Source organism: Dama dama, chromosome 16 (genome assembly GCF_033118175.1).
Source record: "Dama dama isolate Ldn47 chromosome 16, ASM3311817v1, whole genome shotgun sequence".
In the NCBI taxonomy this organism is placed as follows: Eukaryota; Metazoa; Chordata; class Mammalia; order Artiodactyla; family Cervidae; genus Dama; species Dama dama.
The window spans coordinates 31,908,895-32,047,500 of record NC_083696.1 but is presented as its reverse complement, the minus strand read 5'-3'; the positions used below and the strand labels follow the sequence as shown (position 1 = coordinate 32,047,500).

At 37.2% G+C, this 138,606-nt stretch overlaps 1 protein-coding gene across 5 annotated transcripts; it reads left to right on the top strand.

Moving 5' to 3' along the window:
• Positions 1-45,467: 45,467 nt before the first annotated feature.
• On the top strand, positions 45,468-137,308 carry NAA35 (N-alpha-acetyltransferase 35, NatC auxiliary subunit). Of its 5 annotated transcripts, none has more exons than XM_061163722.1 (23): positions 45,468-45,593; positions 46,454-46,582; positions 59,990-60,023; positions 68,193-68,307; positions 69,083-69,157; positions 71,022-71,189; positions 78,288-78,354; positions 78,434-78,477; positions 79,690-79,740; positions 80,401-80,484; positions 81,331-81,445; positions 101,582-101,760; positions 107,273-107,332; positions 109,841-109,947; positions 121,048-121,114; positions 122,996-123,094; positions 123,685-123,863; positions 131,036-131,172; positions 132,197-132,264; positions 133,100-133,240; positions 133,637-133,759; positions 136,040-136,120; positions 136,912-137,308. In XM_061163722.1, the coding sequence occupies exons 1-23, from the start codon at positions 45,473-45,475 to the stop codon at positions 136,969-136,971; spliced, it is 2,304 nt and encodes a 767-aa protein (XP_061019705.1). In that variant the 5' UTR covers positions 45,468-45,472; the 3' UTR covers positions 136,972-137,308. The 5 variants fall into 5 exon arrangements, with proteins under 5 accessions (XP_061019705.1, XP_061019706.1, XP_061019707.1 ...); XM_061163723.1 differs by having other exon boundaries at positions 45,471-45,728; XM_061163724.1 differs by having other exon boundaries at positions 45,477-45,597.
• The last annotated feature ends 1,298 nt before the right edge of the window (positions 137,309-138,606 follow it).

The following is a 138,606-nucleotide window of genomic DNA, read 5'->3' as shown; positions in this document are numbered from 1 at the left end:
CTTAGGATTATTGATGATGGTGTGAAAGTGTTGCACTCAATATGCCAGCAAATTTGGAAAACAGCAGTGGCCACAAAACTGGAAAAGGTCAGTTTTCATTCCAATCCCTAAGAAAGGGAAAGCCAGAGAATGCTCAAATCACTGCACTTATCTCACACGCTAGCAAAGTGATGCTCAAAATTCTCCAAGCCAGGCTTCAACAATCTGTGAACCGTGAACTTCCAGATGTTCAAGCTGGTTTTAGAAAAGGCAGAGGAACCAGAGACCAGATTGCCAACATCAGCTGGATCATCAAAAAAACAAGTGCGTTCCAGGAAAACCTCTATTTCTGCTTTATTGACTATGCCAAAGACTTTGACTGTGCGTATACAACAAACTGTGGAAATATCTTCAAGAGATGGGAATACCAGATCACCTGACCTGCCTCTTTAGAAATCTGTATGCAGGTAATGAAACAACAGTTAGAACTGGACATGGAACAACAGACTGGTTCCAAATAGGAAAAGGAGTACGTCAAGGCTGTATATTGTCACCCTGGTTATTTAACTTATATGTAGAGTACATCGTGAGAAATGCTGGGCTGGATGAAGCACAAGCTGGAATCAAGATTGCCAGGAGAAATATCAACAACTTCAGATATGCAGATGACACCACCCTTATGGCAGAAAGTGAAGAAGAACTAAAGAGCCTCTTAATGAAAGTGAAAGAGAAGAGTGAAAAAGTTGGCTTAAAGCTCAACATTCAGAAAACTAAGATCATGGCATCCTGTCCCATCACTTCATGGCAAATAGATGGGGAAACAGTAGAAACAGTGGCTGGCTTTATTTTTTTTTTTGGGCTCCAAAATCACTGCAGATGGTGACTGCGGCCTTGAAACTAAAAGATGTTTACTCCTTGGAAGGAAAGTTATGACCAACCTAGACAGCATATTAAAAAACAGAGACATTACTTTGCCAACAAAGGTCCATCTAGTCAAGGCTATGGTTTTTCCAGTAGTCATGTATGAATGTGAGAGTTGGACCATAAAGAAAACTGAGCACCAAAGAATTGATGCTTTTGAACTGTGGTGTTGGAGAACACCCTTGAGAGTCCCTTGGACTGCTAGGAGATCCAACCAGTCTATCCTAAAGGAGATCAGTCCTGGGTGTTCATTGGAAGGAATAATGTTGAAGCTGAAACTCCAATATTTTGGCCACCTGATGCAAAGAACTGACTCATTTGAAAAGACCCTGGCAGAGCAGAAAAAGAAGTAAAAGGAATCTAGATAGGAAAAGAAGAAGTGAAACTCTCTCTGTTTGCAGATGACATGATCCTCTACATAGAAAACCCTAAAGACTCTACCAGAAAATTACTAGAGCTAATCAATGAATATAGTAAAGTTGCAGGATATAAAATTAACACACAGAAATCCCTTGCATTCCTAAACACTAACAATGAGAAAACAGAAAGAGAAATTAAGGAAAAAATACCATTCACTACCCAAAGCAATCTATAGATTCAATGCAATCCCTATCAAGCTACCAACGGTATTTTTCACAGAACTAGAACAAATAATTTCACAATTTGTATGGAAATACAAAAAACCTCGAATAGCCAAAGCAATCTTGAGAAAGAAGAATGGAACTGGAGGAATCAACCTGCCTGACTTCAGGCTCTACTACAAAGCCACAGTCATCAAGACAGTATGGTACTGGCACAAAGACAGAAATATAGATCAATGGAACAGAATAGAAAGCCCAGAGATAAATCCACGAACCTATGGACACCTTATCTTCGACAAAGGAGGCAAGAATATACAATGGAAAAAAGACAACCTCTTTAACAAGTGGTGCTGGGAAAACTGGTCAACCACTTGTAAAAGAATGAAACTAGAACACTTTCTAACACCATACACAAAAATAAACTCAAAATGGATTAAAGATCTAAATGCAAGACCAGAAACTATAAAACTCCTAGAGGAGAACATAGGCAAAACACTCTCTGACATAAATCACAGCAGGATCCTCTATGACCCACCTCCCAGAATATTGGAAACAAAAGCAAAACTAAACAAATGGGACCTAATGAAACTTAAAAGCTTTTGCACAACAAAGGAAACTATAAGCAAGGTGAAAAGAGAGCCCTCAGATTGGGAGAAAATAATAGCAAATGAAGAAACAGACAAAGGATTAATCTCAAAAATATACAAGCAACTCCTGCAGCTCAATTCCAGAAAAATAAGTGACCCAATCAAAAAATGGGCCAAAGAACTAAACAGACATTTCTCCAAAGAAGACATACAGATGGCTAACAAACACATGAAAAGATGCTCAACATCACTCATTATCAGAGAAATGCAAACCAAAACCACAAAGAGGTACCATTACACACCAGTCAGGATGGCTGCTATCCAAAAGTCTACAAGCAATAAATGCTGGAGAGGGTGTGGAGAAAAGGGAACCCTCTTACACTGCTGGTGGGAATGCAAACTAGTACAGCCACTATGGAGAACAGTGTGGAGATTCTTTTAAAAACTGGAAATAGAACTGCCATATGACCCAGCAATCCCACTTCTGGGCATACACACCGAGGAAACCAGATCTGAAAGAGACACATGCACCCCAATGTTCATCGCAGCACTGTTTATAACAGCCAGGACATGGAAGCAACCTAGATGCCCATCAGCAGACAAATGGATAAGGAAGCTGTGGTACATATACACTATGGAATATTACTCAGCCATGAAAAAGAATTCATTTGAATCAGTTCTAATGAGATGGATGAAACTGGAGCCCATTATACAGAGTGAAGTAAGTCAGAAAGATAAAGACCAATACAGTATACTAACACATATATATGGAATTTAGAAAGATGGTAACGATAACCCTATATGCAAAACAGAAAAAGAGACACAGATGTACAGAACAGACTTTTGGACTCTGGGAGAAGGCGAGGGTGGGATGTTTCGAGAGAACAGCATCGAAACATGCATATTATTAAGGGTGAAACAGATCACCAGCCCAGGTTGGATGCATGAGACAAGTGCTCGGGGCTGGTGCACTGGGAAGACCCAGAGGGATCGGGTGGAAAGGGAGAGGTGGGAGGGAGGATCGGGATGGGGAATACATGTAAATCCATGGCTGATTCATGTCAATGTATGGCAAAAACCACTACAATATTGTAAAGTAATTAGCCTCCAACTAATAAAAATAAATGGAAAAAAAAAAGAAAAGACCCTGGATTCTGGGAAAGATTGAAGACGGAAGGAGAAGGGGATGACAGAGGATGAGATGGTTGGATGGCATTACCGACTCAGTGGACATGAATTTCAGTAAACTCTGGGAATTGGTGATGAACAGGGCTGCAGTCCGTGGGGTCACAAAAAGTCGGACACAATTGAGCGAATGAACTGAAATGATTGTGTACTCACATACAAAAAGAAGCTGCTATATTGCAACAGTCTGAGAAATGGGCTGTAGATACATAGACTAGCAGACTTTGGGGAAATTTAGGGGTAAAAATTTAATATTAACAATATAGTGAAACATAGTAAGCCTGAATATAGTGATAACACTGATAAAATGTTGTATATTGTAGTCTTAAAGGAACACATCAAAAGCTTTCTTGTGAGGATTGAAATGTGCACAGTTTGTACTTGAGAGATAGAAAATCTGGAACTCGAATGATGAGTTCTCATGCGAATTTAAACCTGACTTTAAAAAAAACTGAGCCTGGTAAAGAAAAATGCCATAAGCTCCTTATTTCATTGTTAGTAGGTAATATTCTATTCATCATTTCTCCATATCTGGAGGAAATTTCAACATTCATAGGCTTTTTAAAAACACTCTTATTTGAGTCCTTGTAATTAACTAGAAGTTTATTTAAAAAATAAAAGTGATATGCCTTCACCTCTGCAACTGGAGAGAGAATTTTATATTGTACCATAAATCAAATTCAAAGAATCTTATTCCATAAGATGTTAAGCTGAAACTTTCATGAAAATACCCATTGACTTCTTGTGAAATATACAGACTTGTGTGAATTTGCATTAACATTATCTGGGTTTTTGTCCACTATTCATGTAAAGTCTTCCAGGAAATATTATTTGACCAGAATCCTTTTGAAAAACCCAGTAGAAATTACTGTCATATCCTTCAAAAACAGCCTCCAAAACAGTCTGTATTTTTTTCATTATTCTTCATACTTGATAAATTGTAGCTCTGAGTGTCACGTTGACTTCAAGATACAGTGTGGACACTTTTTAGAAATGTCTCTGTATTCCAGAAGTATAAAAATACTTGTCAGACTTCCTTATCAACCCAGAAAAAGATCACTGCCAGCTTGATTCTGTTGGCACATAATTGAGAAACTGTTTTTCACTTAATTTAGCATGAGGTTGGTGATTTATACTTTCACTGGAAACCCACATGCATTTTAGTTAATACTGTTTTATATTTAGATTTTTAGGCTTTTTTTAAAATATCATTTTAGAGACTAAACTAAATACCAATCTGTATGTCTCTTTACAGCTAATCAAATTTTCACTGATTCTTGATGAAAGAAGAAAAATAATTTTAAAAAAGTAGTGAACTTTACATAACACTGATTTACCCAATTTAAAGGGTCATCTTTTATGAGACTATATCTTTTCTGCTTTTTTAATATCAAAATTCTTTCTTTTATGAAATAATGATGGAGGTTGATGTTAGTTTTTATTATTTTTAGTGTACTTGGTAAAATAAAGATTTCCAACTTTATGTTTACTCTGGAAATTAGAATTAAAGTAGAATTTTTATGTTCTATTCTGATGTGGAGAGCTGACTCATTGGAAAAGACCCTGATGCTGGGAAAAATTGAATGTAAAAGGAGAAGCGGGTGGCAGAGGATGAGATGGTTAGATAGCATCACCAATTCAATGGACATGAATTTGAGCAACCTCCAGGAGATAATGAAAGACAGGGGAGCCTGGCATGCAGCAGTTCATGGGGTTGCAGAGTCAGACATGACTTAACAAGTGAACAACAACAAAAAGTTCTGAGAACTTAAGTTCACATACCCTGTTATCATCAAAAGGCACACGTTATTACCATTTTACTATCCATAAAGTATTTTAAATAACATATATACAGCCAAAATACTTGCCCCAAGTTAAATTTACTAATCAAAAACATTGATTTTAGTCAAGTGAAGATGCTCAATGTGTATGTAGGTTAAACTTTAGAATTTCTCTTCTACTTGACCCGTACTCCTATTGATGATGGTCAGAAAAGTTGGATGAAATATAGAAAACTTCTACTTGAAAGCTTTAAAAAGGTAATAAGGTGGTGGACAATTGCTAGGCCCAAATCCAAGAGAAAGTAGGAATCTTGGCAGTCAGAGTCATTTCCTTTGTCATTTGAAAGTCTGTGTGATGCTTTTGACAACTTTCATGTAAAAGAGGGACAAAGTTAGAGTCCAGTTCCCACCAAGAGAAAAGTCTAATTAAGTCCCCCACTTTGGGATGGTACCATAAAAGATGGTACTCCAGGAGTAATGGTGAATCAAAAGCAAAACATGCTTTACTCAGAGTACAACCTAGCTCCCAGTTATCTAGGTGGCCCATAAGTATTTTAAACTCTGATATTGGATTAAAGTGATCCAAGATGGGAGTGGTCATAGGCACCTGCTCAAAAACAAATGAAAATCTTTTCTGGGGGAGGATAACAACCTAGGGCTCATTCAAATAAAGTGTCTAGCACGTACTCATAGAGAACCAGGAACATAAAGAGGCAACACAACATGAATGAAGACCAATAATAATCATAAGCAACAAAACTAGATCTGTAGGGATTCTGGATACTGGAACTAGCCGTTATAGATATTAAAATTTAAGACAGATATTCAGCCCCCAAAAAACTGAAAACTAAGAAAAATCTGAAAACTATATGAAAATGACATAGAGGACATTTTGTAAGAAGTATACAGAAACCTTAGAACTTAAAAGGTACAGTATCTGAAATTAAGAAAGATTTGACACAGTTGAAAAGAGAATTACTACAAGATAAGACAGAAGAAAAAGAAAATACCCAGAGTGAAGCATAGAGAGATAAATAGATAAAAATTTCCCAAAAGAGAATAAGAAACCCCGAGGAATGTTGAAAAAACAAATCTAACATGCATTCCACTGGAATTCCAGAAGAAAAGTAAAGAGGATGTAGGTCAGAAGTAATTGAAGGGATAATAGTTGACTATTTTCCGAGCTGATCAAAGACATTGTCATACCACAGATCACCCAGAAAACAGAGCCTGAAGCAAATACTTGTTTGTTTTAACAGTTTACTGGGGAGTGTTATCCCACAGGAGCAGGAAGGAGGTAAAAGTGGTGGAAGACAAAAAAGGAAATAGTAGAAATATAAGGACTGTGTTTTTTACTAACATGGCCATAAACTCACGACAAGCTTATCACTTAGCCTCACAAGGCATCTTCAGTGAGGAAACATGAGCAACTGTTATTACAACAATCTGGTTGGGAGGAAGAAGGAAGAGAAAATTATCCAATTCTCCTCTTACATGGGGTATTGCCCACCACAGAGCTGATAACTCACGAACTTCAGGGTGAGTGCCTGTGAGTGCCCAGTGGGTACAATAACTCTCACCTCAGCCACACGGGGAAGCCCCAGGGCAGGAGATGAAAATACATGATGCATGAATGAGTGACACACGGGCCGGTGTGACCAGGGGCGGAAGTAGCCGCCACAGGGGGCAGAGGTACGGGTGGAACTGGAGGCTTTGACCTGAACTGGTAACAGCAAGGTCAGTACTTGGATCCAGGGTGACCCACAAAGTAACTCTTCTACAGATAAGAGTTCAGTCAATTCCAGAAGTCCTGCAAACCCCAAGTAGGATAAGGAAAAGAAAGCCCATCTAGGCACACTGGAGTCAAATGACCAAAGCCCAGGACAAAGAGAACATCTTTAAGGAAGACAGAGCAAAAGGGCAGATCATCTTAAAGATGAGCAACTAAAACGATAGTTTATTTCTCAATAGAGATGATGGAAAAAAGATGACAAAGAAAGGGCCTCTTCAGCAGGCTTAAAGAAAATGACTGCCACAGTTACTTGGAAAAATCTATAAATAGTGGAAACACCACTTGGAAGTCACATAGAAATAAAGACATTTTCAAGGGAAAAAAAAGCAAGAGTTTATCATCAACAAGCACATGCTTTAAAGGGTGTGCTTCAGCTAAAAGAAAATGAGTTGATGCAGAAGGTCAAAGATACAGAAAGGAATAAAAAATAATTAATATAGTGCTAGTAAATCTAAATGTATATGTACTATATAAAACAAAACAATAATATATTGTGCAGTTTTAAATATTTACAGAATTCAATGTAAGTACACGTGGATTAAGGAGGCGGGTACATCGAGTTAGTGTTCCCGAAAACTCCCTTTGTACTGGGAGAGAATAAAAAGCACCAATTAACATCAAACTCTGACAAACCAAAAACTGCATGTTGTAACCTCTAAGATAAACAGTGAAAGTAGAGTAAAATGTGTCTAACTTCCTAGCAAATAGAGAACAAAAGTAAAATTAGGAAAAAAAATAACAGCAATCAATCCAAAAGAGGTAAGAATGCAACAGACAGAAAAATACATAAATCATGTCATAATTACACAAATATATAATCACATAATCAAATATATCAATAATTATAATAAATATAAAGTGATTAAAAACACCAATTAAAATACAAAGAATGACAGGCTGATTTAAAAAGTAAACCCCAAGGAAGAGAGTTTAGAATTCATCTCTTCCCAAGTTATCTATAAAGTATATATTTAGATATATTTATACAACCACTTGGCTACAGCTTGGACTTGTAAACTATAGGAATCTCACTTTATCATGATGTCCTGATCCAGAAAGTTCTTTTCTAATTCAGCTCCTTTGCCTCAAAATGTTAGAGGCTTTTCACTATTGAGCCAAAAATTTCAACCTAGTTTTATTGTATGGAATTCCATGACAGTCCTTTAAATATATAAATATGGCTACCTACTTTTCCCTTTTACATATCCCAATTTTTTCAACAGTTTTTATGTAATCTTCACCATCTTTTTATATTGTTTATGAAAACAGCCTCCTCTAAATCTGGGTCATTGATTCACCTTGCTGAGTCATGGATTCTGCTTGAGTTGTCCATCACATTGGCACTTTCTTCAGTTTCATGTCATTGGGAAATGACACAAAGTCATCCTTTCTGTATTTTCCTCTTATCCAATGAAAAAAATATTGACTAGAATGTATCTGATGACAGTGCTTTAAAGCAGGCATTAGAGAAGTTTCTCTAGGTTGACTTCATTCACTAATTGGCATTCTGAAAGTCTTAGCATTTAAATATGTATATCAAATATAAATCAATAATAGAAATAACAAATGTAAATCAATAGCCAGCTCACCGTTCTCCAACTTGCCTACAAAGTCAGCACCGAAGGCTTTGTTAGACATCTTGCTGAGATTCAGATACCATAGGCCTAATTGTCAGACTAGAATGACCAATTTCAATGATGATGGTAAATCTCCATTTCCATTTGTTTATGAGGACAGAATTATTGTTGTTTAGTTGCTAAGTTGTGTCAGACTCTTTGCAACCCTGTTGACTGCAGCATACCGGGCTTCCCCATCCCTCACCATCTCCCAGAGTTTACCCAAGTTCATGTCCATTGAGTCGGTGATGCCATCCAACCATCTCATCCTCTGTCATCCCCTTCTCCTCCTGCTCTCAATCTTACCCAGCATCAAGGTTGTTTCCAGTGAGTCAGCTCTTTGCATCAGGTGGCCAAAGTATTGGAGCTTCAGCTTCAGCATCAGTCCTTCCAATGAATACTCAGGGGTGATTTCCTTTAGGATGGACTGGTTTGATCTCCTTGCAGTCTAAGAGACTCTCGAGAGTCTTCTCCAAAACAATTCAAAAGCATCAATTCTTTGTTGCTCAGTCTTCTTTATGGTCCAGGTCTCACATCCATACATTACTACTGGAAAGACCATAGCTTTGACTATATGCATCTTTGCTGGCAAAGTGATGTCTCTGTTTTTTTTAATACTCTGTCTAGGTTTGTCATAGCTTTCAGAAGCAACTATAAAATACAGCCTGCAGATTTAGATTATTTTAATACAATAATCTGGCCCCTCATGCATCTACAAGCACTGAAATTGTTGGATATTACTTTTCTAAGAAGACACGTTGGAATATACTGGATCTTTAAACCCTTGGAGAAATCCAGTTTGTCTCAAACCATGAATAATCAATAAGTAAAACTAGTCATAGCTTTCAGGGACCCCAACGACTCGTTGCAAAGAACGTCAAGCTAGACTAAGGTCTCTGACAGTCCAGAAAGTTACAAAGAGGCTCATCTGAGGTTCAGAGGAGAAGATACTCCATGAAACATTTTATTTATGTGGTACCAGAACTCCTAGTTCCTTCTTAGTGAATTGGAATCCTGGCAATAGACTCTTTTCTTAGGGGACCTATACGCATTAGAATGCTTTCGGCTATGTGTAACAAAAGTCTGACTCAAAATGGCTTCAACAATAAAGAAGTTCATTATTCCACCAAATCAAACTCCAGAGAGGCAGAGTAGGCTTCCAGGTTCGTGGATTCTTTAGGGAAGCACGGTTATCAGCAACCCAAGAAACTTTTCGTCACTTAGAAGAGATTTAGAATTATCTCAACTGGCCTTGAATATTTATTAGGGGTTGAATGAATGTGATTGTGAATATGTGAATATGAATCAGTTTTGTTTACTGCAGGGTTTTTGAACCCTGAATGTAGAATAGAACTCCTAGTTTTAATCCAGGGTTTCTTTCCTGACTTTTAAGGTAAATTCATAAAATTGAAATTAAGGATGTGAACTGGCTGGCCACCTACTTACCTATATGAGCTTCCCTGGTGGCTCAGATGGTAAAGAATTTGCCTGCAGTGCAGGAGACCCAGGTTCAATTCCTAGGTTGGGAAAATTCCCCTGGAGAAGGAAATGGCAACCCATTCCAGTATTCTTGCCTGGAGAATTCCATGGACAGAGAAGCCTGGCTGCAGTCCATGGGGTCGCAAAGAGTCAGGCACAACTGAGCTACTGACTCTTTCACTTCTTTCACCTACCTATATACAGTCCTCTGGAGACTCTCCACTGTAGTCCTAATGTAGTTCTTGAATTCTAAATGAAAGCCTGAGATGAGGTGTTGTGGGAGAGCCTGAGTTAAAAGATACAATGCCCGAGACAAAGCCTTTTTTTTTTTTTTTTGGAAGCCTGTGGCAGAAAATCTACCAGAGGGGAAGGACACCTAACCAAATGTTAATCAACCTAGCTTAATTTTAACAAATAATAAAACATAAATTGATGAATGATTTTGTATTCCACCGGCTAGTCAGTAATGGATTCAGTGAAGAGAGACTGGAACTAATGAATAAACTAAAATGAGCATTAACTTACCTTTCGTCAAGAATATATGAGCTAGCTAGCTATATAATATGGGCAACAACATTTTTCTTTCTCTTTATTTTATTTTGTTTTTGGCCCTGCTCTGCAACTTGCGGGATTTGGGATTTTAGTTTCCTAACCAGGGACTGAACCCAGTCCTCAACGGTAATAGCTCAGAGCGCTAACCACTGAACCACCAGGGAATTCTCAACAATATTTTTCTTAACTTACTTCTTATTTATTGAAGCATTTTTTAAAACTGGGAAATATTTTGACAACCCTATTTATTACATATACTAAAACTTACAGTGCATGCTAACAAGAGAAACTCTTAGATGAATTACTGAAAATGAAACACTGATGTTGCTATAGAATTATGTTAGTGTTTTTGGACACGTACATTTGTCTCAGTCATGTAAATTGCTTTTTCAAAGATAAGAGGATGGAAAAGTAGAGAATTTCATTTCTGGAAGAAGATGAGTGTGTAACTTCTGTTGAATAAGAATAAAAATTTCCTCTAGTTGATGAACCTCTCATTCAAGCCACATATTTTCTGTCTAGTCTCCCTAGCTTTGGGTAGCATGTAAATTTCTAGGAAATAGACAGGGAGAATGCTGGATTTGCATACAAATGTTGGTGCTTTTGCCAAATGTAGCTATTCAATGCAGGAAAGCTATCTCAGGAGCTGACAAAACAGATTTGAATAATGGCATCTTGGGATTAGAAATGACCATGTATTTCCATTTGATGCCTGCATTGTATTCTAAAAATAATTACAAGTTAATTTTTTGCAATTTAATATTTTAAGGCACATATTTCAGTGAAACTTTGAGACTCAGCATCCTATGTATTAATTTAGTTGACCATCCCTTTGACACTTAATAATTCATTAATTTGTTCAACAATTTTGATATCTGACAGTAGGCACTGCTCCAGGCACTGTAACAGAGCAGAAGACAGAAAGGATACAATCCTTGTCCTTGGGTAGATTACATTCTTGCGGGGGTGGGGGTGGGGCAGTGGCGGGGGAGGCAGGAAATATCCAAGCAAATGAACGAACAAGGTTATTTTAAACCATAAGGAGGCAATGGGACAGGATGATAAGATTGAGAGGGATACAAGAAAGCAATACAAGCTGGTTAGAGAAGGTCCCTGAGGAAGTGATCTTTGAGCTGAGACAGAAATGATGCAAAAGAGGCAGTCATGTGCACAAAAACATTCATTCTCACCAATATCAATAATATGTACAAAGGAATACTTCTGCTGGAGCACCAGGCCTTATTCCTTACAGCTGATTGGCACTCAAAAACTTGTTTAATTGAAAAATGTCACATTTATAATAAAATACAATTGTAGATGTTCATTAGTTGTGCAAAATATGGACACTGAGCAGGTGCCTCAGGTTGCTATCGTCTATTGTCTGGATTGGGCATCACTTAGAACTAAGGGAAGAAGTGGTAATTCTTAACTTTTATAATTGTGTGCTTAGATGCTCGGTTGTTCTAATTCTTCTTGACTCCATTGACTGCCACAGTCCTCTGTCCATGGGGATTCTCCAGGCAAGAATACTGGAGTGGGTTGGCATGCCCTCCTCCAAGGGATCTTCCCGACTCAGGGATCAAACCCAGGTCCCCCACATGGCAGGTGGATTCTTTACCGTCTGAGCCACCAGGGAAGCCTGAGAACACTGGAGTGGGTATCCTATCCCTTCTCCAGGGGAACTTCCTGATCCAGGAGTCAAACCGGAGTCTCCTGCATTGCAGGAGGATTATCTACCAGCTGAGCTACCCCGGGAAGCCCAACTTCTATAGTAGCTCCAGTTTTGTTGCTCAGTTTCAGGTACCATAATGTCATTCAATGCTTTGTGAGAATATATCTTTGGCTGCTTTTTTTGTTGTTTGGTCTTAAGTTGAAAGACAAGCTATTTAACAATAATAAAAAAGTGGACAGTCAGTATCTTTCACCAGCCTCAGACACATGTTCCTTAAATATTTTCATTTGTTTTCACTTGTACTAATAACTGTGAAACAAAAACAGAATTACAATCTGCTGTTGTCTGAAATATGCCAGTTGGTAAACTTTCAAAAAATGTATGTACCAGGGCACATTTTTGCTCCTAAACCTTTCTCTAACATTATTTTAAAACAAAACTTTAAAACAATTTCAGGAAGTAGTTTGATTTTATAAATATTTTAAGTGATTCAAAAAGTATAAAATGGCTCATGTTGAACACAATGTTATGTACGCTTCCTCAGAATGGCAAGGTCAAAAATTTTTCTAAGAGAATTTTATTTTCTCAAAACTCATTTTTTAATTCCGAAAGTTGTAAAGGGAAGCAAAATTCATATAAAAGAGAGACAATGCCACATGATCTGGCATACGTATCTAGGACAGATAATGAATGAGGGAGAAAATTAATGAGGATGATTAAGACATGAGGGAAGCTTCAAAAGAGAATAAATAACCACCCAAGGATTGAGAAAGTTCTCTTGAGAAATCTGATGACATCCTTAAGTGTTTTGCTAAAACACTTATGGTTGTGAAAGTCAATTATAAAAGATGGTTTATCTCCTACAATCCTATAGAACTCAACACTTGAATTATTCTTTGTTCTATGAGTCAATGTTTTGTTAAAATTATAATCTAAATTTTGTGTAATGTTCGATAAAGTGGTTACATTTTTAGTTTTATATCTCAGGATAAATTTACAATTAAATCTTTTTTCCTATTATAACTGAGCAGGAAGGCTTATTGTCTTATAACAGAAAGACCAAATATTGAGGCAACAATCCTTTGCTTTGCAGAAAAGTCTTTACTGCAGAGCAGCCAGGTAAGGAGATAAGATTTGTCAGATCTTTCTCCCCACTGGCTTTTTTTTTTTAAGGTTTTGTGTGGTTTTTAAATGTTGATTTGTTTATTTTTATTTTTGGCTGCATGCAGGTTTCCCTTAGTTGTAGTGAGCAGCTCTTTGCAGTGGCTTCTCTTGTTGCAGAGTATGGGCTCTAGAACATGTGGGCTTCAATAGTTGCAACATGCGGGCTCAGTAGTTGTGGCACACAGGCTTAGTTGGTCCTCGGCATGTGGGATCCTCCCCAGCCAGGGATCAAACCCATGTCCCCTGCATTGGCAGGCAGTTTCTTATCCACTGGACCACCGGGAAAGACCCCAGTGGTTTCGAGTGAGATATTTATCATGTGAGTAGGGAATAGAAGGCTTTGGAAGCTATCAGATGAACGGTGGAGGGGTAAAGGGAAGTTTTGAGTCCACCGTGGAGGTGGACCGCTGTCTTTAGTGTCTCTTCATGGCTCAAAGGTGCAAATTTGGGGGATTTCCACATGTTGCATGTAGCTTTTTGGCTTGTAATGTCCAGAGTTCACTTCTAGGTCATTCTAGTCCTTTAACCTGTGTGATGTTTAGTCAAAAGGACTGTCAGTGAGTTATTTTCTTATCTGCAGTTTTCTTGGTTTCACACTCAACTGTAAATACTTACCAGTTCCAAGCTGAGGACAAGACTTTGGGTCTGGTCTCCCATGTTGAATGATTATCGATATCATTTGGGGTTTGGGGCTTAAAAGATACATGACAGACAACAAATATAGAAATTTACAAGAAGAAATATAAATCCTAGCATGTGTAAAACAATAATACCCAGTTAAAATAATCTCTCAAATATAGACCCCATTCCTGATGGGATCAACAAGATGATATTTTCTAAAAGATTGAATCCAGGTTCTTGTGATGATACTGTTAGAGCCAAGAAGCTTGTTATCTAATTTTGCCCCCATGAGTTTCTACTTCCTAGGAAGTGTTAGTATAAACACAATATGATGAGTTAGCTACTGCACAAACACCTCCTTGTTCAGCTAGAATTCAGCCTAGAGCAATTCTGTTGTTTAATGCTACACTGGCTAAGGAATCTAGTGCCTTCTTCTAGATGGCAGTGGCTTGAGTTGTCTCTTTTGCTACTATTCACAAGGTGAGGGAGAGATTTCTAATCATGTGTTCTTGAGTGCCAAGCCCCCATCACAGTTTTAGAGTCGTCCAAAAAAGATCTGGTGGAGTCCAGGAGCCCACTTGGGCAAATACTTATCTGGAACTCTGAAGGTTGGATCAGCATCTAATCTGGGCTTTATAGCTCTGGAGGAAAGTTTTAAGGAACTAGTCCAAAGTTGAGAGTCATTAGACTTTTGGATGGAGAAAATACCCTAGCAAGGAAATACCTCCTGTATACCAACTGGTACATTCACAGGTCTAAGACTGACTGTCATAACTGCAGACCAAGGTATACCCTGAGGAGGTACAGAGAATGCAGGACACATAGTTAAAATGTATGCTCTCATTCTGGGGGATTTTACCTGAGACATGACCAGGTAAAGTCTCAGTGTAAGGCATCATCCAAGAGGAATAGTTAAATCTGCAGCTAGGCAAAGGAGCATGTGTTTTTTCTTGTCTTACTCTCATGCATATTTGAGTAGCTCAATCTTTATCAGTTTGGTTGAAACTCTTACATATTAAATATGGGAGGGAAGCAGATTGGGAAAGTTAAGTATGGGTTTTACAATATCCTGACCAAGCGGCACTATGGCAGGAACCTTGACAAAGGCAGATGCTAGGGTCATCTTTTCTATCTGAGGACATGAGAAGAGGACCAAATTTAGGCTTAGTCGAGAATAAAAGCAGAGGACAGGAAATTCTTTGTTTACAGGAAAATTTCTGTTGACTAGCCTGACCTGATAGACTACATCTGAGGGTGTTTCATCACTCACTGTGGTGAAATTGGGTATGCTCAAGAACTTGGTTATTGGCATCTCTGTATTATCACCATGATCACATATGGAGTCAGGCTTGGGATGACATACCCAGCCATTAGTTGGGTTTCCTGATTTTGAAAGAGCTTGTTAAGTTCTTTTTAGGATATTATCTTAGTGAGATGATTGAGATTCATGAGAGGCTAAGACAAGCAAGAGGAGGTAGCCAAGGAAAATAGGGAGCATTGGGGGCTCTTTCTTGGAAGACCTGCTGCTGCTGCTGCTGCTAAGTCGATTCAGTCGTGTCCGACTCTGTGCCACCCCATAGACGGCAGCCCACCAGGCTGCCCCATCCCTGGGATTCTCCAGGCAAGAACACTGGAGTGGGTTGCCATTTCCTTCTCCAATGCATGAAAGTGAAGTCGCTCAGTTGTGTCCAACTCTTAGCAACCCCATGGACTGCAGCCTACCAGGCTCTTCTGTCCGTGGGATTTGCCAGGCAAGCGTACTGGAGTGGGTTGCCATTGCCTTCTCCACTTAGAAGACCTAGAAGCTATATTTAGCCTGGAAGCCAATTTTTCTTCTTGTTATTTCTTTCTGAAAGGCAATTTAAGATCAGTTAAGTGTTTGCAGTCATAGTGGGGAGTGCAAAAGTCAGTGTTAGGATTCTGCCACCAATCCACTTCTGATGGCCTGATGTTCTGTGATGCTCATCCCGTCGTTTCCACCCTGTATTAGCTTGATAGAACAGTTTTAGCGGTTTGGTGGGCTTTATCCCACAGCCAGATGATCTCTGGTTTGGTTAATTACACGTAAGATGATCATCATATCAGTTTGTCTCAGTCCTAATTTTACTTATGGGCTTCCAATAATTATTAGTAGAGCTCCTTTTGTTCTCAAATATGTCCTGGTTTAGATGATAAATCATGTGGTCATCCTAAGTATAAAGAAGAACTCTTACTTAAGAGAGTTCTTAGTCCTGCACTTTCATAATATTAGGCAGAAGAAATAGATATTATGGCATAACCCCAAAAATGACCACTTCTTGGACTGGACATTATGTCACTGCATTTAGCATTGGAATCTCTAAGGGAAACTGATATTAAGAAGTTTTGAAAAATACCTGGTGAGAAAGAAATACACCTCAAATAAGACCTGGAAATTGGAATTGCTATTGTGGCAGATGTTTTAACTTTGCAAGAAAATGAAAGCTGTCAAATGTCTTTAAGAGAGAAGAAAGAATCCTTTTTTAATTAAAAAATTTTAATTGAAGTATATTTGATTACAATGTTGTGTTACTTTTTTCTGTTCAGCAAAGTGAATCAGTTATACATACATTCTCTCTTTCTAAGATTCTTTCCTCATATAGTTCATTACAGAATATTGAATAGAGTTTCTTGTGTGTATGTGTGGGCTTCCTTTGTGGCTCAGGCGGTAAAGAGTCCACCTGCAATTCAGGAGACCTGGGTTCGATCCCTGGGCTGCAAAGATCCCCTAGAGGAGGGCATGGCAAACCACTCCAGTATTTTTGCCTGGAGAATTCCCATGGCTAGAGAAGCCGGGCAGGCTACAGTCCATGGGGTCCCAAAGAGTTGGACACGACTGAACAACTAAGCCCACACACAGTATATGTCAATCCCAGTCTCCCAATTTATCCCTCCTTCCTTTCCCCCCTCGTAACCCTAAGATTGTTTTCTACATCTGTGACTCTATTTTTTGTAAATAAGTTCATTTGTACCATTTTTAAGATTCTATATATAGGCAATATAATGCAATATTTGTCCTCTGACTTACTTCACTCAGTATGACAATCTCTAGATCCATCCATGTTGCTATAAATGACATTATTTCATTCTTTCTTTGGCTGAGTAATATATATGTACAACATCTTTATCCATTCCTCTGTTGATGGACATTTAGGTTGCTTCCCTGTTCTGGCTGTTGTAAATAGTGCTGCAGTGAATATCAGGGTGCACACATCCTTTCAAATTCTGGTTTTCTCTGGACATATGCTTAGGAGTAGAATTTCTGGGTCATATGGTAGCTTTTAGTTTTTTTAAGAAACCTCCATACTGTTTTCCAAAGTGGCTATACCAATTTACATTCCTACCAACAGTGTTCACTTTTCTCCACACCCTCTTCAGTTTTTATTGTTTGAGATTTGTTGATGATGGTCATTTTGACTGGTGTGAGACAATATCTTACTGTGGTTTTGATTTTTCATTTCTCTAATGATTTAGTGATGTTGAGCATCTTCTCATGTGTTTTTGCCCATCTGTATGTCTTCTTTGGAGAAATGTGTCTTTAAGTCTTCTGCCCATTTTTTGATTGAGTTGCTTGCTTGTTTGATGAGGGGCTGCATGAGCTGTTTGTATATTTTGAAGGTTAATCACTTTTGGTTGCTTTGTTTCCAAATAATTTCTCTAAATCCTGTAGGTTGTCTTTTTGTCTTGTTTATGGTTTCTTTGCTTTGCAAAAGCTTTTAAATTTAATTAGATCTCATTTATTTTTGCTTTTATTTCATTACTCTAGGAAGAATCCCTTGGTGAGTTATATCCACAGATTAAAAAAATTTTTTTTTCATTATTACGAGCAATGTTGCAGTCAACATCATCTTGCTTCATATTCTAGTAAAGAAATTTTCATTTAATTTGGTGAATTCAGTTCATAAAAAGAATTCAGACTGAGGAGAGGATTTTACATCAAATGAAAGAAAAAAGACCACATCTTTGGAGGAGATGCCTTTGATCATGGGTGGTGGGAGTAATAGCAATTCCCAGGGCATATCTTTTACTTGGAAGTACTCTGAGCCAAATTTTTGTTTAAAAAATAATATTGAATTGAGAGATTCTAGGGCAGATGACTGTGATAGAGTAGTTGTTCAATCTCCTCACACTGTTCCCTGGGCTGAGCAACTGGGATAGCAAAACTAAAATATCTAAAACAACAAAACTGAGTGACAATTTGTCCAAAACAGGAGTGGGTGGGTACAGCCTACCAACAGTTTAAAGAACTATGTGGTTGCCACATCTGTGTAGTAGTTTTCTGTTCTCAGAAGTCAGATGGTTCTGAGAAAAGAAGGCCTCACAAATCACCAGCAGATATTCCCTGGAAAGTGAAATAGACTGATCTGAAAAAGGTATCAGTAGCTAGGTGAGGTTTTTCAGGTGTCCAATTTGTGAGCAAGTGCAAGGGGAATGATATGTAACAAGATCTCCATTGCTGGATAAGGCTGGGCCCTTTAACTCTTGAAACTGACTGAATGAAGCTCCTTTCAAAGACAAGTATCAACACTGAAAGGTATCAGCTGAGAATAGAATACAAGTGGAGCAGGAGTATCGTAAGGGTATGTGGTAGGCTGAATTATGCTCCCAAAGATATTCATGTCCTAATGCCTAGAAAGGAGACTGTGAATGTCATCTTTTATGGCAAGAGGAATTTTGAGGATGTGGAAGACTATCCTGGATTATCCAGTGTCCTCTAAATGCAATCACGAGGAAGGGAGGGTGGGACTTAACTTGTGAGAAGGTCATGAGGGGAAGCAGAGTCAGAAGATGCTATCCCACTGGCTTTGAAGATGAAGGGGCCCCGAGCCAAGGAATGCAGCTCTACATGCTGGAAAAGACAAGGAAACAGATTGTCTTCTAGTTTCCCGATGTTTAGTTTTAGCCCCATAAGACTCACTTTGAACTTTCAGTCTACAGACTGTAACAGATGTTTCCATTGTTTTAAACCACTGAACTAGTATTGACTTGTTACAGCGGTAACTGGGCTTCCCAAGTGGCATTAGGTGGTAAAGTGTCCGCCTGCCAAAGCAGGAGACACAAGAGGTGCAGGTTCAGTCCCTGGGTCAGAAAGATCCCCTGAAGTAGGAAATAGAACCCCACTCCAGTATTCTTGCTTGGATAATTCCATGGGGAAAGGAGCCTGGCAGGCTACAGTCCATGGGGCCACAAAGACTTGGACACAACTGAGCACACACACTAGTGGGAAACTAACATAGGGCAAATGTCAGAAGACCTAAATAAAAGTTGGTGAGTAGAGTAGAGAAGGCAGAACTCACAACGTTTGAGGTCCTATTTGTGATCACCTCATGACAACATCAGAAGAGGGAACTCTAAAAGCCAAGAAGCTGGAAAATCTGTCCTGGCTCCTCTCACCCTCCTATGATTATAGGACACCTCCTTTCATTTAAAAATGATCAACAGATTTTTCAATAGATGAATGGAATCTAAAAAGGTAGTATACACATCCAATAGTTTACTGTTCAGGCCTAAGAAGGAAGCAAATACTGCTACATGCTGCAGTGTGGATGAACTTCAAAAACATTATGCTAAGTGAAAGAAGCCAGACACAGAAAATTATACACTGCATGATTCCATTTATGTGACCTGTCAACAATAGGTGAATCCATAGAAACAGAAAGCAGATTGGTGTTTGGCAGGGACTAGAGGAAGTGGGGAGTGAGGAACTCAGTGGATACAGAGTTTCCTTTCAGGGTAATGAGAATGCTTTGAAATTAAGTAGAAGTGATGGTTGAAAAGCATTGTGATTGCACTAAATGCCACGAAACTATTCATTTTACAATGATTAGTTTTTTGTTAGGTGAGGTTCACCTCAATTAAAACAAGCAAATTAAAGCCAGTAACAAATTTTGATGAACTTGGAACAGCTTGGAGAATATCCATCCAATGGCTCCTTCCTAAGAAACCTGGAAGACAAACAGCCTCAGACAAACAAAAACAAGAGAGACACATTGACACAAACCTTGTGAAGAGTTTTAAGTATGCATTTTCTGTATGACCCAAACAAAATGATACTAATAAGGGATGTGGCACAGTATCTAGCAGCAGCATGCTCTGAAAATATAAACACAACTATTTAAAATGAACAGAGAATTCACAGCCTGTATAAAAAATATAGAACCAAGGTACTGATTACATTATTGGTATTTTTTTTTAAAAGTCACAGTATAAAGTTTTGTTGTTTGGAGAAAAAAAACAGTATCTAATTAGATATGGCACAGATTCCAAAAGTCAGGTGTTCTCTTAGGTTCTTCCTAAAGAACCTGGTCTGGTGTGATCTAAGAATTTTAGTTTAAATCAGATTTAAGTGACTTGTGGATGCTGTAGCTTGCCTGATTCAACATCCTTTCCTTTCTTCCTGAGTGCCTTCTATACAGAGGCTGGAAACTAGTGTTTATCCATTCCCTACAGTTGCTGGTTATCCCAAACAATGCTTCAGTGAACATCCTTGCACACGTACCCTTTGTGACCCGTGTGTATGTTTTTCCAGGTATACTCAGTATGAAGGGAGTTGTTTGATCATAGGGGATATAGCACACATAACCAATTCACCAAGTGCTCTTGGATTACTCTCCAGAGTGGTTGTGACCAAAGGACTCTCCCAGAAAAGTACAAGGTTTCTATTTTTCCTACATTCTCACCAGTATCTGGTGTTTTCTAATATTTTAACTTTTTTCAGTCTGGTGGGTGTAAAGTGGTATAACTGGTATGATGAAAAACTGGACTTGTTTCAAGGATTGTAATCCTTGAAAACACCTTTTATCTTTCTCACTTTCTTTCTTCCCCAGCTTTCAGTTCAGTTCAGCTCAGTTCAGTCACTCAGTCGTGTCCGACTCTTTGCGAGCCCATGAATCACAGCACGCCAGGCCTCCCTGTCCATCACCAACTCCCGGAGTTTACTCAAACTCATGCCCATCGAGTCGCTGATGCCATCCAGCCATCTCATTCTCTGTCGTCCCCTTCTCCTCCTGCCCCCAATCCCTCCCAGCATAAGGGTCTTTTCCAATGAGTCAACTCTTCCCATGAGGTGGCCAAAGTGTTGGAGTTTCACCTTCAACATTAGTCCTTCCAGTGAACACCCAGGACTGGTCTCCTTTAGGATGGACTGGTTGGATCTCCTTGCAGTCCAAGGGACTCTTAAGAGTCCTCCCCAACACCACAGTTCAAAAGCATCAATTCTTCGGTGCTCAGCTTTCTTCACAGTCCAACTCTCACATCCATACATGACCACTGGAAAAACCATAGCCTTGACTAAATGGACCTTTGTTGGCAAAGTAATGTCTCTGCTTTTTAATATGCTGTCTAGGTTGGTCATAACTTTCCTTCCAAGGAGTAAGCGTCTTTTAATTTCATGGCTGCAATCACCATCTGCAGTGATTTTGAAGCCCCCCAAAATAAAGTCTGACAGTGTTTCCACTGTTTCCCCATCTATTTCCCATGAAGTGACGGGACCAGATGCCATGATCTTAGTTTTATGAATGCTGAGCTTTAAGCCAACTTTTTCACCCAGCTTTACTGAAGTATAATTAACAAATAAAAGTTGTATATATTTAAGGTTATCAGAAGAAAACTCAGAGAGCTTTACTTAATATGAATATTTTTATTGAGTGAGAAACAAACTGTTGGGGAGCAGCGAAATTTCCAAAACAAAAATAGATAATAATATCTGCAACTCTTTTTATAAAGCATGAATTGATTACATTGTTTTCCCCTGTAATTTACTAGAAACAAAATTTCATTTTTGTTTGTATAAGCTTACTTGTTTATAGCTCATTAGCTGAAAAGCTGTGAGGTCATGATGACATGAGAAAGCTTGCATTTGGTTCAAGCCAGCATCAGCATTTCAGGGAAATCAGGACAGCTTTACGTTTTGGTTGTATGACTGTTTGATCTAGCAGTGTTCAAACTATGACCTCTGTCTTGTTTTTCCTTTAAAAGGTTTACACTTGATGTTTTGATATACATATAAACTGTGAAATGACTCCACAAATAAGCTAAACAACATATCCACCACCTCAACATATGATTTTTCTTTTTTTCACTCTCTTTATTTCTTTTTGTAATGAGAGCACTTAAGATTTACCCTCTTAGAAAATTTTAAGTATACAACACAGTATTGTTAACTATAGTCATCATCATACTGTGCATTAAATCCCGAGAATACATTTACCTTATACCTGGAAGTTTGCACCCTTTGACTGACATCTCCCTATTTCCCCCATTCTCCAGCCCCTAGTGACCACCATTTTAGTCTCTGTTTCAGCTTTTTTAATTTTCACATATAGTGAAAGACAATATTTGTCTTTCCTAGTCTAGCTTATTTCACTTCATGTAATGACCTCAAGTTGTTGTAAAGGACTGGATTTCCCTCTTTCTCATGAATGAATTATATACATATATACAAATCACATCTTCTTCATTCATTTCTAGGTTGTTTCTGTATTGTGAATAATGCTTCAGTGAACATGGGAGTACAGATATCTATAAGATTCTGATTTCATCTTCTTTAGATAAATATATGTATATACCCAGAAGTCTGATTGTTGTGTCACATGATAGCTCTAGTTTTAATTTTTTCAGGAACCTCCATACTGCTTTCCATAGTGGCTACACCACTTTACACACCTATCAACAGTGTACAGGGTTCCCTCTTCTCCACTTTCTTGCCAACACTTATTTGCTGTCCCTCTGATAAAAGCCATTACAACAAGTGTGAGGTGATGTCTTATTGTGGTTTCAAACTGCTTGATTACTGATGTTGAGCACTCTTTCATACACTTGGATATTTGTATGTCTTCTTTAGAGAAATATCCATTTTTAAAGTGAATTTTTGTTTCTTTTGGTTTGGTTTCGGTTTCAGGGGGTTGGGGGTTTTTGTTTGCTTTTGCTATTGAGTTGGCATCCCTTGTGGCTCAGCTGGTAATGAATCCGCCTGCAATGCGGGAGACCTGGGTTCGATCCCTGGGTTGGGAAGATCCCCTGGAGAAGGGAAAGGCTATCCACTCCAGTATTCTGGCCTGAAGAATTCCATGGACTGTATAAAGTCCATGAGGTTGCAAAGAATCAGACACTACTGAGTGTTGATTCAACTGATTGAGCAGAATGAGTTTCTTATAGTTTGAGGGTATTAGCCCCTCACTGGGGCTTCCCAGGTGGCACTAGCAGTAAAGAACCTGCCTGCCAATGCAGGAGACACAAGAAACAGAGGTTCCATCCCTGGGTCGGGAAGATCCCCTGGAGAAGGCAATGGCAACCCACTCCAGTCTTCTTGCCTGGAGAATCCTATGGACAGAGGAGCCTAGTGGGCTATAGTCCATAGGGCTGCAAAGAATGGAACATGACTGAAGCGACTTAGCATGCATGCAACCCCTCATTAGATATATAATTTGCAAATTATTTTCTTCCATTCTATAGGATGCCTTTTCATTCTGTTTATTGTTTGCTCTCCTCTGCAGAAACTTTTTTAATTTGATGCAATTCTATTTGTCTATTTTTGCTTTTGTAACCTTTACTTTTCGTGTTATTTAAAAAAAAAAAAAACATGCCCAGGCCAGTGATAAGAATCATTTTCCTCAAGTTTTCTGATAGTAGTTTTACTGTTTCAGGCTTTATGTTTAACACTTAATTTTGAGTTGATTGTTCTGTATAATATGTGGTAAGGGTCCAGTTTCTTTCTTCTGCATGTGGATGCACAATTTTCCTAACATACTTTATCAAGGAGACTATCCTTTCCGCATTGCGTGTTCTCACCAAACTTGTAGATCAGTTGACCATAAATGCAAGCTTGTATTTCTCGATCCACTGCTCTGTTCTGTTGGTTTATATGTCTATTTTTATGCCAGGACTGTGCTTTATTGATTCCTATAGTTTTGTCTTATATTTTGAAATCAGGAAATGTAATGTTTCCAGATTTGTTCTTGCTCAAGATTGCTTTGCCCACTCAATTCTTTTGTGGTTCATATGAATTTCTAGGACAGCTTTTTTTTTTTTTTTTTCCTCCTTCTGTAAAGAACATCACTGGGATTTTGATAGGGGTTTCATTGGCCTATAGACGACTTTGTATAATATGGACCTTTAAACAATATTAACTCTTCCAAACTTATGCTCTTGGGATGTCTTTACTTTTACGTGTGTCTTCTTTAAATTCCTTTATAAATGTTTACATTCCTTCATAATTTCCCATATACACGTCTTTCAACTCTTTGGCTATGTATGTTCCTAAGTATTTCATTTTCACTGTTGTTATTATAAAAAGGATTGTTTTTTTCAACTTCCTTTTCAGATAGTTAATAATTTGTGTGTATAAATGCCAATGATTTTTGCATGCTGATTTTGTGCTTGCAGTTTTTCTGGATTTATTTGTTAGTTCTAACAGTTTATTTAGTTCTTAGGGTTTTCTACATCTATGATCATGGCATCTGCAGAGACAGTTTTACATCTTTTTGATTTGGAAGCTTTTCGTTTTTTTTTTTTTTTTTGTCTGATTGCTCTAAGACTTCCAGTACTACACTGAATAAACGTGGTGAAAGCGGACATCCTTGCCTTGTATCAGATCTTAGAGGGAAAGCTTTCAATCTTCCCTCATTGATCATAATGTTAGCTGTAGGCTTTTCCTATATGGCCTTTGTTGTACTGATATGAGTTCCTTCTATTCCTATTTTGTTGAGTGCTTTTTATCATAAATGAATATTGAATCTTGTCAAATGCTTTTCCTGCATCTACTGAATGATCATGTGGTTTTGTCTTTCATTCTGTTAATGTGATGTAGTACCTTGATTGATTAGCGTATGTTGAACCATTCTTGCTTCCAAGGATAAAAGCCACTTGGCTATAGCATATAGTTCCTTTCATGTGCTTTTGAATTTGGGTTTGTTAGTGTTTTATTGAGGATCCTTTATTCATCAGGGATATTGATGTATAGTTTTCTTTTCTGGTGATGTCTTTGTCTGGCTTTGTTATCAAGGTAGCCTTATAAAATAAGTTTAGAAGTCTTCTTTCTTCTAATTTTTGAAAAGTTTAAGGAAGATTGGTATTCTTTGAATGTTTGATAGAATTCACCAACAGTGGTCCTCTATATTCTTTGTTGGGCGGTTTTTTATTACCAATTCAACTTCCTTATTTATTTTTGGCCTGTCCAAGCTTTCAATTTTCTCTTGATTCAGTTTTGGTAGGTTGTATGTATAGAAATGTATCTGTTTTTTCCAGGTTATCAAATTTTGGGCATATAATTATTAATAGTAGTCCCTTGCAATCCTTTTAATTTCTGAGGCATCAATTGTAATGTCTCTTCTTTAGTTTCTGGTTTTGTTTATTTGAGTCCTCTCACTTTTTCTTAGTCTGGTGAAGCATTTACTGATTTCATTCATCATCTTTTCAAAAAACCAACTCTTGGCTTTATTTTTCTATTGTTTTGCTTTTCTCTCTTATATTTATTTCTGCTCTAATTATCATTATTTATTTCCTTCTGCTAACTCTGGACTTAGGATGTTCTGGCTTTGGTTCCTTGAGGTGTAAATTTATCTTGTTTATTTCAGTTTTTTTTAAGGTATAGTCATTTATTACTATAAATTTCCCTCTTAGTGCTGCTTTTTCTGCATCTTGTAAGTTTTGGTATGTTGTGTGTTCATTTTTGTCTGTCTCTAGATATTTTTAATTCCTCTTAAATTTCTTCTTTGGCACAATGGTTGTTCAAGGATGTGCTGTTTAGTTTCCATGTATTTATGAAATTTCTGGTTTTCTTACACTTCTTGGTTTCTAGTTTCTTTCCACTGTGGCCAGAAAAGATACTTGAAATGATTTTGATCTTCTTAAATTGTTAAGAACTGTTTGTGAACTAACCTGTAATCTATACTGGATAATGTTCTATCCAGTGCACTGGGTAGACCACTGTGCACTTGAGAAGAATGTGTATTCGGCTGTTGTGTGGAAAGTTTTGCAGCTCTGTTAGGTTCATTATGTTTATAGTATTTTCCAGTCAGACATTTCTGTATTGATTTTCTGACTGTTCTATCCATTATTGAAAGTGTGGTATTGATATCTCCTATTATTGTATTGCTGTAAATTTTTCCATTCATATGTCAATGTTTGCTTCATGTTCTCTTGTTGAATGTGTATATATTTCTGTTATGTCTTCTGATTTAATTGATCTTTTAATCATTATGTAATAACCTTCTTTATCTCTGGAGACAGTTTTCCCGTTAAAGTCTCTCTTGTCTAACATGAACAGACAAAAACTGTGCTTCTTTTAGATTACTATTTGCATCAAATAATATTTTCCGTTTTTTCACTTTTATCTTATGATGTCCTTTAAGGTGATTCTCTTGTGCATGGTGGATCACTGGATCTTGTTTCTTTTGTGGGTGTTGTTTGTTTTTAATTCATTCAGTCACTTTTTGATTGAGGAATTTAATATATTTTCCCTTATTTACTGATAGTTGGGGATGTATTATTTGTTAATTATTTTCTATATGTTTTGTGGTTGTTTTGTTCTTCTATTCTTCTCTTACTGCCTTCCTTTATTATTTGATGGTTTTGGTAATAATTTATTTTCTCTTTGTCTTTATCTTTATATGTTTTCTCTTTGTGCTTACCTCAAGGCTCATAAAATCTTATATTTATAACTGTCTATTTTATGTTGATAACAACTTACTTTCAATTGTATAAAACAACTCTACATTTTACTTCTCTACTATTCTTTGTGTTCTTGTAATCAGAATGTGCTTCTTTTTATCATTGTATATCTATTAACAAGTTTTTATGCTTATACTCATTTTAATGGATTTTTTCCTTTTTTCAGACTTTTTAAAAAAATGTTTTAAAAATTTTAAAGGCCAGTGTCAAGCCTAAGGTATATGAGGCATGTGGGATCCTCGTTCCTCAACCAGGGATCCAACCCTCACCTCCATCATTAAAAATGTGGAGTCTGAACATCTGGATAAGCAAAGAAGTCCTTATAGTCATTTTTAGTATCTTTGTCTTTTGATTTTTATGTTTATGTACTACTGTTACAGTGTTACATTGTTCTGTATTTATCTAATAAACCTTAACTGGTGAGATTTATGCTTTCGTATTTCTGTTTAGCATGTTTTGGTTCTATTTGAAGAACTCCGTTAAGCATTTTGTAAGGCAGGTCTAATAGTTATGTTCTCTCAGCTTTTTTGTTTGTCTGGGACAGACTTTCATCTCTCCTCAATTTTTAAAGGATTGTTTTTGTAGGCACAGTATTCTTGTTTGATTTTGTTGTTGTTTAGTCGCAAGTTTTCTTTATTTTAGTAGTTTGATTATATCATCCCAGACTCTCTAGGCCTGAAGTTTTCTGCTGAGAAATCTACAGATAGCCTTGTAAAAGAATCCCTTACATGTGCAAAGTCACTTTTTTCTTTTTCTTCTTTTTTCTGCCTTTGGAAGGAGGCAAGAATAGACAGTGGAGAAAAGATAGTCTCTTCAATAAGTGGTGCTGGGAAAATTGGACAGCTACATGTAAAAGAATGAAATTGGAATGCTCTCAAATGCCATACACAGAAATAAACTCAAAATGGATTAAAGACCTATGTGTAAGGTTGGATACTATAAAACTCTTAGAGTAAAATATTGGCAGAACACTCTCCGACATAAATCACAGCAAGATCTTTTTCAATCCATCACTTAAAGTGATTAAAATAAAAGCTAAAATGAACAAATGGGACCTAATTAAACTTTAAAGCTTTTGCACAGCAAAGGAAACCATAAACAAAATGAAAAGACAACCCTCAGAAAGGGAGAAAATATTTGCAAACAAAGCAACTAACAAAGGACTGATTTCCAAGATATACAAATGGCTCATGCAGCTCAATATAAAAAAAAAAAAAAGCACCTAATCAAAAAATGGGCAGAGGACCTAAATAGACATTTCTGCAAAGAAGATATACAGATGGTCAACAAACATATGAAGAGACACTCAACGTTACTAATTATTAGAGAAATTCAAATCAAAACTACAATGAGATATCACCTCACACTGGTCAGAATGGCCATCATCAAAAAATCTACAAACAGTAAGTGCTAGGGGCGGGGGTGGAGAAAAACGAAACTTCTATGCTGTTGGTGGAAATGCAAATTGGGATAGCCACTAAGGAGAACATAAACAGAGCTACCATATGACCCAGCAATTCTACTCCTAGTCATATATCCAGAGAAAACCAGAATTCAAAAGAATGCATACACCCTGATGTTCACTGAAGTGCTATTTACAATTACCAGGACATGGAAGCAACCTAAATATCCAAAGGAACAGATAAAGAAGATGTGGTACATGCATACAATGGAATATTACTCAGCTATAAAAAGGAATGAAAGTGCTATTTGCAACAACATGGATGGACATACATCATGACAATAGAGACTGTCATACAGAGTGAAATAAGAAAGAGAAAATATTGTATAATATCAGTTACATGTGGAATCTAGAAAAATGATATAGATGAACCTATTTGCAAAGCAGAAATAGTCACAGGTGTACAAAACAGTTACTGAGGTAGGGAAAGAGAGATGGGATGAATCAGGAGATTGGGATTAACATATATACACAACTATGTATTAAGTAGATAACTGATGAGAACCTACTATATAGCCCAGGGAGCTCTGCTCAATGCTCTGCGATAACCTAAATGGGAAAGAAATCTTAAAGAGAGTGGATATAGTATACATATAATTGATTCACTTTGCTGCACAGTAGAAACTAACACAATGTCATAAAGCAACTATACTCCAATAAAAATTGATTTAAAATTTTTTTTTGCCTTTGAATTGACAATTTAATTAAAATGTATCTTGATGTAGACCTCTTTATATTCAGACTATTTGGGATTCTTTGGGCTTTATGGATGTGAATGTCTATGGCCTTACCTAGATTTGAGAAGTTCTTAATCATTATTTTTTAAAATAAGTTTTCTGCTCCCTTTCTTCTTCTTCCAGGCCTCCCATAATGCATATATTGATTTATTTTTATTGTCCCCTAAGTCCTATAGGCATTCTCATTCACTCCATTTTTCTCTTTCAATTGGATAATTTCAAATATTTTATTTTTAAGTTCATTGATTCTTCTTTCTGCTTGACTGAATCTGATGTTGAAGCGTTCTACTGCATTTTACATTTCATTCATTGTATCCTTCAGTTGCAGGATTTCCATTTGAATCTTTTTTTAATGATATATATCTGTTGTTGAACATCTTATTTTGTGTACATGTCATTTTCCTGATTTCACTTAGTTGTTTATCTAGGTTCGCTTGTAGCTCACTGAGCTTCTTTAAAACAATTACTTTAAAAAATAATTTACCACTAAATTTATAGATCTCCATTTCTTTTTCATCTGTTCCTGGCAATTTATCATATTTTCTTAGTGGTATCATATTTCCTTGAATTTTGTGTTTCCTGTACTTTTGCTATTCCTGTCTGTACATTTGAAGAAATAGTTACCTCTTCCAAACTTTAAAGACTGGCTTTAGTAATGAAAGACCCTCACTTGTGGGTGGGCACACACGTACTTCCTGGGTGGGACGTGTGACAGCCCTGGGTCTGATGCCACATGTGGGACACGTGATGATGTCAGTTCTGGAGACACATTCTGGGTTCCCTTGGGTTCATGATACCACGGGTGGGTATATAGCAACTCCAGGTCTGAAGGGGTGGGCATGTGGTGGTAACAAGGCTGTAGGTGTGGCACATCTTAGGGGAGGGGGTGAGTTGGCATGGGGTCCTGGGGGCTCAAGCAGCTGAATTCCCCTTTGGCTAAGGCTGTGGATTCCTTGGCAGTGAAGGCTGTGGGAACCCAAGAGGACAGCAAGGGCTGCTGCAGTCCTTGGTGTGAAGGCTGCTGGGGCACTCTTTCTCTCGTTTTCCCCACTCAGAGGAACTCACAATGTGGGGTATTCCTCTTGGCACTGAATTATACTGTTCTGGAAAATGGGGTGATGCACATAAAATGATTACTACCTTTTCTATATGGCCATCCTTAGCTTTTATGCTCCACTGGGTTATTGCAGCTTCATAATTATAATCCAGAGTTCTCCCAGAGCTATTTTCATCCTTGGATAACTGCTAAATTATTTGGGACTTGTGTGTGTTTGAGTGTGTGTGTGTGTATAGGAGGAGATGAGAGTTGGGGTCTCCTGGTCTGCCATTTTTTGATATCACATTTATTCTTTCTTGTTTTCCACTTTTCCTTTAAATTTATTCAGTAGGAATGAACTTTTGCTGTTCCTATTTGGAATTTTCAGCATTCCCATGACATTTCTCTTACTTTTAAGAACTAAAAAGCAGAAAGATTACATGCATTACCTTGTATTCTAAAGAAGGAGTTGATCTTAGAAGACACTTAACTAAATGACCATGAAGGAAAATAAGGCACTTTCTTTTCTTTAGACTTATTCCAATACTTAAACAGTAAAAAAGAAAGACGAAAAGGCTCTTTTGGTCTTTTGCTTCTTGACAACCACCAGAATAAAAATCATTTAAAGAAATAAAGGACTTCTTTGTTCTTTCTCTTTTATAACACTTGAAAGTATAAAATGCTACATTTCCAAAAATATGTTTATTTTTTTCTGCACAAGCACCCTTGCAGAGTAAAAGTATCTACTTTTTGCTCATTTGTTTCAATGCACTACACATTATCTACAATTTAATTACACATATACAGCAAATAGGCAAGCATGGCTCTTATGTCCTTAATGATTGTTTTCTTTACAGGTAGGTTTAAAAAAATAGTTGAACAGTTTGCCCAGTAATGTGACATGTAATGCATGTACCTTGTTCTCATATTTTCTAAAATATGTGTAAAACAAAGGTTCAGTAATTCTAACTCCGTATTTATCTTCTAAAAATTGTGTTGCAATTTTGTTCTCTGCACATGTAAGATAATGTATTTGTAGCCATTGTTACAAGTTTATAATGTATTTTTCTATCTTGTTTTATATGAATGCTATATGACATTCAAAAAGAATTTTTCTTGATTGAGAAAAGGACTCAAAATGCAAAATCCACAATTTTTATAACTGAAAATTGCCAGTTATTTTGCAGGACTTTATTATACTGGGTGTCATCTTTCTTGGGCTTTTAGTTAGCTAATGAATGAATACATTAGACATTTCCAGATTTTAGCTGGGATTTTACATAGCTTGCATTTTAATTCTCTAGTTCTTAGCTGTTTATATTAACCCATAGCATTATTTTAATAAATGTTATAATGCCAACCTTAGAAAAGATAAAAGATATAAAATAGAAAGATAAAACCTCTGAGACTAGTTGTCAAGTATTGTTTTCCTTTTCAGTGAACTCAGACTAGATGGGCCAGCTCTCTGCTGAGCCACTGAAAGTGTGGAGGGAATGAGCCCCCAGGGCCATGCAAATTTGTCTCTCCTATGCAGTTTGCTTAGGCAGACCTTCCCCTGACAATCTCTAACAGAGGCCCATCCCAAGTCAGCTTACTTCTCCTTACCTTTAAATTTTTCCAATGGACAAATACCAGGCACTGCTTCCTCCGTCTATGTCAGATGAATAAAAATGTCTCTGCATAAAATTGCCAAAGCCCTTCTTTTTCAACTAAGGTAAAGGAGAAGGCACTTCCCATACCTCTTGGAATTACAGAACAACTGTCTCCAAAGAAACCTTCTTCACAAATTCTCTTTTGACCTTACATCAGTTCAGTTCAGTCCCTCAGTCCTGTCCAACTCTGTGACCCCATGGACTACATCACTGTACATAGCCTCAATTATTTTTGACACCTACATGGAAATTCTTGCATAGTGAGTTCTTTTAAATGAAATCTTTTTTTTTTTTCTTTCTAGAAACTGAGCATGGAAGAGTCATGAAGACTTTGACAATGGTTCTCAATGTTGGCTGGATATTAGAATCACTAGAAAGTGAAAGTCACTCAGTCAAGTCTGACTCTTTGCGACCTCACAGACTATACATCCCATGGAATTCTCCAGGCCAGAATGCTGGAGTGAGTAGCTTTTCCCTTTTCCAGGGCATCTTCCCAACCCAGGGATCGAACTGGGGTCTCCTGCATTGCAGGCAGATTCTTTACTAACTGAGCTATCAGGGAAGCCCTTGGAATCACTAGAAAAGACCTTAAATATCCCCATGCCATGAGTGTGCTAAGTCGCTTCAGTAGTGTCTGACTCTTTGTGACACTATGGATTGTTCCCTGTCAGGCTCCTCTGTTCATGGGATTCTCCAGGCAGGAATACTGAAGTGGGTTGCCATGCCTTCCCCCAGGGGATCTTCCCGACCCAGGGATTGAACCCTCATCACTTTACATCTCCTGCGTTGGTAGACAGGTTCTTTGCCACTAGTGTTACCTGGGAAGCCCATGCCCTGGCTACACCTTGACCAATGAAGTCAGAAGCTTTGGAGGTGAGCTCCAAGCATCAGTAGTTTTTCAAGCTCTCCAGGTGATTCCAATGTGCAAAGTTGAGATCTGCTGCTTCTGCAGAAACAAAGAATTACTCTTGGTGCTTAAATAAAATTTCCACCAGCTTGCACTCTTGATTGTGGATTTATTCAGTTCATCTAGTGCACGTCTTCTAAAAGCAGGCACCCCAACTCCCTTCATGTTTCAGTTGGTGCGTAAGTGTAGGCTGTAGCCCACAGCTGTGTTTCTAGGAGCTGCCCAGAATACATGTTTTGCTTTCTTTCAATTGTTTCTGTTTTCTTTTGGCCACTAAGTTTTGTCTCTGAATTTTCAAGACATGTTGCCCACCTCTTGGTTTGGGAACCCCTTTAGAGCTACCTTAAACAATGCTTTGCTTCCCTCATCCACTGCCTGTTGTAGAATCAGTGAGTGCACTCAAAGCTTTAGCTGAGTGACTCCTGGCCCACTTTGTTTTGTGATCTCTCACTCCCCCTTTCCCGTACCACCTCTAAGGGCCAAGACTCAGGCATCTATTAGAGCCCGGTATTATTGAAAATAATTCTTTTATATTCCATGCTTTCCACACATAATCTTACTTAACCTTCTCAATCATGCTATGAAGTGGAATATCATCCTTGTGTTGTAATGAGAATTTTCACTTTAATGAATTCAAGTTGACAAAAGACCAAAAAAATTCTTTACATATATTTTTTCTCCTACAAGACAATTAAACTGTTGAAAAGTAGCTATTGTGGGATCTTGAACATACTGGGCAGTTATTAAATGTGTAACTGCTTGAGGCATAGATTCTGCCCTCCAGTGCAGTGCTAAGATGTGATCTGAAGACCGGCAGGAAGGCAATATTTGGAAGCTGGTTATAAATGCAAAGCTGGTTATTACAAGCTTCCCATGTAACTCAGTCGGTGAAACATCTGCCTGCAATGTGGGAGACCTGGGTTCAATTCCTGGGTTGGGAAGTTCCCCTGGGGAAGGAAATGGCAATCCACTCCAGTATTCTTGCCTGGAGAATCCCATGGACATAGGAAAGTGGCAGGCTACCATTCATGGGATCGCAAGAGTTGGACTCGATTTAGCACTATCTTTCTTTCTTTCTTTGTTTATAAATGCAAAATCATGGGCCTTACCCATGACCTCCTAAATCAGGATCTTGGGGAGAAGGGGCAGGACTGTTCATGTACGGAGTGAAGTAAGCCAGAAAGATAAAGAACATTACAGCATACTAACACATATATATGGGATTTAGAAAGATGGTAATGATACCCTATACGCAAAACAGAAAAAGAGACACAGATGTACAGAACAGACTTTTGGGCTCTGTGGGAGAAGGCAAGGGTGGGATGTTTCGAGAGAACAGCATCGAAACATGTATATTATCTAGGGTGAAACAGATCACCAGCCCAGGTTGGATGCATGGCACAAGTGCTCGGGCCTAGTGCACTGGGAAGACCCAGAGGGAGCGGGTAGAGAGGGAGGTGGGAAGGGGGATCGGGATGGGGAATACATGTAAATCCATGGCTGATTCATGTCAATGTATGACAAAACCCACTACAATATTGTAAAGTAATTAGCCTCCAACTAATAAAAATAAATGAAAAAAAAAAAATCCCTCCACCACCAGGTAGTAGGTTTCAAAAGCTCTGCCTCTGTGACTTTCAGTCTGGTAGAGTAATGGAGGAAAAAATTCATTTAAAAATAAGTGTTCACAATCTAATCAGCCAAAGGCATGTGGGTGCTTCATTGCTCATTCATGTTGCAACCCCATGGACTGTAGCCTGCCAGGCTCCTCTGTCCAGTAATGTCTTATCAGAATAAAAGAGGTACTGGTTCACCTCACAATTTGGATTTTCTCGATCTTCTCCTGTCCCCTACTTCTTCATCCTTTCCTCCTTTTCACTTCTGTTTGTCCAGAAATCCAGGCAGGAGTCGACTGATGTTTCACTCCTTTGTGTGAGATGCTGAGCGAGCCCACAGACAGGGATCTGAAACTGTCTTCCCCCATACCATGTCCAGGAAGAAAAAGGAACTTTAGTTTGATTGGATGTAGTCAGTCTAGCTCTGAGGAAGCATTTCCTTCTCCAATGCATGAAAGAATAATTTAGCTTCATAAGTTATAATTTCTGCAAAAGCAGAAATCTTATTTGTCTTACATACACAGATACCATCACTACAGAGAAAACTGCAAAAAAATCCTTAATGAATATTTGTGTTATATAAGTAATCAATCAAAAAGTTGCAAGACTGAAGAATAAAAGTTTAGAATGTTGCTATGGTAAAAGAGGTAATTTTTCTTCTTTGCATTTTTCTCATATGGAGTAAAGAAAGATCAGCTCCATGTGAAGATGCAAAGAACCATATAGGTTTTAAAGGTCTGTGTTGTGGAGGAAGAGTCCACAACATGAAGTAGTCTACTTTAGCGAAAGGATGTGAAGAAGCAAAAATTGTATACAAAAATCCTAATAAGTGGGCAAGTCCTATCTTGTTTAAGATAGGCAAGTCCTATCTTTAATTTCCAAAAAGGATCAGCAAATAATGAAAGAAGAAGAGCATTTGCAGATGTGTTTAAGTTGTCTCCATTTGCTTGCAATATCTTGAAGAACCTTGAAGTTATGATGCTTTTTTGAATCTTTTAGTAAAATTCCAGGTATTTCAACACTCATGTGTTACAATGACAACTCTAAATTTCATATATTGGTATATCTAGTCCTTGAATGTCTTTAAGGACATTCCTAGTTCTTGACGGTCTCTAAGGAGAAAAAGAGTAGAACAGTACTGGAAAAGTTAGCTGTCTTACTTTGTAACAGACCTTTTCTTCCCCCCACATACTTGCCAGTATATGGTAAATATACTTGCCAGTATATTTAGCCTCTGTGTTTATCTGGATTATTTTCAACTAACTTTGGTAATAATTTTGTAAGAAAGATGGTTAGAGTAGATTGCATTTTGCATTCTTTGCTGCCTGTTTCACCTTCCAGGTTTGAATGAATCATATTATATGTTAGCTTCATGTTTTATATTCCTACTTAATAATACCAATGAACACAAATCTCATTAGCTTGTACTAAAGCATATTTCAAAGTGTAACTGGCACAGAAATATATAACTGTACTATTCTATAAATAGCAATGCTCTTCTCATGTTTTTCTACATTTGAGTCTCCCAAATATATTTTTTTCAACCTTGACAGAATTCTCCAGAGACTTCAGATGTTTAGGGACAGCACAGGTTAAAGTACTATTTCCTATTTCTTTTCTAAAAGATAAACATGATCATTTATAGTTCTTAAAATAGTCATGTGTAAAGGATAGGGAGAACTTTATAATATGTCTCACATAAACATCTATATTTTTGCTTCAATTTAGTTTAGAATAAAAGTGATTTTACGCTTATCTCAGGGCTGACAATTATAAGAGGCTTAATATAAATCAAGTTTCTGAAAGGCTGCTTTTTAGGCAACTAAAAAGTACTTCTGCAAAGTACTGAAGCTTATGTGTGAGTGACTTTACAGTTTTATAAACTCAAATCATTGAAATGGATTTTTGAAGAGATGAAGATATAAAATAAAGACCCTTTTCCTCAAAGATATTTAAAAATGGAATAAGCAGCCATGAATCTGGATGTGACAAAAGTGAAGTACAAGAACTTTACTTTCAGTGCTAGATAAATAGTGTCAAGTAGTACAAAGTAACTGAGCTATCAGAAGAATAAGAAAAAGGATTACATTATGTAATTTTATAATTCTCTAAACTATGATTCTTGCAACTCTGTCGGTGATGTAAGGTCATTGTTTTTGAATGAGGACACTGGAATTTAACATGTTCAGGAGCCTTGCTCCAGATTCCCATGTTAGACTTGCTATTAAGTATGGAGGACCTGATACAGGTATTAATGTCTACAAAATGAAAACGAAAAGGCACATGCTCACAAGGACAAAAGAAATGGATGAAAAAAAAATAATACCTTTGATGACATGAAGCAGATGGATGAGGGCATGCACTTAGTAGACCCAAGAGGGTTGGATCAGGAGGCAGTGATGGGGAAAGCCCAGAAACCACCCATTGCGTACCACAGAAACACCGAGAAGACTCAAGAGCAGACAGAACCAGCTATCTCCCAAGGTGAAGGTTAGGATGAGTCTAAAAAAGGGGAGTATGTTTGAGAATTACTAGGATCTGACGTCTCCTTCCCAATTCTGTTTGGCTGTGATTGCCTCTCCTCAGTCCCTATAGAAGACTGGAAAAGATAAAGAAAAGTATCTCTGGCCATGGACGTGCTTATGAACAAGGGAGATTAAATGAAAATGTTATAATGGATATTGATTCTCTCTCCTTCATCTTTCAGCCTTCATCCTCCACTCCCAGTGGCTACTCAGCTAGTAGAATTTTGGAGCAGAGCTGCTAAGTTACACAGTTCTGGGGAAGACTTTCATACACACAGTTAACATGAAAGATACCCCTGTTGTGCAGTGCCCAGCTTGTATAGCTATACACGAAGGCCCTGGATCAGAAGCTCCTTTGAGAAATCAGACCAGTCCAAGACACAAGGCCCAAAGATGATGCTGTCAGAGATTCACTGACTGAATGGCCCAGCCAGGCCTTCTTATAGTAAGGAAAACTTTTGACAAGCCCTTCCTGGGAGCAAAAAGCCTTAGGGCTACTCTTTGAAAAAACATTCTTCAATATGAACTTCTAGCCAACAACTACCAGATGAAGAAATTTCTCAAATAAAAGACAGAGACTGAAAAAAATTAGATAAAAATACAGTATGTAGGGAAAAGAGAAAATTATAATTTATGTTATGAGATATGAGAAGATACTATATATGTGGAAGACAGTATCATAAGAAAATTTAGGAAACAAAAAAGACCTCTTGGAAAAGCATCTAACATTTCATCATTATTAATACAAAGAAAGAAAAAAATTTTTTTAAATAAAAAGTTTTATTGGAGAAAAATAGAACCATCACGTACACAGGGAAAAGAGCACAAAAATTCAACTGATACAGAACTGAAAGTCACAACAACCCAATGTTGTTTGTGATTACTTTTCAATATCTTAAATGGCTTCCCTCAATTTTTTAAATAGCCTTGCCAATTTTCAGCTGAAATAGAATCAAGTTTTCAAAAAATTAAGAGCCTCAGCGAAGGGACCAGCTTTTAAGATAACAAAGGTGATACCAAGAGTCTCCTAATAGGACCAATTCTACCGAAAAATTTCTGAAGCACATAACTACTGAGTCTGGTAGAACAGTAGCTCAGAGACCATCAGGGATGAGTTAGAACACTGACTCAGACGGTCCAGTATGCAGAGAGGGCAAAAAAAAAGCTGCATTTCTCTGTCAGATGAGTTGACGTAAGAAAACCAAGGAAGTGCTAAGACAATGCAGGCAATGGCTGCTCAAAATAGTTAAGAAGGCATTCTAAATACCACATATTATTAGACAACAGTGTGTAAAGTGATGCAATTAGAAAACAGGCAACTTTAAAAAAATATGGTCACAGGTCTTTGAGAACTCAAGAAAACAATCAACAGCAAATACAAGAGCTGAAAGTCTTCTCAGCTGAGGGGTGAAAGTGAAAGTGAAAGTGAAGTCACCCAGTCATATCCGACTCTTTGTGACCCCATGGACTGTAGCCCAGCAGGCTCTTCCGTCCATAGGATTCTCCAGGCAAGAATACTGGAGTGGGTTGCCATTTCCTTCACCAAAGAAAGAAAATTAAAGGCACCAACTACTCATCTCATATTTTAAATTTATTTAGTGACCACAGTTGGTTTACAATCTTGTGTTAGTTTCTTCTATACAATGGTGATTCTGTTATACACATATATACATTCTTTTTCATACTGTTTTCCATTATAGTTTATCACAAGATATTGAATATAGTTTCCTGTGCGCTACAGTAGAACCTTATTGTTTATCTGTTCTATATGTAATAGCTTGCATCTGCTAATCCCAAACTCACAATCCATCCTTCTCCACCCCTCACCCCTTGCTAACCACAAGCCTGTTCTCTATGTCTGTGAGCCTGTTTCTGTTTTTTGGATAAGTACTTTTGTGTCATATTTTAGATTCCATATATAAGTGATGTCATGTGATATTTTGCCTTTCTGTCTGACTTTGCTTATTTTGATAATCTCTGGGTCCATCTATATTGCTGCAAATGGCATTATTTCACTCTTTTTTATGGCTAAGTAATAGTCCACGTGTGTTTATACCACTCAGTTGTGTCCACCTCTTTGCAACCCCAAGGACTGTAGCCTGCCAGGCTCCTCCGTCCGTGGGATTTTCCAGGCCAGAATGCTGCAGTGGGTTGCCATTTCCTTCTCCGGAGGATCTTCCTGACCCAGAGACTGAACCTGGGTCTCCTGCACCGCAGTCAGAATCTTTACCTTGTGAGCCATGAGGGAAGCCCCACATCTTCTTGATCCATTCATCTATCGGTGGATATTTAGGTTGTTTCCATGTCTTGGCTATTGTAAATAGTGTTGCTATGAAACTCATCTTACAAAACTAGAAGAGAATTACAAAAGATACTGAGAGGGCATTAATCAGGAAAAAAATAAGAAATTAATTACCCAGAAAACATACAAAAAGGACAAAAAAATTAAGGCTGTTTTCTTGCGGGGAGGAACCTCCAAACAGGAAAATTATGGTCACGATAAAAAAAAAATCACAAAGGACAATGAGTGAGATTTAAAAGAATCCTATGAGAGGGAAAAATACTGGTGTGTCTGATTGTTTCACAATAATTTTTATCAACGTGAAGGACATAATCCACTTTGACATTAATAGAGTACAAAGCAACATGTACAGTGAGAACAACAAATCTAATTTCTCCTATCCATTTACCTCCAAACTCACTGGATGATTTTGAAGCAAATATCAGGCATCAAATTTTTTCATTTATAATTATTTCAGTATAGCTCTCTTAAAAAATTAAGACTGTTGTTCTTAAAAGGTTAATACAATGCCATTATACTACCTAAATTAAAAAAATATATATTATCAGATGTCCAGTCTGTGTTCAGATTTGCTCAATAGATTCAAATTGTTTCCAATATATTTCAACTGGGACCTAAAGTTTATCTAATTCATACTTTTTTCACTATTTCTCCTTTCACTTTCTCCTCTAATTCATTAATTTCATAATTTATCTGCAGTAGGTTGATATGTCTTCTATGTTCACGTCTCTTTTGACAGAAGTTTAAGAGTTTCAATATTTATGCATTAGACAACTTATTGATGGCCTCGTAAGCAACCTTCCTTTGTAGTTAATCTTTTTCTAAGTAAAAATTTGACTTGCTAGATCCCAAGAAACTGCTTGAAAATCATACATAAAAAGGAATTTTGAAAAGTTTTCTCATAAAGAAAGCAATGTTATACGTTACGCATGTGTGTTGTTATTAAATGGATAATTGGGTGTTAGCATTTCTCTCAGATACGGCAAAACACCCTCCTGTTTTTTTCTCTTGCTTCAGTCTTAATTCTGAGTCCTGGGTCCTGGTTGCTCTTCCTCTACTTGATCTCTAAATGTGTGAGGTTGCTCAAATTCAATTTTGAACTCACTTCCCTCTGGACAGCATCTTCTTATGCAACCTCAATAATTCCCATGGTTTGAAAATGACATCTTTATTAATAAATTTGACTTTAAAATATTTTCAAACAGCAAATCCAAAAACAAAACAAAAACTGAACAACCAAAACATAGTAAAAAAACAAATGACACACTGGCTTAAAAAATTCAACTTAAATTAAAGTTAATATATAGAGCTTCTTAAGAGAAAAAAGAAAATAATCAATTCCATACACAACAGGCTAGAGATAAAGACAGATCACAGAGAAAGGTGCACATTGTCCTTAAAAAGATTTTCTACCTCACTCATAGTAAGAAAATGCAAATTAAAACTATACTGAAATATCATTTTCATCGCTTAGCAGTTCGGCAAAATTCTGAAAGTTTGGCCACATACTGTATTGATGAGGTTATGGAAAAGGGAGCACTTCCAAACACTGCTAGTTTCAGGGAAAGAACTCTTGATGGGGGGAATTTGTCAATAGCAAAGTTACATGTGCTGCTATAAAAATTTAGCCCAAAGATATACTGGCAAAACTATGAAAAGGCATATGCACACTGCTATTCATAGTAGCATTATTTACAATGGTAAGCCCCTGAAAACAACCTAAATGTCTATCAACAGAGAACTGGTTGAATAAATTATAGTATATTCACTTAGTGAAGTGATGTGACTGTCTTCACAGTTTGTCAACCCAGGACACAGCCACATTAGGAAAAAAGATACATAATAAATATACACATACATATTAAACATAAATTTATGAAAATAAATATTTGAAAGTATATATTCTGCATTCAATTTTCTGTTACTTAGTGCTGTAGTCTAAACAATCAGACTAGTTAACAGTGGTGATTAGTAGTAACTAAAAGTATGAACAACAAGTTAATGTGTGAGAAAAATATAACTAGAAATATTACATAGAGGATACTTATACATTATCTCCTAACACAGAAGTTTTTTATAACTCTTTATTACTGTATATCAAGATACACAAAACATAAGACTTTCTAAAGAAGAATGTAAATATGATAGAACTACCCAAATTGATATTCTTGTTGTTGTTCAGTCACTAAGTCATATCCAACTCTTTGCAATCCCATGGACTGTAGCCTGTCAGGCTCCTCTGTTCATGGAATTTTCCAGGCACGTACACTAGAGTGGGTGGCATTTCCTTCGCCACAGGATCTTCCTGACCCAGGAATCAAACCTTCATCTCCTGCATTGGCAGGCAGATTCTTTACCACTGAGCCACCAGGGAAGCCCAAACTGATATTACCTATACTTAATAAAATATAATGCCATGTTTCTTTCTGTCACAGAAACATGGTGATGCAGTAGGATATAATTATTTCTATTTCCTTTTCTTTTTTTCTTTTCTTTTTCATTTTTTTTTTTTAAGAGACATCAATGGTTAAAAGGATGGTGGGAATCTTACATGTGTGAAACAAGGTCCTGGAGCACACCTCACTGTGTGCAGCTGATGGCTGAAGGACACAGTGGCAGTCTTCGTTAGGCTCTATTTCCTTTTCAGAAAGCGTTGCCATAAACTGCCTATAGCCTTTCACTTCAGTTCAGTTCAGTCGCTCAGTTGTGTCCGACTCTTTGCGACCCCATGAACTGCAGCACGCCAGGCTTCCCTGTCCATCACCAACTCCCGGAGTCCACCCAAATCCATGTCCATTGACTCAGTGTTGCCGTTCAACCATCTCATCCTCTGTCGTCCCCTTATCCTCCTGCCCTCACTCTTTCCCAAAATCAGGGTCTTTTCAAATGAGTCAGCTCTTCGCATCAGGTGGCCAAAGTATTGGAGTTTCAGCTTCAGCATCAGTCCTTCCAATGAACACCCAGGACTGATCTCTTTTAGGATGGACTGGTTGGATCTCCTTGCAGTCCAAGGGACTCTCAAGAGTGTTCTCCAACAACAGAGTTCAAAAGCATCAATTCTTCAGCGCTCAGCTTTCTTTATAGACCAACTCTCACATACATACGTGACCACTGGAAAAACCATAGGCTTGACTAGACGGACCTTTGCTGACCAAGTAATGTCTCTGCTTTTTAATATGCTGTCTAAGTTGGTCATAACTTTCCTTCCAAGGAGTAAAGGTCTTTTAATTTCATGGCTGCAATCACCATCTGCAGTGATTTTGGAGCCCAGAAAAATAAAGTCTGACACTGTGTCCACTGTTTCCCCATCTATTTGCCATGAAGTGTTGGGACAGGATGCCATGATCTTAGTTTTCTGAACATTGAGCTTTAAGCCAACTTTTTCACTCTACTCTTTCACCTTAATCAAGAGGCTCTTTAGTTCTTCTTCACTTTCTGCCATAAGGGTGGTGTCATCTGCATATCTGAGATTATTGATATTTCTCCCAGCAATCTTGATTCCAGTCTGTGCTTCCTCCAGCCCAGCGTTTCTCATGATGTCCTCTGTATATAAGTTAAATAAGCAGGGTGACAATATACAGCCTTGACATACTCCTTTTCCTATCTGGAATCAATCTGTTGTTCCATGTCCAGTTCTAACTGTTGCTTCCTGACCTGCATACAGGTTTCTCAAGAGGCAGGTCAGATGGTCTGGTATTCCCATTTCTTTCAGAATTTTCCACAGTTTATTGTGATCACGCTTTCCTAGATTTCTTATGGCCTCCGTAAAGGACTGGAAAAAGTCAGTTTTCATTCCAATCCCAAAGAAAGGCAATGCCATATAATGCTCAAACTACTGCACAATTGCACTCATCTCACACCCTAGTAAAGTAATGCTCAAAATTCTCCAAGTCAGGCTTCAGCAATATGTGAACCGTGAACTTCCAGATGTTCAAGCTGGATTTAGAAAAGGCAGAGGAACCAGAGATCAAATTGCCAACATCCGTTGGATCATTGAAAAAGCAAGAGAGTTCCAGAAAAACATCTATTTCTGCTTTATTAATGATGCCAAAGCCTTTAACTGTGTGGATAACAATAAACTGTGAAAAATTCTGAAAGAGATGGGAATACCAGACCACCTAACCTGCCTCTTGAGAAACCTGTATGCAGGTCAGAAGGCAACAGTCAGAACTGGACATGGAACAACAGACTGGTTCCAAATAGGAAAAGTTGGCTTAAAACTCAACATTCAGAAAACTAAGATCATGGCATCCGGTCCCATCACTTCATGGCAAATAGATGGGGAACCAGTGTCAGATTTTATTTTTTTGGGGCTCCAAAATCATTGCAGATGGTGATTGCAGCCATGAAATTGAAAGATGCTTACTCCTTAGAAGGAAAGTTACAACCAACCTAGACAGCATATTAAAAAGCAGAGACATTACTTTGTCAACAAAGGTCCATCTATTCAAGGCTATGGTTTTTCCAGTGGTCATGTATGGATGTGAGAGTTGGACTATAAAGAAAGCTGAGTGCTGACGGATTGATGCTTTTGAACTGTGTTGTTGGAGAAGACTCTTGAGAGTCCCATGGACAGCAAGGAGATCCAACCAGTCCATCCTAAAGGAAATCAGTCCTGGGTGTTCATTGGAAGAACTGATGTTGAAGCTGAAACTCCAATATTTTGGCCACCTGATGCAAAGAGCTGACTCATTTGAAAAGACCTGATGTTGGGAAAGAGTGAGGGCAGGAGGAGAAGGGGACAACAGAGGATGAGATGGTTAGATGACATCACTGACTCAATGGATATGAGTTTGGGTAAACTCTGGCAGATGGTGATGGACAGGGAGGCCTGGTGTGCTGCAGTTCAGTTCAGTTCAGTTGCTCAGTTGTGTCTGACTCTTTGCGACCCCATGAATCGCAGCGACTGAACTGAACTGTAAAGGTCATCATATATTTTTTGAGAAACAACATAAATTTCTGTTTTATTGTAATTCTTTTCTATATTCTCATCCTCAGTGTATTTAGTGAGTACCCATTATATGTCAACCACTGCTTTTAATGGTAGGGATACAACTTTATTCAAAATAGGCAAAGCTCCTGCTCTTATGAAATATTATTCTATATGAGACACAAAAATGTATTTTTTTGTTTTTAAAATCGACTTCATTGAGGCTTTATTTGCACAGAATAAAATGCACACGTTGTAAGTGTGTACTTCAGTCAGCTTTACAAGTGAATTCAGCCATGTAACCACTGTCATAATCAAGATACAGAATGTCTAACATCTCAAATCACCTAGCCCTATTCCAATTAATTCCTCCTTGATGCCCACCTCCACTCCTGGCACTCACTGTTCTGTTTTGTCATGATAGATTACGTGTCTTTTCTAGAATTTCATACAAATGCAATCATACTGTGTTGCTCATAGTCTGATATCCTTTGCTCAGAATAATGTTTTATGAGATTCATCTATTTGCATGTCAAGTAGTCATCCTTGTTTGTTGCTAATTACTATTCATTATATGGATAATTACATATCATTGTATAGGTATGCCACAATTTGTTTATCCATTCATCAGTTGAAGAACATTGAGGTTGCTTCCAGTTTTTGGTCATTAAAAATAAAGCTATGAAAATTAATGTACAAATTTTTGCATGAGCACATTTTCATTCCTAACTAAATACCTAGAAGTGGAATTGCTGGATCATGTAAATACATGATTAATTTTATAGTAAAAGATGGACTGTTGACCAAAATTTTTGTACCATTTGGGATTCCCATCAGCAATATATGAGAGGTCCTGCTGATCCATGTTGTCAACATTTATATCAGATTTCAAATTTTGGCCATCTTAACGGCTGCCTGTGTGTGTGGTCAGTCTTGTCCGACTCTGCAACCCCATGGACTGTAGGTCGCCAGGCTTCTCTGTCCATGAATTTCCCAGACAGGAATATAGCAGTAGGATGCCATTTTGTCCTCCAGGGGATCTTCCCCACCTACGGATCAAACTCCCAAATCCTGCACTGGCAGGAGGATATCACTGAGCCACCTGGGATTACCGCTTAATGACTATTAGTGGTAAGGTTGTGTTTTGCTTCCTACCCGTTCTAGTCACTAATGTAACCCCACTTTAAAATTGTTCATTTTATTAATTTTAGGAAAATGCTAAACCAAACGTCTAAAAGAAAAAAAGCTTGATTCTGCTGTATTTTGTTTCCATTTTTCCTCTCGAAATTCCCAGACTTTCTAGGAAACATAAAAGTGTCAAGCAGCAGAGCTGGGGTCCTCATTCAAGGACCCAACCTCTAGGATATGCGCACACTTCCATCCTTTCCTCACTCCTTCCTGTCACCTTTCTAAGAATTTCCCAGGTAGCCGTGCGGGGTGAGGAGGGGCGGGCTCTGGGGCCCCCAGGCTCCGCCCCTTGCTAGGACCCACCCATTACCCCGGATGCGGCCGCAGGGTGGAGAAGGAATGTAGCTTCCGGTCTCGCGATCTGCTCTAATCCCGCGAGAAGAGAAGATGGCCGCCCACGGCCGAATGTTGGCGGTGGCGAGGAAGGGGGTGTGGCCGAGGGGCGCGAAGTCCTCAGGCGTGAGCGAGAGGAGGCGGGGTCGCGCGCATCAGGCGTGCGCATGCGCGCACCAGGCCGGTCAGGCAGGGCGGAGCGGGGAGGGGGCGCCGGCGGCGGCCGAGGAGGTGTCGTTATTTCCGCGGTCTGGACGGTGCGTGGCGGCGCGGGTGGCCACGAGAGAAGTAGGTAGGGACCGCGGTGCGGAGCCATTGAGACTTCCTTCCTCCCGTGCCTTAGAGCCACAGCCCCCCGCGCGTGTGGCCGACCCTGCGGAGGCCAGGTCACCCTGCGGCCCCGGCCCTCCCGCCGCGCTTCAGGTAGGAGCTTCGGGCTTACTCGTGCCCGCTCCCCGCCGAGGCCCTGCCCTTAGCTGGTGTTACCCGGGCGACGACCTGGTACCGGGCGTGCCCGTCCTCGCGCGCGACGCCAGCCCTGTCCTTGCTTCCGTGCCCGTGGAGCCGGGGCCCGGCCGGGCTGACCTGTTTGGGGCGGGTCCCCTCTTCAGGTGTTCCCCAGCCCTGGGCCGGCGGTACGCTTCCGCACGCAATGCCCCCACCCCCACCCCCCGGTACAGGGTGTGCGGGGGTCCAGCCGGATCGGGAGAGGTTCTCCCTATGAGCTCCGGGCAGGTGAGGGACCATCTTGACTTGAGTAGTTGCTTCATGGGGTTTTGGACTTCGAGAGGGGACCTTGAAGAGTGCCTTGGTTATTTGTGGCCAGTGTTAAAAGTTGGAAGCTCTGGAGTTGGTTCTTTTGGGGCCGCTGGTGGGATGATTTGTGATTTAACTTCTCAAATAGGCACACTGATCATGAGTTCTGGTAGGTGATGGGCTATTTATTATTAAATGAGTAGCAGCAGTGTTAATTAACGTGAGATTTAATTGCATTAAGGTAGTTTTTCGCAGAGCTGTCCTCAAACTCGGAAGATCTCTGCTTCAACAGTTTAGTAAGAGTTTCATCCAGTACTTAAACACACATGATTTGCAAATATTCTTGCCCTGAAAGCTGCATCCTCTCTCTTATGATAATATTAATTTTATAGGCGTAATGGTTATGAAAGCTTCTGTAGAAGATGATGATTCAGGATGGGAGCTCAGTATACCAGAAAAGATGGAAAAAAGCAATACAAACTGGGTAGACATAACCCAAGATTTTGAAGAAGCTTGTCGAGGTGAGTATGAATGTTTGAATTAGCAGTTCAAAATTTGGGAAAGGGTATAATAAAAATGTGGATTGTGATTTTTAAACTAAATAAATGGGAAAAAAATCAACATGTAAGCGTGGTTTATTGAGTTACCACACTTACTCATTCTCTATCCTCTGATTTTAACTTTCATTTAAAACCAGTTTTTATAGATATTGCATTAAATACAGATGTTGAGGCAGTTTCTTCTGTTAAGATTTTCTAACTTTAACAGGTTAGAGTGCACATAGCAATAATTTCAAGTTGGAAATACGAATTCTGTCACCCTAAAAACAGGAGTATTATTGTATATTTGAGCTTTGAAAATAATTGGATCATGTCATTCCCTGCTTGAGATCCTCCAGTGGCTTCCTGTTGCATGTAGAATAAAATTCACACTTCCCTACAGCCTATATGATCTGGTGCCTGCCTTAGACTTTTTGTACCACTGCTCCACTAGGCTCATTATGTTGAGTCAAGAGGTCCTTACCTCATTAAGTACACCAAGATTGTGTCTGCAGGTCTTCAGGTAGCTGCCTCCTTCCTGACCACTTAAATGTTACCATTCCAGTGAGCTCTCAAAACAGCCAACCTAAGCAGATTTATCCCCTTATTCTCCTCTGTCCAACTCCACCCCAGTTGAATCCCAGTTTATTTTCTTTGTAGTACTTATCTGCTGTGAAAAACTATCATTTTCAATTACTATTTACTGTTAGCCTCACCCACTGAAATAATAAGGTCTGTGAGTGCAGAAATAATCCTAGTACACAGAACAGTGCCTGGCACTTAGGAAGTTCAGTAAATGCTTGTGTATAAATGACTGGAGCGGAAAGAGCCTTGGAGAGGGAGAGAAGGAAAATAGAAAAGAACAAATGGTAGAGGGCTTGAACTTTAAGAGAGGATGGGATCAAGAACATGTAGAGAAATTAAAATTAACTTCAGGAAAAGAATGAATGATAAGATGGTGAAGATACAGGTGTGTTTCTACGTGGGTGGGGAGGAATGGTAGAGGGATCACACATGATGGCTTCTATTTTCTTAGTGAACAGAGGGTTGGGCTTTTAGTGATGGTGGTGTGTATTTAGAATAGTGCTCTTAACAAGAGGAGTAAAGACTTGGAACTGCAGATGGAAAGGGAGCCAGCTGAGTGTAATCACAGGGATAAATCATGTGCTTACTCTTCAACTATTTTGAAATACATGTCCAGTTAAAGTACACCTAAGTGAGATAGTGGAAAAAACATTAGCCTGAGAGTTGGGTGACTGCCCGTATATGTTTGTTTAAGGGAGAGAGAAATGTAAATTAAAATGTAGCTTTTGTGCTCAGTGTTCTTCGACTAGTAAGTGGATCACACCTATAATCTTATGCTGATTTTAAGTGATGTGTATTAGAGAACTAACATGAACCTAAATGAGAAAGGTTCTATGAAGTAAATATGGCCTGAGTCACTTCCCGGGTTTGATCCCTGGGTTGGGAAGATCCTCTGGAGAAGGAAATGGCAACCCTCTAGTACTGGAAAATTGCCTGGAAAATTCCATGGACTGAGGATCCTGGTAGGCTTCAGTCCATGGGGTTGCAAAGAGTTGGACATAACTGAATGACTTCATTTTCACATGGCCTGAGTTGGGCTGTGAAGTAGTGGTCAAGATTCTGTTAAGTGAATGTGAGGGAATTACTCTAAACTGAGATTTTTATGTTTAAGGAACAGTGAATAACTGCTTCTTCTGGGAAGGAACCTTGAGTAGGACATGTGGTTTAATACCTGCTTCAGTGTAGATTGAGAGAGGGTGGCATTTTATCTTGTCAGCATCAGACTATCCTATTAATTCCCCCGTAATTAGCCCTTGTACTGTTTCAGATGGCTCAAATGAGAGGTATACTTCTTGAAACTAAAAAGTTGACATAGAATTAAACTTTCGTATGATTTTAGGACTAAAGGCTGTTAGCAGTCTTAAGCCCATGGTATTAATAATTTGTTTAACTGTTGCAGTGCTTTCTCTTTGGTAACAGTGTGATGGCATTTAGTTAGACTTTTGTGATTCAGGGGGCAGTGGGGAGTACTATAAAATACCCTGTCTACTGATGACAGCATTTTTCATGCACATTTTTACTTATTCTTTTAGTGGCTCTTTAAAATCCTTAAATTCTAACTTTAATTATTTCTTTTATTTCCTGTTGGTCAGCTGGCACACATTCCTACCGCGTTTCCTATAATTGACATTGAGTCTTTTTTTTTTTTTCCAAAGTATTTTGAATGTATAGTGCCATCACTATTATTTTATGTAATAGATGTAATGTATCATTCGTCTAAATAACACCTCTGAGCTTTGCTTCTCTGGGAAATCTTGCCTAATTCAAACCATCTCATTTTGTTACCTGTAAAGCCTTTGCTCTTTATTTCCATTTTGTTGTCTATATTTAGGCACTTTCTGAATTACAAAGTCACAACTTAAAATTTCACTTTAACATAAAGATCATAAAAAGTACACTGCTGCTGCAGCTTCTGACTGCAAGATTCCCTTCCACACGCGTTCTGGACAGCCAACAACCTCTCCTGGAATGATGACACCATCATGTGTCTAGAGCTCAGAGATAATCCAGAGTCAGCTATCATAACTTTCATTCTTTTTTTGGGGGGGTGGGGGTGCTGCCTGCAGCTTGTGGGATCTTAGTTCTCAGATCAGGGATTCAACCCTGGGCCCCTTGCATTGAAAGCATACAGTCTTAACCAGTGGACCACCAGGAAGCCCTACTTTGATTTTTAAACTCTAGGAGATATGGGCCCATCCGCTCACTTATTTTCTTTTCTCTTTGATGACTTAGTTCATTCTGCCTTCAGCAATCTTTATGACAGATTTCACTGTTTAGGTTGGCTTCCCTAGTGTCTCAGATGGTAAAGAATCTGCCTGCTATGCAGGATACCTGTGTTTGATCTCTGGGTTGGGAAGATGCTCTTGAGAAGTAAATGGCAACATACTGCAGTATTTTTGCCTGGAGAATTCCATGGACGGGGAGCCTGGCAGGCTACAGTCAATGGGGTCGTGAAGAGTTGGACATAACTGAACAACTTAACACTTTTACTTTCATCACTATTTAGGACTCCCCTTATCCATCCAGTTTCTTTAGGTCTTGCCTAGTACTTTCAGAAAACTTTTGTTGTTTTCTGTTCCCTCATTTAAAATCTAGGATGCTTTGGATGGGAGGGGAAGGAGGGGAGTTTGGGGGAGAGTGGATACATGTATATTTATAACTGAGTCCCTTCGCTGTTCACCTGAAACTATCACGACGTTGTAAATTGTCTACACCTCACTGCAGATGTTAAAAGAAAAAAATCTAGGCTGCTTAAGCCTCTTACTTCTCTTCCTTCCTGTTCTGTCTTCTCTTACCCAGAACAATATGTTTGTTTTTAAGAATAAATGATATTCTAAGGCCATGTTTCTTCATACCAGAGACTATCTGGATCTTGTACTTAAAAGTTTGAGACCCTGTGTTATATGTGAGTGATCGCCTGGAATCAGCAGAATTATGAACACAAGCACTGACACTGTAGCAGTACTTGATTATGTTGTCAGCTGTTCGGTTTGGATTTTGTTTCTGTAATCTTTTAAACAATCACAGCAAACTGGAAAATTCTGAAAGAAATGGGAATACCAGATCACCTGACCTGCCTTCAGAGAAACCTGTTTACAGGTCAATAAGCAACAGTTAGAACTGGACATGGAACAACAGACTGGTTCAAAATTGGGAAAGGAGTACATCAAGGCTGTATGTTGTCACCTTGCTTATTTAACTTACATGCAGATTGTATCATGCAAAATATCGGACTGGCTGAAGCGTAAACTGGAATCAAGATTGCAAGGAGAAATACCGGTAGCCTCAAGATAGGTAGATGACACCACCCCTGTGGCCGAAAGTGAAGAAGAACTAAAGAGCCTCTTAATGAAAGTTAAAGAGGAGAGTGAAAAAGTTGGCTTAAAACTCAACATTGAAAAAACTAAGGTCATAGAATCTGGTCCATCACTTCATGGCAAATAGATGGGGAAGCAATGAAAACAGTGCAGATGGTCACAGCAGCCATGAAATTAAAAAATGCTCCTTGGAAGAAAAGCTATAACCAACGTAGACAGCATATTAAAAAATAGAGACATTACTTTGCCAACAGAGGTCTGTGTAGTCAAAATTATGGTTTTTCCAGTAGTCATGTATGGATGTGAGAGTTGAACCATAAAGAAAGCTGAGTGCCAAAGAATTGATGCTTTTGAACTGTTGTGTTGGAGAAGACTTCTGAGAGTCCCCTGGACTGCAAGGAGATCCAACCAGTCAATCCTAAAGGAAATTAGTCTTGAATATTCATTGGAAGGACTGATGCTGAAGCTCCAATACTTTGGCCACCTGATTCGAAGAACTGACTCATTGGAAAAGTCCCTGATGCTGGGAAAGATAGAAGGCAGGAGAAGAGAACGACAGGATGAGATGGTTGGATGGCATCACCGACCTGGACATGAGTTTGAGCAAGCTCCAGGAGTTGGTGATGGACAGGGAAGCCTGGTGTGCTGCAGTCCATGGGGTTGCAGAGTCAGACACAACTAAGTGACTGAACTGAACTGATTATTTTAAAAAGATTGTCATTGAACTGATTGCATAGCATTTAACAATTATTAGAAGTATGGATTTTTGATAAAACTTTAATGGACTTTCGCTCCACCCTCTCAATTCATGAACCCTAGTTTCAGAATCATTATTCTATGTGTTTGCTGCTTGTTGCAACCGTTTTATTCTAGGAGGAAAAAGTTGAACAGAAATTCTGGTGAAAGATCAGGACAGCCTATAAAATATTTCTAAAGTGATTTTGGTTTGGGAAATTAAAATTTTGTTTTCTGTGTTCCATACTATTAAGAATGTGTGTAGTGGCGGGGCATGGGTGGGGTGAGCAGCGCCGGTAGCTGTGGAGCACTCTTGTTCTCCACCGCGGTGATTTTTGCCCTGAAAGGCACATTTGCCAACGTCTTGAGACATGTTTGGTTAGTCAACGTAACCCACTCCAGTATTCTTGTCTGGAAAATTCCATGGACAGAGGAAGCTGGCGGGCTGCAGTCCATGGGGTCACACAGCATTGGGTATGACTGAGCACAGCATAGCATAGCACATCTAGTACATATACATTAAGGATGCTGCTAATCATGTGATGCACAGAATAGCCCCCACAGAAAAGTAATTTTTCTGCCCAAAATATCAATAGCGCTGCTTAGTTCTCTCTGTTTAGATTACTTTCAAGAATGTTCAGCTGTTCAGTCTCTTTGACCTTGGATTTTTTTAAGGAAAGGAGCATATGGATATCATAAGACTAACAACTAGCATTAAATAGCATGCAGTAGAAAGGATTGGGAGCTTTATTGCATTTTAAAGGCTCTTTTTACTAGATTTCCCTGTTAATCTTGTATTGTGCATCCTGCTTTATGTTAGGAGCTTTGGTCAATAGAAAAGGTGTCTTCAGAAGTCACCATTTTCCCCCTTTTAACTGGTTGTTTTAGTAATCATGATCCTAGATATCATGCTTTTATTGCTATTTCTTGATACCCCCATTCCCTTTTGGGCATTGTCTGTGGACTCCCCTCTCCCCCCCTACCATGTAGTTATAGCTATGCAAATATTATTCATAGCTGAGTCAAAAAATAAAATTGTTGCTTTTCCCTTCCTACCCAGTTCTGTTTTATGCAAAAAGTGTTTGCTCAAAAGATATGTACTTTCATTAATTGTACTTTATGCTGTTCATCAGTTGTCTGAATCATCTAACACATTCAGACATCCTGTTGTTTTAAATCACCATAAAGAAATTTCTTCGCAAGCCTCTTACTTCTCTCCAGTCTGGATTTCGTGCCTTTTATACTTGGTATAATCCTGAGATCTTGCTTAAGGGGTTTGTTACTTTTCTCCCTGGTTTTGGTTAGACATCTTTATTATCTTCCTGAGTAAAGCACATCAGAGCTACGGTTTTTTGAGGCTCTGAAATGTCTTTGTTCTCTCCTTCCACTTTATTGATAATACATCTGGGAGTGTGTGAGAATTTTGAGGGCATTGCTCAAATGTCTGATACTCTGATTACTGAACTTTCATATGTAACCTTTTAGAATCTTCTTTTTGTTCCTCATGTCCAAAGCTTTCACAGTGGTGTGCTTTGTTTGATGACGCTTGAGCACTTTCACTCTGATTTTTCAGTTCTGGGGAATTTTCTTGAATTACTCTATTTCTTGTTTTTTCCGTATTCACTTTATGGAGTACTTACTTTTTGCAGTCAAATGCTCTACCACTGAGCTATAGCCCCTAGTATTTACTTTTCGGATATTGGAAGGCCTGTTTTTTTAATCCTTTGTTGCCTGTTTTCCATTTCTTTGTATTTTTCCTCAATGCTCTGGACTAAATGTATGTGTCCACCCCAAATCGTGTGTTGAAACCTAATGCACACACACAATGTGGTGATATTAAGAAGTGGGGCCTTTGGGAAGTGCTTAGGTCATCAAAGTAGAACCCACATGATTGGGATTAATACTCCTGTGAAAGAGACCCCACACAAAAAAAAAAAAAAAAAAAAGAAAGAGACCCCACAGAGCCTTCGTGGTCCCTTTCACCGTAATGTTCAGTTCAGTTGCTCAGCCATATCCGACTCTTTGCGAACCCATGGACCTGCAGCGTGCCAGGCCTCCCTGTCTATCACCAACTCCCAGAGTTTAGTCAAACTCATGTCCATTGAGTTGGTGATGCCATCAAGTCATCTCACCCTCTGTTGTCCCCTACTCCTCCCACCTTCAATCTTTCCCAGCATTAGGGTCTTTTCGAATCAAGTTAGTTCTTCACATCAAGTGGCCAAAGTATAGGAGTTTCAGCTTCAGCCTTCCAATGAACATTCAGGACCGATTTCCTTTAGGATGGACTGGTTGGATCTCCTTTCAGTCCAATGGACTCTCAGGAGTCTTCTCCAACACCACAGTTCAAAAGCACCAATTCTTCGGCACTCAGCTTTCTTTATAGTCCAACTCTCACATCCATACATGACTACCGGAAAAACCATAGCTTTGAGTAGACAGACCTTTGTTGGCAAAGTAATGTCTCTACTTTTTAATATGCTGTCTTAGGTTAGTCATAACTTTTCTTCCACGGAGCAAGCATCTTTTAATTTCATGGCTGCAAGTCACCATCTGCAGTGATTTTGGAGCCCCCAAAAATGAAGTCTCTCTGTTTTCCCATCTATTTGCCATGAAGTGATGGTACCAGATGCCATGATCTTCGTTTTCTGAATGTTGAGCTTTAAGCCAACTTTTTCTCTCTCCTCTTTGACTTTCAAGAGGCTCTTTAGTTCTTCCTTTCTGCCATAAGGATGGTGTCATCTGCATATCTGAGGTTATTGATATTTCTCCTGGCAATCTTGATACCAGCTTGTGCTTCATCCAGCCCAGCATTTCTCATGATGTACTCTGCATATAAGTTAAATAAGCAGGGTGACAATATACAGCCTTGACATGCTCCTTTCCGTATTTGGAACCAGTCTTGCTCCATGTTCAGTTCTAACTGTTGCTTCCTGACTTGCTTACAGATTTCTCAAGAGGCAGGTCAGGTGGTGTGATATTCCCATCTCTTAAGAATTTTCCACAGTTTGTTGTGATCCACACAGTTAAAGGCTTTGGCATAGTCTGTAAAGCAGAAGTAGATTTTTTCTGGAACTGTCTTGCTTTTTCTATGATCCAGCAGATGCTGGCAATTTGATCTTTGGTTCCTCTGCCTTTTCTAAATCCAGTTTGAACATCTGGAAAGTTCACTTTTCACTTACTGTTGAAACCTAGCTTGGAGAATTTTCACTAGTGTGAATCACACACTAGAATCTTAATTAGTGTGTGAAATGAGTGCAAATTGTGTGGTTGTTAAAGCATTCTTTGGCATTGCCTTTCTTAGGGATTGGAATGAAAACTGCCCTTTTCCAGTCCTGTGGCCACTGCTGAGTTTTCCAAATTTGCTGGCATATTAATTGCAGCACTTTCACAGCATCATCTTTTAGGGATTTGAAATAGCTCAGCTGGAATTCCATCACCTCCACTGGCTTTGTTCGTAGTGATGCTTCCTAAGGCCCACTTGACTTCTTATCCCAGGATGTCTGGTTCTAGGTGAGTGATCACACCATTGTGATTATCTAGGTCGTGAAGATCTTTTTTGTATAGTTCTTTGTATTCTTGTCACCTCTTTTTAATATCTTCTGCTTCTGTTAGGTCCATACCATTTGTGTCCTTTATTGTGCCCATCTTTGCATGAAATGTTCCCTTGATATCTCTAATTTTCTTGAAGAGATCTCTAGTCTTTCCCATTCTATTGTTTTCCTCTATTTCTTTGCATTGATCACTGAGGAAGGCTTTCTTATCTCTGCGTGCTTTTCTTTGGAACTCTGCATTCAAATGGGTATATCTTTCCTGTTCTCCTTTGCCTTCACTTCTCCACCATGTGAGGTTAAAAAGAAGGCCATCTAGGAAGTAGGTCCTTAGCATACACTGAGTCTGCTGGTTCCCTGATTTTGAACTTCCGAGGGTCCAGAACCGTGAGAAATAAAATTTGTTGCTCATAGGTCACCCAATATATGGTATTTTGGTTATAGCAGCTGAATGGAGTTAAAAGACTTTGAATTTAATTTTTTTTTCCTGTTATAATGTTTTTAATTTCTATTTTTTTTTTTTTTCCCCTTCCTCTGAATCTCTCTCTCTCCCTTATTTTGGATATCTCTTTTAAATAAAAGTAAAATGTCCTGGTTTTGTTTCAGGGTTGCACTGTTTTGTCTCTGAGGATAATAACAGTTCTTTTGAAATGTTTTTTTCCCTACATAGTGTCTTTCCTCCAACCTGCCTTTTTAATTTTGTTTTCTTTGGTTTCTGTCTTCTGTGTTAGAGAATTACTTCAGGTATCTGAGAATCCTTTGTTGCCTAAGGGGCCAAAAAGCCAACTTGAATATTTGAGCAGGACTCTTCTGCTGTGCATGTCAGTGTCAGGTGATCTGACTTGGTTTTTGTGTTGGAGAACCCGTGGTGTCAGTTATTTGGCTCCTTCCTCTTGGAAAGATTATATTCTGTAGATAAAATTTATCTGCTTGAGGTTGGAGATTTGACTGCATTTTAAATAGGGGAAGACGTCTGGAGTTGTGATGTATTCACTTAATGCCCCTTCTTTCCAGTACTGAATCCTAGCCTTCAAATAACCTGTCCTGAAAACTTTTTGGTTTGCCCCTTTCAAAGAAAATCTTCAGTATTACCCAAGGTGAGGGGAGGGGTAGTTCTCCTGATCTGTACATTTGGGCAGGGCTTTGGGCTGTCTGATGGCTCAGTCCTCCACATTTCAGCCTGTCTTTATCCTCACTTTCAAAGATGAGTGATAAATCAAGTTGTTTTTGGCTTTCTCCACTGCTGGTAGCTCAGATGGTAAAGGATCTGCTTGCAGTGCAGGAGACCTGAGTTCGATCCCTGTGTCAGGAAGATCCCCTGGAGAAGGGAATGGCAACCCACTCCAGTATTCTTGCCTAGAGAATTCCATGGGCCAAGGAGCCTGGTGGGCCATAGTCCATGGGGTTGCAAAGAGTCTGACATGACTGAGTGACTCAAGCTTCACACTTCACTGCTGGTTTTATTTTTCTCGAGTTTGCTAAGAAATTACTTGTCTTTCTGTTTCCTAGTTTCCCTAATTTTGTTGTATTATTTTTGCAACTAGTTTTCCTCTTCCTTAAGGTTCATAGTTTTCTTTAAAAAAATTTTTTTTAACTTTAATTATTGAAATAAAATTTCAGGAGGGAATTAAAGGTTGTTGCATGTGTTCGGTTGGCCACCTTTACCCCAGGGGTAAACTTTAATTCATCTGTTAATTATTACTGTATAATGATACTGGTGTCCAGCTGTGTCATAGATTCAATAGTGCCTTCATAGTGAAGAAAGCAGCAAATTTAACCATCATTTATAATGTTACATGTAGAGATCTGTAACTTCAGTTTACAAATTATGTTCTCATTTGTAAGATGGTAAAATGTCAAATAGTTGCATGTTTTTCTCATCCTGTTAGATTACTTTTTTCCGGGAGAATGAATATATGCTTCAAGTGCTTAGCACTGAAGCAAATCCAAACTCCAGCGACAAGTTATAGTTTATTGTTCATTTCCAAGGCAAAAGGGAGGATGTCCTGAGGAACTTTACAGAGTCATCTAGTACAACCCTTCATTTTTCAGATGATGAACTCAGTGTCCAGAGTGATCTACTTGCTCCTAGTTCTCTGGAGTGTTCCGTGAAGCTGTTTGGTACCCAGATCTACTCTAAAGTTTATGATAAATTATTATAGCAGTTCTTAAATTTTTTGGCATCAGGACTCCTTTATATTCTTAAAGAATTCACCTGCCAATGCAAGAGACACAAGTTCGATCCTGGGTCAGAAACAGTCCCCTGGAGAAAGGAGTGGCTATCTCCTCTAGTATTTTTGCATGGAAAATCCATGGACAGAGGAGCCTGGAGGGATACAGTCCACAGGGTTGCAAAGAGTCAGACATGACTGAGCATGCAAGCACATGGGCTTTTTAAAAAAAGTATTGTTTATGTGTACTATATGTATATTGATGTTTATTAGAATTTGAAACAGAAATTTTTTAAATATTTGAAAATGATAATAAACCCTTTGCATGTCAGCATAGCATTTTTAAAAGAAAAATGTATTTTTCAAAACAAAGGACAACTCTGAAGAGTGGCATTATTTTATACTTTTGAAAATCTCTGATGTAGGCATAATAGAGAGCACCTGAATTCCATAGCAGCTTCTCATTCAATCTGTTGCCACATGTTGTTTTGGTTGAAACATTAGAAGTAAACCTGGCCTCACAAAATATATAGTTAAAAGATTGGGAAACTTTTTGGGTAATTTGCTACTACACCAAAACTTGTAACAGGTGATAGTTTCTTAAAGATTAGTTTGCAGTGTGGAATCTGAAAGCCTATCAGTGGACCTTTCATGCTCTGTTACATAAAGTATATTGGTCTGTCTAGAACTTTGGATCTTTTATCCATGCCTCATTTTGTGACATGGATTATCATTTGCAAAAACTGGTTTAGTGAGTTAAGCACATCTTCCAGGTGTTGACACACTTCATTATACAATATTAAAAAACAAATTTGTTAATAGTATCACCACCAGTATAATCAGGAAAGTCTTTTTAAATATTGGGACACTGTCAAGTTCACAGTGGCAGATATGTGTTTTCCAGAGTTCTGATTTTTTTTTTGAAAGTTCAAATGTTATCATTGGCCATAAACCATGTCGGTTATTTTCTTAAAGTGACAGACTCTTATTTTTTTTTTTTTAAAAAACTGCTATATTGTCAAGTTCGAATGACTAACTTGTCATGTTCTTTCCAGTAAAAATGGTGTTCCATGATAATTGTGTAAGAGCTTTTCTTTGAGACAACCTCTTACTTTGGTAGCAAGCAGAGGAAGTTTACATATGCTTCCTGTTTATCAAATAGAGTATTAAAAAGATGTACTCAGAGATTGAAATTTAATTAGGTATATATCAGGCCAGCCCTAGGATGAAATGACTGAGCCACATAGGGTACAAAACTTAAGAAGGTACTATCTGAAAGTGCCTTGTTAAATTTTGCACCCTATATGCCTCACTTGCACTCTGGTCCTTGCCCTGAGATTAATAATTTTTACCGTTCCCATCAAAGACTTCGTGAGTGAAAGTGCATGGAAATGAAGAATACGCTGTTTTGCTTGGGACCACTGTCTTGATTCGTGCTAAAACTACAGTTCTGCCCTTTTCCTCTTTACACTGTTGTTTTTGCATCATCATTGGAAATGTCAACACAATGAAAGAAACTTTTAGTATTATTTGAAAAGTAACTTTAGCATTGGGCTTCCCTGGTGGTTCAGTGGTAAAGAATCTGCCTGCCAGTGCAGGAGACATGGCTTCAATTCCTGGGTCAGGAAGATCCCCGGAGAGGGAAATGACAACCCACACCAGTTTCCTTGCCTGAAAAATTCCACGGCAGAGGAGCCTGGCAGCCTACAGTCCAGGGGGTCACAAAAGCATCAGACATGACTTAAAGACTAAACAAAAACAACAACTTTAATGTCACAGACTCTGGGTTCTCAGACCATCTTTGAGAACTGTTGTATGTTCTGCTTTATTGTATTTTGATAAATGTTTCTCATTGATTTATTTGTTTTGGTACATGAAAGGAAAGTGTTAGTTGCTCAGTTGTGTCTGACTCTGTGACCCCATGGACTGTAGCCCACCAGGTTCCTCTGTCCATGGGGTTTTCCAGGCAAGAATACTGGGGTGGGTTGCCATTTCCTTCTCCAGGGGATTTTCCCAACCCAGGGATCAAAGCTGCATCTCCTGTGTCTCCTGCATTGCAGACAGATTCTTTACCCACATGAGCCATTGGGGAAGGTACATGAAACTTTAAAAACCGAATGTTACTGAACTTATAGTGAGCTAGGGGGGTTAATAAAATTCTGAAAACTGCTTCTTTATATCTTCCACAGGATTTGACCATCAACATTTAAGCTACTTAAAAATGATACAGTGGTGGTTCTCATCTTCCTTGCACACTGAAATCATCTGGAGTCCTTTAAAACCACTGTGTAGGTCCCACTCTTAGAATTTAATTAATTTGGGATGCTGATTGGACGTTAGGATTTTCAGAAGCTTTCCAGTTTATACTGATATGCAGCCAAGGTTGAGAACAGCTGCTTTACAGGGGATAAACATTCTTGATCAGCTGTTTACTCAAGTGCTTTCTACCTTATTTGAATCAAGTGTAATTTTAAAAAATGGTTTTTGGACTTCCCTGGTGGTCCAGTGGTTAAGACTCTGCAGTTACACTGCACAGGGTGCAGGTTCAATCCGTGGTTGGAGGACTGAGATCACCCTGTAAGCCATTCAGGGCAGCCAAAAAAAATAGTCTTGACACTGTTCCTGGGACAAAGAGAGATTAGATTATGGTGCCAAGTGGTTTAAAAACAACTTGAAAAATAGCTTAGCGTTCTGTGGAAAAGTTTATGTAGGGATAAATATATTAGCGATTTTTTTTTTTTAATTAGGCTGATAATTCTGGTTGTATTACTGTGGCCTGTGATGGGTGGGTCACTTACTAAATTCTCAGAAGTTCAATTTATAGTTACTATTTAAATATTCACTGCATAGAAGACATTATATTAGTAATTGAGTAGAATAATATGACCATTTCTTAGAAAATGAGGTACAAAGGACTCCCAAGCACATTTTCCAGACGCTAATATTTTGTTTCATTTTTTCTTAGAATTAACAGTTAAATATAAATATGGTATTATTCAAAAGGTTTTTCTCTTCTTTTTTTGTTTCTTTTAGAGTTAAAGTTGGGAGAACTGCTTCATGATAAGCTGTAAGTATTTGTATCCTTTGAAGTAGTGTAGTATAATATTTCTATTTTGTCTTGTGTGCAGTAGTATTCCTTGAAGTCTGAGTAAATTTACCTTTCAAAGTTGTAAGTATAACACTAATTACATATTTTTTAACCTTGGTGAGCTCTTTGAGACAGCTGACTATAGTTGTGATAGGAAGTGGTTGTACCTAGTGAAACTGTGACTTCTGGTCCTTCCCTTGAGAATAGATGTACAGGATGTGAAATTTATTGAGAAAAGCTATTGGTTGCATTCACAACAAACTGGAAAATTCTTAAAGAGATGGGAATACCAGACCACCTTACCTGCCTCCTGAGAAGTCTGAATACAGATCAAGAAGCAACAGTTAGAACTGGACATGGAGCCACAGACTGGTTCCAAATTCGGAAAGGAGTACGTCAAGGCTGTATATTGTCACCCTGCTTATTTAACTTATATGCCGAGTACATCATGAGAAATGCTGGATTGGATGAAGCACACCTGGAATCAAGATTGCTGGGAGAAATATCAATAACCTCGGATATGCAGATGATACCACCCTTACGGCAGAAAGCGAAAAAGAACTAAAGAGCCTCTTGATGAAAGTGAGAGGAGAGTGAAAAAGTTGGCTTAAAGCTCAACATTCAGAAAACTAAGATCATGGCATCCGGTACCATCACTTCATGGCAAATAGATGGGGAAACAATGGAAACAGTGGCTGACTTTATTTTTTGGGCTCCACAATCACTGCAGATGGTGATTGCAGCCATGAAGTTAAAGGACGTTTGCTCTGTAGAAGAAGTTATGATTAACCTAGACAGCATATTAAAAAGTAGAGACATTACTTTGCCAACAAAGGTCCGTCTATTCAAAGCTATGGTTTTTACAATAGTCATATATGGACGTGAGAGTCAGACTATAAAGAAAGCTGAACGCCAAAGAATTGATGCTTTTGAACTGTGGTGTTGGAGCAGACTCTTGAGAGTCCCTTGGATAGCAAGGAGATCTAACCAGTCCATCCTAAAGGAAATAGTCCTGAATAGTCATTGGAAGGACTGATGCTAAAGCTGAAACTCCAATACTTTGGCCCCCTGATGTGAAGAACTGACTGATTTGAAAAGACCCTGATGCTGGACAAGATTGAAGGTGGGAGGAGAAGGGGATGTTAGAGGACAAGATGGTTGGATGGCATCACCGATTCAGTGGACATGAGTTTGAGTAAACTCTGGGAGTTGGTGATGGACAGGGAGGCCTGGCATGCTGCAGTCCATGGGGTCGCAAAGAGTCAGACACTTAAGTGAATGAATTGAACTGATAGGTTGCATGTCATATGTGATAGACTGGTTGATGACCAGAAACAGATGACTAATTGCCTAGATGAAAGTAGATTGAGAATCCCTTGGTAAATGAAAGGAAATGCTTAATTATATGTATACTCCCATAGCCACTGTTTCATACTGCTATGGCCAGACTCAATTTTCAAGGTTGGAAGTATGAAATTTTAAATTAGTAAGTGGACAAGATTGGACATTTGGTTAGGAGAAGTAGAATTTGAAGTTTAGTTCTTCTAAGACTTTAGTGATACCAGTGTCATCTGAAAGAGTTTTTAAAACATTGGTTGCTGGGACCTGCCCCCAGAATTCCTTATTTAGTAGGTTTGGTGTGGGATCACAGAAGTTGCATTTCTGACAAGTTCCCAGGTGAGATTGATGCTGTTGATCTAGGGACCACACTTTGAGAACATCATTATTTGATGCCACTGTCAGGTATAGGAAGGATGTAATGAAATCAAACCTGGCTCCTGGCTATGGAACAGCATTTGAGAAGGATCACCAGAGCAACATAATCCTTTTCATTTCCTCAGGGTTTTAGTCATTGAGCCCAGGGATCATGATTACCAGCAGCCTACCAAGACCGTATCTTAAAGTTGTATCCTTTTAATCCATATTGTCTTTTAACTGTCATTTCCATCCCCTAGCGTGTACAGTCTTCTAGCCGTCTATGTAATCTACCTGTGTAATTACTTTCTTGTTGTCTGTTTCCTTCCACTAGAATGTGAGCTCCAGGAAGTGGTCAGATTTGTTTTCCTCCCTCGTGTATCTCAAGTGCCTAGAACAGTGCCTTGCAGGTAGTAGTAGGCATTGAGCATTTGTTGAATGAGTGGAATAGCTAACTTATTGCTACTGTAGTTTCTATGGCAATGTTACTAATTAGAATATCTTATTGATCTAGGGGTTTAATTGTGCCCATAAGAACTTTTCTTTAGTTGTTTTCATATAGTAATAATTGGATACTTTGTATTTTAACAGATTTAAGCATTAGGGATGAAGCAGAACTTCCCATGAGACCGTTTCCCCCACACAGTCTATGTTCCTTGTCTGGAGATAGTCATTGTTATAAAACTAATTAGTTGTAAATGGGGATATGCGGAGCAGTATTCAACTATGCTGTTTTATGTAAAGGACTCGAGCATCTGCCAAGGTGTCAGGAGCCAATCCACTGTGGATAGAAGGAGTTGACTGTATTGTACTCCAGATTTCTTTCCCATTCACTGTATCCTCTAGTTCTTCCCATTTTAGTGTGTAATAGTTCCACCTTGTTCATTTTAAAATTGCTTTTTATTTCATAAAATGACTATCATAATTTGTTTTATGGGATCCCTATTGATGGACTTTCAGATTGCAGCATTTATTGGTAGCATGGGAAAATTGGAAAATTAAATGTAGATTTAATTTATACAATCGCTTTATACATATACATGTGCAAATAATTTTGAAGACAGAAGCCTAGAAATTGAATGACTGGATTTTAATGGAGTCAGCCAAATTTCCCTCACAAAAGGCTTTATCAGTTTACACACCAACAGTATGTGAGAGTATGCTTACTTTTTAAAATTTCCCTTACTCCTCCCCTCAAAAAACCATCATTTTGTTTTGCATTACTTGATTACATTTGAATTTTTATTCATATTAATAGTTTATACTTCCTCTTCTTTTAATTGTTCATTCATGTCCTTTGCCTACTTTTCTTCCAGTTACTTGCCTTTTCATATTTTTATGAGTTGGGCTTCCCACATGGCTCAGTGGGAATCCACCAGCCAATGTAGAAGATACAAGTTCAATCCCTGGGTCAGCAAGACCCACTGGAGAAAGAAATGGCAACTCACTTCTGTATTCTTGCCTGGAAAATCTCATAGAAGAGCCTGGCAGGCTGTAGTTGATGGGGTTGCAGAAGAATCGGACATGACTTAGTAACTAAAACAACAACAAACATTTGTATGAATTAGTTATATTTTCTCGATAGTATTTCAAAATAGCCTATATTAAAAATATTTCCCCCAGATAATTGTCTGTATTTTAACTGACAAGTTTATTATTGCATGTAATTTTTTAATATTTTACACAGCTGGAATAATCAACTTTTTTCTTCATAGCTTTGTAAATTATTGAAAAATTTTTGTTCATTTGTTTGTCTTAGGTTTAGAACTTAAATCTGCCTGGGGTTTTTAATTGTGTAAATCAAAGATTTCACTTTTTCACGGTGGTTAGCCACTTATCTTAATAGTGTTGATTGACTGATGCACTGATTTTCCACTAATTGAAATTCCCTCTTTATCGTCTGTAATTCCTACATGGAATTACATGGATTACATAAATCTACATGGATTTAGATTGTTTTCTCTTGATCTGTGTATGCTAGAATGCCTTTAATTAATACAGGTTTATAGTATCTGATACTTGGTAAATCTCTGTTTTATTGATAAGATTCTTTTCTATTTTTGCATATTTTCTCTTTTGGCTTGACAAGGTCTTTGGGTTTTGAGCCACAGCTTTGCATCAGATTTGTAGATGAAAGTTGTCTTCAGTAATACCATATGCTCACATTGTCAGAGTGTCTTAAACTGAAGCATTATAAAGATTTGAGGGATTTCAGGGAGTATCTCCTTAAAGCACTGCTGCTGTTTTGTTTTTTTTAATCGAAGTATGGTTGATCTACAGTGTTAATTTCTGCTCTACAGCACAGTGACTCAGTTATATGTACATACACGTTTTCGTGTATTCTTTTCCATTGTGGTTCATCATAGGGCACTGAATATAGTTCTCTGTGCTGTACAGTTGGACCTTGTTTATCCACCATGGATGTAATAGCTTACACTTGCTAACCCCCAACTTCCTCCTCCATTTTCCCCCAGCTCCCTCCCCCTTGGCAGCCACAAGTCTGTTCTCTGTGTCCCTGAGTCTGTTCTGTTGATAGACTACTTTGTGTAATATTTTATATTCCCCATATGAGTAATAACATATGGTATCTTTCTCTGTCTGATTTCACTTAATATGGTAATCTATAGCTCTATCCATGTTGCTGCAAAATGGCATTATTTTGTTCTTTTTTATGGCCAAGTAGTAATCCATTGTATTAGGTTGGTGAAAAAAGTAATTGCAGTTTCAGACCATGAATTTTAAAGCATTATAACTCGACTCAAACATATCTTTATTCATGAAAATAGAAACCATTACAATCAACACATTTTTGCCAATGAGAAATAAGTTTATTTCTGTACCTTAAAAATCCGTGTTTTGGGATTCAACAAACTTTTGGAACGCCTCCTGCTGGTTGCGGAAGCATTTTCCCTGCGAAAAGTTGTAGAGATGCTTGAAGAAGTGGTAGTCATTTGGCAAGAGGTCAAACGAATATGGTGGATGAGGCAAGACTTTGTAGCTCAGTTCCTTCAACTTTTGAAGCATTGGTTGTGTGATGTGTGGCAGGCATTGTGGGAAAAAAGTGGGCCAATTCTGTTGACCAGTGCTGGCTGCAGGTGTTGCCATTTTCGGAGCTTCTTCTTAGTCCAGCCATTGAGCTGGTCATCGTTGGAAGTTGTATACAGTTGACGTTTTGTAGCACATCACAATTCGATCATGGTTGTTGCACAGAGTAAAAGGAGATAACACTTAAGAATGCTAATTTTTTTTATTTTTGGTCAGCTCCTGAGGCACCCACTTATCGAGCTTTTTCACCTTCCCAATATGCTTCAAATGCAAACCACCGTAGAATGTTCGACGTTGAGTTCTTCAGCAACTTCTGTAGTTGTAAGAGGATCAGCTTTGTCGATGCTGTCAGTTGCTAGTTGTCAACTTCCAATGGCTGGCCACTGTGCTTCTCAACTTAAAGGCTCACATCTCCTTTGCCAAACTTCTTGAACCACCACTGCACTGTACATCTGTTATCAGTTCATGGGCCAACTGCGTTGTCGATGTTGCAAGTTGTCTCCTCTGCTTTACCACCCATTTTGAACTCAAATAAGAAAATAGCTCAAATTTGCTTTTGTCTTAACATCACTTCCCTAGTCTAAAATACATATAAAATAAACATCTGGAGAAGGAAATGGCAACCCACTCCAGTACTCTTGCCTGGAAAATCCCATGCATGGAGGAGCCTGGTGGGCTATGTGGTCGCAAAGAGTCGGACATGACTGAGCAACTTCATAAAAAAAGAAAAAAAATAAATAAAATAAACATCAAGTATAAGTCATTAGCAAAAAAATGCAAAGTGAGTAGTGAGCACTAAAATGATGTATAACATAACCACATTTATTTAAGAATATTTTCTAGTATCAGCAAATCTCAACAGCATCAGTTCAGTTCAGTCGCTCAGTCATGTCTGACTCTTGGCGACCCCATGGGCTGCAGCAGGCCAGGCTTCCTTGTCCATCACCAGTTCCCGGAGTTTACTCACTCATGTCCATTGAGTCAGTGATGCCATCCAACCATCTCATTCTCTGTCGTCCTCTTCTCCTTCCGCCTTCAGTTGTGCCCAGCATTAGTGTCTTTTCAAATGAGTCAGCTCTTCGCATCAGGTGGCCAAAGTATTGGAATTTTACTTTCAGCATCAGTCCTTCCAGTGACTATTCAGGACTGATTTCCTTTAGGATGGACTGGTTGGATCTCCTTGCTGTCCAAGGGACTCTCTCAAGAGTCTTCTCTAACACCACAGTTCAAAACATCAATTCTTCCGTGCTCAGCTTTCTTTATGGTCCAACTCTCACATCCATACATGACTACTGGAAAAACCATAGCTTTGAGGAGACGGACCTTTGTTGGCAAAGTAATATCTCCACTTTTTAATATGCTGTTGAACTTTAAAGAGCGAAGTTCAACAATGCAGAACTGCAATTACTTTCCACCAAGCTAATATATGTACCACATGTTCTTTATCCATTTATCTGTCAGTAAGCATGTAGGCTGTTTCCATATCTTGGCTATTGTGACTATTGCTGCTGTGAATAAAGGGCTGTGTGTATCTTTGAATTAAAGTATTGTCTGGATATATCCCAGGAGTGGGATTGCTGGGTCATAGGGTAATTCTGTTTTTAGTTTTCTCAGGAAGCTCCATACTGTTTTGCATATTTATATATTTATATACCAACTTTATATACTAGGACTTCGCTGGTGGCTCAGAGGTTAAAGCGTCTGCCCGCAACGCGGGAGACCTGGATTCGATCCCTGGGTCAGGAAGATCCCCTGGAGAAGGAAATGGCAACCCACTCTAGTATTCTTGCCTGGAGAATCCCATGGATGGAGGAGCCTGGTAGGCTACAGTCTACAGGGTCACAAAGAGTCAGACACGACTGAGCGACTTCACTTTCACTTTTCACTTTCATACCAACTTTCTTACGTACTTGCTTACCATGCTTACATACCAATTTACATTCCCACCAACAGTGCAAGAAGGTTCCCTTTGTTTATAGCCTCTATAGCATTTGTTGTTTGTAGAGTTTTTAATGATGGCCATTCTGATTGGTGTGAGGTGGTATCTTGTAGTTTTCATTTGAAATTCACTAATTAGCAGTGTTGAGCACCTTTTTCATGTGCCTATTGGCCATTTGTATTTCTTCTTTGTAGAAATGTTGAAGTAGGTCTTCTGCCCATTTTTCAGTTGGATGGTTTTTGTTGTTATTGAGATGTATGAGCTATTTGTATTTTGGAAATTAAGCCCTTGTTGGTTGCATCATTTGCAAATATTATTTCCCATTTGGTAGGTTGTCTTTTTGTTTTGTTGATGTTTTGTTTCATTTTGTTTATGGTTTCCTTTGCTGTGCAAAAGCTTGTAAGTTTGATTGGATCCCATTTGTTTATTTTTCTTAATATCTTACTGCTGCTGCTTTTCTGAGAGAAATGATATAGTGTAACACGGTAGATCTCTTTTATTTTCCTAGTAATCTATTGGCTTAGACTAAGCACATTAGAAAGTGAATACCTTGATGGCCAGTCATACTGTCTTTTAGGTTCTTCATTTTTCATATCTCAATTAAAGATATACTAACTTTTCAGGTGGAGAAGGCAATGGCAACCCACTCCAGTACTCTTGCCTGGAAAATCCCATGAACGGAGGAGCCTGGTAGGCTGCAGTCCATTGGGTCGCTATGAGTTAGACACAACTGAGCGACTTCACTTTCACTTTTCACTTTCACACATTGGAGAAGGAAATGGCAACCCACTCCAGTGTTCTTGCCTTGAGAATCCCAGGAACGGGGGAGCCTGGTGGGCTGCTGTCTATGGGGTCGCACAGGGTCGGACATGACTGAAGTGACTTAGCAGCAGTAGCAGCAACTTTTCAGGCCATACTGTATCACAACTAATAAGCCACTAATATCAGACCATCAGAATTTCTTTTTTTTTTCTTTCTTATGTAATTGCCAAAACTTTGGGCATTATAGATGGTGATGTGCCAGATTTTTAGACTTTCAAGATGTAAAGAAAATGAAAAATACGTGAAAGTTACATTTGATAATGATTATTCCAAACATATCTTTCTAAGTGTTAAATAAAGAAGGCAAAGTGAAATCTATTGCTGATCAGTTGATCTCTTTTTTTCCCAAAATGTTCTAATGTGCAGATTTTTTGAAGGAAGAATGAAAAACAGCTTTTCTTTTAATTCTTTTGTTGTCCCATAGTGCATGTAAAATGATTTGAGTGACAAGTACATGGAAGAAATTTTATGTTGAAGGAGGATTATTTAATTGAAATAGAAGTGATAGCAAGTTGTGGAGACTAAATACCTAGAATAGGGTAGTTATTTGAAGTATTCAATGCTATAATGATTTTTGTACCATTGTGGGAATCTAGTTAAGCTTATTGGTTCAAATATAATTTGTAGAGTCATTTTTTTTATTGCAGGTTTGGTCTTTTTGAAGCCATGTCTGCCATTGAAATGATGGATCCCAAGATGGATGCTGGCATGATTGGAAACCAAGTTAATCGAAAAGTTCTCAATTTTGAACAAGCTATCAAGGTTGTTACCATTGTACCTTTTGTCTTTTCTTTTATTATTTGTTATTCATGTGTTAAAACATTTTGATTAATAATGGAAATCAAACTTAGTGTATCAAATTTTCTTAAATGCATCTCTGGTATGTAAACAAGTTAGTTATCTGTGTGAAAATTTTAACAAAGTTAAAAGTTTGTTCTAAATTTGTGTATGCATGCATTTTTTTAAATTAATATTTGAAAGTGTTTTGAGTATACATACCAAGGTAATTGGCTTAAGGATTAAATTTTAAGTATAAATATATTAAGTAAAATGCTTGTGGTAGTGAACTAGAAATTTACTCAATGAGAATTAATTTAGAAGTTCATTCATAGTTGCCTCAGAGCTTAATTTTGCATATTTTGTGAAGAAAGATTTGTTAAATAAGTGGAAACCGTTAAAAAATTGAGATATATCAGTTTAAGGAAAATTAAAAAAATTTTTTTCTTTATAGTTTCAGTTCGTTAAAATGCTTCATATTTATTAATGTTCAAAACTAATTTTAACTGTGATTTTAAAATATTTGTTAGTTTGACTCATATTTTTATAAAGGCCTTTATTTCAAATTAGGCTTTTATTTTTTAGTATTGAAGACATATTAAGATACATTATTTTTAAGAATACAGAGTTAATTTGGCCCCTTGGTTTTATTAGATCATGAGATAGAGTTTTCTTAGAATTTATACTTTAAAATATTTATTGTACATAGTAACCATACATTTTTAAAAAGCTTATATGTCATATTTCCCCTTTCTTTTAGGATGGCACCATAAAAATTAAAGACCTCACCTTGCCTGAATTGATAGGGATAATGGATACATGTTTTTGCTGTTTGGTAAGAGTTAAGATAGCACTGTTTGTTAATTTTAGAACTGTGGCTTACTTGAATTTCAGTTTGAAAGTATATACACCATCACTGAATATGAAATATATATAATTCTTGGCCTAGTAAGATGTATGTAAGATTATTAGGCTAAGTTATGCTATAGGAAGCAGCTATTTTATCTTTTCATGTGGGTGATTTTAGGTTCTCATTTTCTGGAAGGATATTTTCTTTCCAAGAAAGATAATAATATACAGCCATTATCCAAAGTGCCTTTTCTATTCTCAAGGTACTCAGGAAAACAAATCTGTAATTGAAAGGTTCTGTAAATAAGCATGAAATTTAACCAAAGAGAGTTTTGGATTGGCTTTGAAGAAATTTTTTTCCTAATCTAGTGAAAATTGACGTAAACTGGCCATTTTACACTATGAGGAAAATTTTTTAGTTATTTCTGTATGTACACAGAATAGGTTGTCTTCCCGAGACAGTGTGGTTTAATTGTGGGAAACTCTCCTTTGTGCTGCTGTTCCCCCCTGCCCCACCCCCGCTTTCTGAATGTCCCTTTCTTTTTTAAACTTGGTATTAAATTAAATCATTGTCTTTAGACATAATGTAAAATTTCTTCATTTGTGTGTCTGGTAAAATATTCATTGATTATCAGTGTGTATGAAGTATTTCTGTTAAGTGTTTATGTGTGTATTTTTTACTTTGGTCTTTTACATCAGCTCTGTGAGCGGTCTGGTATCACTCTTACCTGTTTGCCTACTATTTGCCTAGGGTTATGTTGTTAGCTAGGGGCATAGCGAGAATCCTGATCCTCCTTCCTCCAAAGCTCTTTCCCTCAGAAATATTTTTATTACTCTTTGGCCATTTGTAATTGTAGTGGAATAGGATTAAAGGGGGCAAGATGGAGGATTTGTGTCAAAGTTGAGGAACAATTCTATGAGAGTATTGGGGCTGTATCTAAGTTTGGACTTTAATAGGCAGACAGTTTTTAGTCTGGAGAGTCTTCTGCATGCTAGTAATACAAAATATGCATCTTAATTAGAGCAATTTTCATGTGCATTTCTCATTTTGTAATGTAATTTTCTTGCTCTGTTGCAGAATTCTTGGACTAAGTATAAATTATAACAATAAGCATGGGCAAATTATTTATGCTATTTCTTTATATGTAAGATGAGAAAAACACCACCTTCCTCAAAGTGTTAGGGGAAAAAAATGAGATAAGATACATGCAAAATACCTAGCATAGTACTCAAATATCATAAATTACTCAGTTTTGGTTGCAGTTCTTCTGGCTTCTAGCCCAGGGTACTTGGCCCATGGTAGTTACTCAGTAGAAGAGTGTTGCATGATTATTTTTGTGCTTTAGAATGATCCTTCTTATTGGGAGTATTGAAGTAGAGGTGGGAGCAGGAAAACAGTTGGCCAGTTTCTTGTGGTAATCTAGGTGTGACATGAGTCTCTTGACTGGATTAGTAGTAGTTGGGATGAAAAAGAAGAGTTGAATGAGTGGCTAAGAACCTGGTTGGCTCTAAAATTGTGAATTCCTTAATTTCATGGGTTTTTATTTACTACGTTATAATAGAATTAATAGTGTTTGGATGTGAAGTAAGGAGGCACTCTAATTTCATTAATATCTAAATATTTTGCAATTATTTAATAAAAGAATGCTTTCCATATCTATAACTTTTGGGTAATCATATTTTTAATTCTTGAAAGACTTTGGTCAGTGAAAGTGAATTCAGACTCTTCTGATCTTCCTTTTAATCTTCTTTTAAATCTTGTGATTAATCATATTTATTTGGGCCTGTGTCTGGCCTTGGACTGTTGAATCAAACTTTTCAGACTTGTGCATTCTTTTATTTCTTTATAGATAACGTGGTTAGAAGGCCATTCCTTGGCACAGACAGTATTTACGTGCCTTTACATTCATAATCCAGATTTTATAGAAGATCCTGCCATGAAAGCTTTTGCTCTGGGTATCTTGAAAATCTGTGACATTGCAAGGGAAAAAGTCAATAAAGCTGCTGTTTTTGAAGAGGTAAGATTTTGTTATTTAAGAATTCCTGAAACTCATGGCCACCTTCATCTTAATATATATTCTCTTAGTACCATTCATTGAGTATTCATTATGTACAGAGGTACTTACTCTGGATGTTGTGAGGATTCACAAAGAAAATAGAAGAGATAAACTTGTCCCTTAAGTCTCTTATAAATTATAACATAAAAATTAATTTCAGTCTTTGGAGGAAAGGAAGACAAAAGTTATGAAGAATAGTTTAGAGTATAAACTTTTTTTTCCACTTAGTACCTCAAACTGACAAAGTGTTTTACATTTTAGTCATAGAAAGATTTTTCCATTTATCATTAAAAAAAAATGATTATAGACACTGTATTTTAAGGGGAGATGTGATAGCATTTGAAACTAAGTTATTTCTGTTTCTTTCATTTGTTGAAACTGTTAACTTTCTTTTTTACACTGTTACTGATCCAGAATAAATATCTTAGGCTCCAGCAATGATTCAGTGTAAAGCTTTTCTAAATGTATATTATATATGTGAGAATAATAGCTAAGTATACACCTAATGTGAGTTCCACATTTAAATATGTGGCTTATGAGTTGTTTATGAAGTACTGGGTATTTCTTAAACACTCATTGGTTATTTAGCTATATATTTGAATTGATACAGGTAGAAAATCTTACCCATTTGGATGGAATTTTTTAAAAGATTAGTTTGAGTTAAAAAATGAGAAGAGACACACAAATTGTTTTAAGTATTCCCAAAAGGACATTAAAAATCAGTGGAACAGAGAAAGGGTGTTTTTACCAAATAGTTCTAGAATAATTGGTTGGCACCCTTGAAACTTACTTTATCAGCGTTTTACATCTGCCTTAGTCCGTTTGTGTTGCCATAACAGAATACCATAACCTGGGGTGGCTTATGCACAGTTATTTATTTCTCATAGTTCTGGAGGCTGAGAAGTCTAGGATCAAGGCATCAGCAGATCTGGTGCCTGGTCAGGGCCTGCTTCTTGGTTCGTCTTTTCACTGTGGCCTCACATGGCAGAAGGAGGGATGGGGAGTTCTCCAGAGTCTCTTTTATAAGGACACTAATCCCATTTATGAGGGTCCCACCCTCATGGACCTTCTAAAGGTTCCATCTCCCAGCACTGTCACATTGGAGCTTAGGTTTCAACATATAAATTTTGAGGGGACACAGTCAGTCTGTTGCGGTTGGTTGATATGTCTTAAGTCTCAGGCTGTAGGTTCCCTCTCTTTTTTTAGTTTTTTAAGCCTTGCAACTCATTGTTAAAGAACTCTTCCAAAGGTTCCACCTCCAATTGCTATCACATTGGGCATTAGAACTTCACATATGAATTTGGGAGTGGGAGGGGGACACAAACATTCAGTTTATAACAACATCAAAGTAAATTGTAGAGAGATAAAATATTTTAGATATAAAAAAGTTGCTTAAAAATCAGAAGGCAGTTTATAGAAATAAAATGGCCATTAAGTGTAAGATGTTTAACCTCATTTTAGAAATGCAGATTAAAACTGTGAGATACCATTTTTTTTACCTTTAATAGGCACTGACATGCTGCGGGGGGCAGTGTATGGCAGGGGGGATATGAATAGTCATTGTTTTCCTTTCCTTTTAACTTTTAAAAATTGTAGTTTATTTGGAAATGTTTTCCAAATAACAGCAGTTAACAGTGATAGCACCAAGAGCACCCAGATTCAGCTGCTGTTAACCTATCATGTTATTTTTCCCTTTTTCTCTCATGTATGTATGTATATATGTATCTTTCTGAACCATTGGCGAGTAAGCTGTGTACATTTTGATCTCTGAGACACGTCAATGTGGACCTCGTAAGGAAAAGGACACGCTCATACACAACTACAGCACAATGATCAACCTCAGCAAATCTGTGATACCAGTCCACTACCTACCCATGTTCTCTGTCAGCTGACTTAGTAACATCCTTAGTGTTTTTCCCCTACAGTGTGGGATCCAGTCTAGGATCATGTCCTGCGTCTAGTTGCATATCTCTTTAGTGTCCTTTAATTTACAGCAGTTCTTCATTCTTTGTCTCTAATGACATTGGTATTTTTGGAAAACAGCCCTCTCCTGCTTTCCCTTACTTAATAGAATGTTCCTTACTTGGGGCTTGTCTACTCTTTCCTCATGATTAGATTTATATTATGCAGTCCTGGCTGGAATATGACATGAGTAATACTGTGTCCTTTGTATGGTTTCATATCTGAGACATAGAGTGTCCGTCTGTCCCTCAGTGGTGATGTGACTCTATCACCCCATCAAGGTGCTTTCTGATTACCATATGGTTACTTTAAAAAAAAATTATTTTATTGCTGTATAGTTTATTTACATTGCTGTGTCAATTTCTGCTACACATCATAGTGATGGAGTTATACAGTTATCCATGTATATGCATATTCTTTTTCATGCTCTTTTCCTTTATGGTTTATCACAGGATATTGAATATAGTTCCCTGTGCTAAACAGTAGGATTTCGTTGTTTATTCTGTATATAATAGTTTGCATCTGCTAATCCCACACTCCCAGTTCATCCCTCCTCTGTCCTCCTTGGCAACCATGAGACTGTTTTCTATGTCTGTGAGTCTGTTTCTCTTTCATATATAAGTTCATTTCTGTCATATCTTAGATTCCACATATAAGTGGCATCATTTGGTATTTGTTTTTTCTGATTTACTTCACTTGCTTAGATAATCTCTAGGTCCGTGCATGTTGTTGCAAATGGTATTTCATTCTTTTTTTTGGCTGAGTAGTATTCCATTGTGCATATATATGTGTGTGTCTGTGTATATATATACATATATACACAAAACATCTTTATCCATTCATCTGTCAATGGATATTTATGTTTCCATGTCTTGGCCATTGTAAATAGTGCTGCAGTGAGCATTGGGGTGCCTGTGTGTTTTGAATTACAGTTTTGCACAGATATATGACCGAGTAGGATTCCAGGATCATATGACAACTCTACTTGTAGTTTTTTTGAGAAGCCTCCGTACTGTTTTCCATATTGCCTGCACCAGTTCACATTTCATGGTTACTGTTTTTAACCTTGCGTACATAGTAAGCAATATGTAGGGAAACTCTTTAAGATCATATAAATATCCTGCTTATTAAAAATCTTTCCATATATATGTAGTATCCATTCACGGTACTTGCTTGGACTAATCTTAGTATGTTAACTTCAAAATGATGATTCTGAATTCCAGCACTCTTTCCACATTTATTAGTTAGGACAGGATTCTACTATAAACAAAGATTCATGCATTTTTGACGGGAGTGTAAATTCTACAACTTTTTAAAAGAGTAGTTTGGTACTATCTATGATTTAAAGGCTTGTCTTGTTTCATCAGTTTCAGTTTTAGGAATTTAGCCTATAAATATATTCAAGCTTATCCCCAAAGATCTATGTTCAAGGACATTAGTTGTAGTGTTTGTAGTAACTAAAGTCTGGGAACTAGTGTCCATCAGTACAAGACATTAAATGACACTACCCTCATGCTGCCAAGTAAGTGTTTTGCACCCTTTACAAAGGAGGGGGTAGGCTTGCTTATACAAATTAGATCTCTAAATTAGTGTAAAAATACAAGTTTGGTATAGAAGAGCATGTGTAACTTGCTACCATTTTTGCTCTTTTTTTAAAAGAGATAGGTAGTTAAATCATCATACACAAGAAGATAACTAAGGTATTGAGGATCAGAGTATAAACTTGTTTGTAATTTTTATTATACACCTGTGTTACTTTCTAAGTAAACAAAAAATTTTATAATATTTTTTAGTTCAAATTTCTGCATACTCTCTGGATGAAGGACTTACTAAGAGATAAAAGAAATCCTAAAGAAAAGGACTACTAGGAAAAAAGCTGATAGAAAAAATTCTTAGGAAAAATACAGGAAAAAAAATCAGTTTTTGTGTATTAAAATCCCATTCAAATAAAGATGAGAGTAAAACCCACATGAATAAATGGCAGTAAAATAAATAGCTTATTCATAGAGGAAGGTTATCAAAAGATCATAATATTTAAAAAATTCAGGCTAAAAAAAAAATTCAGGCTCAGTGTAATCCAAGAAAATCTAAGTAATAATTAGTTCACTTTTCATCTACACAGTATTTAAAATAAGAATATATATATATTTTTTTACTAGTGAGAGTATGCATTAACATAGCTGCTTTGGAAAACAATTTAGCAGTGTATATATCAATAGTTTTAAACTTATTGATACCATTTAAACTAGTTAGTTCACCTTTAGAACTCAGCCTTAAAGAAGTTATTAGGCATAGGGACGCTTAATGTCCAAATACATTAATCAGAGTTTTTAATAGTGAAAATTGGTGTTGATCAAAATACTACCATTAGGGTTACGATTGAAATAAATTGTGCTTAACTCTATCTCATATAATAATGATTATGTGTAATGAATATATAGAGATGACAGTATTTAATATCATGGGAAAATGCATACTTTAAAAGGTTAAGAAGGCAGCACACAGTGTAACCAATTATGTAAAACTAGAACTGGAGAAACAAAAGTTAGTTCCTAGGCTGGAAAGATATTTTTCTTGTTTTGCTAAACTTCAGATAATCCAGATGAATTTGTCTCAGTTTGGTAATTTAAAAATGTTGATTGCCTAGTAAAATCCTTTAGAGGCCTGGTAATGAATAAATATGAATGACTTAAAATCAACAAATAATTTGTTTGAAATGGATGCTTCTGAAGTCCCTAATGATTATGTATTATGTCTCTGTTTTTACTCCTGAACTGGAGACATTCTCATTTGCCCAAAGAAGTTTCTTTTAATATGTTGCTCACGTGCAAAATGGGAACCACAGTTCCTCTATCAAATGGCTTTTCTGCTGTCTTGCAAAATGATGTCTTTAGTGTTATCTTTGATTACTTTTTTTTTTTTTTAACCTCCTACATCCAGATTCTTTTACCTTGCAAATGTCTTGAATCTGGGCACTGTTTTTTCTTCTCTATAGCCCACAAAGTGTATAATGAAAAATTATAGTGCTCTCCTCTTTCCTTATCCATTCATAATAATCAGTTCTTTTAGCTTTTTCCTACAGTTTCCATATTTCTGTATAATAGGCTAATATTCTAGTTTCTAGGTTTAAGAATTTATCAACCTTTAGGTAGCATATAGCATCAAATTTTTAGTGTATACTTAGCATTTATATGCTAAGGATTCGTAAGGATTCATATACATCCCTCACTCCAAATAATAATTCAGTTTATGGTTAAATCATTCACTACAGACATTATTGTGACTGTATAAATATTAATGACAGATGAGCCAGAGTAGTGTATGCTTTTTTACTCATACAAATTTTTTTTTCTTAAAGGCAGTAATTACTATTTCTTTTGAGTTTGCTTAGTTTTCTGTGTATTTCTCCTTAATTCCTTTCCCATTATTATTAAACTATCAGATAATCTGTATATTTCATCATGTATATATGCAGCTATACATACATCCAGTAATGTATAATTTTTTTTTAATATTCTTGAACTTCTTTGTTTTCTAGCTAGGTCATTTTCTTTATAGGCCTGGAGCTGTCATCCCAGGTTTCTCTGCATTGTTTTCCTAGGAATTCCATTTCCCTCTCTTTTTGTTAGATCCCTAGTTACCTGGGTCTTATGCCCGTATTGTTTGTAGTTTATAACCTTGCTTGTTCGGTGCCTCCAGTTTCTTTGGGGAGACAGGGAGGGAGTTTTTCTTTGAGACCTTGTATGTCTGAAAATGTTTTCCTTACCCTTTCACCTGGTCAACGGTTTGGCTTTAATAGACTTCTAGGCTGGAAAATAATTTTCCTCTGAATTTTGAAGGCATTGTTCCACTGATTTGTAATCCCATTGTTACCATCCTGATTCTTGACTCCTGTTTTCTCTTGGAATCATTTAGATTTATCTTTTTAGTGACCATACCTTAGACTTAGTCTTTGTCACCCCTTATGATCTTTGAAGCTTGAAGCATGCTACCACCTCTGTTTGTAGATTATTTGTGTTCTGATTCCTATGGTTCTTCACTCCTACTTGGAATAATGGAATGGATGGAAGTGCCTTTTACCAATGTGGTAAACACTATGAAAGTTCATATTTATACATGTACAATTTGAGAATCCTATTTGATGTCCAAGTAGAGATAAGAGTATAAGCTTCATCCAGAGGCTATGTTTGTAGCTCTGTAATACAACCTGAGACTTAAAAGACCCAGTCCTGTGAAGCATACAGTTCCTCTGAGTTCTTTGAGACTAGGATATTTGTTTGTACTTCATTCTCTCTGTAAGTTTAGTGTTTGACATAAATTGCATGCTTACTGACATTTTTGTTGAGTCCAGAAATTTCTCTACAATTCTGGCCGCTGCTGTGAATGTCTGTTATTCCATTATATTAGGCTTTTATATACATTTTAGAAGAATTGTAATATGGCAGAAACACTCCTTTATTAGAGCTTTTAACTTCCTAGCCAAAATCAGCCAGATCTTAAACTCTTCATAGTGGATCCAGTAAACAACTTAATTTGCTAATATCTCAGCAGTGTTTTAAATTATTTTGAGAGGGGGAACTCATATTTGAATCATTTTTTTCTTTACAATGGGTTGAAGTGGGAATGTGGTTCTGCTGTCACTTTGAGTAATTCTGTTTGAAAAGCTTAACTTTTGTAGCCTAACAGTCTGTAAAAAGACACATAATAGGTTTTGAAGAGTCTTGTCTAAATTTTGCAGCCTTGTCGTCAAATGGTAATTGTTATGTATTTATTGTTCATCTGTAAATGTGAGAATTCTTTGTAGGTGGGAATAATTTGTAATATTATCATAAGCATTGTTTTGCAGATGAACATATTAAATGCAAGTATGTTTAAATAGCCTAAGGATAAACAGTTGAAATTAAGGGACTAGAGATAGCATTAGAATGTGGTGTTTTCATGGCATGACTATAAAGAAAGTTGGGTGAATGATAGCAATATTTGAGGTGACATTCTATTACCATTTCCTTTTAGCAAATGATTTAGTGATTTTGTAAGAGAAAAATGATGAAAGGTTTTGCTACTATTCAAGGGCCTAATTATTGCTTTTCCATATAGGAAGATTTTCAGTCAATGACTTACGGATTTAAAATGGCTAACAGTGTGACAGATCTTCGAGTTACAGGTAAAACCATTTATAAAGGTAATTCACAAGTTTTACATTTGAATTTGCTTCCTTTTAAAATTATTGTCTCTATTTCTAGGCATGCTAAAAGATGTGGAGGATGACATGCAAAGAAGAGTAAAGGTATATTTTCTTTCTCTTTTCTTTAGTATAGGATATTTATATTCTTCTAAATGTCAGGTTAACTTTAGCTAATTACAAATAGCTAGTAAGCTAATTACAAATAGCTAGGTAAGACTACCAAGTTCCTTTATGTATGCTATGCCTTTTTTTGGTGATGAGTTTGAAGACTACTGGAGTGGTTTCTGATGAATTAATATTACTTTCTAGTACTCAAAATTTAACCATTTCAAATTTTTTCAATTTTTTGCCACTGTTTTAGAATTTTAGTATGCTGTTTTAAGAATAGCATAAGATGCTAGAGTTTTAAATGCTTCAAAGGTAAGGATTATCTTCTTCACCTTTGTATTTTTAACGGTTAGGACAGTGTCTAGAACATAGTAGAAGAGTGCAATAAATAGTAGTTTCTCAAATCTGGTAAAAACCTATGAGCGACAGGCACTCTTTGGTCAGATGACCATGATGATTTTGTTCTGATAGAGATTAAAAATGAAAAATTATATTTCTATTGTTTTTTTACACTTATATAACACAGCATGGTTGTCAAAACAGTTTTGCATTATTGTCTTATTTGATATTTACAATTATTCAGTGTATTAGGCAATAAAATACACTTTCAAATGAGGAAAATAGAGCGCAAAAGCGTCAGGTAACCGGTCTTGAGTCTTCTTAAGGGCATGCCGTTATTAAGTGGCAGTTCCAGGTCTAGAACCCAGGTCTACCGGATCTTCCTGTGGTATTGCCTTTGGGTTTTGCCCGAATCCTCAGCCACGTGTTACATGCGTATGAAGAAGAGTCTGCATATTAGTGTAGAACTGAGCAGTGTTTACTGTGTGACTTTATGATGTGATTCTGTAAAGATCGCATTGCATTCCTCTAGGTTAGTTTTGAAAACATCAGGAACTTCAGTTAATAGATCTTTTAAAAGAAAGAAGTACTGTGTACCATGTGCTTTTGCTTATATTATTCATTGTTTGCTTTTGCTGTTTTTAGTAAGTACCTTTTTCCTTTGTGTGATATTTATATCAAAATGAACTAAGTGTATATAGTACTGTTAGGTAAATAATTGAAACAGTGTTTTCCTTCCAAATATTTGCTTCAAATAGATTATAGTGTATACTCAATAAGTTAATTTATTCCTTTACCTTGTGTAATCATAATTTATGCTTTTACAGGCTTGTGTTTGTTTTAATTCACATTTTTTAAAAATTTTAGAGTACTCGAAGTCGACAAGGAGAAGAAAGAGACCCAGAAGTTGAACTAGAAGTAATTGAACTTATTTTCTGGTAGATAATATCAGAGAAGTCTGCCTCTTAATGTTGTAGTTTTATGAACTGCGTTATAATTTATGGAAGCCCTTTTTAAGGTATTTCTTTAAAAATTGGACATTACAAGGGAGTTTATTTCCCTTGTATTTATTTTGATAGAATTATAAGACAACTCTTTCAGATACTTGATTTCAGAGTTCTTCGATATTCTTATGAGGTAGGTAGGAAGAAAAAAAATTTTTTTTTTTTTTTTTCAGATGATCCACCAAAACTTGGCAGAAGTCAAGAACTTCCATATCAAAATTTGTCTAGCCTTTGTTGAGATCCTAAATTTTCTGACTGCTTAAAGCATGTTTCTATCAGTCCTCTTAAAAATACTAATTAAATCAGTTTTGAAATAATAGTGTAACTCCTGACTTGGGAAAAAAATCAGTCCTTGTGATACAGAAGCTTTATTATATATTTCTGTTTCAGTAAAATAGGCTTCATTTTATTGTGTTTTATGCAGCTCATTTTCAGATATTTAAAAGCCTATAATTGAAGGTATTTCTAAGGTATTAACACTGAGATTTAGAACTTAATATACCATATTTTAAAATGAAATTTCTTTCACAAGGCTTTGCATCTTTTAACTTTTAGTCCTTTCTTATTTTTTTAGCACCAACAATGTTTAGCAGTGTTCAGCAGAGTGAAATTTACTCGAGTGTTACTGACAGTGCTTATAGCCTTTACTAAGAAAGAGGTAAGGGTATTTAATCTGTTCAGTGTTTTTGTTTTTGATGGAATGCTTTATTTTGGTAGTTCTGAGACTTTTCTGTTGGAATGTATATGCACACATACACAGCACTCAGCATTTGGTGTATTTATGTCAGGATATCCCTGATGATTGTCTCCGAAAGTCACGTGAATTTTACATTGTGCCCTTAACATATCCATGTCTGTTGTTGATATAAAGATAATGTATTGCTTATTAGTGGATATAATAGTAGAAGCTGAAATTGCTTCTGTGAAGTTAGTTGGAGAAATTAAAAATGAGAATTTTAGGTAGGCTCTTGTTTCATTCAGTTAAATAATTAACTTGGATTTGTATAGAACCAAAAACAACCCTTAGATGGTGAATATTTGTGTGTGTGGGTGTGTGTGTGTGTGTTGTGTTAACTCAAGTAAATTACAGGCTAATTTGTGAATAGTTAATTTTGAGTAAAGATCCAGCCCTTAAAAACATCTGTAATTCTCTTCTTTTTTTAAAATTTTACCTTGATGAATGACTTAGTAGGAATGTTGCAGTTTCTCATTTTCTAGTTGACTACATCTCTTTAGGGAAAAAAAAAACATGAGATTGGTAGAATAAACCAGAAATGTTTCCTATTATTTTTTAGTGGTCCCTACAAAGTATTGATATGAGTAAAAAAATTACTTCTATCCTAACAGGATCTGGGCATCCTGTATTAAGTGAATAGTTTGTGAAAACCAATGTCATTACAACAAGCATTTAATAAATTCATTATTGTTTATAGGATTTTCCTATTTAATGTATATCTTTCAGTGAAAGAATATGTAAGAATGTTTTTGGTGATTTATTTGCTAGACCAGTGCTGTTGCAGAAGCTCAAAAATTGATGGTTCAAGCAGCAGATCTTCTTTCTGCCATTCATAATTCATTGCATCATGGTATCCAGGCCCAGAATGATACTACAAAAGGAGGTAATTGTCTGTTTTGTTCTTGCTCTTTTTGTTGTTGTTCTTTCCCATCCATGGTATATAGTGCTTGGTTTGTTCTAAAATATTATTTGTCAGTCTGTCCAAAACATTCTAACTTTGGATTGTTTTGCTCCATAGGCTTTTATTTTATTTTAAACATTTATTTTTATTTATTTGGCTGCATAGAGTCTTGGTTGTGGCATGTGGGATCTAGTTCCCTGACCAGGGATCGAACCCAGGCCCCCTATATCAGGAGTGCAGAGTCTTAGCCACTGGACCACCAGGGAGTTCCCTCCATAGGCTTTTATATAGAGTGTTTATGGTCCCTTCTTCATGGTCATCCTTTTTCTTTAATTACCTCTCCACTTTACTGCTTTGAGAGGTCATCACCTAGATTTCAGTCTTCCCTGACTCTACCAGGCAGGCCTGGGTGTTTTCTGTGGCCTCATTGTACTCATTCATGCCTCTGTTACATTTTTTTAATATATCATATTATAGTTTACCTTGTAATTCCATGAGATTTTTAATACTTCTATGCCAGAGTCTCTTTCTTGTGTTTTCCTGCAGTGCTTGGCACATTGTTGACACTCAGTAGATTTTATCATGAACTGTTCCTTAAAAATAAAAGAGACAGTGTACCTTTATAAAACTCCAGCTGAGTTAACACTTTATTAATGTGCAGCAATTTTGGTTATCCTTAAAATTCATTAAAATGAGATAACATTTATGTTTTTAAAATTTGTTTTTCACTGTTGTTGGTCTTCTGACCAGAAAGTCCAGCTTTTATTGATTCATGTTCCTTTGCTTTTTTGCCCCTTTTCCTCCTTTTTGGGGAATAAGTTGTGGTATTCCCCTTCCCATGAATTTTTTTCTTACTCATACATTAGGTAGTGAAACAGTCCAAAGATAATTTGGCTTAGGCAATCAATATAATATTTATGGATAATAATTATTCTGAGCTTATAAATTCATTATTAATTCTTTAACATTTTAACATTTTCTACAGAAGAGGGAAAGATCACGTGACGGTTAGATGACTGACTAGGTGGCATTCTGTAACTGTGGGACATTAAAAAGAAAAAAGTTTTATGCATAGCAAGCTATCTAGTACATGTTTACAGAGAGTTTAACATTTCTACAACTCTTCAATACTTTGAAATCGAGTGCAAGAATACTTTATGAAAACCAGTGTAAAATACATTCAGTTCAGTTCAGTACAGTCGCTCGGTCATGTCAAGCTCTTTGTGACCCCATGAATCACAGCACGCCAGGCCTCCCTGTCCATCACCAACTCCCAGAGTCTACCCAAACCCATGTCCATTGAGTCGGTGGTGCCATCCAGCCGTCTCATCCTCTGTTGTCCCCTTCTCCTCCTGCCCCCAATCCTTCCCAGCATTAAGGTATTTTTCAGTGAGTCAACTCTTCGCATGGGGTGGCCTAAGTATTGGAGTTTCAGGTTCAGCATCAGTCCTTCCAGTGAACACCCAGCACTGATCTCCTTTAGGATGGACTGGATGGATCTTCTTGCAGTCCAAGGGACTCTCAAGAGTCTTCTCCAACACCACAGTGCATTGCTTGCAAGTAATTTGTTTGGTTGATTATGTATCAACAAGGTATTATGATGCAGAGCAAGAGTCAAATGACTTGATTCTAATGCTCCTGTTTTTGCCATATCTTTACATGGTCTGTTCTGGTCTATAACTGAGGATAATAATTGCCATGGGACCATTAGTTGCCCACATGTTTTGTGGCTTCCCTGTAGTTCATATCAGTCAGCAGTTAAAACAAAAACGTATGTGTATATTCTCAACTATTTCTCTGGTTTTATAGGCTGTTTATGAGTAAGCTTCTGGAAGATGGTTTGCATAAAGTTGGTTTGAATAAACTAAGCAAGTGAAGTTTTAAATTTAGGGAGTTCTTTGTTTTTTGCTAAACACTTTTTATGCTCACTCAACTTTGTAATTATCCAGCTTAAGCATGAAGCTAAACAGTTCTATAATAAAAAAGTGAAAACCTTCCCAGTAATGTTTATTCTAAGAAAATCGTGATAAAGCTATTAGTATAGATTAGTTTGGATCTCAGATTATTCATTTTGCCTTCTTACTGTTATTAGAATGCATCTAGTGACAGAATGACTGTAAAGCTTGAAATTGCCGAGCATTGATTTTATCTTCTTATTGAAAAAATACATAGTAAGTGGGAACTTGGAAACTGGTGTTAAGGGAGAAAGTAGGAAGAATCAAACTTGGTTCAAGGACTGCTTGCTGGTTGGTTTACTCAGTGGATATGATGCCTTGACAATGAAGGAGGTGGAAGTGGTTTGGGGACAGGAGATGTTTAAGGGAGGCAGCTTGGGATTTTCTGATGCAGGGACATGGAGCAGACAGCTCACCAAGTGAATATTTCGCTCTGGAAAATAAACGGAAGAAGGTTTTGGAGTTATTTTCATGTTAAGTGCTAATTGAAATCGAAAAAGTAAATGTGGTTAATCAGGGCTTTCTGAGTTCAGGACTTTGTTAGAACTTTCGTGAAAAAACAAGGGAAGCAGAGGATTCAGTGAAGCACATTGTTGCTCCTTGTATTTGCTTGTGCTGTTTTATTGCTTATGAATTCTGTACTGCTTTTTATATGTCTGTGGAGCTCTTCAAAATAATGTTCAGATTATTTCCTCCAATGAGACTTTTCATGTTCTACTTGTCAAAGTTTGTTTCTCTCTCCCATATTCTTTTCTATTTATCTGTGGATTAGGTTTGATTTACTCTCTGGAATGCAGACATCTTTAACAGTTGCTAGTAGAAATTAAAAATTTAATCAAACTTAGGTTGTCTGAAATTGGTAGGTACTTTGGGAGGTGTATCTCTAACTCTGACATTAAGTTTCAAGAGCCCTCGGGGAATTCCCTGGCAGTCCAGTGGTTAGGACTCTGCACTTTCACATGGGTTCAGTCCCTGGTCGGGAAACTAAGATCCCACAAGCTGCATGGCATGACTGGAAAAGCAAAAACAACAAAAAAGAAGTCTTGTCATCCTTTTGAAAAAAGATGTATGATTCAGATGGTATATTAATCACATGCATTACCTTCTGAAACCTTAATGACAATGAAGAAGTGTTTGGGTTTTTAGCAAATAGATATAATTAATAAGGGGGCATCCCAGGTGGCACAGTGTCAAAGAATCCTCCTGCCAACACAGGAGACTCAAGAGACTCAGGTTCAATCCTGGATCGGAAAGATTCCCTAGGAATAGGAAATGGCAACCCACTTCAGTATTCTTGCCTGGAAAATTCCATGAACAGAGGAGCCTGGCAGGCTACAGTCCATGTGGTTGCAAAGAGTCATACACTACTGAGCACACATAATAAAGACGGAAAAGACAGGGAAAGAAGTCAGTAGCAACAAAATTTTAGAAGTTGGAAAACAGATGTTGAGCTGTCCAAGTAACTGAATTCTTAGCTACTGATAAAGAAAGTCAAAATACAGTCCAGTTTATACTGCACATCCTCTGAAGAGCCTCCTTTTTAGTATACCAGATATCTCTGAAAATAAGGATGAGAATTATGTTGATGAGATCTGGTGGAAAATCTGTTTAGAAGCAGAGAGATTTCCCTCCCATTTTCTCTATGATAACATCCCTGAGCCTCAGAATACTAGAAGTTTATTCTCTTGAAATGCAGAACAGAGAGATTCTGGACTGAGGAGATACCAGGCACTGTTGAATGCTACACATTATGGGGGAGATAAGTGGTAATTTAGATACTTACTTTTGTAACATCTATCCTTCCTTTTCCTACACACCACATCAAGCTCTGGCAGGTCCCCCCACCCCTCACCCCCACTCCCAGCTTCTAGAACCAGTGCAGTCTAGCTCTTGCATTCCACTTAAGGATTTGAAAAACTCTTAGGGAAATCTGGCAAGCCCAAGAGATAGAGAAAAAAAATCAGCAAAATCTAAATTCATTGGTATTAGCAGTTCTCCTGATGAAATAGTTTGGTACAAAAACCTTGCCTATATTGATAGAGCTCCTAATGAGATTTTTAGTCCTTCAGCTTCAAGCCTAGGTATATAGTCATGGATTGAAATCTCTAGCCTATAAGAAAAGACCAAAACAGACAAGCAAGACAGTACCTCTTAAAAATGAAAAAAAAAACCACAACAAACAAACAAAACACAAAAAACTGTGTATGTAAAATAATAGGATGTTATAGAAAAGAGAAAAAATATATTCTTTGACATTCATAATTTTAAGAGCAGAATCATTAATAGAAAATAGAGAATGCAAATTTGAGGAAATCTTAGAGAAAGTAGAGTAAAAATGAACAGGTTGAAAATAAAGAGAAAAAAGGAAACAATATTTTAGGTTCAGTCCAGTTCCATTATTTAATAAAGATCAATAATAAGATAAATGAAGGTAAGCTAATAAAAGTTTTTCCAGAAATAAAGTGCAAAAAATAAATGTCAAAAAAGAAAAAGTCATGTAATGACTTAAAATTTCCTGGAATCAGTGAAGCAAATGCCCAGGGTAAGAGCGCCAGTAAAGAGCTACTCAGCATAACCAGTTGAAAGTAGACCTCTACCAAGGCATATGATCAGGAAATTTCAGAATAGTCGGGGAAAATAGATCCTAAGAGATTTGAAAGAGAAAGAGGTTGCACACAGTATGAAGACAGAATGTCATCAGAGTTTTAAACAACAGGAAGGGAAGCTAGAAATCAGTGTAATAAAAAACAAACTTGAAGTAGTCACACTTCCTGATTTTAAAACTTAGCACCATGCTACATTAATCAAGAGAATTTAGAATTAGTATAGTCAAATTAGTATAAAAATAGTGGGATAAAACCAGAAATCCAAAAATGATCATTTATGGTCAGTTGGTATTTGAAATGAGTGTGAAGACAGTTAAGTGGGGAAAGAAAAGTATTTTCAACAAATGACAGTGGAACAACTAGATAACCACAGCAAAAGGATAAAGTTCAGCACCTTCCCCACCCCTCCTCACATCATAAACAAAAGTCAACTCAAAATGGATCAGTGACATAAATGTAAGAACTGAATATATGGAACTCTAGAACCTGGGAATAAACCATTAAGAATCAATAAAAGAAAAATCAGTGAAAAAACAGGCAAGGGATCTAAGTTAGACATTTCTCTGAATATGATTTACAAATGACCAGTAAACATCTGAAAAGATGGATATGCCATGGGAAATGCAAATCAAAATGAAGATTCCACTTCATAACAAGTGTTGATATTTTGAAGACACTGGAACCTTTATACACTGCTGGTGGGAATGTAAAATAAGCAGCTACTTTGGAAAACAATTTTACAGTGTCTCAAAATACGTAATGTTAGATTTATCACATGACCCAGCCACTAATTCTAGGTCTGTGTATATACCCAGGAGAAACGGAAATATATGTCTACACAAAAAGCTGTACGGTAATGCTCACAGCACTTTCATTCATAATAGCCAAAAGGTAGATACAACCCAGATGTCCCTCAGCAGATGAACAGATAAATAAAATGTTGTATATATATGCAGTGGAGTGGCATTTGGTAGTTAAATATCTGCTGCCACATAGATGGACTTTGAAAACATGCTAAGTGGAAAAAAAAGTCACAACAGATCATAGATGATTTTCATTTATGTAAAATGTGCAAAATAGGCAAATCCATGGAGATAGAAAGTTGACCAGTGGTAGCCTTGGGCTCGGAGAAGGCAATGGCACCCCACTCCAGTACTCTTGCCTGGAAACTCCCATGGACGGAGGAGCCTGGTAGGCTGCAGTCCATGGGGTTGCACAGAGTCAGACATGACTGAGCAACTTCACTTTCACTTTTCACTGAGTGACTTTCACTTTCACTTGGGGTTGAATTAAAGTGTTAAGTACATACAAGGTGAACAAAAAGTAAGACTTTTTAATGCCAGAATATGTATGAAAGTAAAATTTATTTCTGTGTTTGCAAAAGTTATCCATGGCCCAAATGTGAAGTGTAATTTACTTAATAGTGCTAAACATACTTGTATGTCCCTATAGCAGTAAGCACACTTAACATCTGGGTCTTGCTTACTAAAGACTTGTTTGCTAAAAGGAACTGGAGAAGACATGGGAAGCCCCTAAGTACCCCTTCCTAACATGGGCACACCAAATATATACCTATACATGGAGCAATTTCCTCTAAAAGAGATCCAGAAACTAGTTGAACAACTTATACACATTGGACAGTTGAGGAAATATCCACATCAGAGTGGGTAGGAAAGACTGAGACACACTTGTCATAAACCCCACCCTTGATGCCATACAATTGGGAGATAATCCCCAACTTTCAGGTTCCATCTGAGGAGTGAAGTGTGTTTTGACACTACGTCTAGCACTCCAACTTTAAGATTCCTTCCAGTGGAGTAGGCTCCCAGAACCTCTAGCTCTGAAAGCCGGTGGGGCTTGTGTCCATGAGACCTATACGACTATGACAACTGAAGGGAATGCAGTCATTTACTATGACTGTGCCTGTAGGGATCAGCTCAGAGGAAGCAGACAAAATGCCCATCTCCCAGTCTTTCCTTGAAAGATCTGTCCGTATACTGTAAGAACTGCTTTGAGGACCAAGCTTCTAATTTACCAAGCACTAGGGACTGGCTGCAAACCTCACCAGAAGCCAGTGAAGCTGGAGGACACCTTGCCTTCTCCCTCTAACCCATTCCATGTCACTGCTGTGTGCCTGGAAAAAGTTTGTATGTACATTTGAACCCCAACTTTTGTGACTGCTGCTTAAAGCAAGGGACCCAAATTTCCCGGCTTTTATAGCAAAAGGGATTTCCATTCATGAGGCCCAGAAGACTATAGCAAAGAAGGATTCCTTAACTGGCTCTACCCCTCAGGACTCGGCACGCAGGGAACAAGCAGAATTAGCCATTTTCCAGTCTTTCCTTGAAATAAGTTTATTTCTGTACTTTAATATCTACTGCCTGCATGCCAAGCTTCTAATTTAGCAGGCATCTAGGGATCACCGGAGAACTTCCCCAGAGACAGGGGAAGCCAGCAGGCATCTCTCCTACCTTCTCTCCTTTAGCCCACTCCAATAATAAAATCCAGTTGACAGCATCTCCCCAGAAGGAGCTTGTACTCACATTTAGTGCCCAAGCTGTTTCAGCTGCCATCTAAGGGATGAGGCCCCAGGTCATCTGGCTCCATTGGGGCTTGCATTCAAGAGTTACAGGGCTGTATCAAACAAACAGTTGTTAATGGGTATGGAGGTACCCTTCCCCATGGCTGTACTCCAAGATCCAACAAAGAAACATCAGGCAAAAACAACCTTCTCCCAGTTTCTCCCTGGAAGAAGTTTACATACTTTACCAGCTGCTGTTCCCTGAGGGTCCAACTTCTAATGAGTGTACATATAGGTTCTGAGTGTGATCCTTTCCTTTGGGACATTGTTGGATCTTGGCACACCCTCAATTCCTGGGAGCCACTAAGAGCAAGGAAGGAGGCTTGGTTGGTCACAAAACTTTGAGAGAAACCTAGGAGTTTGGGCTGGGCTGATTGCCTAGGTCCATCTCCTATATAGCAAGATTTATCTCCTACATGAGACCACTCTGTCAAGACTGAAAGATATGATTATTTTATCTAACGCACAGAAACCACAGAGTCAAGAAATGAAGACTCAGGAATACATTTCAAACAAACGAACAGGGCAGATATCCAGAAACAGATCTTAGATCTTACTTGCCTCAAGTAGTTTATCTGATTGAGAGTTTAAAATGACAATTATTAAAGATGCTCACTGAGGTTAGGAAGCAAGCATATGAACAGAGTGAGAATTTCAACAAGGAAATATATAAAAAGAGAAATCACAGAGCTGAATAATTAGAAAATAACTGAAAAAATTAAATGGATTCAGTAGCAGACTACATTTGCTGGAAGAAAGTCAGTAAACTTGATAGGGCAGTGGAATTTATTTAAACAGGAAAAAATGAAGAGCTGGATTATGGAACTTGTGGGACAAAAGCAAGCAGACTACATGTGATGGGAGTTCCAGAAGAAGAGAGAAGCAAGGCAGAAAGCATGTTCAAAAAAATAATGCCTGGAAACTTCCTTAACCAGGGAAAGAAACAGACAGTGCACACTGTCCAGGAAGCTCAGAGAGTTTGAAAGAAGTTGAATCCTAATAGACTCACTCAAACACATTGCAATTAAACTTTGAAAGATTAAAGACAAGAAGAGAATCTTAAAAGCAGCAACAGGAAAGCAACTTGGTTTGCATATTCAAAATACTTAGAGAATACCAGAAAGGTGCTAAGAACATCTGACAAAGTTGTCCTTAATAACTAAGGAAGAAAAAAAATTTTACAGACAAAAGCTGAAACAGTTCATCACCACTGACCTCAAAACAAAGGTTAAAGGGAGTTCTTCAAGTTGAAACAAAAGGACACTAGTTAGTAACAGGAAAACATGAAAGTATAAAACTCACTTGCAAAGGTAAATTTATAGCTACATTTAAAATACTCTAATATTGTTAATGGTGGTGGATAAACCATTTATATCTCTGATCCAAGTGTTAAAATACATAAAGCATTAAAATTAAAACTATAATCATTTGTTAGTGGGTTAGTCAGTTCAGTCGTTCAGTTCTGTCTGACTCTTTGTGACCCCATGGACTGCAGCATGCCAGGCCCCCCTGTCTATCACCAACTCCCAGAGTTTATTCAGACTCAAGTCCATCGAGTCAGTGATGCCTTCGAACCATCTCATCCTCTGTCAGCCCCTTCTCCTGCCTTCAATCTTTCCCAGCATCAGTGTCTTTTCCAGTGAGTCAGCTCTTTACATCAGATAGCCAAAGTATTGGAGTTTCAGCTTCAGTATTAGTCCTTCCAATGAATATTCAGGACTGATCTCCTTTAGGATGGACTGGTTGGATCTCCTTGCTGTCCAAGGGACTCTCAAGAGTCTTCTCCATCACCGCAGTTCAAAAGCATCAATTCTTCAGTGCTCAGCTTTCTTTATGGTCCAGCTCTTACATCCATACAGGACTATCAGAAAAACCATAGCTTTGACTAGATGGACCTTTGTTGGCAAAGTAATGTGTCTGCTTTTTAATATGCTGTGTATGCTTGTCCTAGTTTTTCTTACAAGGAGCAAGCGTCTTTTAATTTCATGTCTGCAGTCACCATCTGCTGTGATTTTGGAGCCCAAAAAAATAAAGTCTCTCACTGTTTCCATTGTTTCCCCATCTATTTGCCATGAAGTAATGGGACCAGAACCTCTGTCCATAGTTCATCAGGCACTCTGTCTATCAGATCTAATCCCTTAACTCTATTTCTTACTTCCACTGTATAATCATAAGGGATTTGATTTAGGTCATACCTGAATGGTCTAGTGGTTTTCCCTACTTTCTTCAATTTAAGTCTGAATTTGGCAATAAGGAGTTCATGATCTCACCACAGTCAGCTCCCCGTCTTGTTTTTGCTGACTGTACAGAGCTTCTCCATCTTTGGCTGCAAAGAATATAATCAATCTGATTTCGGTATTGACCATCTGGTGATGTCTTTCTGTAGAGTCTTCTGTTGTGTTGTTGGAAGAGGGTGTTTGCTATGACCAGTGCATTCTCTTGGCAAAACTCTATTAGCCTTTGTCCTGCTTCATTCCGTACTCCAAGGCCAAATTTGCCTGTTACTCCAGGTGTTTCATCCTGGAATGTGAAGTCAAGCGGGCCTTAGAAAGCATCACTACGAACAAAGCTAGTGAAGGTGATGGAATTCCAGTTGAGCTATTTCAAATCCTGAAAGATGATGCTGTGAAAGTGCTGCACTCAATATGCCAGCAAATTTGGAAAACTCAGCAGTGGCCACAGGACTGGAAAAGGTCCGTTTTCATTCCAATCCCAAAGAAAGGCAATCCCAAAGAATGCCCAAACTACTGCACGGTTGCACTCACCTCACACGCTAGCAAAGTAATGCTCAAAATTCTCCAAGCCAGGCATCAGCAGTACGTGAACCAAGAACTTCCAGATGTTCAAACTGGTTTTAGAAAAGGCAGACAAACCAGAAATCAAATTGCCGACATCCGCTGGATCGTCGAAAAAGCAAGAGAGTTCCAGAAAAACAACTATTTCTGCTTTATTGACTATGCCAAAGCTTTTGACTGTGTGGATCACAATAAACTGTGGAAAATTCTGAAAGAGATGGGAATACCAGACCACCTGACCTGCCTCTTGAGAAACCTATATGCAGGTCAGGAAGCAACAGTTAGAACTGGACATGGAACAACAGACTGGTTCCAAATAGGAAAAGGAGTATGTCAAGTCTGTATATTGTCACCCTGCTTACTTAACTTATATGCAGAGTACATCATGAGAAACCCTGGGCTGGAAGAAGCACAAGCTGAAATCATGATTGCTGGGAGAAATGTCAATAACCTCAGATATGCAGATGACACCACCCTTATGACAGAAAGTGAAGAGGAACTAAAAGCCTCTTGATGAAAGTGAAAGAGGGGAGTGGAAAAGTTGGTTTAAAGCTCAACATTCAGAAAACTAAGATCATGGCATCTGGTCCCATCACTTCATGGGAAATAGACGGGGAGACAGTGGAAACAGTGTCAGCCTTTATTTTTTTGGGCTCCAAAATCACTGCAGATGGTGATTGCAGCCATGGAATTGAAAGACGCTTACTCCTTTGAATGAAAGTTATGATCAACCTAGATAGCATATTAAAAAGCAGAGAATGCCAACAAAGGGCCGTGTAGTCAAGGCTATGGTTTTTCCAGTGGTCATGTATGGATGTGAGAGTTGGACTGTGAAGAAAGCTGAGCACCGAAGAATTGATGCTTTTGAAATGTTGGAGAAGACTCTTGAGAGTCCCTTGGACAGCAAGGAGATCCAACCAGTCCATCCTAAAGGAGATCAGTCCTGGGTGTTCATTGGAAGGACTGATGCTGAAGCTGAAACTCCAATACTTTGGCCACCTCATGGGAAGAGTTGACTCATTGGAAAAGACCCTAATGCTGGGAGGAGGCAGGAGGAGAAGGGGACGACAGAGGATGAGATGGCTGGATGGACATGAGCTTGAGTAAACTCCAGGAGTTGGTGATGGACAGGGAGGCCTGGCGTGCTGTGATTCATGGAGTCCCAAAGAGTTGGACATGACTGAGCTACTGAACTGAACTGAACTGAATGGGACCAGATGCCCCAATCTTCATTTTTTGAATGTTGAGTTTTAAGCCTGCGTTTTCACTCTTCTCTTTCACTTTCATCAAGAGGCTCTTTATGAATGGATAAAGAAGTTGTGGTACATATACACAATGGAATATTACTCAGCCATTAAAAAGGAATGCATTTGAGTCAGTTCTAATGAGGTGGATGAACCTAGAACCTATTATACAGAGTGAAGTAAGTCAGAAAGAGAAAGATAAATATTGTATTCTGGAATCTAGAAAAATGGTACTGAAGAATTTATTTACAGGGCAGCAATGGAGAAACAGACATAGAGAATAGACTTATGGACATGGGGAGAGGGGAGGAGAGGGTGAATGTATGGAAAGAGGGACATGGAAACTTACATTACCGTATGTAAAATAGAGAGCCAGTGGGAATTTGCTGTGTGGCTCAGGAAACAAACAGGGGCTCTGTATCAACCTAGAGGGGTGGGATCAGGAGGGAGGTTTTAAAGGGAGGGGGCATATGTTTACCTGTGGTTAATTCATGTTGAGGTTTGACAGAAAACAACAAAATTCTGCAAAGCAGTTATTCTTCAATTAAAAAACAAGATTAAAAGAAAAAAAAAGAGACTCTAGTTCCTCTTCACTTTCTGCCATAACGGTGGTGTCATCTGCATATCTGAGGCTATTGATATTTCTCCCAGCAGTCTTGATTCCAGTTTGTGCTTCTTCCAGCCTAGCATTTCTCAATGTACTGTGCATAAAAGTGAAATAAGCAGGGTGATAGTATATAGCTTTGATGTACTCCTTTCGCTAGTATATAGCTTTGATGTACTCCTTTCCCAATTTTGAATCAGTCCATTTTTCCATGTCCGGTTCTAACTTGCTTCTTGTTCTGCATACAGATTTCTCAAGAGGCAGGTCAGGTGTTCTGGTATTCCCATCTCTTGAAGAATTTTCCACAGTTAGTTGTGATCCACACAGTCAGAGGCTTTAGCATAGTCAATAAAGCAGAAGAGATGTTTCTCTGGAATTCTCTTGCTTTTCTATGATCCAGTGAATACTGGCAATTTGATCTCTGGTTCCTCTGCCTTTTCTAAATCCAGCTTGAACATCTGGAAGTTCTCGGTTCATGTACTGTTGAAGCCTGGCTTGGAGAATTTTGAGCATTATTTTACTACTGTGTGAGATGAGTGCAATTTAAAGCCTATTTGTAAGGCCTCAGACAACCATTTTGCCTTTTTGCATTTCTTTTTCTAGGGGATGCTTTTGATCACTGCCTCCTGTAGTGTTATGAACTTCTGTCCATAGTTCTTCAGGCACTCTGTCACATCTGATCCCTTGAATCTATTTGTCACTTACACGGTATAACTGTAAGGGATTTGATTTAGGTCATACATGAATGGTCTAGTGGTTTTCCCTACTTTTTTCCATTTAAGTCTGAATTTTGCAATAAGGAGGTCATGATCCGAGCCCGGTGTTTTTTTTTTGCTGCCAGTATAGAGCTTCTCGAATTTTAACTGCAAAAAATATAATCTGTCTGATTTCAGTATTGACCATCTGGTGATGGCAGTGTGTAGAGTTATCTCTTGTGTTGTTGTAAGATGGTGTTTGCTGTGAACAGTGCATTCTCGGCAAAACTCTGTTAGCCTTTGCCCTGCTTCATTTTGTACTCCACGGCCAAACTTGCCTATTACTTCAGGTATTTCTTGACTTCCTACTTTTGCATTCCAGTCCCTAGAAGGTCTTGTAGGTCATCATAGAAACATTCAACTTCAGCTTTTTCGGCATTAGTGCTTGGGGTATAGACTTGGATTACTGTGATATTGAATGACTTGCCTTGGAAATGAACAGAGATCATTCTCTCGTTTTTGAGATTGTACCCAAGTACTGCATTTCGGACTCTTTTGTTGTCTATGAGGACGACTCCATTTTTTCTAAGGGATTGCCCACAGTAGTAGATTTAATAGTCATCTGAATTAAATCACCCTTTCTGGTCCAGTTTAGTTCACGGATTCCTAAAATGTCAGTGTTCACTCTTACCATCTCCTGTTTGCCCACTTCTGATTTACCTTGATTCATGGACCTAGCATTCTAGGTTCCTATACAATGTTGATCTTTACAGTGGATTCACAGCTTAAAAAGATGCAAATTTTGAAGTTATAACCGTAAATATGAGAGAAGGAACCTTTTGTATGCATTTGAAGTTACTTGTAGCTTCAAATAGACTATGATAAATATATTTTATGCATGTCTCATTATAACTGCAGAGCAAAAGCCTATAGTAGATATGCAAAAGGTAAAAGAGAAAGGAAACATACCACTACAGAAAATCAAATAACAAGGGAAGAGAGCATGAGAAGGAAAAACAGGACAAAGGGATTGCAAAACAACCAGAAAACAATTAAAGTAAAAATGTTAAGTCCGTACCATTTACATCAGTACTATCATTGATATACCATTTATATATATACACACAACACACACACCATTTATTACCATACTATCAATAATTATGTTAAATGTAAATGGGCTGAATTCTCCAATCAAAAGACAAAGTATAGATAAAATTTTTTCAATTTTATCTTTTTAAAAAATTAGCTCTTAGTTTTGTTCTTTTCTAGTGTTTTATCTATCATTTATTTCCACTCTGATCTTTATTTCCTTCCTTTTGCTGACTTGAGCTTAATTTGTTTTTCTAGATCTTGAGGTGTAAAGTTAGATTGTTATTTGACATCTAATTGCCTAGTATGTACATTGATTGCTATAAACTTCCCTCTCAGAATTGCATTTGCAGTATCCTATAGCTTTCTGTTTGTTTCTTTTTTTTTTTTTTTAATTTGTTTCAGGACTTAAAAAAATATTTTTCTAGTTTTCTTTGACCAGTTGCTTCTTCAGGAGTGTGCTGTTTACTTTCCACATATTTGTAGGTATTCCAGCTTTCTTCTTGTTATGTTCTAGTTTCACACCATTGTCATCTGAAAGGACAGTTGGTATGATTCAGTCTTCACTTCATTAAGACTTGTTTTGTGTCCTGTCATATCCTATTGGGAATGTTCAGTGTGCCTTTGAGAGCACGTGTATTGTATTGCTCTTGGTTGAAACATTCTGTGTATGGCTGTTAGGTCCATTTCGTATAATGTGTAGTTTAATTCCAACTTTTTTAAAACTCATTTTCTGTCTGAATGATCTATCCATTGTTGAAAATGGTATATATACCAGTTTGGTATATATACCAGTCTCCTGATATTATTGTATTGCTGTTTCCCTTTTTAGAGTTCTTACTTTCTACTTTATATAGTAGATGCTTCTATGTTGCATTATAAATATTCAAATTATTATATCTTCTTGATGAATTCGCTACTTTATTATATGATAACTTTGTCTTTTGTTATATTCTTTGTAGTCTGGTATAGGGTTAGCTGCTTCTAAATGTTTTGCTTTCCATTAGCAAGCTTTTTCAATCAGTGCTTTTTCTACCTTTATTCACTGTAAAACTAAGGTATGGGAACAACCTCAGTGCCCACTGATGGATGAGTGGATAAATAAAATACAATATATGTACAGTGCAGTATTAGTCAGCCTTAACAGAGTGAAATACTGTCATTTGTGACAACAGGGATGAACCTGGAGGGTGTTGTGCTAAGTGAAATAAGCCAGACTGAGAAAAATAAATACTGCAATGGTATCTAAACTTACATGTGGAATTTAAAAAAAGAAAAAGTAGAATTTATAGAAACAGTAGAAAAATGATTGCCAGAAGCTGAGGGAAATAAGGAGAATTTGGTAAAGGGTACAAACCTTCAGTTAGAATATGAGTAATATCTGAGTATCTGTTGTATGAAACAGTGACTCTAGTTGATCACACTTAACTGTATAGTTGAAAATTGCTGGAAGAGTAGAACTTACATGTTCTCATCAAAGAAAAAAATAAATATTCAAGGTGATGTACATGTTAAATTTAACTCTTGGGGGAATCCTTTCAAAATGTATACATATATCAAATTATCACGTTGTACACTTTAAATATCTTTACAATTTTATTGTTAATTATACCTCAATAAAACTGGGAAAAAAATAGAAGAAGAATTAGTTCATCTTGGAGGAATAGGTGATTCCAGGACTAGGGTAGAGATAGAAGAATGAGTCTGCTGGAATGTCTTAATTAGCCAGAAGTGAGTAAATGTTCAAAGAATGTTGGGAACAGTCATTTATACCCAAAAGAGCTTGAAGGGGCATTCACACAGTCAAAGTTGGGAACAACTTGAGCATCAGATAATTCTGATCATATACAATTGAATAAAGGATAAGCCATGTGTCCATACTGAATAAATAGATTAATTAATGAGTGGATAGTTTGATGTTAATGAGCATATTTAGTTGTCTTTCCCCTTACCCACACGTATTTATTGACTACAAAGGCAAAAGGTAACAGTAGTGACTAGGCCTGTCAGACACCAACTTAATCAAGTGATCACAGTAAACATTACAAGAAGTGAGTCAAAACCTCCACTTTGTTGATGGGTTACAATGAGAATGATAATAATGTCGCTTCTTTTATACTCCTAAGAGTAATAATTTAAATTTAATCACAAGGAGACAAGAAAACCATACTGAAGGGCAGTATACAAAACTATTGGTGAGTTAGTCTTCAGAGTTGTCAAAGTCATTCATAGAAGCCAAGGAAGTGCTGATGAACTGCTGTAACTTGGAGGAGACTAAGAGACAATGAAATTAAATACTGTGATACTAATGTAGATGTGAAGTATGTTATTGGTACAGTGTGCAAAACTTGAATGAGGTCTGAGTATTAGATGACCAATAATGATTTTGATAGAATATTCATTGAAACCATGCTTTTTGAGTTTAGCAATTGTTAAATACCTTTTAATAACATTTTTTGCATTGAAATAACATGAAATTTGCCATTTTAACATTTTATGTACAATTTTATGTGCAATTCAGTGGCATTACGTAGATTTACATTGTTGTGCAGCTGTCACCACGGTCCATATCCAGAAGTTTATCTTATCAACCCCAAACTCCATACTCATTAAACAATAAATCTTCATTTCCCCCTCTTTCAGTCCCAGACAGCCACGATTCTACTTCCTGTCTCTATGAGTTTGACTACTCTAGGTACCTCATGTAAGCAGAATCATACAATATTTGTCCTTTTGTGTTTGGTGTATTTCACATAGCATAATGTTATGATTTTATAACGGGAAGTCAAGTAGCCCAGAAGTACAGTACAATATTAACCTCAGCAGCTTCTGCATTGTTTTCTAGAATTGTTGTCAACTTCAGGGCATGGAAGACTTACTTCTGTAAGTCTAACTGTAAATTGCCAGTATAACTCAGAAGACATATGTTGTCCAAAAATGATGTAATATCTCTATCTCTTTTTGCTTACACACTTCCAGATCTTTGATTGTGGCGTCTAATTAATTTTAAAATGACCTTTTAAGTTAAACCATGGCACATTGTTACTGTAAATCTTTTATCCACAGACCGTGTGCTATTTGTAATACTTTTATTGATAATGAAGGTCAATTTTCTAACAAGAACTTTAGCAACTAAAACACTCTAAACTAATGTGCCATAATGTTTTGATTATAGTAATTATACTTTATTATTTTATCCTTAAAAGAGTTCTGGTGTAAACGGAAGTGTTTTGACTGGAAAACTAAGGTAATTTTTGTACACCTACAGACTTGTAAAATCAGAAGAGACTCTAGAAGTTGACTTGTCCGATCTGTATCTAGTTTAATTCATGAAATCTTTACCGAGCATAGTACACATTGAGTAGAAAGTGATGTGAAGTTGCTTCTTTTCTGGGTTCATTTAGTAAGGGTTATCCAGGCTATTTTAGTGGGAAGCATTTAGTGGGAAAATGTTAGAGCACTTTATTCTGGGGGATTGGGCTTGGGTGTGGTAAAACTTTTTTAAAACTTTTTGTAGTTTGTGTTATGAAGTCAGATGCAAACTCCTGCTTGGTTTTTATCCCTGCTGCTCCTTCACTGTAGTATACATTGAATAATGACTTTGATCTCTTATTATGTCTCATTTCTTATGTTCTTTTCTAGTTAGGCAAGTTACTTTGTGTTGTATAGGATAGTTACAGAGTCCTTAGGCATGAGATTCACCAAACAGCTGAGACTTAAAAATAGCTACTAGGAACTACTTTAACACTTAACTATTAACATGGACTGTGTCCAAAAACATGTGTTGGGGAGGAGAGGATTTAAATGTGTGTAGAGAATAGAGAGAAGCATGTAGATCTAAATTTTGTGCCTAGGGATTTTGTCCCCACTCTATTTATATGCATCTATTTTTACTTCTGAGTTCCAATAAGTTATCACTTGGAAAAATTGTGGCTCCCTGAGGGAAAAAGAAAAGGAGCCATTTTATCTGTCCTCCATGCCTTTAATATGCTTGGAATACTTTGTGATGATTAATATTTGTCAGCTCTTTTCTTAGACTTCTATGAAATTGTTCATCTAATTTTTACATGGATAAGATGCTCCTATTACATTCTGAGTTTATTCTCACTAAATTATAGTTGCTATTTATGTTCCTCTAGACCAGTGTTTCTCAACTGGGGCTTCCCAGGGACATCTGGCAATGTCTGGATCCTTTTCACAATTAGGTTACTACTGGCTATGGTTTTTCCAATAGTCATGTATGGATGTGAGAGTTGGACTATAAAGAAAGCTGAGTGCTGAAGAATTGATGCTTTTGAACTATGATGTTGGAGAAAACTCTTGAGAGTCCCTTGGACTGCAAGGAGATCCAACCAGTCCATCCTAAAGGAGATCAGTCCTGGGTGTTCATTGGAAGCACTGATGTTGAAGCTGAAACTCCAGTACTTTGGCCCCCTGATACGAAGAGCTGACTCATTTGAAAAGACCCTGATGCTGGGAAAGATTGAGGGCAGGAGGAGAAGGGGACGACAGAGGATGAGATGGCTGGATGGCATCACCGACTCAATGGACATGGGTTTGGGTAAACTCTGGGAGTTGGTGATGGACAGGGAGGCCTGGCATGCTACGGTTTGTGGGGTCGCAAAGAGTTGGACATGACTGAGCGACTGGACTGGACTCTACTGGAATGGACTGGAATGTAGAGGGCAGAGTCAGGGATGCACTCGGCATCATCTGTGCAGAACAGCTCAGGTAGTTTCAGAAGTTAATACTGTTTTATATTGCACTTTTTTGTTTGTATAAAATTGAATTCAGAATATATCATGTTATTCATTTCCCATTAATATTTACTTCTTTCCATATAAATTTTCATGAGTGGCTATTATCTTCTATTTGTGGTTTAAGCCTAAAAATAAATGTTTTAAGAATAAAAGCATATTCCTGGGTAATCATTTTAGGTGCATATGAGAATACTTTGAGAGAAAATAAGTAATGTAGCATTTAAGTATCTGGATTCTGTGCATTTATCATTAAAGTCTGAAATGTATTCATATTTACATGGTAAAGAAGCTTCTTACAGCATCATTACTATTACTTTTACCTTAGTTCTGAATGAAATAATGTAAATCAGAAGTTCAAACTATTATAGTGGTAGCAGCCTTTTATTTTATTTTGAGCATGTATCTTGTCATTCAGCAAACAAGTATCCAGTGTCTGTTATGAGCCTGGTATTTGGTGTTTGGAATCCAACCCTGTTCTTGCTTTCAGAAGAACTCAGACAAATGCTATAATCCCACATAGACAGTATAATAGTGTACATACAAAGAACTCTGTGTGTGTATATATATATATATTATATATACATCATTGGAGGGACCAATGAGAGAGAATTCAGGCTATATCAAGTTCAGGTTAAGAAGAAAGGGGTAGGTTTTCTGGTAGAATAATTTGTATAAGTAAAGAGGCATAAAAGAATATGACATTTGTAAGTCACAATGCTTGCTTATGTCTTATAGTGCTTAGGAAATGGGGAGGATTAAAAGATGATTTTCAGGGGGTTCCCAGATGGTTCAGTGGTTAAAGAATCTGCTTACAATTCAGGAAAAGATGATTTTCAAACAAAGGTAAAACCATGAGTCTCATACAGATAAAAAAGTGAACGTGGGTTAAGGATTTCGTTAAACTCATTCAATGACGTAACCAGACATGAAAAGTTTTAAAACACATTTTTATGGAGTAGTGGAATACTGAAATAAAGTATAAATAGGTAAAACTTTTTTCTGTAGAGTGAAACAGAATTTCATATTTATCAGTTAGCTACAATTTCTAGCTGTGTAAAATAACTCCCATAGAATCAATCTGACAATTCATGCTCCATTGGAGTACAAAATTTTTTTCTTTGAAAGTGGCAGAAAATTTCAAGCTAAAGACTTAATTTGGAGCTTTGTACTAGTGTGAAAAGTGGAATCACCAGAGGACAAAGAGTGGGAAAGAGAAAGTTACCCTTAGGTCTCTTGTGATATGTTATTTTCTTTGTGAATTTATGGAATTGCATGTCAGTGCCAAATGCATTCCAGACTCATGGGGATGGAAGTGCGACTGTTCTCTACTGCTTTGCATTGCTGTGTAGTCCAGTGTGAATTGATTCTGCCGTTCAGAAATTGAAAGGAAGACAAACCTCCTTTTGTGTTCCCATTTGAAACTTTTCTTCACAGTCTCATGGTTAATACACCACTGTCCTTTTATTTTATTTATTTTTAAGAGAATATGTTAACCCTGTTTTATCCTGCTCTTGGCTTGGAGTTAATTTTGAGGTAGAAACCTCTCTCTGTCACCAATACCACCACCATGTAGGAAGGAAGTATAATTTTAGGTTGTTAAATCTGCTTATTTCCTTTAAAAAACACGTGTAAAGATACATTAGTTGTGAATTATAAAATCCATTTAGAGGATATTATGATAATTTAGAGATGCTTTTGAAACTGATATTTTTCTTTATGTATTTAAGCAGTATTTGAGGTTAAAATGCATAGAAATATTGAAAATGTTAACTTTTTTCCTTTGTAGATCATCCCATTATGATGGGTTTTGAGCCACTTGTTAACCAGAGACTACTTCCACCCACCTTCCCTCGATATGCAAAAATAATAAAAAGAGAAGAAATGGTCAACTATTTTGCAAGATTGATAGATAGAATAAAAACTGTCTGTGAGGTGGTCAATTTAACAAATTTACATTGTATCCTGGTAAGTACAAATCAAGTCTCTATTCTGGAATTAGCTTTGATTTAATAGCAGAATAGTTTATTATGTTTTAGAGACTCTTTCAAGGGTAAATAATGCTCCTCACCTATTATCTGTCACATCTGGAGAATTAAGTGTTTGTGTATATTATTTTTCTTTCTATATTTAATCCTCATAAGGATTTTATACTACCCATTCTAGAGATTAAGAACCTAAAATGTGGAGAAGTTAGGTAATTGACTCAAGCTTTAAGAATGGCAGTTTGAACCCTCAATTTTATGCTAAACCTTTCATATAAAAGAATGTTTGTTAATGTATACATATATGTGCATATATGTTTTTTCATTAAAAAATTGAGTGATAGTAACTTGCTTTTTCATCAGTAATCTCTGTATCTTGAATATGTTTTCATGTCAATAAATAATATACAAATAACAGGTACCAAAATACTAATTACAACTACTTATAAATAGTGGAAAGCTATATGATAGTTTGTTTTTTGCATTTTATGCATTTTCAGTGTGTTTTGGTATTTTGCATATAGGGCAGAAACAATGGTGAGAGGGAGAATAGTGGTATTAGTGAAGGAAAGTTCATATATTAGGAACCCATATGATACTTTTGACAGTTATGAAGTAATAAGATATACCTAGTTTAAATGAGGTGAGTAATGGACTATATAGAATATATCCTGTTAGGAATGTTCACTAGGAGTAAGAAACTGAGTACAAACTGTGATAGTGAGTATACACACTTGCATACGTAGGTACTTTCAGCCAGTGTGCTTTTTTCTTGTGCTAGCACTGTGCTGTGGCTAGTGTATACAGTGATGAGCAAAAGTGTATCGTCCGTCTTGTCTCGGGGCTGTAGTGTGCCATAGAAATTGATCAAATAGTCACATAAATGTTTTTAAAATTACAAACCAATATGAGCAGTATGAAGGAAAGGAACTGGGAACTGTAACATAATAGCATATAATGAAGGAATTGACCAAATGATCAGAGAAGGCTTTTTTAAAGAAGTGACGGTGAAGCTGAGGTCTGACAGGTACATTTCATGCAGGGGTAGAATGATAAAGGACAGAAATGTAAAGACCTGACAGAAGCAGAAGAATTTTAAAAGGTAGCAGGAATACACAGAAGAACTGTACAAAAAAGATCTTAATCACCCAGATAGCCACAGTGCTGTGGTCACTCACCTACCTACAGCCTAAAATCCTAGAGTCTGAAGTCAAGTCAGCCATAGGGAGCATTGCCGTAAACAAGGCTAGTGGAGGTAATGAAATGAGATGGATGAAACTGGAGCCCATTATACAGAGTGAAGTAAACCAGAAAGATAAACACCAATACAGTATACTAACACATATATATGGAATTTAGAAAGATCGTAACGATAACCCTATATGCAAGACAGAAAAAGAGACACAGATGTACAGAACAGACTTTTGGACTCTGTGGGAGAAGGCCAGGGTGGGATGTTTTGAGAGAACAGCATCGAAACATGTATATTATCTAGGGTGAAACAGATCATCAGCCCAGGTTGGATGCCTGAGACAAGTGCTCGGGCCTGGTGCACTGGGAAGACCCAGATGGATTGGGTAGAGAGGGAGGTGGGAGGGGGGAACGGGATGGGGAACACATGTAAATCCATGGCTGATTCATGTCAATGTATGGCAAAAACACTACAATATTGTAAAGTAATTAGCCTCCAACTAATAAAAATAAATGGAAAAAAAAAAAAAAGAAATTCCAGCTAAGCTATTTCAGATCCTAAAAGATGATGCTGTTAAAGTGCTGCAGTCAGAATAAAGACTGGGAAAGGTCAGTTTTCATTCCGATCCCAAAGAAGGACAGTGCCAAAGAATGTACAAACTACCATACAATTGTGGTCATTTCACATACTGGTATGGTTATGCTCAAAATCCAAGCTAGGCTTCAGCAGTATGTGAACTGAGAACTTCCAGATGTCCAAGCTGGCTTTAGAGAAGGCAGAGGAACCACTTGGTCAAATTGCCAATGTTCGTAGGATCATAAAGCAGAAGGAAATCCAGAAAAACATCTAATTCTGCTTCACTGACTACACTAAAGCCTTTGACTGTGTGGATCACAGCAACTATGGAAAATTCTTAGAGATGGGAATACCAGAGCACCTTACCTATCTCCTGAGAAACCTATATGCAGGTCAAGAAGCAACAGTTAGAACCTTACATGGAACAATGGACTGGTTCAAAATTGGGAAAGCAGTACAAGTGAAAGGAGTACAAGAAGACTGGATATTATACTCTGTTCATTTAACTTCTGTGCAGAGTACTTCATGCAAAATGCCAGGCTGGGTGAGTTACAAACTGGAATCAAGATTGCCAGGAGAAATATCAACAACCTCAGTTATACAGATGATTCCACCCTAGTGGCAAAATGTGAGGAGGAACTTAAGAGCCTCTTGATGAGGGTGAAAGAGGACAGTGAAAAAGCTGCCTTAAAATTCAGCATTCCAAAAACTAAGATCATGGCATCTGGTCCTATCACTTCATGGCAAATAGATGGGGGGAAAGTGGAAGCACTGACAGATTTTCTTTTCTTGGGCTCCAAAATCACTGTGAACAGTGACTGAAACCATAAAATTAAAAAACGCAAAAAAAAAACCACCCACAAAAAACATGCTTTCTCCTTGGAAGGAAAGTTATGTTGCGCCTAGGCAGCATATTACAAAGCAGAGACATCTCTTGGCTGACAAAGGTCCATATAATCGAAGTTAGGGTTTTTCCAGTAGTCATATACGGCTATGAGAGTTGGACCATGAAGAAGGCTGTACTCTGAAGAATTGATGCCTTCAACTTGTGGTGCTGGGGAAGACTCTTGAGAGTCTCTTAGACTGCAAGGAGATCAAACCAGTCAGTCCTAAAGGAGATCAGTCCTGGGTGTTCATTGGAAGGACTGATGTTGGAGCCTAAACTCCAATACTTTGGCCACCTCATGTGAAGAGTTGACTCATTGGAAAAGACCCTGATGCTGGGAGGGATTGGGGGCAGGAGGAGAAGGGGACGACATAGGATGAGATGGTTGTATGGCATCACCGACTCAATGGATGTGAATCTGAGTAAACTCTGGGAGGTAGTGAAGGATAGGGAAACCTGGTGTGCTGCAGTCCAGTGGGTCACAAAGAGTCAGACACAACTTAGTTACTGAATAACAGCAGAGTAAACATAGTGAGATAAATAAGGAAACCATTACCACAGTCCAAGGTAGAAAGGATTGTCACTTGGATTGAAAGGATGGCAGGGAGATGATGAGATTGTCAGTGTTACAGCTATGTGTGAGCTAAAAGGCTTCCCTGATAGCTCAGTTGATAAAGAATCCGCCTGCAATGCAGGTTCAGTTCCTGTGTCGGGAAAATCTGCTGGAGAAGGGATAGGCTACCCATTCCAGTATACTTGGGCTTCCCTTGTGGCTCAGCTGGTAAAGAATCCACCTGCAATGCGGGAGACCTGGGTTCAGTCCCTGGGTTGGGAAGATCCTCTAGAGAGGGGAAAGGCTACCCACTCCAGTATTTTGGCCTGGAGAATTCCAAGGACCGTGTAGTCCATAGTGAGCTAAAGTTGATAGAATATTGGTTGATGAATTAAATATGGGGCATGAAAGAGCTCTCAGGAAGTTCTCTAGGCTTCTGCCTTTCTAGTCTACATGCATATTTGGTGCTGTTCACTCAAAGGGGGAAATTCTCTAAGGAACTTGAGAGTCAAATGGGGGTCTTAGGAAAGTAAAGGATGAGGTACATTTAAAATATTTAAGTAGAGATGTTGAACAGACAATGACTTATGGGTAGAATTTAGAGATCTATGCTTAGAGTTAAAATTTTAGAATTATTACAGTGTAGATAGTAATTGAAGCATGAGTGTTTATGCTTTACTGTTTATGAGGGGAAGAGTATATAGATTAAGAAAAGAAGGTTGTCTAACTAAGCTTTGAACCTACAGAACCAACTGAGAAGTACCCAGAGGAAGAAACATGTGAAAGTCATTTAAAGATTTTTCAAGAAGGAAGTCATGCTGTTGAATCGTTAAATGAAAGAGAGAAATAAGGTCCAAACTCAGTGTTCTTTGAAGTTAGTAATGAGGGACAAGTGGTGCCTAGAGCCAAGAGTCAGGTTACATGTGTTGAAGAGCAGTAGAGACAGTGGGTTACAGCCAACTTCTTCAGAAAGTTTGGCTGAGAAGACAGCAATTGAGAGGAAAGTGTGGGATCATACAGTAATCTTTTCTTTTTAAAGATGAGAGAAGTGAGTATTTAAATGAAAATGGGAATGATCTGGTAAAACGGAGGAATTTTAATATCTGGGAGAGCAAAGTATGGATAGTTGACAGTGTGATGATTGTGAAAAAGCCAAAGGAATGGGATCCTTTTATACAGGTGTAGGATATCTGTTGTTAAAGTAGACAACTAAAGGATCTGGGTACGGATGTGTATAGAGTTAGTTTAGAGGCTAAAGTTGGGGAATTTTCTGTGGTATAAATTATTTTAATTTTCTTTGTAATATAAAATAGTAGGATCTCTCTCTAGTGGAGAATATTCACTTTGAGGAGTGTGTGCAAGGTGTAAAAATTAATTGTGAGAAAAGTGAATGAATTCAGTTAGCTTGATTTACGTGGTATTTATTTCTGTGAAGTAGGAGATAAACCTCTGTCTTTAGTTAGCAAATTAGTATTGATACTGTTATTTTCATGATATAAAAGTTTAATGTTGGTATGCACATAATACTATTTTTCTTCAGTTTGTTAAAATAATTTTTTTTAGGCTCTAAAATTATCCATTGTTCCATTCTTCTTGTTGTTGTTGAGTTGCTAAGTCATATCTGACTGTTTTGCAGCCACATGGACTGTAGCCCAACCAGGCTTTGTCCATAGGATTTCCCAGACAAGAATATTTGAGTGTGTTGCCATTCTTTCTTCACTGGGTCTTCCCGATGCAGGGATCAAAATTACATCTCCTATACTGGCAGGCAGATTCTTAACCACCGGACCACGAGGGCAGTCCCAAGCTGGGCAGCGTTTTGATACAAAACGAACTCTTCCTTTACCTGACAGACTCCCAGTCTCTCAAGAGCCACAGTACATCATCTTCCTAATACCTTTTGTTGCTGTTGTTTAGTCGCTATGTCATGTCCAACTTTTTGTGACACTATGTAGGTTGCGAGGCTCCTCTGTCCATGGGATTTTCCAGGCCAGAGTACTGTAGCTGGTTGCCATTTGTTTCTCCAGGGACTCTTCTCAAACCAGGGGTCAAACTCTCGTCTCCTGCTTTGGCAGGTGGCTTCTTTGCAGCCAAACCACCAGGGAAGCCCATTCCATTCATACAAATAGACAATTCTTATAGAAATGATCTTTAGCAATCTGTCTTATTTTAATTTTGATAGTGTATCATTCCCAGAAGATCTAGTAAAAATTACACTCTATATGCAAGTATTTTCAACTTTTATTTAATCTGTTAATGACATTACTTTTCTTCTGTGTATCTTTTAGGATTTTTTCTGTGAATTTAGTGAACAATCACCTTGTGTTCTTTCGAGATCTCTATTACAAGTAAGTTCCACTTGGTATCAAAGTAGTTCTTTAAGCAGCAAATAATGTGTATTGACATTGTTTTATTTATTATGGAATAAAAGGTGGATGCTTCTAAAGGGTATTCCATGGTTAGTGTTATATTTTTGGAATAGAAGTATTGACTTACAGTGTTAGACATTCATTAAGATCATAGTCTGGGCCAGAAAACAAACCTTAGTAAGTAAAAAAAAAATTGAAATCATACAAAGTATGCTCTGTGACTATTTTGGAATTAAACTGGTAATCAGTAACAGAAGCATCTGGAAAATTTTCCACATGTTTGAAAATTAGCACACTTCTAAAGAACCCGTTCGTCAAAGAGGAAGTGTTGATGGTAATTAGAAATTATTTTTAACTGAATGAAAATGAAAATATATCAGACTTGGTGGGATACAGTTAAAGCAGTACTTAGAAAGTAGAGTGTAGAACTAAATGTTTATATGAAAAAAAGGAAGAAAGGTCAGAAATTATAATTTAAGCTTCTACTTTGAAAATATAGAAAAAGAAGAGTAAATCAAACTAGAAACAAGCAGAAGGAATGTAATGTGTAAAATTACACAGAAATGTGTAAAATAGGAAAGAGACAAAGAACAGAGAAAATCATTACAGCCAAGAGCTAGTTCTAAAATTGATGAATCTCTATCAAGACAGACCAAGAATAAAAAAAGATACAGATAAATAATATTAGGAATCATTCTATATCCTAAACAAATTAAAAGGATAATATAGAATATTCTAAATAACTCTATATCCATAAATGAAAAACTTAACTGAAATGGACCAGTTCTGTGAGGGACACTACCAACGCCCACTCAAGAAGTAGACAATTGGAAAAATCCTGTATCAATCTGAGAAATTGTGTTCATAGTTAAAAGTCTTTGAACAAAACTCCAGGCCAGTTCTACACACAGGCTCTTCCAGAAAATAGAAGAGGCAAGAACACATCGTATGAGGCCTGCATTGCCTCAATACCAAAACCAGACAAAGACATTTCAAGCTTAGAAAACTATAGACCTGTATCCCTTAAAAACATAAGAATTAAAGTATTACCAGATCAAATCTACCAATATATGAAAAAAGAATACATTATAATCAAGTGCCTTTTATCCCAGGAATGCAAGCCTGGCTCAATGTTTAAAGTGTAATTTACCATATAATATAAAGTCTCAATAGATTCAAGAAATCTATTGGACAAAATCAACATCCATTCATCATAAAAACTCTCAGCAAAACTAGGAAGAGAACTTCTTTAATCTGATAAAGAGCATGTGCAAAAAACCTATAGCTTACATCACATTTAATGATGAAAGAGTAAGTTCTTTCCTTTTTTGATTGGGAAGAAAGCAAGGATGTCCAGTCTCATCACTCCACTTTTACTCACTGTGGTACTGGAAGTCTTAGCCAATGAAAAAAAGGCATGAAAAGAAATAAAAGACATATAATTGAGAAAGTAAGAAATAATATTTCTTTATAGACAACATAATTATGTAGAGTACCAAGGAATCTGCAAGGAAGTTCCTAGACCTGATAGATGAGTTTGACAAAATCACAGGATATGATACCAATGTACAGAAAGCAGTTGTATTTCTATATACTTGCAATGAACAATGCAATCCAGAAATTTTAAAGCAGTACTATTTACATTAAACATCAAGAATGAAGTATGTAGGAGTAAGTCCAACACCTGTTTGGAGAACCTGTATACTAAAAAACTACAAAGTGATAATGAAAGACATCAAAGGAGGCTTAAATAAATAGATATGTCTTGTTTGAGAATTGGAAGAATTGATGTTTTTTTAAGATGTCGGTTCTCTCCCCAAATTGATCTACAGATTCAGAGCAATCTCAAAATCATAGCAGAAGTTTTTGTAGATGTCAACAAGCTACTTCTAAAATTTATATGGAGAGGCAAAGGAACTAGTACAGTCAAAACAAATTATTATGACTGTATTTTGAATTGAATAAAAATGAAAATATATCAGACTTTCTGGGATTGTAAATAATAATAATATTGTAAATAACAATGTATTTTAATTTAATAATTCATTATTTTAGATCTATTTCTTTCAGTTTCAGAAAGTTTTTATGTATTCCAAAGTGTTTATTTGAGATAGGTTATCAACTGGCTTGATATTTATAGTCATTAAATATTTCATAATTTATGAAACCTTTTCTTGTATGTTGGCTCATTTGACATATTCGGACATGTCATTTCATTTTCACTAGTTCAATATTACTACCCTTGACTTGAGAGATTTTTTTCGTGCATTTCTTCTCCTGCATCAAAATACTCTTAAATAGGGATTAAGTAGTACCCATCATGGAAGCAGTGATTTATAAAAAATTTTCTACCAGCTTTTTACATTTTAATCTCTTGTATTCTGTGACATTTAAAAGAAGTATGCTTATGTCACGGTAATGGGAAATACATGTACAATATGTCAAGATTGTGACAGCATTACTAATATATATAACATTTGTTTTAAGACCACTTTCCTGGTGGATAACAAAAAGGTCTTTGGAATCCATCTCATGCAAGACATGGTGAAAGATGCGCTTCGGTCTTTTGTCAGTCCTCCGGTGCTCTCCCCAAAGTGAGTATCACAGGACATTGTTTTGTACAGCCTGTGTGTTCCTTAAAAGCCCAAGTTCTCTGTGCTCCTATATGGCAAAGATATAAAAACTGTTGGATTCAAGTCTCCATGTAAAAAAAATAACTCTTATCATTAAAGTTAATTGATTTCTGCCACATGTTATTTAAATTTAAATTGAGGTTGTTTGAAGTTGATACTGGGTCCAGTATGAGAAGAAAAGTTTACAAGGACTTGTCAGAAATTCAGCAAGTTGTATTGACCCTTATTGTGTGCAAAGCACTGTGCTAAGTAGACACTTTGGGAAATAATTATAAAAAGATAAGATTTCCTCTCAATAATCTTGAGTCTAGATAGAAATAGAAAATGCTGATAATTGATCTTTAATTATATTCTGGTAGAGTCATTTCCCCAAAATTATGCCACCATAAAAAGCTGGAAAGGATCGTTTGAATTGGCCTTTTGGAAAAGAACGCCAACTTTATTGACATTTCCCTTGAGAAAAGAAGAAAGGAGATGTTATTTCTTAGGAAAGAAACCAGCATTTGTTAAGATATAGTATGAAATCACATATTTTAAGGACTGTTGGTGGTTCAGCATTCAATTTGTTGAATAAATTGTGCCACATTTCACATAGAACTCTGGTAGCTTCCTGTTTTAGGTTGGTTCTCCAAAAGGTGATCCTGACACAAAGATTCATGCCAGTGTAATTTAGAAAATAATTCCAGGAGAACTTTCAGGCTTGTAGGCAGGTGGGCACGAAAAGGAAGAAAGCCGTGTAGTGGTGTGCTTCACAGCTGGCTGTTGCTGTTCAGTCTCGGGGTCCTGTTTGACTTCGCGACAGGATGAGCTGTGGCACGCCTAGTTCCTCTGTCCTCCGTTATCTCCCGGAGTGTGCTCAGATTCGTGTCCATTGAGTCGGTGGTGCCATCTAACCATCTCATCCTTTGCCGTCCCCTTCTCTCTTTGCCTCCAGTCTTTCCCAGCATCAGGGTCTTTCCCAGCATCAGGGTCTTTTCCAGTGAGTCAGCTCTTCCCATCAAGTGGCTTCAGTTTCAGCAACAGTTCTTCCAATGCATATTCAGGGTTGATTTCCTTTAGGCTTGACAAGTTTTATCTCCTTACAGTCCAAGGGACTCTCAGGAGTCTTCTCCAGCACAACAATTGAAAGCATCAGACTTGTTTATGGTCCAGTTCTCACATCTGTACATGACTACTGGTAAAAAACCATAGCTTTGATTACATGGACTTTTGTCAGCAAAGTGATGTGTCTGCTTTTTAGGGCGCTGTCGAGGTTTTTCATAGCTTTCCCTTCCAAGGAGCATGCATCTTTTCATTTCATGGCTGTCACCGTTGGCAGTGATTTTGGAGCCCAAGAGAATCTGTCACTGTTTCCACTCTTGCCCCTTTTATTTGCCATGAAGTGATGGGACTGGACGCCATGATCTTAGGTTTTTAATGTTGAGTTTTATGCCAGCCTTTTCACTGTCCTCTTGCACTTTCACCCAGAGGCTCTTTAGTTTCTTTTCACTTTCTACCATATAAGTGATATTATCTGCATATTTCAGGTTGTTGATATTTCTCCCAGCAGTCTTGATACCAGTTTTATGATTCATCCAGCCCAGTGAAGTACTTTGCATATAAGTTAAATAAGCAGGGTGACCCTATACAACCTTGTATTCCTTTTCCAATTTTGAACCAGTTCATTGTTCCTTGTATGGTTGTAACTCTTGCTTTTTGACCCTCATACTGGTTTCTCAGGAGACAGGTAAGGTGGTCTGATATCCCCATCTCTTTCAGAATTTTCCACAGTTAATTGTGATCCACACAGTCAAAGGCTTTAGTGTAATCAATAAAGAAGAAGTAGTTGTTTTTCTGGAATCCCCTTGCTTTCTTTATGATTCTACAAATGTTGGCAATATAATCTCTGGTTCCTCTGCCTTTTCTAAACCCAGCTTGTATGTGTAGAAGTTCTCAGTTCACATACTGCTGAGGCCTGGCTTGAAGGATTTTAAGCATAACCTTGCTAGCATGTGAAATGAATGCAATTGTATAGTAGTTTGAACATTCCTTGGCATTGCCCTTCTTTAGGATTGGAGTGAAATCCAACCTTTCCAATTCTGTGACCACTGCTGAGTTTTCCAAATTTGCTGACATATTGAGTGCCTCGGTTTGACAGCATCATTTTTTAGGATTTTAAATAACTGAAACTCTTTGTGTATAAGATATATATATATATATATATTATATATATGATTTTATATATATGGGATCACATTAAATAGTCTATTTTTATCATGAACATTTAATTATTTTTTATGGATTTTTTAAATCAAAAGTTTAATTTTAAAATATTTATAATTTTTCTACTCAAAAGTAATCATGACTTTGTATCTCAAAGTACATAGTTAATTCTTTTTAATGGCTGCCAAATGTTTCATAATATGCATGTATTTTATAGAAATGACTGGGTGGGGGGGCATGTATAGTTTTAATTTTGATGTATGTATTAGATTATATTCTGAAAGATTTAACAGTTTATATTTCTACTAGGAATAAAAGAGAGTACAATTTTCCTTTATCCTGACCAGCAGTAGTAGGTGTTATCATTCTTTAATTTTTTCCAGTGTGTATGATATCTCAATGTCAGTTTAATTTGAACACTTAATATGATGTTCATTGGACATTTGGAATGGTTTTTCTATGAATTGCCTTTTTTTATCCTTTACCCATGGACTTTTATTAAATGGTTTACTTTTTCAGAAAGTTTGTAACAAATCCTTGTGTATTATGAGAGGTTAATCCTTTGTGATAGACATTGAAGATTTTTTCCTTAATCTTTTGTCACATCAAAATTTGTAAAATGCTGTTTGAATTTTGATAAGAATTACATTGAATCTGTAGATCACTTTAAGTAGTTTGGCTATTTTAACAATATTAATTCTTCCAATCCATGTGCTTAGAATATTTTTCCATTTATTTGTATCTTCTTCAGTGTCTTTTATCAGTGTCTTATAGTTTGCAGTGTGCAGGTCTTTCACCTCCTTGGTTGAATTTATTCCTAGATGTTTTACTCTGTTTGATGCTACTGTAAATGGAATCGTTTTCTTAGTTTCTCTTTTTCATAGTTCATTGTGACAGTTTTGTATATTGAGTTTGTATCCTGCAACTTTACTGAATTCCTGTATTAGTTCTAACAGGTTTTTTTTTTGTAGAATCGAGAGTTTTCAATGTAATATGGTGTGCTCTGCATATAGAGATCAGTAAAAATTACTTTTAAATTTCTGTGATTAAATGTATCATATATTCAGAATATGAATTGACAGACACCTGTACCACCATCTATTTTAAGCAAAGTTTTTATTAATTTTGTTTTTATAAATTCCATTACTGATAAGGTCATTGGTAAAATTAAGTATTTCATAAATGCTCAAATGTATTACTCAGTGTATGAATTACTCATACATTACACTCAATGTATGAATTATTGATATATTATTACACTCATACAAACAATATATTAATTGGTAAATTTTATTAATTCCCTTATTTGGTGTCTAATGTTGTCAGACACCTTTCTACGTTCTAGAGAAAAGGACACACCTGGTGACAAGGAGCTTACCTTCTAATGGGAAAGACTAAATTGTGAACAAATATATAATGTCAGGTCATAAGTACTGTATAGAAAGATAAAGATAAGATAGTTCTCATAAATGGGATAGTTGTGAAAAGTCTCTTGGAAGTGGTGATATATGTGAATATGCTAAGAATGAGCTACGCAAAATCAGAGGATGAAGCTTACTGACAGTAAACAATAACTGCAAGGTCTCAGGGGTAAGGTTGAGCTCTAGGTATCAAGGAGCAAGGTAATATTAATGGATTCATTTATTAGAGTTACATCTAAGGTAGCAGTTCTCAACTGTTTTCGTATTTACGTTCTTAAAAGATTTTAAGGACCCGAACAGCTTTTGTTTATATGGGGCCTATTTATTGATACCTACTATTTTAGAAACTAAAACAATACTTTAAAAATGTTTATTCTTTTTGAAAAACAGTAAACTCCATTACATGTTAATAAACATATATAACATTTATAAATCATATTAACATAAATATGGGAAATAACTTATTAATTAAAATTAATGAGACAAGTGTAATTGTTTTACATTTTTGCAACTATCTTTCAAGTCTGTCTTAGAATATAACTGAATGACTTTAACCTGCTCTGTTTTCAGTCTGTTGTAGTATTGCTTGCCATGTAGCCTCTGGAAAAGCCATTGTACAGTTACGAGAGAATGAGTGCTTTTGGCAAATCAGTGTGAATATTATTATGAAAGTAGTTATAACCTTGTGTTCCCCTCAAAAGCATCTCACCAGGGAAACCTAGGCTACATTGAGAACCAATGACTGTATTTCAAATTCTCCTCTCCCACCCCCTTTTCTTTACTCTGGTCCTAGGGGTGACCACTACATTACAGTTTATGTGTCTCACTTTTATGAATACTTGTACACTTTCCCCAAATATCAGTTCAGTTCAGTTCAGTCACTCAGTCGTGTCCAACTCTTTGCAGCCCCATGAATCGCAGCACACCAGGCCTCCCTGTCCATCACCAACTCCCGGAGTCTCCCCAAATGCATGCCCATCGAGTCGGTGATGCCATCCAGCCCTCTCATCCTCTGTCGTCCCCTTCTCTTCCTGCCCGGAAATATATGTGTCCCTAAATAACATCAGCTTATTTTATGGTTTTAAACTTCACATAAACTTTGTCATAGTGTGTATGTCTCTGTGTGTGTGTGTGTGTATATCCTTTTGCAACATGATTTTTTCCTTCAACATTAGAATGTCGAAATTGACCAAGTTTATCCAACAAATATATTTTGTTAAAATCCATACTTTGTACTGAAGTTTATTTTGTTGCTTCTCTGCAGTTGAAAATATACCTTATTTCTAATTTATCACCATTATCATCAGTGCGGTAGTGAACATCTTTGAATTATGACTCCTTTGGCACATAAAAAATAAAATTAATTGCTTATCATAGGCAAATGCATATTCAGCTTTACTAGTTTTGTGAAATTGCTTTCAAAAATAATTCAATGAATTGTGTATGCCAGCCAACAGTGTATAAGGATTCCAGGTGCCGCATAGTCTAGGCATTATCAGACTTAAATTTTTGACAATATAATATATGTGAAATAAGTGTCTACATCTTTATTGTGTTTTGTCTTCTCTATTTAATAATCTTTAACACTTAGATTCCACATTGTCACGCTTAGCGTTGTTCATTTAGATTTAATTATACAGTATGATCCTCATTATTTGCAGATTCTATATTTGTTAATATGCAAGTCACGCAACACTGAAGTCAAACAAGACAACGCTGTACCTTCTTGTGCCTTATAGTGTAAACTCTATTTATTTGCCCCAGTTTTTCTGCTTTTTGTTGGTGATTTTGTAGTTTCATGGCCTCTGAGTTGTAGTGATATGCTGTCTAGTGTTCCTGGCACAAGAAGGCTGTGGTGTGCCTTACAGAAAGATTGTGTGTTAGATAAGATTTACTCAGGTGTAAGTTCATTGCTAATCAATCAGCAGTGTACTTTATATATAGTGTCTTTAAAAAGAAACACACATAAACTAAGGTTAAACATTGATCAATTGATTAAAACATTGGGACCAGAGGCTAGCCTCGGAGGAACCTAATCCTGTGTTTTATCCTAGCAGCAGTGTTTCAGTATTCTCTATTTCACCATCCACAGCAAGTTTATAGAACATAATTCTCACAAATACTGAGAATCAGCTGTGTGTATAGCAGAGTTTATTGCAAGGTAGTCATCTGTTTCTTGTTCTTTTATTTTTTTTTTCTTTTTCCCATTTATTTTTATTAATTGGAGGCTAATTACTTTATAATATTGTAGTGGTTTTTGCCATACATTGACATGAATCAGCCATTGATTTACATGTGTTCCCCATCCTGATCCCCCCTCCCACCTCCCTCCCCATCCCATCCCTCTGGGTCTTCCCAGTGCACCAGCCCTGAGCACTTGTCTCATGCATCCAACCTGGGCTGCCGATCTGTTTCACACTTGATAATATACATGTTTCAATGCTATTCTCTCAGATCATCCCACCCTCGCCATCTCCCACAGAGTCCAAAAGTCTGTGCTATACATCTGTGTCTCTTTTTCTGTCTTGCATATAGGGTTATCGTTACCATCTTTCTAAATTCCATATATATGCCTCAGTATACTGTATTGATGTTTTTCTTTCTAGCTTACTTTACTGTGTATAATGGGCTCCAGTTTCATACATCTCATTAGAACCGATTCAAATGTATTCTTTTTAATGGCTGAGTAATATTCTATTGTGTATATGTACCATAGCTTTTTTATCCATTCGTCTGCTGATAGGCATCTAGGTTGCTTCCATGTCCTGGCTATTATAAACAGTGCTGCGGTGAACATTGGGGTACACGTGTCCCTTTCAGATCTGGTTTCCTTGGTGTCTGTGCCCAGGAGTCGGATTGCGGGGTCATATGGCAGTTCTATTTCCAGTTTTTTAAGGAATCTCCACACTGTTCTCCATAGTGGCAGTACTAGTTTGCATTCCCACCAACAGTGTATGAGGTTCCCTTTTCTCCACTCCCTCTCCAGCGTTTATTGCTTGTAGACTTTTGGATATCAGCCATTCTGACTGGCGTGTAATGGTACCTCATTGTGGTTTTGATTTGCATTTCTCTGATAATGAGTGATGTTGAGCATCTTTTCATGTGTTTGTTAGCCATCTGTATGTCTTCTTTGGAGAAATGTCTGTTTAGCTCTTTGGCCCATTTTTTGATTGGGTCATTTATTTTTCTGGAGTTGAGCTGCAAGAGTTGCTTGTATATTTTTGAGATTAATCCTTTGTTTCTTTGTTTGCTATTATTTTCTCCCATTCTGAAGGCTGTCTTTTCACCTTGCTTATAGTTTCCTTTGTTGTGCAAAAGCTTTTAAGTTTCATTAGGTCCCATTTGTTTAGTTTTGCTTTTATTTCCAATATTCTGGGAGGTGGGTCATAGAGGATCCTGCTGTGATTCATGTCGGAGAGTGTTTTGCCTATGTTCTCCTCTAGGAGTTTTATAGTTTCTTGTCTTACATTTAGATCTTTAATCTATTTTGAGTTTGTTTTTGTGTATGGTGTTAGAAGGTGTTCTAGTTTCATTCTTTTACAAGTGGTTGACCAGTTTTCCCAGCACCACTTGTCAAAGAGGTTGTCTTTTTTCCATTGTATGTCCTTGCCTCCTTTGTCAAAGATAAGGTGTCCATAGGTTCGTGGATTTATCTCTGGGCTTTCTATTTTGTTCCATTGATCTATATTTCTGTCTTTGAGCCAGTACCATACTGTCTTGATGACTGTGGCTTTGTAGTAGAGCCTGAAGTCAAGCAGATTGATTCCTCCAGTTCCATTCTTCTTTCTCAAGATTGCTTTGGCTATTCGAGGGTTTTTGTATTTCCATACAGATTGTGAAATTATTTGTTCTAGTTCTGTGAAAAATACTGTTGATAGGGATTGCATTGAATCTGTAGATTGTTTTGGGTAGTATACTCATTTTCACAATACTGATTCTTCCAATCCATGAACATGGTATATTTCTCCATCTGTTTGTGTCCTCTGATTTCTTTCATCAGTGTTTTATAGTTTTCTATATATAGGTCTTTTGTTTCTTTAGGTAGACATACTCCTAAGTATTTTATTCTTTTTGTTGCAATGGTGAATGGTATTATTTCCTTAATTTCTCTTTCTGTTTTCTCATTGTTAGTGTATAGGAATGCAAGAGATTTCTGTGTGTTAATTTTATATCCTGCAACTTTACTATATTCATTGATTAGCTCTAGTAATTTTCTGGTAGAGTCTTTAGGGTTTTCTATGTAGAGGATCATGTCGTCTGCAAACAGAGTTTTACTTCTTCTTTTCCTATCTGGATTCCTTTTATTTCTTTTTCTGCTCTGATTGCTGTGGCCAACACTTCCAAAACTATGTTGAACAGTAGTGGTGAGAGTGGGCACCCTTGTCTTGTTCCTGACTTTAGGGGAAATGCTTTCAATTTTTCATCATTGAGGATAATGTTTGCTGTGGGTTTGTCATATATAGCTTTTATTATGTTGAGGTATGTTCCTTCTATGCCTGCTTTCTGGAGAGTTTTTATCATAAATGGATGTTGAATTTTGTCAAACGCTTTTTCTGCATCTATTGAGATAGTCATATGGTTTTTATCTTTCAATTTGTTAATGTGGTGTATTACATGATTGATTTGCAGATAGTAAGGAATCCTTGCATTCCTGGGATAAAGCCCACTTGGTCATGATGTATGATCTTTTTAATATGTTGTTGGATTCTGTTTGCTAGAATTTTGTTAAGGATTTTTGCATCCGTGATATTAGCCTGTAGTTTTCTTTTTTTGTGGCATCTTTGTTTGGGTTTGGAATTAAGGTGATGGTGGCCTCATAGAATGAGTTTGGAAGTTTACCTTCTTCTGCAGTTTTCTGGAAGAGTTTGAGTAAGATAGGTGTTAGCTTTTCTCTAAATTTTTGGTAGAATTCAGCTGTGAAGCCATCTGGTCCTGGGCTTTTGTTTGCTGGAAGATTTCTGATTACAGTTTCAATTTCCATGCTTGTGATGGGTCTGTTAAGATCTATTTCTTCCTGGTTCAGTTTTGGAAAGTTATACTTTTCTGAGAATTTGTCCATTTCTTCCAAGTAGTCCATTTTATTGGCATATAGCTGCTGGTAGTAGTCTCTTATGATCCTTTGTATTTCAGTGTTGTCTGTTGTGATCTCTCCATTTTCATTTCTAATTTTGTTGATTTGATTCTTCTCCCTTTGTTTCTTGATGAATCTGGCTAACAGTTTGTCAATTTTACTTATCTTTTCAAAAAACCAGCTTTTAGCTTTGTTGATTTTTGCTATGGTCTCTTTTGTTTCTTTTGCATTTATTTCTGTCCTAATTTTTAAGATTTCTTTCCTTCTACTAACCCTGGGGTTCTTCATTTCTTCCTTCTCTAGTTGCTTTAGGTGTAGAGTTAGGTTATTTATTTGACTTTCTTCTTTTTTCTTGAGGTAAGCCTGTATTGCTATGAACCTTCCCCTTAGCACTACTTTTACAGTGTCTCATAGGTTTGGGGTTGTTGTGTTTTCATTTTCATTCATTCTATGCATATTTTTATTTCTTTTTTGATTTCTTCTATGATTTGTTTGTTATTCAGAAGCATGTTATTTAGCCTCCATATGTTTGAATTTTTAATAGTTTTTTTCTGTAATTGAGATCTAATTTTACTGCATTGTGGTCAGAAAAGATGACTGGAATGATTTCAATGTTTTTGAATTTCCCACGGCTAGATTTGTGGCCTAGGATGTGATCTGTCCTGGAGAAGGTTCCATGTGCACTTGAGAAAAAGGTGAAATTGATTGTTTTGTGGTGAAATGTCCTGTAGATATCAATTAGGTCTAACTGGTCCATTGTGTCATTTAAAGTTTGTATTTCCTTGTTAATTTTCTGTTTAGTTGATCTATCCATAGGTGTGAGTGGGATATTAAAGTCACCCACTATTATTGTGTTATTGTTCATTTCCCCTTTCATACTTGTTAGCAATTGCCTTACATATTGCAGTGCTCCTATGTTGGGTGCATATATATTTATAATTGTTATATCTTCTTCTTGGATTGAACATTTGATCATTATGTAGTGTCCTCCTTTGTCTCTTTTCACAGACTTTATTTTAAAGTATTTTATCTGATATGAGTATTGCGACTCCTGCTTTCTTTTGGTCTTGTTCTTTTCTTTTATTATTTTTGTTGTTGTTGTTCTTTTCTTTTAAAAGAGCTCTTTTGCATACTCTGTCTTGTAGATTTTTTCCTCTGTATTCCTCATGACATCTATTTTTGCTGTGTTATAAGAAAGTTATTCTCTTGATCCTCAAGGCTGTTGTGAGCATCCTTTCACATAGTAACCTTTTTAACTTAAGAAATCCTAATTTTCGGATCTAGAAAGTCCCTTTTTTTTAAGTGCTTTGTTTTTGTCATCTTAAGCAATTTTCTTACCTTGGACCTTCCAGCACTTCTCTTTTGCTGCCACCTGTTTCAGGTGTCCTGCCTTTTCTTTCTTCTGGCTGCTGCCTGCTGTGTCATTTTCTGTCACATGGTCATGATTCTGTTTTATCTCTGAGGTTCTGGTCAGATTGCTCAGTTGTGGTGAACACTTAGGAATAGCAAGTTGTCAGCTCCTTTCGGTGCACCAAGGAAAGTGTTTCCTCCTTCCTGTCTCCTTAGGAGCAAAGGCTGCTGCCCTCCTACCTCAGGAAAAGGGGGGAAAAACACTTTCCATCTCTTCAACTCTTGTATTTCCTCCAGGGCCAGGCAGGTAACAGATCTTCCCAGACTAAACAGGAAAGCCTTTCTCAGTTAAGTGATGCTTTTAACTGAGATAAGGAGCACTACATAGAGTGGTGAGGATAGACAGTGAGGATAGACAGTGAGGTGCTAGCAGGATGTCAAGGTGGTAATTTTGGCCAGTGATTGGAAATGTGGGTATATCTTGAGAAAAATCAGATTCTATACAGTATTTTTTATTTTATTTTATTTTTATTTTTTGCTAATTTTGTTTAACCTATTTTTTTTTTCATTTATTTTTATTAGTTGGAGGCTAATTACTTCACAACATTGCAGTGGGTTTTGTCATACATTGACATGAATACAGTAGTTTTTAAATAATTACTGTTGTAAGTCCAGTTCACAAGGGTATCACCTGTAGGAAAATAACAAACATTAGAGTAGGATTAGAAAAAGTAGAGCTTTAGAATTTTCCCTCTTTGTTGATATTATTGGATCCAGCACTTAATTGTTCAAGTACAGAACTAAAGGAACTGGAAATATTGCACATTTATTATGTGGCTAACAAATAGTGAAATACTGCCTAGTTAGTGAAATGCTAGCACTCTTAAACTTCATGATGTATTTGTTTCCATTTTCTCATTTTTCCGCCTTCCCTATGTGTTGGTAGCATCTACAGTGCTTCTTTTTGTAGGCCAAATAGTTTAATTTGAATAACAAGAATATTACATTATTTTACAGGTGCTGCCTATATAATAATCACCAGGCTAAGGACTGTATTGACTCTTTTGTTACTCACTGTGTTCGGGTAAGAGCTTCAGTTTGGATCATTGTGGTGGATTGTGGCGTGAAAAATCTTCAATAGCATTAATTTGTGCTGTTTTTTCATCTAATGTTTCTTACTCATTTTCCCTGAATAAGTAGGAAATTTTTGTCTCCTCTTAGACTCAAGTGGATAACTTCATAACCTGTAGTCTTCCTGCGAGATTGTTACATACTGAGGCACCTTCTGATGCCCTCTCACCATAACCCTTGTGGACAACAGAAACAGAATTAGCCATGACCCCCATCTAAAGAGAAAGGAGTTTACTTTTTTTTTTAAAAAGGACATAAAAACTCTTTACTTTCGACCTTATAAATAACGAATATGGGTAACATCCCCAGGCGTTTATGTTTGTACTGCTTTAATGTGCAGGATTACGTACTGTGCTTAGTCGCTTAGATGTGCCCAACTCTTTGTGACCCCATGGACTGTAGCCCATCAGGCTCTTCTGTTCATGGGGTTTCTCTAGGCAAGAATACTGGAGTGGGTTGCCATGCCCTCCTCCAGGGGATCTTTCCAATCCAGGGATGGAACCCAGGTCTCCTGCATTGCAGGCCAATTCTTTACTGTCTTAAGCTACCAAGGAAGCCCAAGAATACTGGAGTGGATAGCCTATCCCTTCTACAGGGAATCTTCCCACGCAGGAATCAGACCAGGGTCTCCTGCATTGCAGATGGATTCTTTACCAGCTGAACTACCCAGAAGCAGGACTATAGTAAAATTAAAATTATCAAATTTAGATGAGATCATAAATTTTTTCAAATCTCAAATAATTTGGAAAAAATAAAAGCTTCATAGTTGATCAAATTAATTATAAATCATTCTTAATTATAAGCTTTTTATATATCTTTTTTGACCAGTTCCATTTACTAAATGTGTGTTTGTGTGTAAAGAGGAAGTGGGATAAGATAGCATGGTATGATGCAAGGAAAATCAATAAAAGACCAGATTTTATTTTTATTAACTGCCATTTTATCATTATCAGGCAGACACTTTACTTTTTTATAAACTTGCCAATCTTTAAAAAAATGAAATGTTAATACTCCTTTGATACCTCTTACAGACTACTTGTTGGTTAAATGAGATAATAGCTATCAAAGTATACAAATGTAAAATCATTACTATCCTTAGAGAATCTTAAAATGCATATTTCTTAAATCAGAGCATTCCTGTCTGTTGTCTGATTCATGAACTGTTACAGTATTTTATATGAGAATACTGAATAGATTAAAAACAGTGATAAAGAACCTTAGTGAACAAGTGTTAGTCACACAGTCGTGTCTGACTCTTTGCCACCCAATGGACTGTAGCCCACAAGGCTTGTCTATCCATGGAATTCTCCAGGCAAGAATACTGGAGTGGATTGCCATTCCCTCCTCCAGGGGATCTTCTCAACCCAGGGATTGAACCCAGGTCTCCTGCATTGCGGGTAGATTCTTTATTGTGTTTTTCTGGGTTTTAGCCATTACCTAATTATTAGGCATTCTGGTATATTTAAAGCAGTACACAGAAGTGTCTGGCTTGAACAGTAGCTTTTGACTTGAAATAAGCAGAAAAGAAACTGCTCTTGAATATGTGGAAAAAATATCTAAAGATTGAAGGAATTTTTTTGCCATATGAGAGCAAGTTTTGTAACCAATCACTTTCCTCTGGCTATTAATAATTTCTAGTATTGAGTTCCTTTAAAAGAAACACCTTTGTAGTAAGTATGCATAGGCATTATTGTTATATACAACATTTTTTCCCTTAAACCTGATTTTGAAAATTTGGAGTGTTAATTTTCTTTAGTATCAGCAGATTTCATATTGACAGTTAATAAATTACACTGTTAACAAATACAGTTAACAATCGTATTGTGTATTACAGCCATTCTGTAGTCTTATTCAGATCCATGGACATAACAGGGCTCGGCAGAGAGATAAACTCGGTCATATTCTTGAAGAATTTGCTACCTTGCAGGATGAGGTAAGAGCCAAAAAGAAGCCTTCCCTTCCAAAATAAGCAATTTATATACCTTGACTAGATTTTCAGAAACAATTCTTTAGAACAATAATTTGACTACTTAATTTTTTAATATGGTGAATTTTCTTTTCCATTGAAATGTAACAGTTACATATACCAAAGAAAAATTTACAGAAAGAAATAGAACAGTAATCTAAATAAAAACATTTTAAATGATTATAATTAATGAATTATAAAATAGGTATAGAGCTGTAGTTACAATTAGAGTAAGTTTGCATTGTAATAAAAATATATTAGTCTTCATTTAAATGTGAGCAACAGCCACATTGATAATATAACTATAGATCTGAAGCCAGTTATTTTTATACTGTAAAATGGATGTCTTTTTAATCTAGGAAGTGTTTAGATAAATATTATCCTTTCAGAAATGAAAGGTTTGAATGTAGATCTCACCAAAGGTGCATTTTAAAGTATGAATTCTTTAAGTGGTGAGAGTTACATTGTCTGCTTGTGTGCTATTTTTAGCTGTTACATTTTTTGTAATTCTTTCATTACCTTAACAAGTTGATATTAATGACATTTTGTTGTGATAGGCAGAGAAGGTTGATGCAGCCCTGCATACTATGCTGTTGAAACAGGAGCCCCACAGGCAGCATTTGGCCTGTTTAGGTACCTGGGTCCTTTACCATAACCTTCGAATTATGATACAGTATCTCCTAAGTGGCTTCGAATTGGAGCTCTACAGCATGCACGAGTATTATTACATATATTGGTAAGAGAATGATTGGAGTTAAAATTGATGGTGGGTGGGATAGATAAGATTTGTGAGAGCATCTGTAGAGTGTAATTTTAGGGTTTTTTTTTTTTTTAATTTACTGTATTTGAATTTCAGCTGTGGGACAGTTGAAGAATATCTGTTGAAAATTAGAGCCAGATCATCTTAAAAATCTTAAGTGTCTTAATAGTGTACAAATACATTTTTTTCTGCCATTTGAATCATTATTTTAAAATCACTGATAAAGTGCTTAAAAGTAAATTGATTAATGGACTTTTATCTGTTTCCAAAGAGAAAAATTAACATACATTTTGCCCTGACATCAGTGACGCTAGGTACTAGCTGTGGAATGTACTTAAATGAATTAAAGTTCAAAATATGAACCAGATCTTCCTTCTGAGAAGAAATTACGGCTAAGATTATCATTGGGAGTATAACTGTTGCAAACTGGCCCTGAGGATTTGTCTCAGTAGCTTTGAAGAAGTTTACAAGAGGTAATCTTCAGCAGAGTAGTTCTTAACTTTCACTTTGGGGTGAGATATGTCTAGTAAGAGGATGCTTGAGAATATTTTAGACATGAAAAACCTGTCACAGAAATAAAGTAAGAAAATTGAGATCTAAAATGAATTCAGCTATCTGGCATCTTTTTGTTAGTCTATTAAAGTATAGTAATTTAGTTGTAATTTAAAATAGAAATGACCTATTGTTACCCATCACAAACAGCTAAGTTTAGTATATTAGATCTAATTATAGTTATTCTTTTCAATTCATTTTTAAATTATGTAACTTAAAATTTAAAATATTGTATATTCCCTGAAATCAATGCTGTGGAGGCAGGAAAATAATTATTTTCCACACCATTAACAGCATCCATGTTAGAGATGGGAATACCAGAACACCTTACCTGACTCCTAAGAAACCTGTGTGCAGGTCAAGAAGCAACAGTTAGAACTGGACATGGGACAACAGACCTGTTCCAAATTGGGAAAGGAGTACATCAAAGCTATGTATTGTCACCCTGTTGGTTTAACTATATGCAGAGTACATCATGTGAAATGCCAGACTGGATAAATTACAAGCTGGAATACAGGTGGCCGAGAGAAATATCAACAACCTCAGATATGCAGATGATACCACCCTAATGACAGAAAGTGAAGAGGAACTAAAGAGCCTCTTGATGAAGGTGAAGGAGGAGAGTGAAAAAGTTGGCTTAAAATTCAACGTTAGAAAAATGAAGATCTTGAGATCTGGTCCCATCACTTCATGGATTACAGATGGGGAAAAAATGAAAACAGTGGCACTTTTCTTTTCTTGGGCTCTAAAATCACTGAGGATGGTGACTGCAGCTACAAAATTAAAATATGCTTGCTTCTTTGAAAAAAAGCTATGACAAATCTAGACAGCATATTAAAAAGCAGAGACATCCCTTTGCTGACAGGTTTATAGAGTCAAAGCTATGGTTTTTCCAGTAGTCATATATAGATATCAGAGTTGGACCATAAAGAAGGCTGAAGCACTGAAAAATTGATGCTTTCAAACTGTGGTTTGGTGAAAGACTCTTGAGAGTCCCTTGGATTGCAAGGAGATAAATCCAGTCAATCCTAAAGGAAATCAACCCTGAATATTCATTGGAAGGACTGATGCTGAAACTAAAGCTCCAATGCTTTGGCCACCTGATGAAAAGAGCTGACTCATTGGAAAACTCTGATACTGGGAAAGACTGAGGGAAGGAGAAGAGGAAAACAGAGAATGAGATGGTTGGATAGCATCACCAAATCAGTGGACATGAGTTTGAGCAAACTCTGTGAGATAGTGGAGGACAGAGTAGCCTGGTGTGCTGCCGTCCATGGGGTCTCCCAGAGTTGGACAGAACTTATCAGCTGAAGAGCAGCAGCATCGAACGTCACTTTCACCACCTGCACATCCACAGCTGAGCACTGTTTCGGCATCGGAAAGTGATGCCAGTGCTGTAGAGAACAATGTTGCATAGGAACCAGGAATGTCAGGTCCATGAATCAAAGTGGATTGGATGTGGTCATGCAGGAGATGGCAAGAGTGAACATTATCTTGGAGATCAGTAAACTAAAGTGGATGGGGACGGATGAGTTTAATTCAGAGGACCATTATATCTACTACTATGGGCAAGAACCCCTTGGAAGAATTGGACTGGCCCTCACAGTCAATAAAAGAGTCCAGAATAGAGTACTTGGATGCAATCTCAAAAACTACAGCATAATCTCAGTTCATTTCCAAGGCAAACCATTCAACATCACAGTAATCCAAGTCTATGCCCCAACCACTAATGCCAAAGAAGCTAAAATTGAACAGTTCTATAAAAACCTACAAGACCTTGTAAAACTAATTCCAAAATAAATAATTAAATGTCCTTTTCATATAGGGGATTGGAATGCAAAAGTAGGAAGTCAAGAGATACCTGGAGTAAGAGGCAGTTTTGGCCTTGGAGTACAAATGAAGCAGGGCAAAGGCTAACAGTTTTGTCAAGAGAACATGCTGGTCGTAGGAAACACCCTCTTCCAACAACGCCAGAGATGACACTACACATGGATATCACCAGATAGTCAGTACTGAAGTCAGATTGATTATATTCTTTGCAGCTGAGATGGAGAAGCTCTATACAGTCAACAAAAAAAAGACCTATAGCTGACTGGGGCAAAGATCATGAGCTCCTTATTGCAAAATTCAGACTTAAATTGAAGAAAGTAGGGAAAACCACCAGACCATTCAGGTATGACCTAAATCGGTGCTTTATGATTATACAGTGGAGGTGACAAATAGATTCAGGGAATTAGATCTGGTCGACAGAGTGCCTGAAGAATGTGGATGGTGGTTGGTGACCAGAACCATCCCAAAGAAAAGGAAATGTAAGAAGGCAGAGTGATTGTCTGAGGAGACTTTACAAATAGCTGAGGAAAGAAGAGAAGTGAAAGGCAAAAGAGAAAGATACACCCAGCTGAATGCAAATTTCTAGAGAGTAGCAAGGAGAGATAAGCAAACCTTCCTAAGTGATCAATGCAAAGAAATAAAGGAAAACAGTAGAGTGGAAAACAGTAGAGATCTCTTCAAGAAAATTGGAGATATCAAGGGGACATTTCATGCAACGATAGGCATGGTAAAGGTCAGACACAGTAAGTAACTAACAGAAGCAGAAGACACTAAGAAGAGGTGACAAGAATACAGGGAAGAACTATACCAAAAAAGATCTTAGACCTAGATAACCGTGATAGTGTGGTCACTCACCTAGAGCCAGATATCCTGGACTGTGAAATCACATGGGCCTCAGGAAGCATTACTACAAAGCTGCTGGGGGTAATAAAATTCCAGCTGATCTTTTTATTTTATTTATTTTTTTCCAGCTGATCTTTTTAAAATCCAAAAAGATATTGCTGTTCAAGTGCTTTACTCCATGTTAGCAAATTTGGAAAACTTAGCAGTGGCCAAAGGACTAGAAAAGCTCAATTGTCCTTCCAGTCCCAAAGAAGGGCAATGCCAAAGAATATTCAAACTACCATACAGTTGCACTCATTTCACATGCTAGCAAGGTGATGCTCAAATCCTTCAAGCCAGGCTTCAGCAGTACCTCAACTGAGAACTTTTAAAGGTACAGGCTAGATTTTGAAGAGGTAGCAGAACCAAAGACCAAATTGCCAAGATTTGTTGGATGATGAAAAAAGCAAAGGAATTCCAGAAAAACAACTACTCTGCTTCATTGATTACGCTAAAGCCTTTGACTGTGTGAATCACAACAAACTGGAAAATTCTTAAACAGGTGGGAGTACCAGACCACCTTACCTGTCTCCTGAGAACCCTGTATGCAGTCAAAAAGCAACAATTAGAACCAGACAAGGAACAATGGACTGGTTCAAAATTGGAAAAGGAGAATGTCAATACTGTGTATTGTCACCCTGCTAATTTAATTTATATGCAGAGTGCATCACGTGAAATGCCAGGATGGATGAATCACAAACTGGAATTAAGATTGCTAGGAGAAATGTCAACAACCTCAGATATGCAGATGATATCACTCTAATGGCAGAAAGTGAAGAGGAACTAGCCTCTTGATGAGGGTGAAAGAGGAGAGTGAAAAAGCTGCCTTAAAACTCAACATTCAAAAAACTAAGATCATGGCATCCGGTCCTATTACTTCATGGCAAATAGAAGGGGAAAATGTGAAAACAGGGACAGATTTTATTTTCTTGGGCTCCAAAATCACTGAGGATGGTGACTGCAGCCATAAAATTTGAAGATGCTTTCTCCTTGGAAGGAAAGCTATGACAAACCTAGACAGCATATTAAAAAGCAGAGACATCACTTTGCCAACAAAGGTCCGTATAGTCAAAGCTATGGTTTTTCCAGTGGTCATGCATGAATCTCAGAGTTGGACATCCATAAAGAACGCTGACTGCAAGCGAATTGATGCTGGGAAAGACTCTTGAGAATCCCTTGGACTGCAAGGAGATAAATCCAGCCAATCCTAAAGGAAACCAACCCTGAATATTTATTGGAAGGATTGATACTAAAACTGAAGCTCCAATATTTTGGCCACTTGATGCCAAGAGCTGACTCACTGGAAAGACCCTGATGCTGGGAAAGATTGAGAGCAGGAGGAAAAAGAGGTGATGGAGGATGACATGGTTAGATAGCATCACTGACTCAATGGACAGGTGTTTAAGCAAACTGTGGGATATCGTGAAGGACAGGGAAGGAAGCCTGGTGTGCTGTAGTCCGTAGGGTCACACAGAGCTAGCGGCTGAACAGCATAACCATTAACATGGTTTTGTTGTCATGGTTTCTAGGGCTTTTAGCAGGTAATTCTTGGTTATGAAAATGAATTGAGCATCAGTATAGTTATGTGAGAACAATATTATTTTGTATATTCTCCAACATTTATGTAGGTAACAGCTCTTACCAACAGGTGTTATAGCTACTTAGGATTTTTTTTTTTCATTAATTCATACTGTACACTCCTGTTCAAACAAGGCATTTTGTAGAGGATTGTGCTCAAGTTTTGTTGTTTGAGGCAGCTAATTGGAAGCTTTTGTGCTCTTGATTGCTTAAAATATAATTTTTATATGATCTTTGACACACAGAATTGGCAGATGAATTATATTCAGATAAATACTTGAATAGAAATTTACCTATATATTTGAGCAGATTCATTTCTTGCTAACAAAAGAAATTTTACTTCTGCTTGTAAGTATCCTGGTCTACTTTGATGTTAGTTTTAACTACTGTTTAGTTTTAGTATTACAGATTGGGCTCCAGCATTTTTATAAAATATGTATTGTTGTTGATCTTCCTGAATGTGATCCCTAAAGCATGTGGATCCTAAAAATCAGTTAAAAAAAAACCCAATAATTCTTAAATTTAGCATGCATCATAATCACTTGGAAAGCAACTTGTTGGGCTCTGTTCTGGCATTCCTGGTTTAGTAGGTCTAGGGTAGGACCCCTCCCCCCCCAATCATTCGCATTTGTAACTGCTTTGCTGGTAAGACTGCTTCTGGTCCTGAGATCACAGTTGAGAACTGGTATAGGATATTAGCTCTTTGATTCTCTTTAGATAAAATTGTATATTAATTTTGATAAAGCAGGTAGTAAAAAGCTTGTTGATATATCTGATAAATGAAAGGAAAGGCCTAAATTATGCCAGCTCTCCCCTTTACTCATCTGTTCTTGGGTTAGGTAGTCAAAAGGTAGAAGGTAGCATTAGTTCTCTCTAGAAATCATCCCTTTGAGTTAAGGTAGGTTACAAACCCTCATTTTATAGTGTGATGGGGGAAAAATTCATTTTTATTTTTACAAGGATTCTATAATAAGTGCTTAAATTCATCGCCCGGAATTCTTTCTCTCCACATAATACATGCTTCTTCTAATCAGATGAAGTCGTCCTTTCTGTATACTCTTTCTGCGCAGATTCCCTGGTTTGCTTCAGCTGCCAGGAGGCATAGCGCTCAGTTTAGCATTAAAATAGAGTGCCCAAGTCATTCCAGGTGTATCTTTTCATTTGTTTTGCTTTTTTTTCTCCTGGCTGTGCTATGTGACTTGCAGAATTTTAGTTCCCTGACCAGGGACTGAACACAGTCCATGAAGTAAAAGCACCCGAGTCCTAACCACCGGATGCCAGGGAGTTCTCTGGCTTTGCTTGAAAATGTTCCTTTTTAACATGTTTTAACAGTATAACCTGCCTTATAACTGTTTGAGAAATTTTTGGAATGTGTCATACAAACTTGATCATGAAATTTCTTATAAATCTTTGATTTTCATTTAATATAGTAGTGGTCCTTAATTTTATTCAAGGAATATATATTTATGTCCTAGATTTGAACTATTTTTCTGGCCTAAGAGAAAGTAGTATTTGCCATTTTAAACTTAAAAGAATTTAGTACCTGGTGAGATAATCTGTCTCACATTTCTTTATTGAATAAGCTCAAGTAAATTATATGCTTGCATGTTTTTAATGTTTTAGAATCATTCTGTCTAATGCATGTAATTTTTGTTCTGTATTTGTTTCCTTTTGTAATTAATAAGAAAATAAGAAATTCCTTAATAGGTTTAGGTGAAATGTGACCTATATTGATAGAGTAAAAACAATTTGCTGGGCATTCATTTGATTTACTGATATATGTAATTACCAAGAAATCTTTTTTAATTGAAATATAGTCGATCTACAGTATTGTGTTAGTTTCAAGTGTATAGCATAATGATTCAGTACTTTTGCAGATTATATTTAATTATAGATCATTACATGATAATGAGTGTAATTCCCTGTGCTATACAGTAAATCCTTGTTGCTTATCTATTTTATGTATAATAGTTTGTATCTGTTAATCCTATACCCCTGATTTGTACCCCCTCCAAAAATCTTTTGAAAAGTTGTAAAACTCACATCATTGTAGTATATTTTCCATATTGTGTGGCAACAAGAAATTTTCCATATTGTATGGCAACAGGATAGGGAAAGTTAATTATTTGTAATGGTCATTTTTTTAAGATTTAATCTATTAATTATCTATTTGAATAATCTTCTTTTAAAACAAAAAACTTTTAAACAATTATAAAAAAAATCTCTCTTTATTAGTACTAGAGCATGTTTGACCAGGCCATCTCATTTAGACATCTATCATTAACTAACATTTTCTTTTCATTAAGGTATCTCTCTGAATTTCTTTATGCCTGGTTGATGTCGACATTAAGTCGTGCCGATGGCTCTCAGATGGCAGAGGAAAGGATAATGGAAGAGCAGCAAAAAGGCCGTAGTAGTAAAAAAACAAAAAAAAAGAAGAAAGGTGATGTGAATTATTTTTAAACTTAAGAAATAAGTAACACTGGAATGCACTTTAATTTCATCAAATAATGGATGAATTAGTCATTATATTTTTATTCTCACCCATCTTCTCTTCCCCGGTGGCTCAGCTGGTAAAGAATCCGCCTGCAGTGCGGAAGACCTGGGTTCAATCCCTGGGTTGGGAAGATCCCTGGAGAAGGGAATGGCTACCCATTTCAGTATTCTGGCCAAGAATTCCATGGACAGAGGAGCCTGGCAGGCTACAATCGATCGGGTCTCAAAGAGTCAGACACAGCTGAGCAGCTTTCACTCACTCACTCACCTTCTCTCCAGAAGACACTGGGGTAGAAACTGAGTCACAGTATTAGTGTAGAATCCTTTTGGTTTCTTTGCTTGCTTTTCTTTTACTTCTTTCCTATTTCATGTGTCAAAGGACCTTAGGACAAAAAGTAGTAACCACATGGAATAAGATAAGGAACAAGACAGCAGGAGACTTGATACTCTTGACAGAAGGCTGATAGCTCAGGAAGGAAGGAAGTCTGGAGTGGTGCTGTTTGTTACAGTCAAACAGAAAGATGAACATACACTGCCCAAGGACCATGAGAAGAAAGAAATGTTTCCAGGGGACTACCCTATTAATCACTCATGGGCTGATACAGATAGACTGCAATCATTAAAAATAGTGCTTTGTGTTCCCTTCAGATTCAACAGTTTGAGTGGGTCATTAAATAACTATACTCATGGCTTTCCTGTAATAAGAAATTCTCTCTATATTGTGACTTGAGAAAAAATTACAATTAATTTATACTGAAATCTTATGGTTTTGAGAACACAGTTACTGTTTAACCTTAGCTCTATTTTATTATTTGTAGATTTGGGCCATAAAATTTAGCCTGTGGGAACAAACTTTTTAATATTTTAATTTGGTAAACAAGATAGAAGATTTTTTTAAAATTTAGATTTCTTCTGCAGTAATGCGAGAGGAGGAGGGAAAGGAGTTTGGATAATTTTCTTTCTAATTATAGTTCGCCCATTGAGCCGAGAGATCACAATGAGCCAGGCGTATCAGAACATGTGTGCTGGAATGTTTAAAGTAAGTTGCTACATTGCTGTTTTATTATTTAACTAAAATGAACTCTCTTATGATTCTAGGTTCTAATTTAACCTTCATTTTTACTAGTTGTCTGCTTAAAAATGACCTTTTATCCAAGTCTAGTGGTTTTATTAATTTGTTCAACAAATACTGAACATTTGTCATGTATCAGATGTCTTGTACTAGGTGTGTTGTGAGATACCAAGTCTAATCTGATGTGATCCTTGTCTCAAGTGCCTAGTTAATGTTAGACCAGATGACATATATGTGGCATAGATACTAAGAGAGGAAAGAGTTACTTCTGATTGATGATCAGAAAAGGTTTCTTGGAAGAGATGGGTTCCAGATTTTTTTTAGAAGTATGTTAGGAAAGGGGCAAGCTCCACAATGAAAGGCTTAATTTGAGCAAAGCAGGCATTTTCAGGAGAGAGTAACTTGAGGAAACAGTAAAATGCATAAAATAGAACATGGAATTCTGTTTGGAAAACAGGATCAGTGCTTTTCTTATAGAAATGATAATATTACTTTTTCTTCCGGAGCTTTTACTTGAAGTTTTCAAAGGTGTTACAGAAGCCTTAAGAAGAAGAATGTGCATGTGGTACAATTTCACTGGGAAAATTAAAATATTAGACACTGGAACATGAATGTTTTTCATATAAAAGATGGTGCAGAATGTCAAAATGAATATTAAAGCTAGTTTTTCTTTTCCTGTTCTTGATTTCTGAGCCTTGTTTTGATTTACTGTGTATAAATAGCTGTTTCTTATTTTCTGCTATTAATGAGGATGTTCACAATTTTCATATTGTTATCATCTTTCTCTCTCTTTGTACTGTAGACCATGGTAGCTTTTGACATGGATGGCAAAGTACGAAAACCCAAGTTTGAGCTTGATAGTGAACAAGTTCGATATGAGCACAGATTTGCTCCATTCAACAGTGTAATGACACCACCACCAGTGCACTATCTGCAGTTCAAGGTGAACCTGCTCCTTAGAATAATTGCAAAATATTTAGTCTTAGACCTTCTTGGAGATGTGCTATTTGTATCTGTCCATTTTGCTAAAATAGTCAAGTGAAACTATTATTGGACCAGTGAGATAAAGGGATGAAATAGCAGTTTTAAATAGTATGAATATTATTTGACTTTGTAGGGTATACCCATCACATTAACAGTTATTTAATTATGAGAATAATATGAAGTATGGTATATAAAGGTTGAAAATTGAATAGGAAAAAACCAGGACATGCAGAGTGTTTGCTTTAGTGTCCATATGTGAATGGATAATCAATGTAGAATTCTTTAATTTAAAAAGGTATTTTAGAGTTTTTTCACATTAAACATACTTTAAATAATAGTATTTCTTCCTTTTTAGGAAATGTCTGACCTCAATAAATATAGCCCTCCTCCTCAGTCTCCAGAACTGTATGTGGCAGCTAGTAAGCACTTTCAGCAGGCAAAAATGATACTGGAAAATATCCCAAACCCAGACCATGAGGTAAGACTGCGGTCACAGTTATTCTACAGGAAGTTTGTCAGGAAGTACATCACTTACTACTGGATAACAGTTTAATCATAAAATGAACCTTACAGTATTAATAAATGAAGACTGTCATGTTTCTGCTAAGTATGTCAATCTAACTTTCTCAGACTTAAAATTATATGATGAATGATGATACAAATATCTCCTTTGTGTAAATTTAGAAATCAGTGCAAAGAGAAATTAAGACTTAGAACCATAAAGCTGGAAGAATAGAAATAAGACCCAGATTGATCTACAGCTCAGTAATGTTAACATTAAATTTTAAAAATTTTAATTATAGTTTACTGTATTAAAATATAATTACATAAATCTTAAACCTAAAAAATGATCTAGTCAGTTATCACAGGAAGTAAAAACAACCTTATTCTATTTGACCATTTAAAATAAAGCCTATTGTTTTAAAGACTATTTTGAGTATCATTCTACAGAGCTTAGAACTTGCAAAATACAAAATATTGTTTCAGCCTTTTATGAGTTTCATTAATTTACTGTATAACCTAATTTTATTGAAATGTATTTATTCTGTAAATGCGAGTTATCTGTAACACACAGACCATTTGGGGGGTATATCTTGATACAGCCTCCATGAAAGGTATCTTAGCAATCTCTTAAAAATCACAGGTGCCTAGGCCCTGAAATTCTGCTTCTTGGGATTTACCTTACAGATACCTGTGTACATGTGGGAAATGGTAAATATACAGATATTGTTGAGTGTGTACTATGTCCTAAGTACTCTGGTATATTCCAGCAGGGGAAAAAAAACAAACAGAAATCTGGACCCTTCTAGGGGCAGGGGGGTGCAGGCAGTAAGTAAATAAATAAATAGTCTATTATAAGATCAGTACTGAAGAAAAACCTTAAAAGAGATTTTTGTTCTGAAAATAGAGATAGTGAATGCTCCAGGAGGTATGGAAGTGGAAGGGATTAGACATTTTTAAATAAGTTGGCCTCTGAGCAAATCCTGGAAGAAGGTAGAGAAGCAAGTCATATGACCCACCTGGGAATGGAGCCTTCTAGGCAGAGGGACCCACATGTGTAAAGGTACAGAGGCAGGAGTGTGTCTGGAGTATTTGAAGAACAGCCCAGGGCTGTGTGCTGGAGTGAGGTGAACACAGGGTTGAGCTGCTGGAGAGTTTTAATGTGACCAGATCTGATTTTTGTTCTAAAGGATTACCATGCTGGCCACTGTGTTGGTAAAATAGACTGGTGAAACCAAGGATGGAAGCCAGGGAGCCAATTAGAGGCCATGGCTATGATCCAGGTGAAAGATGGTAGTGCCAGTGGATCAGAAGTGATTGCATTCTCTGTAAATTTTAAGGTCTAGCCAGTGGTATTGACTGATGGATTGGAGGTGGAGTTAGAGAAAAAGAGGAGTCATGGGTGGTTTTGAGGTTTTTGGCCTGAGCACCATCTGGTTGGATTGAGTTGTAAAGGGAAGACTGAGGCTGGAACACATGGGGAGGCAGGGCTGGGAAGGTCAGCTCAGTTTTGAACATGGCTTTTGGATGCCCAAATGGAGTAGTCATGTAGGTGAGTGGATATGTGATATGGAGCTGAGGGGCAGCAGTTCCTGAACTTGAGGTAATTAATGTGTCAAGTGAGGTAAGTAAGAAGCAGGCAATGGGAATTTTTTTTCAAGTTGCCCATTACTCCCTCTTAAAGAGAAGTGAGTATTCCATTCTGTTGTTATTCATATTTTCAGGTGAAACGTTTTAGACAAATGGTTATCAGAAATAGCAGTTAAAGGACACTTACTGCCTGCTAGGCATGAGTTTCGGTTCATAATATGTGTTAACTCAGTCCTCAAAAATCTTTGCGGGATAGGTAAATTATATTCCCATTTTTACAGGTGAAGAAACGGAGGACAGAGAGGTTAGAAAACTTGCAGGGGTTTCATAGCTAGTAAGTGGCAAAACTGGACTTTGAAACTAGACAGCTTAACTCCATAGTCTGTACCCCGAACATTATTTTGTACTGTCTTTGCAGGACTTCACAATGTAATGCTTCTTTGTTTTAATGAAAACAAGATACAGTAGTCCTTTCAAGTTTTCATGATGGTAAACTAGAGTTCTTTGTTACTAAAAGATATATGGTGGTGCTCATGTTTTGAAATTGCTTTCATTTTAATAAAATACTGACACTTATTTTGTGCCACATTCCTATTGATACCTATAAATCAATATATTTTGACTATGAATTTTATATTTTGATAGCTTAATGTTGTTCATTATTTAGGTCAATAGAATTTTAAAGGTTGCCAAACCCAACTTTGTGGTTATGAAGTTATTGGCAGGAGGACACAAAAAGGAATCCAAGGTAAAATATATTATTATTCAATTATTATAAACTTCATTTTTTTTTTAGTAAGCTGAATAAATATTACAAAAAAGTCAAAATGCCCATAAAGATGATTCTTAAAGAGATTCAGTGGCAGAAAATAAATCGAAGCTTGCCATTTTGCCTTGAAACTTATAGATTTTGTTGACTTAAAATCTCTAAAGTTTGCTCTGCCCTTCCACATAAATTACTGAATGACTTGAGGTAACAAAAGAAAATGTGTGAAAACCAGCTTATGGGAGTTATTTAAAAAGTCCTCCCCCTTTAGAAAAGTGAACGCTTCAATAAATAAACACTTCAGTGGCTCAGGAGAGGGACGATCCTGTCAGCCTCGCTTGGTTCCACTGGTGCTGTGTCAGCAGTCGGTGCAGAAGTGAGAGGCCAGCCGCTGAGCCGTTTCTGGTGGCGTCTGTCCATTGTATAGGACACACCTCTGTTTGCGCCCATTGCTTTTCTGTTATCCCTCTTTCTTATCGCCTCTGCTTTACCAGTGACTCATTTCATTTCTCACAAGTAGCAGCCACCCTGGGACTAAAAGAAATCGCTGATCCATGACCTTTTCCTGTAATTTAAGTCTGTTTTCATTAAGTAGTCTCTAAAAATAGAAAACCATTGGTCAGCATGTTTTCTAATGACCTTCACAGATCCAGAGATAAGCTAAATCATTTTCTTTTCCTTGTTTCTAAAAACACAGGAGTCTAAAATTACGTCTTTATTTTGTTTACTGTCTGAATATGTATAAGATACATCGATTGACTTTGTTTTCACAGGTTCCTCCTGAATTTGATTTCTCTGCTCACAAATATTTTCCTGTTGTGAAACTTGTTTGAGAGAGAGACTGAAAAGGTGACCAAAAGGGTGGAGTCTACTTTCAGATTCTGTTCTTAGAGGATCTATCCGTCAGTCTTACCACATAACGTGAAGTGAAATGGATTTCTTGGATAACAACCCATTATAAGGAATATTTTTAATTTGACAGCCTTATATGACGTGAATGAAAACTGCTGTTTTAAAGTGGTTTATTATGTTCCATGGATGAAACTAGTCTTATTGAATGCATTGATGAATGTTATATGGTTTTATTACAGATTTAATCATAAATCATTTTTTATGAATGAGTGAAAATAGTGTTTGTAAAGGTTAATAAATTTCTTGACAAAAAATGCACTATTGGAGATGAAAACCAATAGCACTTTGTTGGTACAAGTTAAAATTGAAGGTGTTTACTCTTAATATTTGAGCACTTCAAACAAATTAAAAAGTTTCAAATCAAGGGATTTAGTAAACACTCACATGGGATTTGGGCTAAATACACTTAAGGGAGGTTTGGGGAGACCTCCTAGCTATACAGGGATACTAAGTCACACAGGGATTGTGATTTTGTGTGTCACAGTATCTTAAATTATATACCTGTCAGAATTTTTTTTTAATCCTTTAACTGTTACTTTTGGCACTTTTAAAAGATTATAAATCATGTTTGCTAGTGATATTATAGGATTAGGTTTAAACATGACATACTGTTTTTTATTACCACTTACTTAGTTTAACCCATGAAACATTTTCAAATGGGGCCTTTCCAGCATCCTCTGGCTCTGAAAACTGACTTAAATTCACCTGTACCTACAAGTGCCCAGTGCCAATGGCCCCAGCCTTCTTCCTTTGCTGCCAGTTCCTCCCCCATCTGCTCTGCTATTCTGTGCCATATTGCTGTGATATCTGGGGGCCTTTCCTTTGGTCCTGCTATTAACAAGACAGTATTGTTAGCAGAAGGAGTTACATGAGCTTTTGGTTTGGCTTAAAACGGCAACAGTTTTAGATTTCCTTTATGGTTAAAAGGGTTCTGAGTTTCAAGTATCTTAATTCTTATTTGACACCTTTCTTGCAGATGTCTTATTGAAACTTTATTTCTGGAAATATCTTAAAGCAGCTAACCTGCATAAATCTTGCATACTATAGTAGAGCCAACTGTAGAGTAAGAACATTCATGACTCCTCTTTTCTCAGCTCCTGAAGGCTCTTGGTAAAGGCTCTCTTTACCAAGAGTGGTGATAAACATTGTTAACCAGGAACAGTCAGTAAACATCCTGAAATCTCAGAATCCAGAAGTCTTAAAAAAAAAAAAAAGTAGTCTGTACAAAAGAAAGGAGCTATAAAGAAAGAATGTATCTGTTGCCTTCTATTTGGTTAGTTTTCTGAGAAGGAAAACACTTTCTGGCTGGTAATTTCAGATCATTTTAAATAAGAAAAATGGTAGAAAAGAGGTGACAGAAGAAAGAATTCAAAACGCAAAGAGGATAAATAAAGCAGCAAGATTTGGCAGACAGCCAAGAGCCTGAGGCAAGCTATAAGAATGTGGATCAGTGCCAACAGGAACCATGGATTAAGAGGGCGATGCTGGCATTTTTTAACTGATGCCTAATTAGGTCAGCTGACAATGTACATGAAAGTTATTGAGAGTACCTAAGG

Excerpts from the sequence above, each read along its gene's own strand:
- NAA35 (XM_061163722.1), top strand. The coding sequence starts at position 45,473 with ATGCGCGCACCAGGCCGGTCAGGCAGGGCGGAGCGGGGAGGGGGCGCC. Across the intron at positions 45,594-46,453 it reads CGCGGGTGGCCACGAGAGAA|GCGTAATGGTTATGAAAGCT; the intron begins GTAGGTAGGGAC and ends TTAATTTTATAG. Across the intron at positions 78,355-78,433 it reads GACAGATCTTCGAGTTACAG|GCATGCTAAAAGATGTGGAG; the intron begins GTAAAACCATTT and ends CTCTATTTCTAG.